Here is a 141,829-nt window from a genome sequence, read left to right as displayed (position 1 = left end):
CCTCACACCAGAAACTGGAAGGACCTGGGCTCTGGGGTCAGAGATACCTGGGCCACTGCTTTGCTGCGTGACCCTAGGAGGGCAACTTCACCTCTTTGGTCTTGGGGGTGACAGGCAGTTCACATAAGCTGGCCCATCCTAGAGGGGAAGCTATGGGCTCTTAGCACAATTCTGGACTTCCCTTTGGCTCAATGGTAAAGAATCCACCTGCCAACACAGGGACACAAGTTCAATCCCAGGTCCAGGAAGATTCCACATGCTGCAGAGCAAGTAAGTTCTCATGCCACAACTACTAAGACGTGTTGAAGCCACTGAAACCCTTATACCCTAGAGCCCACACTCCACAACAAGAGAAGCCCCCAAAATGAGAAGCCCATGCACCGCAACTAGAGAAAAGCCCAAGTGCAGCAACAAAGACCCAATACAGCCAAAAATAAACTAATTAATTTTTTAAAAAGAGCAGAATCCTATTGACAACACACAGCACCTCAAGAAGTTGTTTAGTCACTCAGTCATGTCTAACTCTGCAACCCCATGGTCTGCAGCACGCCAGGCTTCCCTGTCCCTCACCATCTCCTGGAGTTTGTTCAAACTCATGTCCATTGAGTCAGTGATGCCATCCAACCAGCCATCCTTCATCATCCCCTTCTCCTGCTTTCAACCTTTACCAGCATCGGGGTCTTTTCTAATAAGTCGGCTCTTCACATCAGGTGGCCAAAGTATTGGAGCTTCAGCTTCAGCATCAGTCCTTTCAATGAATATTCAGAGCTGATTTCCTTTAGGATTGACTCATTTAATCTCCTTGCAGTCCAAGAGACTCTCAAAAGTCTTCTCCAGCACCACAGTTTGAAAGCATCAATTCTTCAACACTCAGCCTTCTTTATGGTCCAACTCTCACATCCATTCATGACTACTGGAAAAACCATAGCTTTGATTATATGGACCTTTGTTGGCAAAGTAATGTCTCTGCTTTTTAGGCTATCGTTATTCCTCTTATACCGACTGGGAAACTGAGGCTCAGAAGCAACTTACTGTGGGTCACTATGACTGAGCTAGGATTTGGATGGATCACTGAGAGTTTCCCTGCCTAGAAAGTGAAGCCAGTGATCCTCAACTGGGAATGGTGGCTTTAGATAGGACAGTGAAGGGCATGAAGTCTCAGTGAATGATGGCTGTTTTTATTTGAACCTTGTATTTTAAGTACCAGAGTGGCTATTAGCCTGATTATCCACATGAGGAAACTGAGGCTTTGCCCCCCATCACCCATTGTATATCCCCCTCCCAAGATCACTGCACACCTGGACATCCCAGCAGCCTCCTTATCAGGGTTCCTGCTCTGATTTCATGCCTTTCAAATCCTGTCCCCTCTGGGTACCCAGAGCTATCTCTCATTCTATCATTAGAATAATGCATATTTGATTTTTCTTACTTGAGTATAAAATAAAATCAAGATAAACATGTGTTCAAAAGAGTATAAAAAGAAAAATAAAATCACCTGTAATTCAATACCGTTATCTATTTGGGGTAATTCCTTTCTGACATTTTCCTGTTTGCTCATTCATTCATTGAGTAAGTATTCGGTGAGCTCCTACTCTGTGCCAAGCCCTGTGCACAGTGATGGAGAAACAGACCAACCTGGTCCCTGCCTTCAGTGAGTTCAACATAATGGGAGGAGGCCTATATTAAATAGGGAAACACATCTATGATATTGAACCTCAGGTGCAAAATGTGCTGTACCATAATATTAGAAGGATTATACTCCATGATCAAGTGGGATTTATTCCTGGAATGCAAGGATAGTTCAACATATGAAAACTGATCTGTGTAATATATCACATTAACAGAAGGGAGGGGGGAAAACCCACGTGATTAAAAAAAAAAGCCATGATCATCTCAGCCAATGCAGAAAAAGCATTTGACAAAATTCAATACCCTTTCTGATTTTTTAAAGAAAACACCCACAACAAACTGGGAACAGAAGGTAACCTCTTAAACATAATAAAAGCCATATATGAAAAACCTACAGAAACGTCATACTTAATGGTGCAAGATTAAAAGACTTTTCCTCCAAGATCAGGAACCAGGCACAGAAGTCTGCTTTTCCACTTCTGTGCAACATAGTACTGAAAGTCCTAACCAGAGAAATTAGGGAAGAAAGGGAAATTGAAGGCATCCCATTGGAAATAAAGAAGTAAAATTATATCTGCTCACAGACAACATAAGATTATATGTAGAAAACTCTAAAATTCCACAAAAATCATGGGTAGAACTAGCAAATTCAACTAAGTAGGAGGATACAAAGTAAACACACAAAAATTAGTTGCAATTCTGTACACTAATAAGAAACAATCTAAAAGGAAAATTAAGAAAACAATTCCATGTACAACAGCATCCAAAAAAATAAATAAAATACTTAGAAAGTAACTTAACCAAGGAGGTGAAAGATTTGTACAATAAAAACTATAAAACATTTCTGAAAAGAAATTAAGACAAATAAATGAAAAGACACACTATGTTCATGGGTTGAAAGAATGAACATTTCTGAGCTATCAATGCTACCCAAGATAATCTGTATACTTAATGCAATCCCTACCAAAATTATTATTTCATTAATTTTTTGCAAAAGTAAAAATAAAAATTAAAAAAACTCATCCCCAAATTTATACAGAATCTCAAGGGACCCCAAATAGCCAAAACAATTCTGGCAAAGAGGAACAAAATTCAGGTCACACTTCCTGATTTCAAAACTTACTATTATACAAAGTTACATGAATAAAAACAGTGTGGCACTGGCATAAGTACAGACATACAGACAAATACAATAGAATAGAGAGCCCAGAAATAAATCTTCACATGTGTAGTCAAACAATTTTTTATAAGAATGTCAAGACTAATCAATGGAGAAGAGACAATCTTTTCAACAAATGGTTCTGGAAAAATTAGATATCCACATGCAAAAGAATGAAGTTGGTCCCTTACCTAACACTATGTACAAAAATTAACTCAAAATAGATCCATGACCTAAACGTAGAGCCTAAAATTATAAAACTCTTAGAAGAAAACACAGGACAAAAGCTTCACAACATTGCCAGTGATATCTTGGCTATGACACCAAAGGCAAAGACAACCAAAGGAAAAGAATAGACAAGTTGGACTCCAACAAAATTATAAATTTTTTATGCATCAAAAGATACCATAAAGAGAGTAAAAATGCAACCCACTTAATGGGAAGAAATATTTGCAAATCAAATATCCAATAAAGGATTAATATCCAGAATATATAGAAAACTCCTAAAACTTAACAATGACAAAATTCAACAAACAACCCAGTTCAAAAATGGGCAAAAGACTTAAATAGAAATTTCTCCAAAGACGATATATAAATGGCCAATAAGCACATGAAAAGATGCTCAGCATCATTGATTATTCGGTTCAGTTCAGTTAAGTAGCTCAGTTGTGTCCGACTCTTTGCGACCCCATGAATCGCAGCACGCCAGGCCTCCCTGTCCATCACCAACTCCCGGAGTTTACCCAAACTCATGTCCATCGAGTTGGTGATGCTATCCAGCCATCTCATCCTCTGTCGTCCCCTTCTCCTCCTGCCCCCAATCCTTCCCAGCATCAGGGTCTTTTCCAATGAGTCAACTCTTCGCATGAGGTGGCCAAAGTATTAGAGTTTCAGCTTCAACATCAGTCCTTCCAATGAACACCCAGGACTAACCTCCTTTAGGATGGACTGGTTGGATCTCCTTGCAGTCCAAGGGACTCTCAAGAGTCTTCTCCAACACCACAGTTCAAAAGCATCAATTCTTCAGCAGTCAGCTTTCTTCACAGTCCAACTCTCACATCCATACATGACTACTGGAAAAACCATAGCTTTGACTAGACGGACCTTTGTTGGCAAAGTTATGTCTCTGCTTTTTAATATGCTATCTAGGTTGGTCATAACCTAGGAAAGCTTCCAAGGAGTAAGCGTCTTTTAATTTCATGGCTGCAATCACCATCTACAGTGATTTTGGAGCCAAAAAAATGAAGTCTGACAGTGTTTCCACTGTTGCCCCATCTATTTACTATGATCATTAGGGAAATGCAAATCAAAACTACAATGAGATATCATTTCATATCATTAAGATGACTATTATGAAAATAAATAATAGGTGTTGGTGAGTATTTGATGAAATCGGAACCCATATGCACTGTTGTTAGGAATGCAAAATGGTTCCGCCACAGTGGAAAATAGTATGGTAGTTCCTCAAAAAATTAAAAGTAGAATTACCAAATGATTCAGCAATTCCACTTTTGGGTAAATACTCAAAGGAATTTAAAGCAAGTTGGCTATGGAGGGGAGACAAAGGCATAATCCTATTTCATACAACTTTTGGATTTTATTCCACGTGCCTTTAATAACTGAAAAATAGATAACATTCAAGAAATAAATAATATGTCTTTCAAATATTACAGTTTTTAAATTTCTCTTTGGACTAGAGATTTATTATCTATGTACCTGGGTTCAAATCCTAACCCCATCACTTCCTGGCTGTGGGACCTTAGCAAGTGAGCTCATCTCTTGGCACCTCGGGCTCCTCATTCACACTATTCAAAGAAGAGCAGCTTTGTGAGACGTGAGAACAACATGTGTCAAGGTGCCCAGCGCAGAGTGGGTGCTCAACTCTTCCCAACAGAGCCCAGCCTGGGTTCCCTTACTCCCCACCTCACCATACCACCTCAACTGTGGCTTTAGCCAGAGTCATCTCTTCCCCTGGGGTGGCCCTGACCAGCTCTGGCCCCAGGCCTGGCTAGCAAGTCCCCTCCCCATGGGGCAGGGGACTGGAAATGGTGGCCTCTGGGGCTCGAGTCCCGCAGCCCCTATCCATCTCCTGCCAGCCGGCCAGCGCATCTGAGACCCATGTGTGTGCTCTCCCAGCCAGGGGTTTGGGTTCCTTGTTTTATGGCTTCCTAATCCGCACTTGGCAGAAAGGAAGTCGTGGGTCCACCCAGCCGTGCGGAGAGTGGCTAGAGGATCCACACAGGAAAGATTCATGGACCATCAAACGGGTCTTGTGCCTCCCAGGCTGCCCTAGTCCTTCCCATGGAGATAAATCACAGCCAGAGGAGGAAGATAAAAGGTACAGGATCGCAGGGTCCCGTCTTATGAGAAAAAACATGCAGAAGGGGACTATTCCCTGGACTCCTGCAGAGCTGGGCTGGTGACATCCCAGGGGCTCCTGAGATGTGTCCCCCATAGGCCTTCCCCAGACCCAAAGGGTTGGGCTTCCTGGGCATTCAATTTGTGCAGTGACACAGAACCTCGTACCTAGAAGGGCCCTGTAATTGGCTTGCTAATCTGCTCTATCTTGAAATTCTTAATTTTTGAGCAAAGGGTCCCACATTTTCATTTTGCAGCAGGCCGTGAAAATTATACAGCTGGTCCTGCCTGTCCAGGAGCAGTTTTGGGCACCTGGTGCCCCACACCCTCTCTGGTGGGTGCTTACCCAGCACAACTTGCACACCTCCAATGATGGGGAACTCACTTCCTCCTGATGGGGGGGCCCACTGAATCTGCTGAGAGGCAGCTAAAATTCAGAGGTCTTACATCACTGTTGTTGAGGAAAGGCTCCTAGTCTCCCAGTCCTGGAAACCCCTGGCTATGACCTGGGGCATGTTATTGAGCCTCAGTTTCTTTGTCTGAGAGATTAATAATAAGACTATAATTAGAAAAATGAGAATTCATTGAGATTTTGCATAGGCAGCACCTGGCACAAACTGCTTTGCACACATACACACGTACACACATACACAGCCAGAGGCTCCCCTCTTAAGGTCAAACGGAGTTCCACCTGGGCTCCACCCATTAGGTACCTTGTTCTCTGCTGCCATCTGCTGGCTTGAATAGGGCACTGCATCACAGGTGGCGCCGCTGGACTCCAAGCTTCATTTGATTAATAATTGGAAGATAATCGAATCCTTGCCTAGCTCTTTACTGAAGATCTGCTTTAAATTTTCTGATGAACATAAAAGACAAGGACCTTGTCCTCCTGGAACTAATACTCTTGTGGGAGAGATGGATAACAAACAAGAAAAACAATCATTTGATTTCCACCAGTGAGAATTACAACAAAAAGGAAAAGAAAAACAGAGGGCGAGGAATGGAGCCGGTGCGCTCTCAGGGCTCCAGGAGAACAAAGTCCATTTGGAGGCAGGGTCAGAAGGGCCGCAGGCTGAAAAACTGTCTGGTGTGGGGAGAGTGTGTGGCTCTGCTGTTTGTCTGGTCCCGTCAGCCGGGCTTCCCAGCCCCACTCCCCCACTTCCTGTGTAACTTTGGGCAACTTCCGCCCTTGACCCAAGCTCTAGTTTACCCATCTGGAAAATGGGTAGAATCACAGGCGCACCTCAAAATAGTGCTGTTGTGAGGAGTCAGTGGGATCCTGGAGGGGAAATACAGTTTGAACTGTATTATTTTGTTTCATTATAATCTTATTGTTAGTTAATATTTGGTCAGCGTTTTTCAGAGCCCTTTCATAAATCGCCTCTTTGAATCCTTAGAAAAACCCTGCTCGGTAGATACTGTGATTACTCCCCATTTACAGATGAGAAAATCACGGCCCAGGAGATAAAGCGGCTTGTCCAAAGACAGAGTACGGCCGCAGCTGAGGGGCTTGGATGAGTGAAAGTTTGGGGACCAGCATGTATCAGCAGGAAGGCTAAGGGTCTTGCTCTTTTTCAGACTCACAGCTCCCTCCCACTCTAAGCCACCTCTATCTGTCCTTCCAGTTCTCACTTCCCTGAGGACAGATGGTAAGAGTAGAGGGAAGGGCTTCTCTCGTGACCACGGCCAGCAGACCCTGGGCTCCCGACTCCACTGTCCAGGAAAACATTGTCTATTGACCATAAGTCTCCCATGCCATGTAGACACAGGCGTTCCTGTAACCACGGAACTTAGTTGTTCACCCTAAGCAGGTCCTGTCTGCACCCTGTCCGACCCCAGATATGCTGCCTATTTCTCTCTGGCCTCAGTTTTCTCACCCTTATAATGGGAAGAATACGTAGGATCATTGGGAGGTTCATAAAATAACTGAGTGGAAGTGTTGTGTGAACCGTGAAGTGCAGTGCACACAGGGCCCCAGCCATCGCTGCTCTTCTCCAAGCCCCCATGTTCAGCACTTTTCATGCATTTTTCTCTTTTCATTCTCATGACAACCCTGTAAGTGACCAACTCATCCTCCCGGTTTGCCTGGAATTTTCCAGGCTCAAGCACTGAATGTCCTGCATCCCAAGAAACACTCAGCTTTGAGCAAACCTGTAAGGTGGAGAACATTGTCTCCATTTTCCAGGGGAGGAAACTGAAACTCAGAGTCCTGGGCCCTGGAGCTTCCCTGTAGCTCAGCTGGTAAAGAATCCGCCTGTAACGCAAGAGACTCCGGTTCAATCCCTGGGTCAGGAAGATTAGACTTCCCTTGTGGCTCAGACAGTAAAGAATCTGCTCGCTATGTAGGATACCTGGGTTTGATCCCTGGGTTGGGAAGATCTCTTGGAGGAGGGCTTGGCACAGCCATTCCAGTACTCTGGCCTGGAGAATCCTCATGGACAGAGGAGCCTGGTGAGCTGCAGTCCATGGGGTCGCAAAGAGTCGGACGCGACTAAGCAGAGCACAGCAGCCCAGCGTCCCACAACCAGAAAGGGGCCCGGGTCTGTGGGCTCCGGAGCTGTCCTCGGGCTGAGGTGTCTGGCTGGTCCTCATGGACAGTGGGAGCCATAGAAGGTTCAGGGCAGTGGCAGGCACATTCTTGAGAGCTCACAGCCCACCCAGACAGGCCTGGGCCATGCAGCCATTGAGATGTCAGCCAGCAATACACTTCAGAGGAGGACAATCTGAATGAACAGCAAAACACCCTGTTCCCCTCCCTTCCATGCTTAGGTTTCAACTTTGAAGTCACAAATGCCTCAGATAAGTTCAACATGGACTCCAGGCCCAAGAGATTCGGGCCCCAGTTGCTTCCAAATGGGCCTGAAGATTCATCTCCCAGAACCCATGGTCATGCACACATGGTTTCAGACGCCTAAGGATCCTGGGCAGAGCAAGAAGGGGCTGCATGCATTCCTGGAAGGCCAGGCCTTGGAGTGGGAAAGCTTGGGCTCAGGGTTGACAGCCGGGCAAACCCCAGGTCTGAGTTCTATTGTCAGTTGCCGTTTACTGAGCAATCACTGAGTAAGCCCATAGAAGTCTCTGAACTCTAGCTATGTTATTATCCCCATTTTACAGATGGACAAGTGAAGGCTGAGAGGGACCATGCCTTGCCCCCAGTCACTCAGTGGGAAGTGCTGGAGCCAGATCACACCCAGGATTCCACAGCCCCCCAAGCCCCACAGTTGGCCTGCATGTCCCACCTCCTGTATGCCCTGGGTATCTCTGCCCTCTGTGACCTAGTTGGTTCACCTGGAAGCTGGAAGTAAGCGTCCATACCTCCTAGTGTGTTGAGAAGACTCAGAAAGATTTGGTTTGCAGAGCACTCGGGAAGGACTGAGATCATGGCAATGAAATGATTGGTAGTTGTGGTTATCACTGATTTCCAATGAAGGGACTCTTTGGGTTCAAATACACAATTTGCTCCTGTGTCCACAACACCCCAAAAGGGGGCTAATCCTTATGTCCAACAATCCTGAGATAGCCACCTCCTCCTCCTCGGCCCCTTACAGGTACGGGAATGCAGACCAGAGCAAAGGACCTTCAGCTGCTAGGTGGCGGGGCTGGGCTTTGAATCCAGGCAGACTGGGTCTCCACTCCGAGTTTGATTCCACAGGATGGAGGCTCCCAGAGGTAGCTGGGACCCCTGGACAGGGCCAGGGCTAGGGATGCCTGGCTTTGGTGGGGAACAGGAAGCCGGAGAGCTCTGCTGGGGCCCCTGGGGCACCGTGGGCACCCTTGGCCCACTGTAACGTGCCCTCACTGCCAATCTGTCTCCTCTATAAAGTAGGAGGCGAAGCCCCAGAGGAAATGAAATCAGGGTGCGGGGATGGAGGATGGGTGGGTGGGGATGGGGAGGGAACCACGGTAGATCGAGTCGCCAGGGCAACCTTGCTGAAGAGGTGACATTGGTACTGAGTCCTGGAGGTTGGAACGGGCTAGTCTTGTGAAGAACTGGAGACAGCACACCTGCTCGCCAAGCCAGCCTCAGTTTCCCCATCCATAAAGGACAAAGGGTGGAGCTGCTGCCGCCCTTGCAGAAACTAAAGTGAAGCAGAACCCCAGGCAGCTCTGACCCATGGGATCCAGGCAAAGCTCAGAGGAGGGACTTCCCCGGTAGTCCAGTGGCTAAGATTCCGAGCTCCCAATACAGGGGGCTCAGGTTTGATCCCTGGTCAGGAAACTAGATCCCAATTGCCAAAACAATGGTCGAAGTTCCCCAGTGCAGCCAAATAAATATTTAAAAAAAACTCAGAGGAATGAGGGGACCCTGGGAGCTGGGCAACAGGGAGCTGGAAGGGTTGACCAGAGAACCTGAAGGGCCTGACCCACAGCACTGAAATCACCCCCTGGAGGGGCAGGGACGCGCTGTCAGGACAGGATGGAGGCCAAGGCCCGAGGGCTGGGAGGCGGGAGGCACCACAGATGGGAAGCAGGTGGGGGGCGGCGGGTGGGAGGCAGGGGACAGATGAGGCCTGGACGGGGAGGAAGCCGAGAACAAGATGAGAGATAAGATTTCAAAGGCCCATCAGACAGTGGCAGGGGCGGAATATAAGCAGCAGTGCCTGGACCAGGGCGGGCCAGGGTGGGGCGGGCGGGGAGGGCTGAGGGACCCGAGGAGAGGGGTGGAGGACCAGGCTCCCCGGAGCCCTATCCACACCGCTGTGTCTCCCAGGACCATCCCCTGTGTCTCCACCACTGCCCACTGTGTCCCGGACTGTCTACATGATGCACGCACTGTTCAGGAGTGAGCGTGGTACCCGCAGTTGCCAGCATCCCCGGCCACGGTCTGATCCCAACCCCAACTCTATCAGAATCCCTGTAGCTTTGGCCATGCCCTTGCCTGGGGACAGCACCCAAGCTCGAGGTGGGTCCCTGTGTGGTGGGAGGACAAATCCAGGCCGCAGACTCACTGGGCAGCCCACGGTGTGGGGACTCCTGCAGCCCCCACATTTCAGAGTCAGATGGACCCCAAAGTGAGGGGCTGAAAGAGCACCAGAGAAACCCGTAGAGAGCTGTGTCCCTGGAGCATCTAGAAGAACCTGGATGAGCTGAACATATCTCCACACCCTGCCCCCCCCGCCCCGCCTCCTGTTTACACCTTGGCCTAGGTGGCCTGCAGGTGGCTCTGGGGACACAGAGGCATGGAGATCCTGCAGTAGCCCCTGACCTGCAGACATCAGCCCAAAGTGTTCCCCCGACCACTCCACACCACGGGTGTTGGCACCAGGCAGCCGGGTCGACCCCCAGCTCCACCTGGCCCTGCTGGGGGCCCTCGGCAAGTTGTTCAGCTGTCAGGTGTGAGGGATGGACACCTCCACTCTCAGGTGTCGATGGAGGGACCTGCATCCCACAGTCAGTGTTAGGAGCCAGGGAGGGCGTGGCACACAGTAGGACCTTGTTGTATTGGCATATGATGCCCTGCCATCTCCATGACTCTAATGGGTGTGATGGCATCTGAAGGACCCAACTGGAGGGTAAGACCTGGGGGCATCCCAGAGGCATCGCCCAGGGGCAGGAGGCAGGGTGGAAGGGAGAGCCAAGGAGGTTTCCTGATAGAGTGGATTGGGAAGCGATGAGAAAGCAAGTTCAGTTCAGTTCAGTTCAGTCACTCAGTCGTGTCCGGCTCTATGCAACCCCATGAATTGCAGCACTCCAGGACTCCCTGTCCATCACCAACTCCCAGAGTTTACCCAAACCCATGTCCTTCAAGTCGGTGATGCCATCCAACCATCTCATCCTCTGTCGTCCCCTTCTCCTCCTGCCCCTAATCCTTCCCAGAATTAGGGTCTTTTCCAATGAGTCAACTCTTCGCATGAGGTGGCCAAAGGATTGGAGTTTCAGCTTCAACATCAGTCCTTCCAGTGAACACCCAGGACTGATTTCCTTTAGGATGGACTGGTTGGATCTCCTTGCAGTCCAAGGGACTCTCAAGAGTCTTCTCCAACACCACAGTTCAAAAGCATCAATTCTTCGGTGCTCAGCTTTCTTCACCGTCCAACTCTCACATCCATACATGACCACTGGAAAAACCATAGCCATGACTAGACGGACTTTTGTTGGCAAAGTAATGTCTCTGCTTTTAAATATGCTATCTAGGTTGGTCATAACCTTCCTTCCAAGGAGTAAGTGTCTTTTCATTTCATGGCTGCAATCACCATCTGCAGTGATTCTGGAGCCCAAAAAAATAAAGTCTGACACTGTTTCCACTGTTGCCCCATCTAGTTCCCATGAAGTGATGGGACCAGATGCCATGATCTTAGTTTTCTGAATGTTGAGTTTTAATCCAACTTTTTCACTCTCCTCTTTCACTTTCATCAAGAGGCTCTTTAGTTCTTCTTCACTCTCTGCCATAAGGGTGGTGTCATCCACATATCTGAGGTTATTGATATTTCTCCCGGCAATCTTGATTCCAGCTTGTGTTTCTTCCAGCCCAGCGTTTCTCATGATGTACTCTGCATATAAGTTAAATAAGCAGGGTGACAATATACAGCCTTGACGTACTCCTTTTCCCATTTGGAACCAGTCTGTTGTCCCATGTCCAGTTCTAACTGTTGCTTCCTGACCTGCATATGGGTTTCTCAAGAGACAGGTCAGATGGTCTGGTATTCTCGTCTCTTTCAGAATTTTCCACAGTTTATTGTGATCCACACAGTCAAAGGCTTTGGCGTAGTCAATAAAGCAGAAATAGATGTTTTTCTGGTACTCTCTTGCTTTTTCGATGATCCAGCGGATGTTGGCAATGTGATCTCTGGTTCCTCTGCCTTTTCTAAAACCAGCTTGAACATCTGGAAGTTCACAGTTCACGTATTGCTGAAGCCTGGCTTGGAGAATTTTGAGCATTACTTTACTAGCGTGTGAGATGAGTGCAATTGTGCGGTAGTTTGAGCATTCTTTGGCATTGCCTTTCTTTGGGATTGGAACGAAAACTGACCTTTTCCAGTCCTGTGGTCACTGTTGAGTTTTCCAAATTTGCTGGCATATCGAGTGCAGCACTTTCACAGCATCACCTTTGAGGATTTGAAATAGCTCAACTGGAATTCCATCACCTCCACTAGCTTTGTTCGTAGTGATGCTTTCTAAGGCCCACTTGACTTCACATTCCAGGATGTCTGGCTCTAGGTGAGTGATCACACCATCGTGATTATCTGGGTCGTGAAGATCTTTTTTGTACAGTCCTTCTGTGTATTCTTGCCATCTTTTCTTAATATCTTCTGCTTCTGTTAGGTCCATACCATTTCTGTCCTTTATCGAGCCCATCTTTGCATGAAATGTTCCCTTGGTATCTCTAATTTTCTTGAAGAGATCTCTAGTCTTTCCCATTCTGTTGTTTTCCTCTTTCTTTGCATTGATCGCTGAGGAAGGCTTTCTTATCTCTCCTTGCTATTCTTTGGAACTCTGCATTCAGATGGGAATATCTTTCCTTTTCTCCTTTGCTTTTCACTTCTCTTTTTTTCCCCAGCTATTTGTAAGGCCTCCTCAGACAGCCATTTTTCTTTTTTGCATTTCTTTTCCATGGGGATGGTCTTGATCCCTGTCTCCTGTACAATGTCACGAACCTCTGTCCATAGTTCATCAGGCACTCTGTCTATCAAATCTAGTCCCTTAAATCTATTTCTCACTTCCACTGTATAATCATAAGGGATTTGATTTAGGTCATACCTGAATGGTCTAATGATTTTCCCTACTTTCTTCAATTTAAGTCTGAATTTGGCAATAAGCAGTTCATGATCTGAGCCACAGTCAGCTCCCGGTCTTGTTTTTGCTGACTGCATAGAGCTTCTCCATCTTTGGCTGCAAAGAATATAATCAGTCTGATTTTGCTGTTGACCATCTGGTGATGTCCATGTGTAGAGTCTTCTCTTGTGTTGTTGGAAGAGGGTGTTTGCTATGAAAGAAAGAGAAAGAGAAAGCAAGAGGCAGGAGGAAATCCCCTTTGTAGAGACGGGGCTGGGTGTGTGGAGGCTGACCTTTAACTTCTTGCGCTGACGGCAGCAGGCAGGTGCAGCAGAGGATGGGGCTGTGCACTGAGTGACAATCTACAGTGGCTACAGAAATGCCACTGAGTGAGGACAGCTCGGGGGTCTCACCGCAGAGGGGCTGTCACCCCCTTCACTCCTGCACAGGTTGGGGAGAACAGCCCTGCACCACAGGGGTTGGGATCTGATCGCCCAGAGGGGCAGGAGTGAGAGGTGCAAAGCCAAGGCTGGACCAGGTGGGCAGAGCCAGCAGGTAGGTGTGGGGGTGGGGAGGAACCAAGGAATGGGCTCCGAGTGCCCCCTTAAAAGTCCTGGGACACCTCAGGCCAATGTGGGTGGCCTGTCTGCAGCCTCTGACATCAGGGCACGTGGAGCAACACCAGGAACCTGGAATCAGACAGGTCCAAGTTTGAATCCAGCCCCTCGACTTCCCAGTGGGCAGCCCAGTTGGAGACATCTCTGGGTAAAAATCTCTCAGTGATATTGAACTTGGAGGTTTACATTCTCCCCTTTCTGTGCATTAGAGCGAACCCAAACTCACTTTTGTAAATAACTTTATCTTGGCTAATGTCTTTCAGGCACATATTCCTCGTCAGTCATTCTGCTAAACGCTTTCCATGAATTATTTGCTTTAATTTAATCTCTATCCTAACCTTAACCTTTGCCAGTTGACTCCTGGGCCAGTGATTGCTGATAGGCCAGTTGGCCACTCAGAGTCTTCTAGTTTGTGATAATAGAAACATCATCAGAATACACACAAAAACTATACTTCTAACCTCCAGAGTTATGCTGTCAATAGCCGCGTATAGCCGCTGAGCACTTGACGTCCAGCCAGGACCAATGACACAAGTGACCAGTATAAAATACACACCAGATTGCAAATACATATATGAATGAACTAACTCATTAATTTTTATATCGATTGTATGTTGAAATAATAACATTTTGGATATGTCAGATTAAATAATTGCTTTAATATTTGTTTGCTTTTGGCTGCATCAGGTCTTCTCTGTGGCACACAGGCTTTGTTGCTGTGGGTGGGCTTCTCTCTCTCTAGTTGTGGTACCCAGGCCCCAGAGCACATGGGCTCAGAAATTGCGCCACTCGGGCTCAGTTGCCCTATAGCATATGGGATCTTAGTTTCCCAACCAGGGATCAAACCTGTGTCTCCTGCATTGGAAGGTGGCTTCTTAACTACTGGGCCACCAAGGAAGTACCTAAATAATATTTTATTAAAATTAATTTCACCTATTTCTGTTTTAATACAACTTCTAGAAAAATTTGCTGCATGTATTTTATTTATTTCTACTGGACAGCACTGCTCCAGACCAAGCAAAGTATCCACAATTATCATCAAATCACGAAAGGTCCAAGCCCTGGTTTATGTCTCTGGACATCTTTTCTGACTTCCCAGGGGGCACTCCCCACTGCCTCTAACTGTGCAGGACCCAGAGTCGGTTCTGTGTAGGCATCAGAAACCAGCTAGGCCCTGAGGCTTGACCCAAAGGTCAAGACATGACCCATAAAAGCCACAACCACAGATTCTTTCTGCAAGGTTCCCTCACAGGAGACCCAGAGGATCAGGCTCAAGGCTGATTCATTCTCATCCTGGGTCGCAGCCCCAATGTCACCTCCTCGGAGATGCTGTCTGGACACCTTTGAGCACTTTGGATGCCCAGGGCCAATAGAACAATGCCTCACTAAGGCTGGGGAAACCTCAGCTCACATGCCATGGGATTTCTCTCTGCACACTGCACAGTGGAAATCCACTCAGAGCCCACATATTTGCAACCGAAACATCCAGGAAGAGATAATGCCTGGTGGGGGTGAACCAGTAACCAGCGAATGGGGTAAACTTTTGAGCAATGGGGAACTGGTGCAGTGGACAAACCTTTCCCCTTCTTGCCACTGGTCCTACAGGACTGAGCAGACATTGTCCCCAGATGGCAGAGGTCAGCTTGATGACAGACCCTCACACTGGCTTTCCCTCCTCCCTGGTTCACTCTGCAACCCTTACTCCTCCCTGGTGTCGCACTCCCCGTTAAGTATTGGGTTGGCCAAAAACTTTGTTTGGGTTTTTCCAAAGGAGCTTAAAACCCCGAAAGAAGTCTTTGGCCAACACAGTACTTGCACTGATGACTTTGTCTCAGTCCCAGCTTGCTGGGGAGCCCAGGCTAAGACAGAGGCCCACCGCTGGCTGCCTGTTCCAGCCCCTGGTACCCCTAAATCACATCTTTTATGCTCCTGATGATCGTATTCATTTCATTTGCTTGACTTGTGTTTTCCTCTCTGCCCAACTAGACTGCAGGCTCCTTGGGGGTTCCATCCCCAACACCTGAAACCTGGACCAAGGGCATACTTGGTGCTTGATTGAAAGGAATGGCCCCAACCAAGCCTAACTGTCCTCTTTGAGCTTGTTAGACTGTGAAGCCCAGATTCTGCGTGTATCCGATGGGTCAGGCATGTTAAGAACAGACCACCTAGTAAGCTGGTAGGTCTTCATCCTGGGGACAGATGATGCTGCTCCTCTGAGAAACAGGATCTTACCTTCTGGATCCACCTACAGGGGACCTTGCCCTTAAAGGTGATGGCAGTCAACAAAGAAGCACATGTTGAAATCCACCAGTCAGACAGCGTTTGGAACAGTTCTGGGGACACATAATCCTCCTCTGGAGACTGGATGGCCTTGAGCTCTTAAGTCACCTGGGATATTAGGAAGTTTCTCCAAGGTCCAGAGAGCAGCCTGGGGGAGCTGATGACATGGACTTCCTTTGGCAAAGTGGCAAAGGTACTGTCTCATTAACCAGCCTCACGGGGAGTGGGGTGGGAAGGGGCTTCCTCAGGGGTTGGGATGGGGAACAAGTGAGGAGCACCTGACATATGCATTGTCTTCATGTTCGTTATTCTTTCCACTTATGATACTGAACCCTCATTGTCAGACCTAAGACACAAGCCCTGTTCCTCTCACACAGACCATGTCCATTCCAAGGAAGTATGTCTAGAGCAGGGTTCCTCTACCAAGGGCAATGTTAGCCACTCCACCCCCAGGGCATGTTTGGCCATGTCCAGAGGCATTTTGGGTGGTCAGAGCTGGAGGGAGGATGCGACTGGCAGCTAGTGGGTAGAAGCCAGGAACCTTGATCCTCCAGAGCATAGACAGCCCCTCGCATGAAGAATTAATCAGTCCCAAATGTCAGTAGAGCTCAGTTGAGAAACCCTGAGTTGAAGGATGCAGGGTGCATATGGAACTTGCCCTGAGCCTCCTGCTGCATGGGACGGTGTGGCTGCGAGACCCCAGCAGACCTGGGTCTGAGGCCTGGATCCTCTCTGAGTGGCTGTGCATCCTCAGGCAAGTAAAGATCCCCCTCTGAGCCTCAGCCACCTCAACTATAAAATGGGGAAGACAACACCCATTGCTGTAAGTTGCAAGAGAATTAAATGAGATAATATTTAAAAGGGTTCAACTCAGTTCTTCACGAAAAGAGCTCATGGAAACGGGGCTGTGCCGGGTTGAATAGTCCCCACCTCACTCCCATTCATGTCCAACCAGAATCTCAACCCGTGACTTTATTTGGAAATAAGGCTTCCCAAGTGGCACAGTAGTAAAGAACCTGCCTGCCAATGCAGGAGACTCAAGAGACTCAGGTTCGATCCCTGGATCAGGAAGATTCCCCTGGAAAAGGAAATGGCAACCCCCTCCAGTATTCTGGCCTGGGAAATCCCAAGGACAGAGGAGCCTGGTGGGTTATAGTCCATGGGATCACAAAGAGCTCCACACGACTGAGCAGCGACTGAGCACACAAAGGTCTTTGCAGATGTAATTAGTTAAACTACGATGAGGTCACGCTGAATTAGGGTGGGGCCAGAATCCAAGGACTGGTGTCCTTGTCAAAGAAAGGAGGACACGTTCAGACATGCAGGCACTAGGGAGACCCCCTCTGGGAGAGACCAGATGAAGACAGAGGCGGAGATCGAAGTGATGCAGCTACAAGCCACGGAGCACCAAGGGTCATGGCTGCCCCTCACTCCAGGAGAGAGCCTGGAGCAGGTCTCCCCGGGGCTGTGGGAGGAACCAACCCCACTGGCACCTTGACTTCAGACCTCGGGCTTCCTAAAACTGTGAGAGAATAAATTTTGGCTATCTTAAGCCCTTAAGTGTGTGACTCTATTTTACAGCAGCTGCAGAAAGCTCATCCGGGTCTGCAGCACTCCTGAGGCTGTGACCGAGGTTACCTGGAGGGGACAGCTCCAGGGCACACAGAGGCCTCACCCCGATGAGGGCACCTGCATGCAACTCGAAGGCCCAGGCTGAGTCTGGAGTGGGAAGGTTTTCTCCACGGATGGGGAGAGTGTATCTCCAGACATCCAATCGTGTGTGGGAGTCACTGGCGGTCCGCAATGTATACCATCGGTGCCACCTGTGTGCACCAACCTGGGGTGGACATCCAAGGTGGTGATGGCTGGCGCCTGGCATGATGTGTATATCAACACAGCTCACCACGTGTGTCCAAGGAAAGGCGGACAAATTTGGAGGGTGCAGACAGAGCCCGTAGCACACTCGTGTGCGCACACGGCGGGAACACCAGGTGCGGCCCACCCACTGCGTCCCCCGTCCACCGACCGTCTTGAGGACACCCGGGTGCATGCGCAGCCCGCCGTGGCTACCCGCGGCCAGGGAGGATGTCTGCCCGCAGAGATGGCTCCGAGGAACTCGGAGTAGCTATGGCACATGGAAAGCAGAGAAGGAGGAAAATCCATTTGGGGCCAAGAGCTCTGTCTGAACTTTGTCCTTTTCTCAAGCAAAAGAAAATATTATTTCACCCTCTAAAGAACCACACATAATAACAGGCGAAATGTCAAGACCAATGTTGATATAAACCCCCAAGGAAAACAAACATCTCTGTACCTTCTCCACGGCCTCCCCACCTCACCCTGCTCAGCTAGTTTAAACAGATCTAGCGGTGGGCAGAGGGGAGGCGGGAGAGAGCCTGCCTGGCTGGGAGCTGAGAGGGAGACAGGGTTTCTCCGGGACCAGGAGCCGTCTGGGCAAGCCTGGCCTGAGGGGACACACAGACCAGACCAGACATTAAGAAGTCATCCTGATTTCAAGTCCCGGTGTCCCTCGCTGGCTGTGTGATCTTGAGCAAATAGCCTGACCTCTCTGAACCTGAGGTTCCTCTTTGGCAAATGGAAAGGATGGCATGGGATCATGCAGTAGGGCACCAAGAATGGCATTTTATGATCATTACCCTCTAGCAGGCCAAGTGTCCCCTGGGGTTGTCACCAGGGAAACCTCCAAGGTGGCATGAAAAACCATGTCCTGGCTACCTACTAGGTGCCAACACCACTGAAGCAGCCCTACGGCAATCACTCATTGAATCCAAGCAGTAATCCCCAGTTGGAGGTGACCATCGAGTTGCAAGAGGCAGAACAGGTTTGGAGAGATGATCGGACTTAACCAAGGTCACACAGCTGGGAAGAGGCATTGAAATTTCAAGCCAGATCCGCTTGGCTCCAAGAGCCCAGGCAGGGCTCAACCATGAAGCTGGAAAGCCCAGTTCTAGCCCGAGTTTGTGGAACTCTCTGCACCCCAGGATGTATGTTGTGGGGTGTTGGATTATACTGCCCAAGAGACCGCCTCCCAAGTTTGGCTCTGGATTGAAACCTCAATACACCAGCCTCTGCCTATTGGTCCTCCAAGCCTCACCCAGGTGATCGTCTAAACATTCAGTCTAGCTTTTCTTTTTATTTGCTTTTCTGAATTGGAAGCAGTCTGATGAATATTCGTTGAGCTCCGTCTCTATGCCAGATCCTGGGCTGAGCACTAAGGATCCAGAGTTCAATTCTCCCTGAGACCAACCCTCAAGAAACTCCCCATCCAGTAGGGGTGGGGTGGGGTGAGGGAGACAGACAGATGTAACAAGACTATTACAGTATATACTAAGTACTCACTTTCATGGTGACTGTATAACCCTCAATAGGACCATAGAGAAGGGGCACCTGAGACATCCAGGAGAGTCAAAGGGAAGTGGCATCTGAGAGAAGACTTCAAAAGAAACAGTAGTTTGCCTGGAAGATCAGAGAGGAAGGGTGCTCAAGACAGAGAGAATAGCACATGTAAAATTGTGGGGACAGCAAAGCCTCAAGTGATGGGGATCTGCACGCAGTCCGTGTTGATACCGAGCATGGAGACTGGCAAGAAAGTATAGCGAGCTGATCCGAGATGCCCCAACGAGAAAGCAGGTTGGAGAGTCTGTCAGGGGCCACATCATGGGAAGTTTTATTGAGGCGGGTTTTATTTCAAGAACAACAGGGAGCCATTGAAAGGACATAAACAGATCAAATTTGCATTGGAGAAAAATGACTCAGTACAGTGGGGAGAGGGCTTCCCTGGTGGCTCAGTGGTAAAGAATCCACCCGCCAATGCAGGACACGTAGGTTCGATCCCTGGGTCAGGAAGATCCCCTGGAGAAGGAAATGGCAACCCACTTTAGTATGCTTGCCTGGGAAATCCCATGGCCAGAGGAGCATGGTGGGCTACAGTCCATGGGGTCTCAAAGAGTTGGACACAACTCAGTGACTAAACAACAACAGTGCGGAAACGAGTTTATAGGAGCAGGGCTGGGAATGGGAGAGCAGTGAGGAGGCAAGAGAATACGGCAGCCTGAATGAGGGCGGTGGGCCGGGGGATGTGAAGGAAGAAGGGAAACAGAGGATGTACAGGAGGTAGAAATGACAGGACCTGGTACCCGACCCAGAGCAGGAGTGACTAGAGGAGAAGACGCAAGGATCCACAGGATGCTCCAATTTCACACCTGGGTGGAGGCTGATGGTGATGCCCCCTGGTGATGGGCAGCCCAGGGGGAAGGCCCATTAGGTGTTCCAGTGGGGATGTGCTGAGTCTGAGGGGCCAGTGGGATGTCCCAGTGAATACAGCAGGGCACCAGGATGCAGTTGGCTCTGTGCGTAGGAGTGAAGCCAGAAATGGGGGTGCACGTTTGGACATCATCTCAGTGGTCCTGGTGGCTGAGGTCCCCCAGCGAGGGTGGGCCATGCCAGGAAAGCTGTGGGTGCACCAACATGCAGGAGAGGGAGCAAAGGAAGAGATGCCAAGAAGCAGCTGGAGAAGAGGCAGTGGTGAACCAGAGGAGAGAGGGGCTAAGGGTGTAAGACGAAGATGAAAACCTGGACAAAGGGACCAGATGACTGAGGGGTCAGAGACGGTCTCACCCAGAGCCATTTCAGGGGAGACATGGGAGCCGAGTGCCAAGAGCTGAGGGGTGGGTGGGGGCGAGGAGGCGGACATACAGGAGGCCATTCACTGGTCTTGCAAAAGCTTGGCGGGAGATGGAAACAGAGACCAAAGGTGGTCTAGCTAGCAGGAGCCTCCAGGTCAAGGGAGGGTTTTTATTTCAAAATGGGCCAGTTGAAGAGCTGCTGGAGTTCGAGTCACGGGAGCTGATGGGTTACTGGAGGCAAGGGGGTCCCTGCGGAGAAGACCAGGGTTGAGGTCTGGAGGCCATGGTAGGGGAGAGGGGTCCTGCCTTGAGACTGAGAGACAGAAGTGATGAGCTGGAGGGTCACCCAGAGTAGGCAGAGGAAGAGGCGTGACACCAGGCTGGGGGCACTCGTCAAGGGCAGGCTGAGGACTCCAGCAGGGCTGGAGAGGCCAGGGCTTCTGGACACAGCCTGACCTAGGTTGTGTGTCCCAGCCCTGTCACCCACCAGCAATGTGACCCCGCGGTACCCCCCCCAACACACACTGCCGCTCCCTCTTCCCTGAGACCCGGGTAGCAGCAGTCCCTGCCCCACGGGAACACATGCACGAAAGGCATTCAGCCACGGGACCGGCGAGCGGAGGACCTGGATAGATGTGAGCGAATAAGAATAATAAATAATGCGGAGCCATCGAGGGGTTTTGAAGCCGGGAAGTGACAAGGTCAAATCTGTATTTTAGAAAGACCCTGCTGGAGGAGGAGGTAGCCTTGGGGAGAAACTAAAAGGTCGTGCACTTCTCGAGGTATGTCTCTGAAGTCTGTGGGAAGTTTGTAGTGTCAGGTTAAGGATTTTATTGGTTCCATGTTTGGGTTTTGATTCTGCTGCTTCCTCGGGTCCTCACACATCGGATGCTGGTCTTACTGGTGGGGCTGCTGAGTTGGGTCTATCTGGGGCTCTGAGGTGTATTTCAGGGATGAAATGAAGGGGCGGGAAAAGTAAATACAGAAAAATAAATAAACAACGGGGAGGGTGGGTTTGGGGGAGGGGGAGGGGTGGCCTGGTGGTCCCCTCCCCGACCCCGTTCAGAGGATGCTGCGGCAGGGCGAGGGGTGCTGGCCCAACCGGGAAGGGGCTGGGGAGGTGACTCCTCGTGAAATTTCCTGGTCGGTATCCAGGGATGACCTGCAGCCGGGATTCACATGGGTCAGCCGCCCTCACACCCCTCACAGCCTCGTCAGGAAAAGCTTCCATTTAGGAACAGCATGGGCCCATCTTGTAGGAGACGCCTGGGCCCACGCTGAGCCCCGGGGGGTTGGACCTGGGTGAGACATAGCAGTGATAATAACATTCACGGTGGCTGTTACTGCGTTCTTGCTTGTCATCCAGCCACATGGCTCTCTGATGAGACGGATGCTGTTACCTGTCCCAAGACACTGAGGAGACTGGGGCTCGGGGAATGCTGTTTGCCAGAGGCCTGGCCCTGGATCTGAGCCCCTTGGAGGAGACGCCCACCTGCTTTTCCATCCTGCTCCAGGGACCCCGGCCTGTGTGGAGCCCTTCGCGGTGCCTCGCTCGTGAGGCCCCAGGGAGGCTGTTCTTTCTCTGCTGGTCACTCAGGCACAAAGTAGAGAGAGCCCAGGGGAGCAGGTGGCCTCCCCTTCCAGCACTCTGCTAGCCTGCCGTGTGGCCTTGGGCAAGTGCCTTCCCCCTCTGAACCTTGGTGGCCTCCTCCTCAGTCCAGTGTGACTCGGCGTCCAGTCTTGGGTTGGGGGGGTGGAGGGGAAGGTCTCACTGGCTCCCGCCTGCCTTGGGCCTAGCACATAGTAGGCGCTCCACAGAGGCCTGAGCCTTCTTCCAGGGCTTCCCTGTCAGGGCCGATTATGTCCATGGAATCCACACTGTGAAAATAAACATGAACTCAAGTGGCCCCGGTCTCCGTGGCAGCCAAGGGGAAGCTCGGTCCCCAGCCTGTGTCTGTTCTGGGCAAGAACAAAAGTTTCCCTGTGAAGTTGCCCCCACCCCCGCTTCCCTTCTGGAGCCAGCTGGGATGGGAGAACGAGCTGGGGGAGGGGGCCCGGCCAAGAGCAGCCCAAGAGCCCAGCTGCCTGTCAAAACTCAGTCTTCCTCCCCTGCTCAAGCCCATCCCAACACACAACCCCCCTGGGGGGTTGCTCAGGTAGGTGAAGGGCCTCCAAACTCAGGAGCCCTAGGGGCAGAAAGCTGGGTCTGGTGGAGGATTTGAGGAAGAGAAGGTTCCCAGGGGCAGTCCTGGGGACAGAACGTGTGACACTATAGAGTCCAGGGATGCAGGTGGGAGAAGCTGCCCGGTCACTCTTGCACTGAGTGCTGTCCGGTCCATGCTTCTCACAGCCCTTCACACCCCCACCCCCAGCCTCCCAGCTCAGAGCCTCTCCCAACTGGGGGAAATGGCCAGTCCTGGAGGACTCGGCCGAACCAGCCCAGAACTTGGCGCCAGGGAGAAATGGCATAGATTCTGGCTCCATCATAACCTGCGGTGAGACCTTTGGCGGGGAAGGTGCTCTCTGAACCACCGTCTCTGCCTCTGCATCACAGAATGGACTGGGGCCGAGTGGCAGCCGCATCCAAGTTCAGCGACACGCCTCTGCTCAGCAGCTGCTGTGCCCACCGGGGACCAGGCAGCGTCGTGGGCTGGACGTGGAGCTCACCCACTGGGGGGTCAGACGTGTGACATGCGACAGCCTGGGGGAACATGGGAGCGGGGTGCCGGGAGGAGCAGAGGACCCCAGAGAGAGGAAAAGAGCCAGACTCAACCCAGGGCTGGAGGAGCCGAGGGTGGCTTGGACAGGATGTGGCTGCTATCAGTCTCCATGCACCAATCCTAACTCCCACATGGACACAGCTCTCCTAACGATGGGATTGCTCCCTGAGGTGGGGGAAGAACTGTGTGGAAGGAAGCTTTACTTCACTCATTCTACTCCATCCTGGGCCCAGGCAGCGCTGCGGCAGGGCCCCCTAGCCAAACAAAAGCTGGAGGAACAACCTCCCCTTCCCTTCCAAGGTCATCAGGGCGCGAGAAGTCCACAGCGAGGAGCATCTCTGCGTGGCCGGGGGCCACGGGGGCAAACTTTGCTCTGCAGGGCTATGACATAGGTGAGGGAGGGGGAGGAGCTGTCATATGACAACCAGGACTTGCATGAATTGTATCGCAATAATGCTGTTGAAAAAAACATAATTGTGATTGCTCATTCCTAGTTTATAGAGAGACAAGTGAATTGGGGTTTTTTTTAATATGTATATATTTATTTATTTATTTTTGACTGCACTGGGTCTTCGATGCTCCAAGTGGGCTTTCTCCAGCTGCAGTGCACGCTCTTCAGTTGTTGCAGAGCGTGGGCTCAGTAGTCGTGGCTCATGGTCTTAGGTGCCCCTCGGCATGTGGCATCTTCTGGAACCAGGGGTCAAACCCATGTCCCCTGCATTGGCAGGTGGATTCTTAACCACGGGCCCACTAGGGCAGTCCTGATTTTTGTATTTTGATGTAGTATCTTGCAACCTTACTAAACTCACTTGTTAGTTTTAGCAGCATTTTTTGTAGATGACACTGGATTTTTCTACATAGATGATCATGTCATCTGCAAGTAAATCAATGCCATGTTTTCTTTTCAAAATAAAATGACAACCAGGTCTTACCTGTGGGTGCACATTCCACACCCCTCGGGGTCTCCCTGAAACACCTCGAAGGATAGGGCCCTGCAAGGTGCAAGGTCTCGTGAGTGAAGAGACTGATGCTGAGAACTACCAAGATCCTGGTTAGTGTCATCCTAGGCTGATGAAATCAGACTTTCCGAGATCACGTTCTCTGCCCTCTAGGGGTATCATGAGAACTCATGACGTCAGAGCTGTAAAAGCGTCTGTTGCAGAGAAGACTGGGAGCCCACAGAACTGGAATCCTTGCCATCTGGGAAAGAAAGGCACGTGTTCGATAACATTACTGTGGACTCAGTGTTTGTATCCCCGCCCAGATTCTATGTTAAAGCCCAATCCCCAACATGATGGTATTTGGAGTTGGGACTTTGGGGGGAGGTGATTAGGTCATGAGGGCTCCACCCTTCCAAATGGGGTTAGCGTCCATGAAAGAGAGACCCCAGAGAGCTCCTTCACCCCTGCCACCTCGTGAGGACATAGGTGTCTATAAATCAGGAAGAGAATCCCCTCCCCAGACACCAAATCCACTGATCTTGGACTTCTCAGCCTCCGGAACTGTAAGAAATAAATTTCTGTTGTTTATAAGCCACCCAGATACTGTTATAGCAGCCCAAAAACACTAAGACATGTTTTAATCAAAACTAAACGTTCCAATAAAAATTACAAGGTAGGTTTTTAAATCTGCAAAACTTTTGATTGTGCGATCTTAGTCTTAGAAACTGATCATAAGAAAATTATGAAATGCACAAAAATGCAGGTTAATTAATTGACAGATGATGGAAAATGCTATCACAACATCAATTTATACAAAAATAACTTGGAGATAATCTGAATATTCAACAAAAATATAGAATGCTATGCAGCTGTGCTGCTCAGATATACTTTTGTGGTGTGTTTGATTTCTGAGTGCAATAGGTTATAATACAGTATTAGAGAAAAATCTCATTTTGCTTTATATATGTGCATGGTAAGTCGCTTCAGTTGTGTCTGACTCTTTGTGACGCTATGGACCGTACCCTGCCAAGCTACTCTGTCCATGGGATTCTCCAGGCAAGAAGGCTGGAGTGGGTAGTCATTCCCTTCTCCAGGGGATCTTCCCGACCCAGAGATCAAACCCACGTCTCTTCCATCTCCTGCATTGGCAGGCAGATTCTTTACCACTAGTGCCACCTGGGAAGACTTTATATATGCCTCTCAGTCTCAGTTCAGTCGCTCAGTCGTGTCTGACTCTTTGCGACCCCATGTACTTCATATATGTATATATATATATAAATGAATGTCTGGAAGAAAAATATTTAGCTGATTATTCCTAAGAGGTGAAATTAGGAATAATGGAATAATGTACAGTTTTTTCTCTGATATTTTTTGCTTTATCTGAATTTTCTTGCTTTTCTACAAAATTATAATGACAACAATGTAAACAACTACTATTTATTAAGCATGAACCTTTTTCCACATACTGCACTGAGGGCTCTCTATATGTTTCCTTACCTAATCCTTACAACAATTCTGAGAGACAGGTACTATTCTTTATCAGGAAGGGTTCTATCAATTGAAAATGACAAAATACCCAACTCAAAAGGGCTTCCCAGGTGGCTCAGCAGGTAAAGAGTCCACCTCCCCAGCAGGAGACACAGGAGGTGTAGGTTCAATCCCTGGGTTGAGAAGATCCCCTGGAGCAGGAAATGGCAACCCACGCCAGTATTCCTGCCTGGAAAATCCCATGGATAGAGGAGCCTGGCGAGCTACAGTCCATAGGGTTGAAAAAAGCGGGACACAACTGAGTGACTGAGCACATATGCACACCCAACTCAAACTGGTTTAAGCCAAGAAAGAGGATCAATTCACTGTGTCAATGGAAAAACCATGATTGACCAAGCGGGGACTCAAAAGTTGCCCACAACTGGTTTCTCTTGGCTCTGCTCCCCTGGAGCCTACTCCCATTTGAGAGCAAGATGGCTTCGTAGCAGAGGCCAGTCACACCCTCACAATTGCAAGGCTTTATGGAAAAGAAGTGGTTGGCCAAAGCCCTAAGGAATACTCCATTGGAATGGCATGGATCCACATGACCACCCACCAACTTATCTCTGTGGTCAGGTGATGGGTGCAGTGAGTGGCTTAAGCCCAGGTAACACGCCCCAGTCATGGAGCCAAGGAATGAAATCATAGTTCACGGTAGGACAGAATTGGTTCTCTCAAAGCAAAAACACAGAGTTATAGATGGTGGATGGGAGGGGAAAATCTTTCCTCTGCAATTATCATCTCCAACCTACTAAATAAGAAGCTACAGCTCAGAGATGGGAAATGGTTTGTTCAAAATAGTACAGATAGGGGAATTCCCTGGCGGTCCAGTGGTTAGGATTCCACACTTCCACTTCAAGGTCCCTGGTCTGGAAACTAAGATACCACAAGCCCACAAGCCACCCACATGGCAAAAAAAAAAATCTCAAAATGATACAGATAGTAAGTAAGGAGGAAGGGATTCACTGTCTAGTTCCAAAGACTGGAAACTTAGTTACTATGCGATATTGCCTTCCAGGATTACTTGTGTAGTATTTTGATGATTTTATAAACAAAAGAAAGTCACAATTCCTCCATCAGTGGATTTAGGGTGCCTGGCTGCTGAAGGTCAGGGTTGGGTCAGGGCAAACCTGAAACACACATACCCAATGCTTCCTTCCAAGATGGTGATCATCCAGTTGCTTCGCATCTTTCCATCAAGACAAGCTGTCAAGAGCAACCCTGACACCAGAGAATGGCCAGTGCAGGTTGGAAAAACAGAGAAGATGGTCTAAACACAAGTCATAATAATAATATTTGATATTTATTGATGGCTTATCCTGGGCCAGACATTGTGCTCTTGTGTCCTCGTGGCTCCCAGCAGAGGTGGGAGCAGGTGCTGCCCTGGGTTACAGAGAGGTGAAGCTCCTTGCCGAGATCACATAGCCCTCTCAGGAGGAGCTGGCTGAGGGTGCGTCTGACTCCAGAGCCAGCCCCTAATCACACACTCTGATGCCAGCATCACAGCTCCTTACCAGCCAGGAGAGAGTTTTAGTGGTACCTGCAGAGATCAGAACTGTAGAGAGTGAATGTGCTGATAACATATCGCTGAGCCATATAGGAGCCAAGTAACACTGATGCCTCCAGCTGATTTCTTGAGGCATTTCCCTGGGCCTTTGTGGGGGAAAGGTTGTGCAGTCAAGGCTGAGGCCCAGTACCCTGCTTAGAAACCTGCTTAATAGTCTTCCCATTATGATATCCACCTTAGTCTTGAGTTTATAATTATTTTATGTGGTAAAGCAAGTTGTCACTTGTGAAAATAAATCCAACCTCTAAGTAGACACTTAAGTCTGAAAAGATGTTCAATTAAGAAAATGTTCATGATACATTGTTAGTGATTTTTTTAATGCAAACTACAGAGCTATTTACATACATAGAAAAGATCCAAATGTTGTTTCTTAAACAAAGATATCCATACATAAAAAAGACCAAAGGAATAAACAGAAAGACTAACTCCAGGGGCTAGTATTATGGATTATTTTTATATTCTCATTTTTGCTTTTCTATAGTTTCTAAATTTTCTATAATTTTCTAATAGTAATAAAGTATATTATATCCATAATTTAAAGGTTATTAAATTTTTAACAAAGGTTTCTGAGTATAAGAGACATAAGACTTCCATAACAACCTCAAGCTTTGTTCTTTCAACCTCCTTTGTTTATTTATTTATTCATTCAACAAACATCACTGGCTTCTGCTGTGTGGGGCTCTCGCTTCCAGTGGATTAGACAGAGTCCCCTGAGGCACTCCCTGTGCAGTGAGTGGAATGACAGATAAACAAAAGCTCAGACATGAATGATGCCCTAGGCGTGAGCCCCGTGAGGACAGGAGCCTGCCTGGTTCATCTCCGCATCTCAGTACCTGGAATGGAGTCTGGAGTTAGGAGCTTTGGAAATTCTTACGAACAAATGGGTGAAGTCAGGGAGACAGGAGTTCAAATCCTAGTTCATTAAGTTCCAGTTTTCACTTCTGCAAAATAGGGAGATAGCAACTACTTCCTGGGATTGTTTGAAGCCTCCACTAACATGCAGGCATCTTTTTATACAAAACTGGAAATAACAGTGGGCCCTCAACGAAGAACAGAAATAATGTATTTCTAGTTGGATGGATTCTGACTGTGTACAAAACCTGCAAACAGCCAACTCACTGGAAGAGACCCTGATGCTGCACAAGACTGAGGGCAGGAGGTGAAGAGGGAGATAAAGGATGAGATGGTCGGATGGCACCACTGATTCAAGGGACCTGTACTTGGGCAAACTCCAGGAGACAGGGAGGAACAGGGAAGCCTAGCGTGCTGCAGTTAATGGGGTAGCAAAGGGTCGTACACAACTTGGCGACTGAACAACAACAATAACACAAAGTCTGGGGTCAGCAAGTATCTGGAACTTGACTAGGAAGAAATTGCGTTTAAAAGTTGGAGAAGAATGTGTAGACTATACTCTTATTTACCTAAGAAAAGAGGAGGCATTGTATTTTTAAATGAAAGGATAAACTAAAAACTTGAAGCAGCAAAAGTTATCGAACAGGAGAGGAACAGCATAGAGAAGCAGAGACAGAAGGCAGACCACGTGTAATATTGCATGATTTGTGAACCTGACTTGGAAACCAGGCAAGTATTTTACATAATCATGTGTTAAATGTGTTAAATGTTTGGAAAAGGAATTCCAAATAACAAAAGCAAAACAAAGAAACAAAAAGCTAACTTATGGCAAGCTGGTGATAAAGCCATGGAGAGGAATTCTTCCAAATGACTAAAACACAGTACTTTGGACTGTCCATCCCTAATAAGATAGTCCCTGAAGGCAAAGCAAAAATAAACTGCAAAAGACAAAAAAACAGTAATTGCATTGTGGGTGGTACTGGTATTCTCATCTGAGAGTGTTATCTGGAAAGCTCATGTGTGCTCAGTTGTGTTCGACTGTTTGAGACCCCATGGACTGTAGCCCTCCAGGCCCCTCTGTCCATGGAGTTTTCCAGGCAAGAATACTGGAGTGGGCTGCTGTTTCCTACTCCAGGGGATCTTCCTGATACAGGGATCGAGCCTATACTCTCTGGTATCTCCTGCACTGCGGGCAGACTCTTTACCACTAGTGCCACCAGGAAAGTCCATTATGTGGAATAGGACTCAGCGAAAGAGTGCATCCTTCACTGGGAACTGGGGAGAAAGAACGCACAGCGTGGGAGAAAGGATGTACAAATGTAAAATGAATGAGGCTGAGTAAAAACACTGCAGCCCTGACTTTGAATGAGAAGTGTCAATATGAATTCATATTTTGAAAATAAATTAATGGATTTTATTTTTTTTTTTAGCAATTTTAGGTTTACAGAAAAATTGAGCAGAAAGTGCAAGAGTTCCTATATACCGCTGCATCTCTCCCTCCCCCCAATGTCCCTCATTATTAACATCTAGCATGAGTGGGGTACACTTGCTACAGTTGATGAGCCAATATTGATACATAATTATGACCCAAGGTCCATAGTTGATATTAGGGTTCACTCTAGATGCTGTAAATTTTTTTAAAGAGTCATTTATTGGTTTTTAATCGGAAATATTTAATTTATTTATTTATTTATGGCTGTGCTGAGTCTTTGTTCCCATGCAGGCTTTTCTCCAGTTGTGGTCCATGGGCTCCTCACTGTGGTGGCTTCTCTTGTTGTGGCTTCTCTTGTTGCAGTGTGTGGGCTCAGTAGTTGCAGCATATGGGTTTTTAGTTGCCCCAAGGTATGTGGGATCTTCCTGGACCAGAGATCAAACCTGTGTCTCCTGCATTGGCAGGTAGATTCTTAACCACTGGACCACCAGGGAAGTTCCTAGGCCCTGTACATTTTAAGGATTTTGACAAATGTATAATGACACATATCCATCATTGTAGAATCATTCAGAATAGTTTCAATGCCCTAAAAATGCCCTGTGTTCTGCCTATTCATTCCTCTCCCCACCAGCTCCTGGCAACCACAGATCTAGTTGTCTCCACGGTTTTGCCTTTTCCAAAATATCGTATAGTTGGAATCATACGGTGTGTAGCCTTTTCAGATTGACTTCTTTCACCTAGCAATATGTATTTAAGATTTAAGGTTCCTTTATGTCTTTCCATGGCTTGATACCTCATATTGTTTTTAGCACTAAATTACATTCCATTGTGTGGATGTACTACAGTTTGTTTATCCATTCACCTTCTAAAGGACATCTTTGTTGCTTCCAAGTTTTGGCAGTTATAACTCACAATGTATTCCACCTTTAAAAAACAAATGTATTTCCTAGCTCTGTCTACTGAAAATGCCCAGAAACAATGACCAGCTCAATGGTGCTAAGCATTACTTAAACCTTGGCTGTAGTCTTTAAATGCCACTCCCCACTCAAAGAAACCAAGGTTCCTTGGAGAAATGGTTGATTTCTGGTCTGGGCAGAAAATGTCCAAGGCAAATCCGGGAAACTAGGGTATCTTGCTGTTCCAGAAAGCAAGAAAGTATCAGAGTCTACTAAGGTCAAAAACTGCAGGAGCGAACCTGAAGAGCTTCACTCTGGCCGAGGGGGAATCATTTGAGTATCTTAAGAATAATCATTGCAGGGGATTAAAACACACCAAGTAATGTTAAATTTCTATGTTCGTAATGATTCTAAAAAAAAAACTCCATTAAAAAATAACTTCATGGATGTCAGGAAGCCAACTTATTATTTGAGAACAAAGGTCCGTCTAGTCAAGGCTATGGTTTTTCCAGTAGTCATGTATGGATGTGAGAGTTGGACTGTGAAGAAAGCTGAGTGCTGAAGAATTGATGCTTTTGAACTGTGGTGTTGGAGAAGACTCTTGAGAGTCCCTTGGACTGCAAGGAGATTCAACCAGTCCATCCTAAAGGAGATCAGTTCCGGGTGTTCATTGGAACGTCTGATGTTGAAGCTGAAACTCCAATACTTTGGCCACCTGATGAGAAGAGCTGACTCACTGGAAAAGACCCTGATGCTGGGAATGATTGAAGGCAGGAGGAGAAGGGGATGACAGAGGATGAGATGATTGGATGGCATCACCGACTCAATGGACACGAGTTTGGGTGGGCCCTGGGAGTTGGTGTTGGACAGGGAGGCATGGCGTGCTGCAGCTCATGGGGTCGCAAAGAGTCGGACACAACTGAGCAACTGAACTGAACTCAAAGAGTCAAGTACTTTGTACTATCTGCATTATATGTATGAAGGATATTGTATTGTACCTCGGGGTAACTAAAGAGTTGAAGAAGAAAGTTTCTCTTTTACAAGCCTTCTAGCTAATAAATGAAGCAGGAAGACAGAATTAGAATATCATCTTTTGGCAATCCCTAATGAAAGAATGACAGAGAGGCCTAGCGTGCTGCAATTCACGGGGTCACAAAGAGTCGGACATGACTGAGCGACTGAACTGAACTGAATGAAAGAATGAACTTGGGCAGTGAACATCCATGAACTGCTAACTTCACAGAAACAGAGATCACAAGATACTATGGGCCACCTGATGAAAGGAAGCAATACCTCCTGTGAAGTATTGTGGTCAAAAATCGAACCTGAATCTGATCAAGCCTTAGATCTAATTACAGGAAAAACAGAGGACAGAGGAACATGTTAAAGGACCCCACAGGAATACAATCCAGATGGAAGGAAACTCTACAGGACAAAAAACCAGGTTTCTTCAACAAATAAATGACAAGGGCAGAGAGGGAGGGAAGGGGGATGGGGAGAGGACTACAGATTAAAAGGGACTTAAGAGACATATATGGTCTTTTTTACAAGGTGCAGAAAAACATTTATGAGACAGTCAAGGAAATGTAAACAATGACTAGATATGTGTGATGATAATAATTTCTCTAGCTGTGATAGTGGTATTATGGCTATAATCTCTTTTTTAAAAAAATATTTTTTATTTTTAGACATTTTATTTTATGTTGGAGTATAGCTGATTAACAGTGTTGTGATAGCTTCAGATGCACAGCAGAGTGTACAACATACATGTGTGTTGCCCATGCAAACATACATGTATCCATTCTCCCCCAAACTCCTCTCCCATCCAGGCTGCCACATAATATGGAGCAGAGTTCCCTGTGCTATACAGCAGGTCCTTGTTGGTTATCCATTTTTTTTAACTTTTTATTTTGTCTTGGGGTATAGCTGATTAGCAGGCTTCCCTGGTGGCTCAGTGGTAAAGAACCCGCCTGCAATGCAGGAGATGCAGGAGACCCAGGTTCAATCCCTAGGTTGGGAAGATCCCCTGGAGGAGGGCATGGCAACCCACTCCAGTATTATTGCCAGGAGAATCCCATGGACAGAGGAGCCTGGTGGGCTACAGTCCATAGGGTCGCAAAGAGTCGGGCATGACTGAGCATGCACGCATGCATGCACACACAGCCAATTTGTACACCCATGGCTGATTCATGTCAATGTATGGCAAAAACCACTACAATATTGTAAAGTAATTAGCCTCCAATTAAAATAAATAAATAAAATAAAATAAAACAATGTTGTGATGTTGTGACAGTTTCAGGAGAACAGCAAAGGGACTCAGCCATACATATACATGTAACCATTCTCCTCCAAACCCCTCTCCCATCTAAGCTGCCACATAACACTGAGCAGAGTTCCATGTGCTATATGGTAGGTCATTGTTGGTTATCCTTTTAAATATAGCAGCGTATACATGTCCATCCCAAATTCCCTGTCTCTTCCCACCACCCTTCCCCCCCCATAACAATAAGTTCATTCTCTGAGTCTGTGAGTCTGTTTCTGTTTTGTAAATAAGTTCATTTGTATCATTTATTTTTTAGATTCTGCATATAAGGGATATCATAGGATATTTCTCTTTCTCTGTCTGAGTTATTTCACTCAGTATGACAGTGTCTAGGTCCACCCATGTTGCTGTAAATGATATTATTTCATTCTTTTTAATGGCTGAGTAATATTCCATTGTATGTAAGAACCACATCTTCCTTATCCATTCCTCTGTCGAAGAAAATGTTTCTTATCTTTTTGAAGGATATAACCAAATTGCTGTGGTTGAGATGTGAAAGGGTCTGGGATTTGCTTCAAAATAGCCCACTGGGATAGAGGAAATGGGGTAGACTATAGATAAAACAAGACTAGGCATGAGTTATACTTGTTGAAGCTGGGTGATAGGTATATTATTCTCTCGACTTCTATGTATGCTTGAAATTTCCATAATAAAAAAACAAGCTTATCAAAAATAAAAATAGTAGCTCCTTTTAACAAAACAAGAGGTAACCCAGAGTCTCCTGTGCCTTTGATGTTTTTATGTTGTCACCTCTTTGTGTGAAACTGACCTGAGTGGTAACTTTCTTCCCTTTTATCTTCCAAGTGTCTGATGGTGAGTTGGTTCTAACCTGCCTGAGCAGAAGTGAGGAGGGACCTCCTGTAATGCCCCCTTCCGGTATCAGCCTGCACCCCGGGGGTGGACCACCAACCAGCAGGCAGAGGGAACCAAGCCAAGTGTGGGTCCCAGCCCTGCAGCCAACTCTGCATGAGTGAGATAGGAGGATTTTAACTGCCACCAGCACCTGAACGGGCTCCTTTCTGGGTCACCTACAGTGCTGGGCACTCACAGCCTGGAACAGGATGGATAAAAGCAGAATCATGTAGTGATTAAGAGCTCAGGTTCTGAAAGACACAGGTTCAAATCCCAGCTCTCCCAGCATGTGTCTTCACCTGCCTGAGCCTCAATTTCCCCATCTGTAGATGGGGAACAATATGAGCCTCTTCCTCGTAAGGCTGGTATGTGGATTCCATGTGAGAATGTGTGAGAAGCAATGAATTCAGTGCCAGGCTGGAGTGACTCACAACAAATGGTGGTTATTTCTGCTGCTACTATTATTGCCACTATTTTATATTAATTATTCTATAGCTAGAATATAAAGTAAGGCTTCCCCACTCCTCAAATTATTCCTTATATTTGCCTCTTTCCAAAGTATGATGTATTACAGGTCATTCTCTCAAGTATTTCATTTGACCAACAGTGTGTTGTTTGGGGAAGACACACTGGCCTGAAATGACCTTACTGGGTGCTCATTTTGGATGTTAATCGCAGTAAGCTGACAAATGGGTTAAAAGAGATAAAGTAATTTTGTGTAGCTTTAGAATTTCTCAGGGGAGTGTGGCTTGGCATACATAGGGGTTGGATACTGTTGCAAACAAGCCTTTTACAATTCACTTTACGATACAATATAGCAGCTCCTCAAATTATGAATTTGTACCTACAAGGAGAGTAAGTATAACCTAATGCCATAATATGTGGCCAATCAGTGTTTATGCCTGGCATAATTACCACACCAAGCATGAATCTGTCCATCAAGCAACTTAGAGAGGTAAAGAGAGGTGCTCTGGAAAGTGATGCTGGATATTTTGAAAGGTGGCTTTGTAATGACAAAGGTCACAGACTCAAAAATGCAGGTGTAGCACAAGCAACAAAAGCAAAAATAGATAAATTGAACTTCAAAACTGAAAATTTCTGTGTATCAAAGGACTTGATCAACAGAGTGAAAATGCAACCCACTGGATGTGAGAAATATCTGCAAATCATATATTTGATAAGGGGTTAATATCCAGAATATATTAGGAGGAGAAAGGGGAGTCAGAGGATGAGATGGTTGGATGGCATCACTGACTCAACGGACAGCAAGCTCAAGGATATAATGGAGGACAGAGGAGCTTGGTGTGCTGCAGTCCATGGGGTCACGAAGACTTGGACACAACTGAGCAACTGAACAACAACAATAACTCAACAACAACCAAAATCCCTACCAAACATGAGGAAAAGACTTGATAGACATTTCTCCAAAACAGATATACAAATGACCAATGAGCACGTGAAAAAATGCTTAACGTTGCTATTCATTGTTGTCACTGTTCAGTTGCACTATTTATTAGGGACATGTAAATCAAAAGTATCATGATACCACCTCACACCCATTAGGATGCTACTATCAAAAACAGACGGCATGGAGAAATTGGAACCCTGGTGCACTGCTGGTGGAAATGCAAAATGGAGCAGCCACTGTGAAAACCAGTATGGCGGTTCCTAAAAATAATAATAATAGAATCACCATATGATACAACAATTCCAATTCTGGATATATACCCAAAAGAATTGAAAGCAGGAATTTGAAGAGATATTTGTATACTCATGTTCATAACCATATAATTTGCCTTAGGAAAGAGGTGGAAGCAACTCAAGACAGATGAGAAATGGATAAACAAAATGTGGCATACATACATACCATGGAATATTATTCAGTCTTAGGAAAGGATTTCTGACACATGCTGTAACACAGATGAACCTCAAGGGCATTATGTTAAGTTGAATAAGCCATTCGTAAATGGACAACTATGTATCTTTCCACCTAATGAGATACCTAGAAGAATCAAATTCATAAGAGACAGAACGTTGAATGGTGGTTGCCAAGGGAGTCAGAGAAGGAGAGAAGAAATTATTGTTTAATGGGGACAGAGTTTCAGTTCTGCAAGATGAAAACAGTTCTGGAAAAGGGTGATGGCTGCACAACCAATGTGAATGTACTTAAGGTCATTGTACACAAAAATAGTTAAGAAGGTAAATTTTCACACAATTAAAAATCATAATAAAAAAGGAAGAAAGTCAAGTGAAGAGTCTGAAATTACACTATCTCACAAACTGTAAGATAAAGCAATATTTATATTTACTATCGCTTCTTAACCCATTTACTAGGTTAATGCTGTAAACATTCAAAATTATAATAAAAATTTTGATTACAATTTTACAGATAATACCCAACTCATAATAATAATATTTTAGGTAGCCATTTGAAAGTTTCATTGTCTTGAGCTCCTATACTTAAATTGGCCAAAAACATTGGAGGGTAATCTTCTCATTAGGCAAATGTGGAAGAAGTGGAAGCAGTGATGAATTTTATTTTCTTGGGCTCCAAAATCACTGCAGATGGTAACTGCAGCCATGAAATTAAAAGATGCTTGCTCCTTGCAAGAAAATCTATGACAAACATAGACAGCATATTAAAAAGCAGAGACATCACTTTGTCAACAAAAGTCCATATAGTCAAAGCTATGATTTTTCCAGTAGTCATGTATGGATGTGAGAGTTGGACCTTAAAGAAGGCTGAGCGCCGAAGAATTGATGCTTTCGAATTGTGGTGCTGGACAAGGCTCTTGAGAGCCCCTTGGACAGCAAGGAGATCCAACCAGTAAATCCTAAAGGAAATCAACTCTGAATATTCATTGGAAGGACTGATGCTAAAGCTGAAGTTCCAATACTTTGGCCACCTGAGGCAAAGGGCTGACTCATTAGAAAAGACTCTGATGCTGGGAAAGATTGAAGGCAGGAGAAGGGGGAGACAGAGGATGAGATTGTTACATAGCATCACCGACTCAATGGACATAAATCTAAGCAAACTCAGGGAGATAGTGAAGGACAGGGAAGCCTGGCTTGCTGCAGTCCATGGGGTTGCAAAGAGTCGGACACGAATGAACAACTGAACAACAACAAGGGTGCTCTCCGTCCCTCCTCACGTGTTCAGGGCACAATGGAACCATCTCCCGTCACCGCTGTCCCCTCAGCCTGGCTCTCCTTGGGCAGCCTGGACTGTTCTGGGCTCCCACATAGACTAGAACCTGGAGCTCAGAGCCCCAAGACTCCCACAAAGCCTTCTGTCTCCCCTGTGTGGAGAACATTTATTGTCTAAAATGCTCTTGTTTGTGTTATGCTTCTTAATGTTCCTTTATTAAAAAGAAATGAGTTTCTGAAAGAAATGGTTGAAAACAGATTTTTTAAATTGCTCTTGGGCCCTAACACCCTGAAAATACAGTTTTCCTTTTGAGGGGGTCCCCTCTGGGCTGTCACCCTCCAATTGCCCCCACAATGAGCTCCTTCCATGGGAATCTGGCCCCGCTCAGTGGTGGCAGACAAAGGCCTGAGGCCCCAAGGGGGAGATCCTGACAGTCATCACCATGCACTGGGTGCCTATGACGGGGACCAGGCTCCTGGCTACCTCTTCTCATCCCCTTGCACTCTGTGAGACACCACCGCACCCCTAGGATTTGCCTCTGTGGTTGCCATCAAGAAGCCTTAGGTAGGGACATTACCCGACGGTTCAGTGGTTAGGACTCCATGCTTCCACTGCAGGGGTGATGGATTCGATCCCAGGTTGTGGAATGAAGATCCTGCATACTATATGGCCAGAGAACAAAAACAAAACCAATATCTAACCTATGTAACCAAAAGATCTCATTAAACAAACCCCACTTGGAAAAATAAAAATAAAGAGTCCCCAGGTATATCAACTACATGTGCTAAGTTGCTTCGTGTCCGAGTCTTTGTGACCCCATGGACTGTAGCCCTTCAGGCTCCTCTGTCCATGGGATTCTCCAGGCAAGAATACTGGAGTGGGTGGCCAAGCCCTCCTTCAGGGAATCTTCCCGATCCAGGGATTGAACCCGAGTCTCTTATGTTTCCTGCAGCGGCAGGCAGGTTCTTTACCACTAGCGCCACCTAGGAAGCCCATATCAACTATAGTGAGGTGAAAGTCACTCAGTCGTGTCCGACTCTTTGCGACCCCATGGACTTAGTCCATGGAATTCTCCAGGCCAGAATACTGGAGTGGGTAGCCTTTCCCTTCTCCAAGGGATCATCCCAACCCAGGGATCGAACCCAGATCTCCCACATTGCAGGTGGATTCTTTACCAGCAGAGCCACAAGGGAAGCCCAAGCATACTGGAATGGGTAGCCTATCTCTTCACCAGCAGATCTTCCCGACCCAGGAATCGAACCGGGGACTCCTGCATCGCAGGTGGATTCTTTACAAACTGAGCTATGAGGGAAGCCCCGTATCAACTATACCTCAATCTTAAAAATACTTTTTAATTTAAAAAAGAACAAAAAAGAATTCCTAGAAACAGAGAACAGCCTCTCCTTACCTCACCATCTTCCATCCCCCATCCTCAGGCCTTTAAGCTCCTCCCCACCCCCAACTCTGCTGCCTCAGTTTCCCCAGACCATTTCACCCTCCCCTAGAATCTAGCAAGCCCGGGTCTCCATTTGCATTTTTTCCAGCCTGGGTTGTGAGTCCAAGTTTTCTTCTCCCATATCCTTAGGGCTCCCTGGCAGAGGGAAGGGCAGTAAAAAGGAACAAAACGAGGCAATCTTTCAGTGCAAGCAATCAGCCTCGTCTTATGCCATGAGAAGTGATCTCTTGCCTGAGTCCTCAGCTGGTCTATGTGGGAGACATGTATCTTCAACCACCAAGCAAGCACAATATGGCCCGTGTTATATTTCAAGAGCCTTTGTCCCCTCCCCATCTTACAGATCCCCTTCCACCCCATCCGCTGACAAAGTCCTCCCCATCGCTCCTTCCTCAGACCACGGGACTGTTGAAGAGTGGGGAAGACAGATAACCCATCACCCCATGATGAAGAAATACACATTGCTGAAAACATGTAAGAGGAAGACCTAAGCTAGTCCAAGAAGTGAAGGAAGGCTTCCAGGAGGTGGTGACATTTACACTGAGTCCAAAAGGATGAATAGGAGTAAGCTAGGAAAACAGAATGGAGAAAGCCTGCCAGGCAAAGGGATCAGCCTGTTCAGAGACTGCAGGCAGTAGAGAGTAGAGGTGTCTGAGAAGCTGAAATAAGGCCAACATGTTTGGCGAGTAATGCAGAGTGGAGGGGAAGGAGGTAGGGCTGAGGCCAGGGAGTGGACACAGGCCAAGAAGCCTTAGAGCCCATTGGGAGGATTCTAGACTTGGAGGCTTTTCCTAGGTTTGGAAAGCCTGAATTGCCAAGCTCTTCCAGGGAGAATAACTTTGCCAGGCAGATTATGTGGGCTGAAGTGGAGGTGGAGGCCAGGGTGCCAGGTTGCAATTCTGTGGCTTTTCTGTGCACTGAGAACAGTTGCAGGGCTGTCTGGATGCCACAGAGTTCAACAACACACTGGCTTGCCACCCTTTTGGGGCAGCCCAGCACCGACAGGTGGCAGGGTAATGGGAGTGCCTACTGCCCTGGTCCTACCACTCAGTAACCATGAGCAAGGCATTTCCCTACTCTGGGCCTCGCTTTCCTCATCTGTATAATGGGTATCAGTGCTAGCTACCTCACAGGCTTATTTTAGGATGTCATGAGATCACGGGGCCTTCTCAGGTGGCACTAGTGGTAAAGAACTCGCCTGCCAATGCAGGAGACATAGGAGACATGGGTTTGATCCCTGGGTCGGGAAGATCCCCTGAAGGAGGGTATGGCAACCCATTCCAGTATTCTTGCCTGGAGAATCCCATGGACAGAGGAGCCTGGTGAGCTATGGTCCATGGGGTCGAAAAGAGTTGGACATGACTGAAGCGACTTAGCACTCACGCAGGCACGCACAAGATCACAGATGTTAGAGACTTCACAAAGGCCTGGAATGGTCATCAATACTGGTTAGTTGTTATCATCATTACTATTATTGTTATTATTGGTGTTTGCAGCCTGTCCCAACTCCTAAAACACTCTTCCATCTGTTGGTTGCTGGATGGTTTCAGGGACAGACACTGCCAAGCCCCAACACTGCAGTGCTCTACTTTTTTGCATAAAAGTGCATTTTGCATTCAGAAGAGCCCCTCCTTCCACAGAGGGTCCAGCGGGGTTGCTCGAGGGACACATTCCAGAAAGAATAACTCTGTGTAACATGAAACCCTGAATCTGGAAACACAACCTCTATGGGAAATTAGAGGATAAGGTCTGCTCTGCGGACCGCCCAACCTCATTCCATACAAAAGGGATATTGAAACCCAAAGGCCTCGTCACTTGGCCTCCCGCCTATGGTCTCACCCCTCATCACAGCCAGAAAGATCTTCCTAAAAAACAAACTTGACTGTGGCACGATGTTGTTCAAACCCTCCCACGGGTCCTTGCTGCCCTTGGGTTCAAGTCCACACTCCTCGTTGTGACCTAGGATGTCCTGTGGTCAGGCTCCTGTCCACACCTGTAGCCATGGCCTTCCTCTGACCCAGCCATTCAGGCGTCCAATGGATCGAGTTATTTCCCACCTCAGGACCTTTGCATATCCAGTGACCCTCTTGCCTCTCCTCTAACAGGCCACCTCCAATTCTTCCAGACTCAAAAGCCTATAGGTCTTGTTGAACCTCCAAATAGTAATGAAAAGTAGTCAAACTATCCCACTTCCCAGATGAATAAACTGAGGCCCAATGAATGAACACACGACTCCTGTAACTAAGCCCCAGACTAAGTCAGGCAAACTCCAGGAATCTTTGTGCACCCAAGGGGACGTACCTGGGTGCACCTCCATCATAACAGGAGAGTGGAGGGGGATCAGATAAGAGGGTTGAGCCAATGTGGTGCAGAGGCATACCACTCACACATTCTTAGTTCAAGGCAAGACATGTAACCTCATTGAACCTCAGTTTTCTCATCTGTAAAGTGGGGCTAAATAGCAATACGTACCTCATAGGCACCTTGTGAATCTTTGGGAACAACACACAGGAAGCGCCTGGTGTGTGGTGGAGACTGGGTGACTGGCACAATGCCGCCCTCCCTGGCTGCATCCGGGAGGCTGCACCAGTCCAGACCAGCCCTTCCCAGACTAGACTTGCATCCCCCGAGGTTAGGCTGCTGGGGCCTGGGAACCATCCCTGCCCTGTTTTCTGTTTTGGGTTTTGTGTTTCCCAGCGTTTCCTTTGGAAAAAGTCCAGCTTCCTCCCTGCTGGAAGGAGGCAGAGGGGGATTGTTCGCGCCTGGGCCTGGATGCCCAGGGGAGCCATGTGGGGAGGCGACAAGAGCCTGAGGTTTGGGGTCTGGCCAATCCGGGTTTGAATCCAAGATCTGACACTTAGAATGCTGTGTGACCCCGGGCAAGTGACTTCACCTCTCTGAGGTGCTGATTTCCTCACCTGTTAAAAGGTCTCATGATTTCTACTTCAGAGGATACTGGATATGGATGGAGGGACTAGGATAAGACTCTGGATCCACTTCCCCCGTGTACATACAGTAATTCCTTTGGGGGAAGGGGCTGATGAGCAGGGGAGAAGCCACAGGTTTTATAGCAGGAATCACCAATTCATACACTCTCTGACAAACTGAAGGAGATAGGTGTGTAGGGGTTAATTAGGGGTGGGGGGAGGGCACAATTCAGCTCCAGATTATCAACACCCCACTGGAATAAGGATCCAAGATAAGCAGACCTCTGGATTTTCAGGAGAAAAATCCCTATTTTCATGCAAAACCTCATGATTAAAGTATGGTTAAGATGTACATACTCTATGACTCTGCACATATAAAATTTAAAACCAGACAAAACTCATGTATGGTGATAGAAACCAGATAGCAGTTTCCTTCATGAGGGGGGTGGGCAGTGCCTGGGAGCGGGACTTCGGAGACATTCTGAGTAGCCAGAACATTTTCTTTCTTGGTTAGGGTCTTGGGGGCATAAGTGTGTCCCCTTCATAATTTTATGCATTGTGCACTTCTCTGTATGTTTTTGTTGTTGTTGTTAAGTCACTAAGTTGTGTCTGACTCTTTTGAGACCCCATGGACTGTAGCCCACCAGGCTCCTCTATCCATGGGATTTCCCAGGCTAGAATACGAGAGTAGGTTGTTACTTCCTTCTCCAGCGGATCTTCCTGACCCATGGATCAAACCCAAATCTCCTGCTTGGCTGGCAGATTCTTCACCACTGAGCCATATCATACTTCAATAAAAATGATAAAATAATTTGAGAACAAATAAATCCAGATGACAGTGCTGGGAGGCGAGACAGCCAGCATGAACCAATCCTGAGTGCGCCTGCAGACATCTCAGGCACCAGGTGGACACCTGAGACAGGGACACAGGTGCTCCTAGCCCCTGACCCCCTGAACCGGCTCCTGGCCTTTAGGGAGTACCCCTGCTTCCCCGAGCCACACAGGAGGAATGCCCATTCTGCATCACCCTGGTCACCATGTCCAGAGAAGGCTGGGAAGCCACATGTCCATCCAACCTGCCTCTCCACCAGATTCTGCTGAGCTCAAATTCCAGAGAAGTAGGTCTACCCTGCCGCTTAGATGATAACATGACACCTGCAAAACTCACCCTTATTTATTATTCATTTTTCTTCACCAAGAACACCCAGAGGACAATAATCAAAAGGCAGGCAGAGTTCTGTTCCCAAAAAAACTCTCCCTAGAATCTGTGTTTCACCCAGCCTGCCTCCTAGCCCAGGGCAACTCCATGCAGCAAACCCAAAGGCTGCAAACTTATTTGGCGGTATCTCCGGTTCCTAGGAGCCCTCAGCAGAGAGGTGGTGGTCTGCAGGGGGACGGCCCTGGCTCCGCCCCTCTGCCTGGGCCGGATATCTTGGTTTTATTTTTATTTTCACTCTCGTTCTTTTCTGAGGGCCAACAGAAGACGCACACGCCTCCTATATAAAGCGGCACTAGCCAAAACAAATGCACATCAAATGCATTTATTTGCACAGACACTCATAAAAACTTTACTAGACACCAAATAATTACAGGAAGAGGCAAACCTCCAGCTCTGCCGATCTCCCGCTTTTGAAGTGGATTTAAGATAAAGATCAAATAGGCTGGGCACTGGCCCCCACATCACACCCAGCCCCCCTTCCCCAGTCACGGACCCTCAGGGTGGAGACCAATGAACTTTCTTGCTTTTGTGAATTTGTGTCCAATTCATATAAAATGTCTTTCTGCGACTTATTCTTAAGTGTCCTAATGGGGGTTTTATGGCTCAAAATATGGTCCTGGGCCTTTTCTTTGTTCTGGCTCAGGTCCTCCGTCAGGGAAGCCCCCGGTTCTATAGGAGCCGCTGAAATACCCCAGCCCGTCCATTTGGCAAGAAATGCAAAGATTCTTGAGGAAAGTGCCTTTTAGGAAATAAATATAAATGGCACCTTGGGAGTCCCACACAGACAGCTTCGACGCATTGGGCTGAAGCTCCTAATTCTGTTGCCTTCTGAAAAACCCCTCAGCCTGGGCTCCACAGCCAAAGCGAGGAGTGAAGGCTGAGACTGTGCTGGGCTGTCTGGGCACTGCCTGGGCGGAGGGCGGGGGGTGGGGAGGGGGTCTCCCAGGCCTGGCCCACAGCGGCCTGGACCTGAGTTTCACCTGCCCTAAAGGAAGATATATTGTTGAGCTCAGCGTGCGTCTGGTTCCCCTCAGGCCCTGGTTGGATGGGAAGGAGACAGCTGTAGTCTCCCCTAAGTCCTGGGGACTCTCTTTCCTCCAGACATCTGAGTGGAGACTATGTGCCAGGCACTGTGGTGAGTGCTTGTAGTCCGTTCTTGCAACAGCCCTGCGGGAATGCAGGCTATTACACCCACTTTACAGATGAGGAAGTTTCAGTACAGAGCGAGGGCAGGGCCTTCCGGAGGCCCTGAACCAGATCTGGGGGACTCCCTGAGACCTGTTCTTCACCCCGCTTCTAACCCACTGCCTGGCCAGTGAAAGATCTCAGCCCTGGGCCACCTGGCTGGGGCACTGTCCCTCTCCAGCCCTGAGGGCTTAAAGCAGCCTTTCGATCTGCGATCCTGGGTCAGGATCTTCTGACCCACCAAGGAGAAATCTCATGACTAATGACCCAGACCTTGTGCTGAAAAGTCATGAGTCCGTGGCCGGAGACCCCCACCAGCTGGTTGAGGGTGGGGGCTGGGCCGCAGAGAGAGCTAAAGGACTTTGCTGGGGCTGGATGGACCCCATGTTGCACACGGACTGGTCACCAGCACACAGCCTCGGAGCCACACACACTGTGCCTCACCAGCAAGCTCTGACTAAAGTCTTGTCCCCCGCCACCTCAGTCTAGAAAACCCCAGATGGGAGAGTGAGGCCTGCTCCCAGTCCTGAGTCAGAGGGACCCCCACCCCACTTGGAAACCGCACCCCCCCAGTCATTCCTCTGGGCACCTCCATGGGACTCAGGGTCTCTGAGCTCTCCACAGACACGGGAAGACCACAGACCCTCTTCCCTGGGCTGTGGGAAGGTGATGGATTACTTATCACACACATGCATCTCTCTGCTAGCTGAGAAGAGACCTGAGCCTTTGACCTCTGTGTCCCGGGGGTCAAGTACAGCCGGTGATTCAAGGAGTCAAGGGTGGTCACATCTGGCTCCAGAGGCCGGTACACTCAACCCTTCAGTGCCTGCCCGCTTCACTTCCTGAGCACCCAGGTCTTCAGAGCCCAGGCTAGGTCCTGGGATGAGCAGCCCCCAGCCCAGGTCTTGGCTGGGGGCCGCAGCTCTGGTCCAGGCTGGCTCCCCCCACATTCCCGCCCCCCCGAGAATCTGAGGATCTCAGGGGCCAGTGGCCGGCAAGCAATGCAGGAGGAATCTGGGTGCTCTGGCAGCCCTGACTCTTCCCCTGGCTGGCAGGGTGGAATCTCCGATCCGCACAGCTCGGAGCCTGCACCTCCAAGCTGCACAGCACCCGGCTAGGCCGCGCCCTGTCCTCTACCCCTACCCAGGATTGTGGCTTCCAGCTGGGGCTGTAAACTGGGAGGGGATCCACGGCTGGCTCTGGTCAGAAGCACGGCTGGGGGAGAACAGACAGGGCTCCACTGCCAGGAGGTTGGGGGTCCTAGGGCCGTGCTTGTGGATCGCTGGGAGCACTAAGCCCTAAGGAAAGAAGCAAGGAGGTAGGGAGAACGGCTCAGTGGAAACGAGGTGTCCGTAGAATTGGGGAGTTAAGACTCCCGCCCTACAGCTTCCATCTTGGTTCTTGCTTCTTCCCAAGCGATTCGGCACAGTCGACTGGGTCTTCCCTTAGGTGGAGAAAACCCGAAGCTGTTTCTGACACCTTAGTCAGAGCCCAAGAGAATCCCGGATCGCCGGAGGGCCCGGGTCGCCCTGGGGAAGAATCCGCGGCTTCTGTCGGCCGGTCCGAGCAAGACAGCACTCGCCAGCTACCGGTAGTATCCAACTTCAGACCGAGGCCCCGTTTCTACCGTGCAGTCCGCCAAGTTTTCAGCAGGGGAAGCCCATCGGGAGACGCAGGAGCCACGACTGGGCTTGAAAGAGACCTGGGGCCTCTGCGCACAGCGCGAAGGAGCCGGGAAGCCGCCGACTCAGCCGGGGGGGAGGGGGAGCAGAGACAAAAGGCAAGGACAGGACCCACGGGTTGATCCAGAGGGTGGGGGTGGGGTGGGGAATTAATGCGCAGTGAACCGGGAGGACGAGACAGGAAACCAGGTTCGTGGCCTGAGCAACACCGCTCCCAGATCAGAGAGCGCAGCCTGCGGCCTGGGTCCAAGCCCGAATCTCAGCATCTGCAGACAGCTCTGGGCACCCGCCTTGGCCCTGGTGGTGTGGGCTGTGATGCCGGCAGGAGCACCGGTGACTTGCCAAGGTTCTGTGTGCCCCGGGGGCCAGGTGAGCTATGCACCCGAAGGTGGGTCGCCGGCTCACCCTTCTGCTTGGAGACGCGGCCTTTGAGCTGCCAAGGGAATGCGGCCCTGGGCACAGTCCCGACTCAACTCTGAACGCCAGCTGGAGAGTCCCAGAAGCTCAGAGGTCTCCATTCCGACAAAGGGGAGGAGAGGCTTGGAGAAGAGGCTGAGCACACAGAAGGCGGGGAGTGGAAAACAGGAAGAAGGGGATGACCTGCTGTTCCCGGAATTTGCAGTCTGGGGTGGGTCTGCAGGACCTGTGATGGAAGAGGATTCCTAAGTGATGGAAGAGAATTCCTAAGTGCGCTCTGAAGGAGGAGAGTGTCTGGGCCTGGAACAAGGACCCTCTCGCCTACAGGCAGTCGCCCGACAGCGGGTGCAAGAACGCAGCGCTGCCAGCAGAGGGCAGAATGTGCCCGATCGGCCCGCCAGCCCTGAGCCCGGCTCTGCGCCCCGGGCTCTGCGCGCCCGAGCCTTGTCCGCCCGGTTTCACCCGCCGCTGCCTCGCCCCCCGTCCCAGTCACCCGGCAAGGATGGTCCAGGCCCAGCCCCAGGCCCGGCTTCGGGAGCTCAAGGCCTGGGGTTCCCAGGTTGCCCAAGGAGAGGGGACCAAGGGCTTGTGGGAGAAACTCCACACCCACTTATCCGCTGTCTGGATACAGACGCACAAAGACGCCAAGAAATCAAGAAAAACACGGAGACACAAAGACATACACAACTCGGAGACTCAGGAGCACACAGAATCGCTCGAAAACTCGGAGGTACACACAGACACACAAAGGTGACACCAAGACACCAACAGAAAAGGATCCCATACACAATACGGAGGGTGAGAGGCATACAAAGACCTTGGGACCCGCATAGAGTGACAGGCGCAGGGGCACACACAAAGACCTACAAAAACGCTAACGATATGGAGACATAGAAGGCCCAGCAGACTCACATCCAAACACACACGGATATGGGGGAAGCACACACGGATTCAGAATCACATATTCGGAGCCCAGACAGTTGTAGGGACGCAGAGAAATCGTATGTGCACAGAGACACGGGTGGACAGGCAGGGAAGAACCTCAGAGATGGGAGCATCGAAACGCGCGCACACACACACACGCAGATACCCACCGACATACACGCAGGTACTGGGGTAGGGAGGGAGCTTTCTAATCCTCCACAAAGCCGGGCTCCTCCGCGGGGCCCCGCGGCACAGGGGGCCACTTCTTACCAAGCCTCCCGCAGGCTTCAAATCCGATCCGCCCTCTCGCCTCCAGCGGGGTCAGGGGACCCGCCTCCCTTGCCCTCCGCCCCCGCCCCGCTCCGCACCGCTGCTCCGCTCCGGGAGGGGCCCCGGCTGCCCCCAGCGGCGCGCAGGGTCAACCTGCGCCTGCCCCCGGGCTGCCTCGGCCCCCCTGCTCCCAGGCGAGCCGTGCCTCCGTGGGGACCCCGGGAGCCGAAGACACAGCCAGCCCGGGCGCGGGGCGCCGCAGCCGGACGCAGCGGCCTGCGTGCGGAGTGCGGGTGCCAGACCCGATGGGAGCCAGGCCAGGCGGGCGCCCGAGTCGGCCGCTCAATCTCGCCGGCCTTTCCTTTCCCGGTGCCGAGGCCCACTCTGCCCAGACTGGCCAGGGCCCTGTCCCTGCCGGGCATGGCCTCCTGACCCCCGGCAGGGTCCCTCAGCCACCCAAGGTAGCTTATATTCCAGCGATCGATCCGGTTTCCTTCGCGCGCTCCAACGCACGTCCTCCGCGACCCTGGGGCCCTCACCTTCTACCTCTGCCCCTCATTGCCAATCCTAAGAGACCAGGAATTGCCCCCACCCCTAGGCGCGATCGCTTTCTCACTCCTAACCATCCTCTAAACTCTACGTCGCCTGCAGCCCGGCCTCAGCTTTCTGGCCTGCCCCAGTGTTCCCATTCTTCATCCCGGGGGGGCCCTTCCCGGATCTTTGCTCACTCTTCCACCCACTCTCTGCCACGTCTGAAGCTTTCCCGGACCCCCACCCCAAATCTGGAGCCAAATCCCACTCCCACCCGGGGCAGGACTTTCGCAAGTCCTGGGCCAGCAGCCCTTCCCTCCTGCCTGCCAGTCCCCGAGCTTCGATCCCGGCTGCCAGCCCTCTCCACGGAGCAAACCGGCTCCGGGAAGGCGCCGCCACCCGGAGTTGGGCCGGGGGTGGGAGGGTAAGGTAGGACGCCAACTCAGCCCGATGCGACCTACCTCGGCCGATGGTCGGGGTCCCCCCGCCCCGGGCGGCCACTGCCGGTCGGCGCCGTCCCCTGGTGGATCCGCTGCTCTCCCCGCCGTCCGTGAAGAGTCTGTCCTCGCTCAGGGCCACTCCTCTTAGCGCTGAAGCTTTACAAAATATTAATAATAAAGAAGGCAAGAAGAGAGGAGGAGGAAAAAAAAAAAGAAAAGCTTTCATTTCCCCAACTCCCAAATCAATTTTTCAAAGGGGTGGGGCAGAAGGATTTGTTTCGAAGGCGACCCAAACTTCTGCGAGGGACCCGTGGGGCGCTCGGCCTGGCCGGGGGCGCCCGGGTCCGCACTCGGGGGCCCAGCGCGGCGCAGGGAGCTCAAGCCGGGGGGCCGCGGGGAGCCCTCCCGCCGGGGGGCGGGGAGGGTTGGAGAGGTGGGGGGGTGGGCAGCGACGGCACTATTTGACGTGGAGCCGCCGGCTCATCCCGGCGCAGGGATACGAGGCGCACCAGTGAGTTCAAATGTCAGGAAGTTTGAGGAGCGGTGAGGCGGCTCCCGGCCGGGGTATCCCTCCGCCGCCGGCCCCACAGCTCTAAACCAAGCGGCTCCTCGGGCGCACCATGGCACTGGGGTAGCGCGGGGAGCGCGCCTGGAAGCCCGCGGCCCGCTGCGCCCCGCCCGGGACCCCGCTGCGCCGCCCGCGCGCCCCCCCCCTCAGCCCGCGGGGCCGCCCCTGCACCCCCACCCCCTCCCCCGCCCGCCGCCGCGGCCGCGGCCGCCGCCGCCACCACCACCACCAGCACCGCTGCCGCCGTCTCCTCCTCCCCGCGCGGCTCCGTCCGCGGCCGCCGTTCGCCGCCGCTGCAGCCCGGCTCCGGGGCTGACAGGCAGGTGACTGACAGAGGAGCCGGCGCGCGTGCCCACGAGTGCCCCTGGAGAGAGCGCGGCGCGGGCTGCAGCAGCCCCGGCCCGCCCGCACGACGCTGGGGCCCGGGGCCCGGGGCCAGAGAGTGGCCGCTCCGCACTCGCCGGGGGCAGCCGGCGGCCCCAGCCGCAGCTCCGACCCCGCGGGGGCCGCGCCTCCCAGGCTCCCCGGCTCCCCGGCGGCGGCGGCGGCGGCGGGAGGCGAGCGGGCCGGCAAGCGGGCGGGCAAACACCCTGGCCGGCGGGGCCCGCAGCGCGCCCCGCGTCCCATGGATATAGCAACAGGTCCCGAGTCGCTGGAGAGGTGCTTCCCCCGCGGGCAGACGGACTGCGCGAAGATGTTGGACGGCATCAAGATGGAGGAGCACGCCCTGCGCCCCGGGCCCGCCACTCTGGGGGTGCTGCTGGGTGAGTGCGGGGTCGGGACGCCCCGAGTGGTCTACTGGCAGGGGACAGGGGCCTCGGCCCCTGGAGGTGGACACGGGGGGTCCAGGCCAACGGATAAAGGCAATGGTGTTGCAGAACGTGGGGGTGTCGGGGACACAGAAGACTCCTGGAGTGATCACCAGAGGGACGAGAGGCACGCCTAGACAGGCATCCTGAGGGGACAGAGGTACGCAGGGACATCACCTAGGAGAAGCGAGGACAGGCACAGCTCCAGCCGCCACCTCCCATCCTCACCGGGCCGCAGTTCTAGAGCTGCCACTCGGGAAGCGAGAGGTAGGAGGCGGTGGCAGGGGTGATGGAGAAGACAAGAAGTCACCTTGGCAAGCTTGGGAGTGGTGCCGGGTCACTTGGGGAGGGGCAGTCTCTAAGAGGGAAATGTTCCCCGGGTCACCCAGATTACAGATTTGGGGGGAGATGTGGGAGAGAAGACAACGAACGCCACCGTGGGGCTTGCGCCTAAGCCCTCACCTCGCCTGTCTCGGTCCCGGCCGGCTGCCCCGCGCCGTGTTCGTTCCTCCTCTCTTGTATTACCACCGAGCGCTGGATCTCCGGAGAAGGGGAGCGCGCAGCGCCGAGCCGAGGCTCCAGGCCCTCGCGGCCTTTCGGCGCCGGAGTCCGCCGACCGGGATGAACTCACTGAGGCTGCCCGGCCCCTGGCGCGGTGGCCGGGGAGGCGCAGGCGGCGGGCGGCGCTCGCTCCCGGGCTGCCCTCGCCTTTGGGGCCGGGAGCCGCGGGCACAGCGCGATCGGGACGCTGGGCCGGGCTGGTCGGCGCTGACGGCCCGGCTCTCGCCCTGTGCGCTGCAGGCTCCGACTGCCCGCATCCCGCCGTGTGCGAGGGCTGCCAGCGGCCCATCTCCGACCGCTTCCTGATGCGAGTCAACGAGTCGTCCTGGCACGAGGAATGTTTGCAGTGCGCGGCGTGTCAGCAAGCCCTCACCACCAGCTGCTACTTCCGGGATCGGAAACTGTACTGCAAACAAGACTACCAACAGTAAGCGCCTCGCGTCCTCCTCCTTCCCCGCCGCCGCCCGGCACTCGAGCCCGGCCGCCCCTCTGCCCGGCCGGGGCCCGCGTACGCCCTGCAGCCGGCCCCGCGCGCCGCTGGGCCCGTCACCTCCAGAGAGAACTCCACGGGTTGCGCGTCTCCCTGCAGGGCAGAACCATCCTGGCCCCGGCTTACCCCGGTGGGTTGGCCGGGACCCTCCGGCAGCCCCTAGTTGCCATCTTTTTTGTTCGGGAAACCTGCGCTGGGCTGCTCCCGTTGGGGTGCGCGGGACAAGGCCCTGAGCGGAATGGGGGATACGATGCTGAGGTCGCAGGACCAGGGCCTGGCTTCACGGAGGCCTGCACTGGGGACCGAGAATTGCTTTTCAAACGAAAGCAGTGCGTTAGGGAGCCGGGCCCTGGCGGCGTGCTTCCCCAGCCCCAAGGCAGAATTTGTGTCCGTTGGGGATTGCTGAAGCAAGGGGGTGGAGTGCCAGGGTGCTGAAGAGCTGGAGCCGTCGGGCATGCCCGCTTTCTGCCAGGCTCCCTGCTGCCTTTTCAGTCCCTGATGGAGAGAAAAGGGTGTGCACCCTCCCCAGACCGTTCCATGCGGGAATCCTGCACACATAATTATTGTTGGCTGGAGACGCTGTCTAGGAAGAGGACCTTAAGAGGTGGCAAACCACAATCTGGGCTCCCCGTGGGGTGAGGAGCTGACCAAGTCAGCCTTCCCCAGCAGGCCCTCTTTCTTGCAAAGTGTATATGTTGGGGAGGGCTGGCCTGCTCTGCCCTCCTGCAGCCCAAGCCTCTCAGGGTTGGGGCCAGAGACGGGGCTGAGCCCTACCTGCTTGGCTTTTGTTTTTAGCTGAGACTATGGATTTGTCTGGCGGGGCGGGTTGGGGGGGGGGGAGTAGGTAAGAGTAGATCCAGGTTTTTGTTTTGTTTTGTTTCTTTTGACCCTCTGGGTTTTGTGCCTGGTGTTGTGATTAAGAGGGAGGCGGAGGGGAGCAGCAGCAGGAAGAGGGGCGTGGGGATGCCCAGGGCAGTGACTAGTGGGTGCCCGTGAGAACTTTGCAGTGACACCCAGAAAACCATTTCCGATAGGGCTGTGGGGTGGGTAGGCTGCTCAGGTGGTGTGGAGCTCAGAAGGGGCTGTGTGTGCTCAAGCCTCTGAGAAAAGACAGGGCGGCCAGTGCTTGGTATGATAGCAAGGGCAGCCTACCTGCTCTGCTCAGGGACTGGCCCGAAATCCATGCCCTGATGGGAAGGGGAGCAGCTTGACTGAGACCTTGAAAAAGGTGGGACTGCAGGCCGGAGCCCTGGAGAGGGCAGCGGGTTCTACTTCAAAAGACCCTGGAGGAGCCCTCCGCTAGCACCTACTCTGTGCTCCCCTGGTCCAGGGGCCCACCAGGAGCTGCTTTTTTGTGCCTGGCTCTTCCTGCCAGCTGGGGGGCTCTGCAGGCAGGAACTGGGGCCCTGTCCTAAGCCGGCTCTTCTGTGGTCCCCAAGGACTGCCCCTCTCTCTGGAATACCCCGGTTTAGGCACACTGCCATTCATGGGGTTTGTGCTGTGCCCCGGACTGATACGGTTCTATTTCCAGAAGAAGGTGAGGCCACCAGTCAGCTCAGCCACAGGCAGGCATAGAGCAGTATAAATAAAAGGAGCAAAGTAGTTTGAGCTAGGTTCGGTCAGAGGCTTTGGGCTGGCCCCAGGGACTGGCCCCTCAGCGGGGCTCACCAGCCTCCAGTCCACATACATCCTGCTGTCCTGTACCCCTCGCCTGGCTTTGCCTGCCCAAGCACGCCACTGCCCACAGCAGCTCAGCCTGGACAACTCAACACGTGGGGGCTGGAGGCCCAGAAAACTGGAAATGGGCCTCCAAATCATTTGTGCAAGTTTTTGGGGAAAAAAAATTTTTTTTTTTTACGTTTTGTAAAGACTCTTTCCAGCCTCTTGTACCCATCTGCCCATCCTCTCCTCCCCACACCCTAGTCATTCATAGCAATTTTCTTTAAAACAAGGAGAGGGTGCCCCTCTGGTTCTTCAGAGCAGGGAATTGTAAAGTCACACAATTTGAGCTGAATGATCCTTTAAAGCTGAAAGGCCAACTCCCTCATTTTACAAAACAATTAAGCTTTGCTGAAAGTATATTTGTTTAAAATAGAAGAAAAGGTACCTAAGAGCTTTCTCCCTCAGTGCAGTAGGAGTATGTTTGCGAGTGAATTTTGGGTCAGGGTGAATCTCCAGCGCGGAGTCTAGGTCCAGTGGGCAGCAGGCGGGCATTATTCATACCTCTCATGGTGTCCTCCTCCTTCCCTGCCCCCTCTTTCTTCCAATAATGCCAATTAGGTATCTGCACTAGGCTGGCCAGCGGAGGAGGGGGCAGAAGGGAGGTTGTTATCAAGACAATTCTGGGGACAAATCCTCTGGTGGATCTCGCATCAGCTTTTCTGTGGGAGAGCAAGGGCAGAGAGGCAAGCAGGGGCTCACTGGGAAGCAATGTTCTTTGCACAATAAAAATGTATTTCACGATTTATTTTTTTCTTTGAGGATCACAGATGCATATTTATTGCATCTGTGCGTCAATGCTTTTCAGACGAGAATGCAGGCAAGTGGACGCAGAAACGTGCCTTCTCGATTTTGTAGTCTGTATGTCAGCAGTATCGGGAAATTAACACCCCCCTCAAAAAAAAAACTTTTGAAAACTGTTTCTTCACCTTGAGAGGAGCTGCGGTTTTCGATCTTTGGAAAGAGGTTCCCTATTTTTATTAAGCATCTTTTCCTCCTTTCGATTTATTTTAAAGATCCGGGACACTCAGAGGCACAACGTTATTTTACGCACCACGGGGGTGATTAATTGACATTCGGGAGCATTTAATAACGTTTGACAAAAAATCCACTCGCACGTCCTGATCCTGCAAAGTGGAGAGTGGGCCATGAGCATTTGGGCATTTTCACGCATCACTCGAAGCCTTCTTCTTACGTGTTTTGAGGGGGTCTCCTTCAGGGGAGGAAAAAAAGCATCGGATCGTTCAGCTGTGCCCCAGGCTTTGGCCCCTCGGCAGCGCGAGCTCCGTTTCGGATAGAAAATCGGGTTAGAATTCGGGAGGACCCACAACCTCCAAACACAAACACCCTCTCCTTCCTCCACCCCAGAACACATTTAAAAGATGACATTACCCACCTCCTCGGTTTTTTTTTTTTCTCTTTTGCCTCTTAGCCAAATAGAATTATGTAACTCTCTTTTCCTGCCGTCTGTCGCTCGTCTGGAAAGGGTTTCTATCTTTCTATCCTGAGGAGATGGTGAATTCCGGGAGGAGCCTCCGGAAGCGGGGAGGGTCGTTGGCAGAGTCCAAATATCTGTCACAAAATGGAGCCTAATCGTTTGGAATACAGCTCCCAGATCTGGCCACCCGAGCTTCATCGGTGTGCGGCCAGCGGGAGCCTGCGTGCGCTGTGCGCCCACCTCGGCGTCCAAGGCTGGCGGCGCCCTTCGGCTGCCGGGCCTGCCCGGGCGGCCTCACCTCTCTGCCATGGAGCCCGCGCAGGGCCCTTGGGCCTCGCCTGCCCAGGTAGGATGCCCCCACAGCGGCGAGAGTGGGGCAGCGAGGCTTTGCTTGAGTTTCCCAAAAAAGCTGTCTGAGTCCTGGGTGATTTTCTTTCTTTTTTCTTTTTAATTTACCCCAGCTGACTGTGGCTCCAGTGGCCCAACCCCAGTCTTCTCCAGCGCATTCCTTTCCTGGGAAGTGTTTACACCGGCAAGGGCCTTCCTGGGAGATTCACCTCACCTCCGAGCACCAGGTGTGGCGCGTGGGGAAAGCAAAGTCAGGCCCCAGCCTTTGCTGGCGGCTGCTTCTCCCTGCTTGGGAGGCCTCCTTTAGGAGGACGCCAGTTAAACCAGCAGCATCCCCTCCACCAGTGGGTACCCCAGCTGGCATGGCTCCCAGCAGACTAGTTTCGAGCTGTGACATCCCTGCCCACAGCCTGGGGTAGAGTAGTGGGCCTGTCCTGGAAACGGATTTCCTTAGAAGGAAGAGCCAGCGCTTTGCCTTATTTAAAAGACTTCTCGAGTGCTCTCCCTGGACATGGAAGGGCTGAAGGGCTCCCTCTGCCAGCCCATGTATAGGGACCCTCTGGCCCCCGGGAGGGCACCTCCTCGATTAACCCCAGCAACTTGGCTGCAGGCGGAAGGGTAAGCAAGGGCCTTCCTGAGGCTGCAGTCCTCCGCTGCTGAACAGATGCATTATTCACAGCTGACTCCTGGCTCACCCTGTATTCCTCAGGCCCTGGGCTGGTGTAGCCTAATTTGTTTGCTATGTTTTTCCCGAGTGGGGGAAGCAGGCTATGAGAATCTCCTCTGGGGTATGTGATCGGTGACCCTCACCTCCCTCCTGTGTGTCCTTTGGAGCCAGGCTTAGGACCACAGAGCCCCAACAACTACCCGAGCCTCTTCTATAAAATGGGGGACATACCCACCTGGGAGGGGGGAAGTATTTTTATGAGGATTGAAGATAACGTGCCCCAAAGGACCTGGCATCTTGCCTGGCACAGTGTTAATACTCTGGAAATTATTGTTGTTGCTTTATCACCATCAGTGTGGCAAGGAATGCCTTGTCTCCAAGGCCACACACCATACCATCCATGGATTCCACGCCAAAGAGAGGGCAGCTGGCATGCTAGGCTTGCCATAAGGAAGGATGAGGGGCATCCCTGGGAAAACCATTCCCTTTCCCTGAGTGGGACACTGAGGCAGACCCCGGTTCACCTCCCAGCCTCAGCACTCAGCAGCTGTGTGATCTTAGCCAAGTGGCTGCCTAGGTCTGAGCCCGAGGTTCTCCATGCACAGAAGGGAGGTGATGATATAATTTCTCAGGGTGGTTGTGAGGATTACACTGGGTACCCCAGTGGGGGTGGGGAAGCTTCAGTAAATGTTCCATACTTCATGGGATCCAGTATCTCCTCCTGAACCTCCATAGAGGCAGAAAAGCTTCTGATTAGTGAGTGAAAACAAATGCCGACTGTGCATTGTCAAGAAGGGCAGGTGGGCAGCAGGGTGGTCCTGGTCTATTCTTCCTTGTGAGGTGGGGGGGGCAGCGTGTGGAAGTTGGGCTAAAGCAAAGATCTTTCCATTGGAATCTCCAGAGTCTACATATAACTTGGAAAAGCACACTCAATAATATAATTTAGTATTTGGAGAGCTGTTCATGTTCATTTGCTCTTGTGATTCAAATGACAGAAAATAAAGCTCAACCGACATCTCCCAGGCTGCAAGGGGGATTCCGAAGAGAGGGTATGTGCGGGAGAGATCCAGGGATCTGTACATTTTTCAGGTGAGAAACACCAGCCCAGGCAGTCAGCAGGCTCTTCCAGCCCAGGGAGGTTTTTTGGTCCATAAAGAGCTGGCAGTGCTTCCCCAGAGAACTTCCTCTATCCTGCAGCTCTGAGGTTTTTAAAACAGAAAAGGGAAAACACACACACACACACACACACACACACACACACACTCTCACTCACTCACTTACAACCACCCAGTCCTACCTTGGCATTAGTTAGGCGGAGGGATGGAGGATACTCTCAGTGACATGAGTTATAACTTCCAATTTGTTGGACACCATAATCAGGCCTCAGCTTTAGGGGAGGGTGGAAGGAGGGATGGTCCACTCATCCAAGGAGTTCCTGTGAGCTGTCAATCAATGGAGGGTTCTGGAGGACCCAAGGCCCTTGGCTCTCTGGCTGACCCAGCCCTCTACAACCTCCAGATTCTGTGCTGATGGCAGCAGAGAGCAAAACCAAAATTATATGTATTTATTGCCACTGCAGTCAGAAGTGGGGAGGCGGTGGTACTGAGGGGAGGGCAAGGCTGAAAACCATATTTGAAAAAGTTGATTCACGAAGGCAGAGGAAGCAAAGTGGCAGACGTTTGCCATTTCATCGGCCGGCTGGTGTTCTCCATTCATGTCATAAATGTCTCCTGTCATTTGAAGCCAAAAGCAACATGATTTGGTTCCCCGGTGGCCTATAAGGTTTTTCTCCATTTTTTTTGTAGTAAATGTTTATTTGTTAATGATATACTTTAAACAGCCTAGCCTTGACCTCAAGTCTCCTGAAGCATCCATCTCCTCTCAGAAAAATCTTTCAAAGTTTGTGTAATTTTGGGGGGAAGGTGTAACTGACAGGGCAGTGAAGGGCCTGTGTTTGCTTTAACTACTGCGGTGTTGGGAGTGGAGGGGTATAAGGGGCCACTGTGCTCCGAATGGCAACTTTCTTGAGTTTCAGGCCTGGCTGACAGCACTTCCTAGCTGCCCTTTACCTTTGGGTCGCCTGATCAGTACAAATAAATTTCTGCCTTGGCCCTTCCTTTGTAATTCCCAGGGCAATATTGTATCCATTTCTGTTCAGCTTCTTGATTGGCAGCCGCTGGATCTGCCTGGTGGACCCAGGGGCCCTGAAAAGAAGTAGGGGAGTCTCAGGGTCCAGGGGACGTGTGTGCGCACATTGGGGAGGGGAGGGGGCTTTTTCTCAATCGGGAGCCAGGCCCAGACCAGGACCAAGTGTGCTGGCTGATGTCAGAGCACCTGGCTGGCCTGGCGCTTGGTGAACTGGGGGCGGTGGTGGAGGGGGGTGGGGACCCGGTTCCAGGAATCGGGTTCCAGGAGAAACAAAGATGTTTGCTTCCTGGCCGGCCATGCTGTCAGTGGTTTCCTCAGGAACTGTGAGGTGGGTGCCAGCTTGGGAGGGTGCTGAAGGCTGTCCAGAGCAACAGAGGTGCCCACCAGGGCCGGGGTGAGGAGACCAGTGAGCAGCATGCTAGGTGCAGGAGGATGAGTGAGCATGCTGGCACACCGAGCTGCCAGGGCGCCCCCCAACCCCAAATGCCTCTGCTGATGCTGCTCAGCTCTGATGGCCAGAGGGGAGGCACAGCATCACCACTGGTCTGGATGAGCTGGGTGTGACCGCCCTTCCCCTCTCCCACCTCCGGCTTTCAAGGGGGACTCTGACTGTTGTCATGTGACTCCTGGATTGCTATAGTTACTGGGCTGCCGGGCTGTGGGCACCCGCCCAAGCCTGGAGTTGCCCAAGCCTTGTGGAGACGGTGAAGACCAGGGTGCTCTGGGGCCACCTCCTCTAAAAGGCGGGCCCTCCGAGGGGGACACAGTTTCTCAAAGGAAAGAGCAAGACGGCAGGGCAGTTACAGATCGGGGCTTGAGAATGTCTCCGGCTCCCAGTAACGCAGGCCAAGGTCATTTAGGAAAGGTGATGCCTCTTCCGGAGCTTCAGTTTTCTTTCCCTGTGTAATAGGGGTGATCTTTCCAATCTCACTGGGTCGCTCAGAGGAAAAGTGAAACAAACCCAAAGATGCCAGCCTACCTTCGGCATCCAGTCCAGTCAATGTATGTTTCCTGCCTGCCTGGGATGGAAGCCCGAGGCGCCCTGCCTGGCAGGAATGCATTGTCTGCCCGAGTGGGAGGCCCAGGGAGTGCATGCAGCCTCCTAAACGACCTCCTAGAGCAGCCCTGCCCACCCTCTTACTTCTCACCCGGGTCTGGACGGGTGTTTGGGGGGTTTACCCTTGCAGAACTCCAAAGCCGGCACAGAGCTGGCCATCAGAAACTGGTCCTTGGAGGCAGGCACTCGGCAGCCTGTGGATGGGCCCCCATTACTGTGGGTAAGGCACATAAGTTCCCGGTTTTTCCCAGCAGACCCTGAAGGTCTCCAGGTTAGGTGTTACTAACACCTAGTAAGGTAGGTTAGCCTTGCTAACCCCAGAGCATCAGGCCACAGTAGTGCATCTGGAAGGAAAGTGACGGGTGTTTTTTGAGTGTCTGGATGGACACTCACCTTTTTTGCTGCAGCTCTGTGTATTGGTGAGAAAACCCAGACTGGGAGAGTTAATAACTTTCCCCAAGTCCAGAGTGACTCTGTAGCAGATTCTTCCTCAGATGGGGCTAACTCCCAAAGCGGTAGGGACCCTGCACCCCTTCACTCCTGACCTTCTGGAAGCTCCACGTTCCCACCCTGGACCTTTGTGACTCTCTCTGGAGCACCCAGCGGGAGGTGGGGGAGCAGTGTCACCGCCGGAGGTTTGGAAGGGGTGGAGTTGGATGGATCACTGCTCTCTTCCACCGGAATGCCCCAGTAAGGCCGGCCAGTCCCGGCCAGAGAAGGAAAAAGGTTAGAATAACTGCCTTTCTCCGGGCGGGAGAGCTGCCTTCAGCGCCCCCCTTCGGCGCGCAGGCGGGCGGCTCTCAGTGGTCTCCGCCCGCCTTCTCCTCCAGGCCCCCCTCTCGGAGAGTTCCTGCGCCTCGTTCTCCTTTACCCCCGAGTGGGGGCAGCGCGGTGCACGGGCTCCTCGGTTCCCCGACTCCTCGGGTCCCGGGCTCCTTGGCCGAGCCACGGGGCGCCAGCGGCGGTTGATGAATTTCGGTGTCACCAGGGGTTTAGCCCGGATTTGGGAACCGCGCGCTCTAATACGCGCACACGGTCCTGCCCTTTCTAAAGCGCAGCCCTTTCACCCAGCCGCTGATTTATGAAGGAACCCGATGCTGGGACGGGCTGGGCTGGAGCCGGGAGCCCGGGGCCCGCGCGGCAGCCTTCGGGCTCTTTCTCATTGCGGGGGCCCTTGGCGGCCCCGGGCGTTCTCCTGGGCTGGACTCAAGGAGCCCAGCCGGGCGGGGCCTCCAGAGGCCCAGGACTTCCCTCCGAGCCTCTTAAACCCCCTGGAAGGGAGCGAGGCGGGTAGAGAGAGTTCGAGTTTTCATTCGGAATTGAGCAAAGCCCTCGCCCCTCCCCAAGCCCTCCGATCGACCCCCTTGGGCAGGCCCTAAAGCAGCGAGATCGGGAGGTTTGTTTATCGAGGGAATAGAAAATTGGAAAAAAAAAAAAGCGTCTAAGACCTTTTTTCCCGCCGCAGAGACGTGCAAAATCCCTCAGCTCCCGGAGGCGGCGAGGCGCCCCGATAGCCGAGTTCCCCGCACGCCCACGCGGGGACGACCCAGCGCCCTCCCTCCTGCCACCCGGCCGAAGCACGGCGGGAGAGCGGATTTTTTTTTTTTTTTTCCGATTTGGTTTGCAGGGGGGAAATGGGGTTGTATCTATCCACAAATATTTACTCTTAACAGACTTGTATCTGTGGAGATTTCGAACAAAGACAGTTTAGGGGGATTACAAAAACCCTAAACCCCGTTTTTCTCCCGGACTTGGTGCTTTAAATGCCAATTACAGGCGAGCCATATCCAACAGCAACGGGGGGGGGAGGCGAGCAGGGTCCGGGGAGGGAGTGGGGGGCGAGTCCAGCCATTAAATGTAACTTTTCATTATGAAAAGGATTTCGCCGGTTTTATCTTCTAATAAGATTATGTCACGAACACAAGTACCTAGGATGGTGCTGAGTGACAGGGCTCTGTCGTTTAATCAGAGACTGCGCCGCTCAAACCGCGGGGCCCTTTGTCCGTCCGAGTGAACGACGGAAACTTGCCGTCCTAATCCCCTTATTCATGTCAGACGGAGAAAAGAAGCCGAGCACCTTACAACCGTGTCCCCTCCACCCCTTCCGAGGGCGGAGAGAGGAGGGGGCTCTAGCCCTGTGCCCCCCACCCCCAGGCGCCTTTCGCTTCCCGTCGCGCTTGGGTCTCCAGAGCCCGCCAGGCATTCCAGCAAAGGTGGGGGAAGAGGATGTTTTTCGGGAGCCTCAGTTGTTAGCTTCTGGAAAATGGGGGCAAAGGCCCAGGACCAGAGGATACAAGTTGGTGGGATTTTTTTTTTTTTTTTGCCTCCAATGACAGAGGACACAGGCCCCGTCTGTCCCCTTTCCCCAGGAGAAGTGGCATTGGGCAGTGCACGCCCACCATCCCCTGTAAAGCAGGATTGAGAACCGTCGGAGGCCAGAGGGAGATAACCAGGCTGGGGCCCTCCGCGGGGCAGATTTCGTTGGATCCCTGGGACTGATGTCGCCAGGCTGGTACCCCTGAGAGTCTCAGGGTTGACGGTTCGCAGCCCACTGGCTGGGCCCCTTTCTTCCGAGGGCGAATTCCTTTGTTCAACCCCTGCGGAAATCTGCTTCTCCGCTGGGCCAGTGGCGCCTTTATCCTCGACACCGCCGCCGCCACCCCTGTCCCACAGTAGGCAGATCTTTTCAGCGGCGCTCGGCCGCCCAGATCCAGCCAGGTCCACCGACTGACCCGGCCTTCGACGTCGCTGCCCTGCCTGAGCCCTGGCCACCAGCTAGATCTCCAGCCCAAGAGCGGGGGCGCAGCTGCTGACTTTAACCTCTGGCGTTTGCCTCGGGGCACAGTGGGAAGCCCCGGGCTTCCGAGAAGTCGCGGCGCACGGCTCCGGGTCGCTGCACAGGCTGAAAAACACCAAAAGCAAAACCAACACCCAGCGAATGAAACCCCCGCGCCCCCAGGGCTCCACTCAGCGCCCCTCCAGGGGACCAGGCCGGCGACCTCCCCCCTGGCTTCTAGGATCTCAGACCCAAAGCGCCAGCGGAGCTGGCGGTGGAGACTTCGGAGGAATTTGTCTCTCGTATACCCGGTTCCTTGGCCTCCTTTTAAAGCTCTTAGGCTGTGCTTCGGGGCAGCCTCCCAAGGATCCCATTGCGCCCTGGGAGCGCTCTGGAGATGCCTGACTGCACGCAGTCTCCTCCCTCTCGAGCTCAGGCTCCGGGGCGTGGGGAGGATCGGGCTGAGAGCAGGGTGTCACCTCGTAAAAGCGACAGGCAATGGCTGTTTTATGGGGAGGGAGAAGGGGCAGGAAGTGATGCTTCCATCTCTGGTCACTCTAGGACAGAGAGCCCCAAGAAGGGAGCCCCATCTGAGCAGGGAACAACCAGGGGGGACAGGGCAGGGTCAAAACACAGCCGGGGCTGCGGCTGTGAAGAAGGGCATGGGGACCGGCCGGAGCTGGGAAGGGGACCAGCGGACCTGGGAATTCGGAGCTCACCTCCCGCCTGTGCTCCGCCGGCGCCCCCTCTGCAGTGCCTGCTGCAGCCAGCAGCCCCGGCCCTTCCTCCCAGGCCGGGGGGTGGGGGAGAGACTTTCTCCCTCGAAACACTTGATACCAACTTTGTTTTTTTGGCAAGAAAAATAAGCCTTGTTTGGAAAGGGGGGTTGGTGGTCGAGCGAGCGGGGGAAGGAGCGAGCCGCCGGCGGCAGAGCAAACTTTGCGGATTAGGTTTCAGCGCCTCCGCCCCACCCCCAGCCCCGCGGCGGTGATTTGTGCGCGGGGGTCTGTGACCCTGCGAGGCATCAAACGGCCCGCGGGAACCGGCCGAGTTCAGAGGGACAGTGGGCAGAGGGGCGGCCTAAGACAACGCAGATGGTTCATATCAGCCCAGCCGGGCCAGCCTTGGGCTCGCAGCGTCTGCCCACTATCCTGGGCTCCTCCGGCTGGGGAGAGGCCTGGGGTCTTCCAGGGAGGCCAAGGCCCCAGCTGGTGATAGGGGGCCAGCAACGCAGCAGTGGCCAGCAGGCCGCAGCTGAAAGAAGGCGAGACAGCCGGTGACAGGGTTCTTCCACCAGGCAGTCCTGACCCCGTCTAGTTAAGGCGGGGCCTGACCTCCAGGGTAGCCTCTGAGAACTGAGTGATGCCCAAAGGAGACCCTCCCAAGGCTGCCTGAAGGCCGGGACTTACCCTCCCCTGCCCAGTGGCAGCTGGGCTCATCCAGATCATGGTGCCCCTTCTCCGGGGACCATGAGTAGCCTTTTCCCTCTCCAGGAGGTGCCCTGTCCTCAGCCTGCCCGCTGTGATGGGTTCGGAAAGCCCTCTCCTCCCTCTGATATTCATTCATTCATTCTACCACTAAGGTAGACTGCTCATCCTCTCTCTGCCAGCTTAGCCCTTCTGCTTGACCTGGGCAAACTCGTGCCTCCCTCCTAGCCCCAAGGGAAAGCTAAGACAGAGGCTCGCTGTCACCTTGGCCCAGAGACTAGCTTTGGGGGTAGGCCCTGGTTGGTTGGGGTGGGAGAGGTCCTTACTCACACCAGCCTTGGCTCTGAGCCTGCTCCCCCCCACCCACCCACCCCAGAACTGGAGTGCTGCCATGGGCAGTGGCATGCCCAGGCCTCCCTACCCTGGTCTCCAGGACCTGGCTTTCTCCTTGGCCTCCAAGGACCTCAGAAGACCAGGACTACACCTGCCACCGGGACCTTGGGCTGGTTTAGAATATCCCAGCTGAAGGCCTCTTTGAGATCCTTGTAGAAATGGGAAAATGAGGCCCAGGTGTAGCCAGGGCTTGCCCAGCATCTCAGTGGTAGCAGAACAGAGTCAGGAACCTCTTTCTGCTGCCCAGTTAGGGGTCTATGTGCCAACTCCACAGTTCTTTCTAGAACCCTCTTCCAGGCTCTGGCTTTATCAGTGACCTTGTCTGTTCCCCTGGGCTGAGGCCACTGAGTGGGGGGTGACTGCAGAGAGACCACTGAGAGAAGGTCCTACAATTCCAGTTCCTAGAGGGGGTAACAGGCCTCTGTGATGAAATGATTTTGCAAGCTTTCTGGATAGCATGGAGTTGTGTGGGTTTGGGAATTTTATCTTCTAGATTGGGACACCAAAGGACAAGGGCCAGGTGGCACAGTGCCACATCCCACCATCTCTCCGTCCCCCTAGTGTCAGACTCCAAGACCCCCTGGGCTTGGCCCTTCCTCTCTACAGCAGGTCACAGGGAGGCCAGCCGCCTGGCCAGGGCCACAGAGAGCCACTGGGCTACCAGGACCTCTTGGGGCTCTGTCTCACAAGGTCCCTGCCTCGGGGGAGCAGCCGGCTGGGTCATCTGTGCACAGGAGACACATCTGTCTTCCACATGTTGGAGGCCGAGCAGAGGACATGTGGTTTGGGACGTGTTATCTTAATCATATTTATTAACCAATCCTGAAATGTAAAAATGTTTGATATTGTTACGATTCGGAAAAGATCCCCAAATCTACATGGCAACAGATCAGGGGAACCCGCCAACATCAGCCAGATTTCTTTCAGCTGGGCTCAGGACACTGCTTTGGAAGTTCTGAGTTGTTCTAGCGTGGTGGGATCTCTGTGCTGTGAAGTAACACTTCCCGCTTTCATTTTCCCAAGCAGAGATCTGAAGCAAAATTAATTACCCGCCTTGAATGATAGTTGTTCTGTTGGAGTATGGTTCTAATCCTTATTAACATTCTCTAAAGTCAGGCATGAAATATGACTTTTGCGCCACACTCTTTGGCATATGTTTTTCTTTTCCAGGATATTTTTCAGGCTATCTCCGAGCCTCGCTGCTGTTCATTATTTCTGCCATAGGTCTAAAGTTGTCGGTCCCGCACTGAGCCCAGCCAAGGGGGTGGGGGGTGGGAATGACACATCTCTGCTCACAACGCAAATTGCTTCTGATTATTGAGCTTTGAATGTTTTCCTCCATCATGTTTTTATTAAAAACTCCAGCATATTTACGCTCAATGGTGTCTTCAATTAGGATTTTTTTTTTAAGCCAGGGGTTCCCCTTTCTATAGCAGTATGTAAAGAAAATAGTTGTTATGACCGCAAAATAACTGTCCAAACCTGGTTTTAGTAAATCTGGCTCTGCTTTGACAAGCCCAGCGGGCTTGGAGCTTTTTTTCCCTAAGTGTTCCAGCTGCTGGGGAAACAGGGAGGAAGCCCACAGAAGCCTCTGTTCTGCAGGATACTCGCACCTCTCAGGGGCTAACACTTCCCAAGTTTGGGAGCTGCAGAAGGGGGTCTGGCTGCAGGGGGCTTGCTGATGGGCAGGCCCAGGCCAGCAGCACACAACCTCAGCAGCTACAGTACTAATCACAGCCGATGCTTATTGAGGGGCCATGGTCTGTCAGGTGCTGCTCTAAAGGGTGGGTGGCTCAGTGGTAAAGAATCTGCCTGCAGATGCAGGAGATGCGAGTTCGATCCCTGGGTCATGAAGATCGCCTGGTGGAGGAGATGGCAGCCCACTCCAATATTCCTGCCTGGACAGTCCCATGGACAGAGGAGCCTGGTGGGCTACAGTCCAGGGGTCACAAAGAGTCAGACACACCTGAGCAGGAATGCACACTCTAAGGGGTGCTCTTATCATTTTCGTTTTCAGATAAGGCAAGAGGCACCGAGGAATTGAGTGACTTACCCAAGATCACACAGATAGTAAGTGGAACCGGGCTTGGAGCCCAGGCATTCTGTCAGGAGAAAACTTTCAGCGATCCTATAGGAGGCAAATTCCAGCCCCTTGGGTTCTGTGTCCTAGTGGTGGCCTGGCACCAAACTTAACATTATTTGTTGAATGAACACTTCGTAATTACAGGCCAGTGTTCACTGTGTGCTGCCTGTGGTAAGGGTTTCATGGGGATTAGCTGATTGAATCTTCTCACTACCCTGGGGCAGGTATGGTCATCTTCCATTTTGCAACTTTGACCTGAGAGGTGCAGTGATTTTCCCATGCAGCTTCAGGTGGCAGTGATAAGAGCTACCATGTATTCTGGGCATCTGTTATGGCTAGGCTCAGAGCTAAGCCCTTGGCACCTCACATCTTAGAGTTCTGAAAAGCTCAGTTGTTGACCCAGATTTCCAGGTGACAGAACTGGGGCTGAGAGAGGTGAAGACACATCCCCAGGGTTACACAGCCATCACGGAACTGCACCAGCATCTGTAGGTGCCAAGACTTAACCACTCCTCAGTCTTGAGGGGCTCAGGGTTGGGAGAGCACTGGGACCATCCTTCATGGTGGGTCTCACTTGGGATGAATAACTGTCCCTGCAGGAGGCAGGATATATTTTGGAACTGACGGGAGGAGCATGTCTGTGTCCAGCCTTGTGCCGAGTGGGCACAGCATCATCCAATCCTAGCCTCCCCTTGCAGATGGGGAAAGCAGGGCACAGAGAAGTTAAGTGACTCGCCCTGGGTCACACAGCTAGTGAGCAGCTACTGAGATTCCCGCTCCAGTGTTCTGGCTTTGGGGCGGTGTTTCTCAGAGAGACATTCTGACTCATCATTACTATCATTGACATCATGCATGACCATCCCTGAGTGCCTTCTGAGTGCTTTGCAAATACACAGTGACAGCAGGGTGGTTCTCAGAGGGAGGGTGCTTTTCCCAGTGTCACCCTGCAAGATACAGCCGGCCAGGGTGTGCCCACCTACCCTGGGCCAGGGGACCAGGGAGCAGGGGCCAGCCGCTCCCTGGTGGATGAGAGAGGTGGATGGGAGCCCTGCCAGCTCTCCCAGGGCTGCTTTGACTCCTGCCCTGCCTTCCGGGCTCCGGCTGCCGGTACAGCAGCTCCGGGCAGGCTCTGTCTGCCCTTTGAAGGGGGACAGCCTCCTGAGCCTGTCACTTTGAACTGCAGAGGGGCCTGCGGTGAGGGCCTGGCCCCCTCCCACGTGCCCCCGCCCGCCCACCCCTCCAGGTCTGGTTCCAGTCGGCAGGCCTGGAGCCAGAGGGGCGGGCAGGGCGGCGGCCCCCCTGTGGGATGTCAGCCTGATAAGTGAGTAGCGGCAGACCCCTGGAGGAAGATGGAGCAGGCCGCCCACTGGTCCAACTGTCCCACGTGGTGAGAGTTCAAGCCGGTCACTGAGGTGGCATCCTCCAGACAGGCCCTGGTGACTGCAGAGAAACATCTCCCCAAACATCAAAGATTTAAATTAAAATAACAGTAATGATTGTAATAGTAATGATAACTTATAAAAGGAAACCTTTCGCCCTGGGGCACAGGGAGTATCATGCTCTGTTTGGAGACTGCTGAGCGACAGGAAGTCAGAGGGCTGGGTAGGTAAGAGACGGGTGCACCTGGGCAGCTTGTTACCAGGAACGCAGCTGGGGGCCTTTTAGTTGCTCAGCCAGGTCCTGGTTAAACTGGGCTGGGATGGGGTAGAACCATCCTACCCTCTGAGAGCTCCTGGGTAAATTGGTGTGGTGAGGGTGGGGCAGAGTTCAGCAGAAATCATGCTAGCCCAGTCCTTGTGCCTGGAAATGCTGGCCTCTTCTCTGATTTTGTGACCCCAGAACTGATTTCTTGGGAGGCCAGGAACTTCTCCAGGTTCTTAGGTAGACAGAGAAAAGATGCCAGTGCTTTGGAGCTGCAGGGTTCAGAGTTTGATCTAGGCTCTGCCACTTCCTGGCTTTGTGACCTTGGGTTAGGTGCTTTACCTATCTGTGCCTCAGTTCCCCCAGGGCTTCCCAAGCGGCACTAGTGGTGAAGAATTCGTCTACTCATGCAGGAGACCTGGGTTCAATCCCTGGGTTGGGAAGATCCTCTGGAGGAGGAAATGGCAACCCACCCCAGTATTCTTGCCTGGAGAATTCTATGGACAGAGGAGCCTGGAGGGCTACAGTCCACCGGGTTGCAAAGATTCAGACATGATTGAAGTGACTTAGCATGCAGGCATGCATGCCTCAGTTCCCTCAAAGTCTATTGAGACCCAAACACCTGCCTCAGGGTAGTGATGAAATTCAAAGGCAAAAGCGGGTGAAAGGGTCAAGGTTATGTGTATAGCTTTTGCTGATATTGTTACTGATGCTCCCATAGTCCTTTGCGTTGGGTCTAAACAGGCACCTGGCTCTGGTTATATGTGTCAGGCAGTCTCTTTGCCGGACTTCTTTGTGTGCATTGTGCCTCGGCTAGAAGAGGGCATGGTGCATATAGTAGGTGTCCAGTTAGTACTGAAAGAATATATCAAGGGATAGCTTATGGCTAGGCTGACTCACCTGGATTCCAGGCCCAGCCTCTTTCTAGCTGTGTGACCTTTGGTGAGTTCCTCAGCTCCTCTGAGCCTCTGTTCCCTTGTTGCTAAAACAGGGATAATCAAAAAGCCTAGCTTCTCGGGCTGTTGTGTTAAATGAGATGATGCACGCAGAAAACCGTACTGGTAGATGTGAGCTCTTTTTGTTGTTGAGAAAGGGCCATGAGCAGGGGTCTGGTTAATCACTCAAGACAGAGTCTGTGTGCAGGGTTATCCTGGAGGGTTTGTAAGGGCCTTCCAGGTAGGGGCACTAGCAGCAGGAATAGTAGGGGTTAAAGTGGTGGGCCGAGAAGAGTGGGCAGAGACAGTGAGTCTGGCTGGAGGGACTGCCTGGGGACTGCTGGGACATGGGGCTGCAGAGGGGGATGGGGCCCAGTAGCTATGCAACGGGGTGTGGATTTATCCTGTGGGCAGGAGGGAGCCATTGAAGGTTATTGGATGGGGGAGTGACAGGGCTGGAGAGGCACTTTATGGAGATGACATTGGCGGCATATGCACAGGATTGGAGACTGGAGACAGGCAGGAGGAGGCGAGGGCAGTGGCGGGGACTAGAGACAGGACAGATTCATGCCAACTTGAGGCAGCGCTGAGGGCCGAGGGGAGGGGGTAGGGCAAAGGGAGAGTCAAGGGGGCCTGGGGCTTGGAGCTGGAGTGACTGGAAACCCCAGATTCTGACCACTGTGGGCTGGACATAGCAAGGATGAGCCACTTGGCTGGGTGCTGGCCAGGTCCAGCTTCTTGGGCAAGTTGACTGTTCAGTCACATTGGGCCCTCCCCTTAGAAGAGCTCTTGTACTCAGTTTAATCCTCTGTCATCACACTCTTGATATTCTTAATGTATTTTGAACAAGGGCCCTGTATTTGCACTTTGTGCTGGGCCCTGCAAAATTATGTAGCTGATCCCAGTCCCTGAGTCTCAGGCTCTGGGCTCTTGGAATGGAGGCCTGGGAGAGCTCAAGCTGGAACCAGGCCTGCAGGAATTAAAGAGACCTCCCTCACTACCACAGACCCGAGGCTTGTCCTCAGGTGGCTTCTTCCTCCTGGCTTGGCCTTCAGAGCCTTCCTAGGTCAGGCCCTGCCTCTTCTTGTATCCTTTGAGCTCAGCCAGCAGCTCACCTGCTGTTCCCCACACAGACCCTTGTCCACATCCAGGTCTTACTCAGTCTGCACTGGCAGTTGCAGGCTCTGTCCCCTGGCTTCTATCATTCTGTCTTCTCCAGGAAAAGTCCTCTGGAGGCCTGGCATAGGAGTCACCAGTGCCACAGAGTGTCCCTGGCTCTCCACTCCACCCTCCTCCCCACTGAGGCTTGGGTCAGTCTTGCAGTGCTTCATAAATATGCAGATTCCTATTCTAACCCTCAGGGTGAAGCCTGTGAATCTTCAGTCCCAGCTGGTCCCCAGGGCTGCCTGTACACCCTGGGGTGTGAGAATCTCTGCCCCAGGTACCCCCAAGCCAAGCACAGGGCCTGGTAATGGCTAGGTGCTCTGTGTACTGAGTGAATGAGCTGTGGTTGTCTTGTCCTCTTGATGTACGCAGCCTCCCTGGGGCCTGCGTGGAATGGCATTAGTGGGTGGCTCTTGATGGTAGTGGGATGGAGCAAGTGTGGGTCTGAGGAGGGTTGAGAGAACACGTGACCCTTCCTGGGGACTGTGGCTGGGCCAGGGTTCTTCCCCTCTCCCTGAAGCCTTCTGGATGTAGGGTATGCCCTCTAGGAGACAGGAGGTAGGCAGAGCCCTTCTGTTCCCCCTCCTCCTAGAGGGCCATCTGTTCCCAGTGTGGTTCCCTCTGCATATAATCACTTTATTTCTTTATAATGCATAGGCACTGAGTTAAGGACTTGCACTATTTCATTAAACCCATACAAGTGCATGAAGCAGGGTCTGTTATTATCCCATTTCAGAGATGTGGAAACTGAGGCACAGAAAGGGAAAGTCAGTTGTCCAAGGCCATACAGCTTGGCTCAGCCTTTCCACCATCTGGCCTCTGAGATGTCTGATCTCCCTGTGGCTCCTGTTTGTGATGTCCCAGGAAAGCAATTGTTCAGTGAGTATTTGGGGAAGGGAGGGAGAGTAGAAGGAAGCCCAGCTCAGCCTCCCTGCCCTTATCTAACTGGAAGGACTCCTGCTCCAGGCAGGGCTGGAACCCAAGGTGAGCTGAAGCATCGCAACCTGGTGTATCTGGGGATGGAGAGCACAAGGAACTCAGAGGAGAAGCAGCTGACTGGCAGGACAGGCTGTGCAGGCGCCTTCAGAAAGCTCTGTGGTGGAGGACCAAGACCAGGCAAGCCTGCTTGCCCATTGGTGACAGGGCTCTGTCAAGAGGACTAGATGAATCCATTCCCAAGATGGCATCCCATGGATAAAGAAGATGTACCTTTATATGATGGAATATTACTCAGCCATTAAAAAAGAATGAAACGTCATTTGCAGCAACATGGATGGACCTAGAGATTGTCATACTGAGTGAAGTAAGTCAGACAGAGGAGACATATCATATAACATCCCTTATATGTGGAATCTAAAAAGGAATGATACAAATGAACTTACTTACAAAACAGAAGGAGTCTCAGACTTAGAAAATGAACTTATGGTTGCCAGGGGGAAGGATGGTGGGAAAAGATAGGGAGTTCTGGATGGACGTGTATACACAGCTATATTTAAAATGGATCACCAACAAGGACTTGCTGTATAGCACATGGAATTCTGCTCAATGTTATGTAGCAGCCTGGATGGGAGGGGAGTTTGGGGGAGGATGGATATATGTGTAGACATATGGCTGATTCCCTTTGCTTTCTACTTGAAACTATCACAACATTGTTAATCAGCTATATCCCAATACAAAATCAAAAGTTTGAAAAAAACGAAAATGAAATCCCAGAATCTTGAGTGGAGCCCCCTTGATCCCAGACCTATGTAGGGTTGGGAAAGCCTGAGGAGCAAGACAGATGCTAGTCTTGCCCTTCAGGGGGTTCATGATCCAGGAGGCAGACAGCATGAAGGAGACCCAGCCAGACAGGCCCTGAGGAACTAAGTGGGGTGGGGTCCAGCCAAGAGAAGACAGGTGCAAGGAGCAGGCCTGGCACATAGTAGGTGCTCAGGGACCTTCCCCATGACATTTCTCAGTTGTGCACCTACTGCAACAGCCCCCTTAATCAGTACCCCAGAGGGCCAGGCTCCAGGCCCTCCCTAAAGCCATGACTATGAGCTGCTGTCTTGGATGAGTCCTTTGATCTTTCTGAACCTCAGTTTCCTTACCTGTAAAATGGATATAACTATTCCTTCTCTCCAGGTCATTGGAAAAATTAACCATAGGAGGATGTGAAGCTCTTAGTACAAAGCTCATCACTCAAAAAGAGAGAGAGACTTCCCTGGTGGTCCAGTGGCTAAGACTTTGAGCTCCCCATGCAGGAGGCCCGGGTTCAATTCCTGGTCAGGGAACTAGATCCCACATGCCACAACTAAGAGTTCGCATGCTGCAACTAAAGATCCTGCCTGTCACAGTGAAGATCGAAGACCCCAGTGCCACAGCTAAGACCCAGAAAGCCAAATAAATAAATACTAAAAAAAAAAAAAAAGACCAAGGTATAAACGTTAAAAAAAAAATAGAACGATGAAATGTTTCTTTTACAACTATTGTGGTGGTCATTGTTATTTTTGTTATTAGTAAGAATTGTAATAAAATAAACCACAGGAAGCCCAATCCAACCCCTCTGAACCCTCCAGGGACTGACTTACCTCCCTTTCTCCCCTCCCTCCCACCTCCTCAGGGCCAGCCCAGTCTCCTATTTCTGCCTCCACCCCTACCTCCACCCCTGCAATGGGAGCAGAGGTGACTCAGCTGGTCCCCACCTTGCTGGTGCTCCAGCCTCTCAGGGGAGGGAGGTGGGGGTGGGGTGGGGAGGAGGGGATGGTGGGCATAATTTAATCCTGTGGGTGGAGGGCTGTGATGAGGGGAGGGTCCTTAGAGAAGGGGCATCTGGAGGAAGGGGTGGGGAATGCTGCCTGGGGAGGCAGGAAGCTTTACTAAGCGGGGAACATTTGTACAGAACTGGGAGAGGCAGGCAGGAGTGCTTTCCAGGCTCAGGGAATGGTGAGAGCCAAGGTCTGGATGCGTGGAAGACTGTGGCCTGTTAGGAGAAGTAGTGTCCCCTCCTTCTGCTTCCCTTCCCCCTCTGTCCCTGGCTGCCCTTCCTTTAGATATCAGTGTGATCTGGCAGATTCAATTCAGGGTCTAGCACCCACTACATGCCAGCTCTGGCTGAGCTTGTCACATACACCTGTGAAGCCCTCTGACACACCTGAGAGGTCAGTGTGATTATCATACCCATTTTACAGATAAAGAGCCTGAGGCCCCGATGTGGTAAGCAGCTTGCCCAAGGCCACACAGCTGCATCACAACCAGATCTGACTGCAGCCCCTGCCCCTCCCTCACCCCTCCCACTCCCCTTTTAGTGAACTGCTCGTCATCCACTTGCTCATTGCCCACAGCCTCATGTCACCTGGGGCTCACGCACAGAGGGTATGGACTCTTGGGACTGGGGAGATTGGGAGCAGGTATGGCGGAAGTGGACACACAGGAAGTGTGTGTCTGAAAACCCACTTGCAGGCAGAAGAGATACTGGAGTAAGGGTGCTCCAGGGTGAGGGGACTGCTTGGGCAGAGGCAGAGAGGCTGGCAAGCCCCAGCCATACTAATAATTCTGTGCACATGGCTGATGACACGACCCAAGTGCCCTGACCTTGGAAGTTCAAAGGAGTGAGTGTGTTTCAGAGCCTGGTGTTCCCTATCTTGGTCACATCCCTTTCTGCCATTTAACTGAAATTCCTTCGCCTATGAATGGGACAATCTAAAACCCCAAATCAGGATTTTCAGCAAATGAAGAAATGGTAGCTGCTATTTTTAATGTGGTAGTAATAACAGTAATAACAATAATGATAATAATAGTAATGAAAGTCTCAAAACATTACAGCTGAGGAAATTGGAGCTCAGAGAGGTTGACTAGCTGCTCTGAGGTCACCCAGCTAGGGAAGTGGATGGTTTGGACTCAGGTCTGAGGGCTGTTCCTCTTGGTGCCGTGGGCTGCTGCGTCCCTGGGGAAGGGAGGGGAGGCGAGCCCAAGGCCTGATTTGAACCAGTCTGAGCCAGCACCTGTCCTGTGGGCTGCCAGCCTCTCGGTGGTGGACAAGGGGAGGCTTTTCACTCTTATGGCCCAGGAGCTTGGAAAAGACTCTGATGGAGGAAGCGTGGGACATTGTGGACCCTGGGGAAAGGGCTCCTCTCCCAGACTAGGGGGCGTGGAGGAGGACTTCCTGGAGGAAGCGCTGTCCACACTGAGAGCTGAGGGATTTTCAAGCTAAAGAGAGAAGGGGAGCAGCTTTGGGGCAGAGAGGTGCATCTGGAGGTGGGCTGTGGTGGGGGTGCAGGGAGAGGTCAGATCACACAGGGTTTTGAAGGCCATGCTGGGAGTCTGGCCTTTATTCTGGGGGCCCCTGGAAACCTTGGAAGGATTCAAGATAGGGCAGTGTCCTGGTCATATCTGAGTGATGAAATTCACTCTGATGGCCACAGATTGTAGGGGGAGCAGAGGGAGGACAGAGAGGAAGCTGTACACATGGGGAGGGGGCTCTGCAAGGCATTGTTCAGGTGTGCACACGTGAATGCACATGACTGTAAGCACAGGTGGGTGCCGGCATCTGTGTCCGTGTCATGGGACTTGAGCTCCATGAGGGCCTGGCCTGTGGTGGAGACTCGGTGAGTATGTCAGTAGACGCCAGACACATCCGTGTGTGTGCGCGTGTACCTGGCATCCATCTCTGTGAGTCCATCAGTGACGGTGGTGTGTCCCTGTGTGTTTCCAGGGACACACAGGGTGGGTTAGTTTGTGTGCACACATGGCAGGTTGTGAAGTGGCAGCTCTGTCCAACCATGCTGTCCAGGAGAGGCCCATCCAGCCTTGGGCCGGCTCAGCCTGCGTGGATACCACCCAGTTTCAACACCGTGGCCGGAGGCTATCAGCTCCGCCTCCGTTGAGCTTTAGTGCCTTGTCGTCTGAGGGGGTTATCGCTGCTGTAAATCGTCCCAGTCCCACGAACAGTTTAATCACCACCGAAGTACCTGCCTGATTCCCTGCAGCTGAGCTGATGGCAGGCGGGTGGCGGGTGGCGGGCGCAGCGCTCTGGAACAGCAGCATCTGGAGAGGCAAGCCCTAGCCTCCTTGGGGACCCTGGCTGATTCTCCCACATCTGAATGCCGGTGCATATGGAGGGCGGGCAGCAGGGAGGGACAGCGCCTGTGTCAGTGTGTGCGCGCGTGTGTGTCCCTGCATGGGCCCCTGTGTGCCTGGGCGTGCCACACTGCAGGTGTGTGTGTGCCTGACATCAATCCTCTGTGCCCGCGACCGAGCGTGCCTGCCTGTCACCGTGTCGGTGAGCGCCGGTGTCAGGATGCATGTGCATATTTGTACCTGTCTGCCTGTGTCTGTGTGTGTCAGCTTGGGAGGGTGTGCTGCTGCGAGTGTGTGTGGACACGAGTACTTCCATGACAGAAGGGTGTGTGCACATGTCACGTGTGGGGAGGCCGTGTGTGGGTGTGAGTGTTGGCCCCTGTAGGCTGATACGGCAGGGCATGGGGAGGGTGAACACACGTGTCAGTGAGGGCACTGGTGTGTGTGCATGCCTGTGTGCATGTGTGTCTGGACACAGGGAATGGGTGTGATGGGTGGAGAAGCAGATGGCCCCTCCTGGTCTGTGACGTCCATGGCCACGGCTCGAAGATCCCAGCCCAGGTATGGGCAAGAATTTCCTCTCACCTTCATCATGGTCAGGAGGGTGGAGGGTGGGGTGTGATGCAGGATGAGGCTCTGGGGCCGTGGGCAGCAGGCAGGCAAGCGCCCTCCCCAGGTGGGAACAGTTGGCAGCTCCTCCCCTTCCTCCTCCCCTGCCCCTCCTCTCTCATCTTCCTCCTCTCTCTTCTCAGGTGCTGAGCCCAGGCTTAGCTCCAGGCCAAAAGGTGTGGATACTGGGAGAGGTCAGACCCAGACCCTGGGAGGACAGAGACGCTCCCGCTCCTCTCCCATGGCCCTGACCAGGGGTCTGCTTTGGGCCTGTGGTCAAGGACTTTCAGCAGGGTGCCCAGGCTGGCACCGCAGGGCCTGAAAGCACACAGAGAAGGGGTCACACGGCCCCATGCCCAGGCAGAAGAGGGGGCACTTTCCTGGAAGCCCAGGCAAGCCTCTGCGGGTGTCCCTGGCAGGTGGGGCACGGCAGGTGTGCACCAGTGGATGTGTCCCGGTTGGTGTGTTCTCACAGGTGTGTCCCAGCCCATGGTTCCCTAACAGGTGTGCCCTGACAGGTGTGCCCTGCCCCCAGTTTCCCTGGGAGGAGCCAGGGGAGCCGGCTGCTGGGCCTGCAAGGACGAGTGGCTGAGCCTCCAGGGCTCCCCCTATCTCCCCCTCCTTATCCACTCCGGCCGGGAGGCCAGGACCCTCCCACCACTGCTGCTGCCCCCCGCCGCCGGAGGCCTGGCCACCCCAGGGAGCTGACCCCGACCCCACCCGGCCCCCCACATCCCAGCTCGGGGGCTCACAAAGGGAGAGGAGAGAAGAGAAAAATCGCAGAGATTTGTCTTGTCTGGGGCTGACAGCGGAGCGAGTGATTGCCAGGCCCGCTTGGCAGTTTTTAATCATTTTATCTCTGTTCTCGGCTCTCCGGGGAGACAGCCAGTGCTTAGCAGTCTGCTCAGAAAGACCTCGGGGCGCGTGGCGCAGCGGCGGCTCCGAGCTCCCATTATTAGCTGTGCTCTTCGGAGCGCGCTCCGATCTCTCCCGGGGGAGCCGGTGAAAAATTAACACGGGCCGGCGGCGCGGGCGCCCGATGTAACTGTAATTACTCCATTGATATTCCTCACACAATAGCGCTGTCATCAGTCATTTACATAAACTTTCTCTCCGCGAAGACGGGCGGAGGTGCCTAATCCTATTGGGTGCTTCCACTGCATGCATTATACATGGCAGGGGGGCCCCTAGGTGCGGAGGGGAGGGGAGAGAGAGGGGAGGGTCGTCGGAGAGGAGAGGAAGGGACTGGGAGGGGCCGGGAGGAGAGGAGGGGAAGGGCGAGAGCCTTGGGAAAGAAGTGGAAGGCAGGGAACCAGCGGGAGAGCCGGGGACGGGCGGGGCGGGGGCCAGAGCCACAAGCCACACCCTGCAGAGGGCGGGGTCCCGGTGGGCTGGAGCCCAGTGGGGCTGGGGTCCCGCTTTGCCTGGTGAGGATCCCACTGAATCAGGAACCCGCCTGCCGGAGTCGGGCAGGCGCAGCTCCTCTGTTGTGTCGGGGTGGGGGGAGGGGGGAAGGTGGACCCGATCCCCCCTAGGGATCCCCAACAAAGCCTGTCCCCCGATTCGGGGACCATTCCCCACTTCCTTACCCACCCGGAGGGCCAAGCCCTAAACCCCGCTGGGCATCTGGGCTCAAGCTGGAGGCTCTTCAGCTCCTAAGGAGTTAAAAACCTCCCTGGAAATTATCCCTGTAATGACCTAATTAAAGACTTCAGGGCCACCTACTCCAGGGTGAAAGCTAATAACACCCTCCCAACAATAATAATCCTGGTGGAGCCCCCCCCACCCCGTTATTGCTGCAGCCTCAGCCCCCCTTCCCACCACCCCCATCTGACTCCCCCCCTCTTCTGGTCCTGCCTGCGCAAGCTGGTGGTATCTGGGGGCGGGCCAGGGGCTGAGCCCCCAGCTGGGCAGGAAAGGACTCAGGATGGGACCAAGGGGAGAGGCCTGGGATAGTCAAATTTCCATTGCTGAATATTTAATGAAGCCCAGCGCGGTTTATTTGGTTGGCCTGTCGATTTTTATTCTTCTGTCAATAGCTTCTCATATGTGGGGCTGTAATGATCTTTAGCAGGGCCTCTCCAGGGACGGCTGCCACTAAATGCAATTATGGATTTTATACCTCAATGTGTTTGATATTTCCACTGATCTAATTTGCAGCCTGGTAGTTTATTGTTTGGCATTTTAATGGCGTTCAAATGCTATGGGAAATTTGATTTCTTTTTATAATTCCTCCTTAACGCAGTTAATGCGGGTGGCGGGTTGGCCCAGATTTTTACAGCCCAATGTATAGAAAGAAGAGAGAAAAAAAGAAGATCACACCCTGTATACATTTAAGGATGTGTCCATTGAAGCATGTGCTCCCTTTGAGCAGTAGGGCCCAGGTGCCTACCTGCCTTGGGACGGGGACCTCTGTTGGCTGGTGTAGGGAGCTGGGACTGAAATGCGGGGAAGCTGGTGTGGTTCCTTGCTCCAGCACGCAGTTCCTTGCTCCCTCTGTCCTGAGCCCCATGGTCTGCTGGCCTTGTCCTGAGACCTCTCCAAGTGGCTTTCAGGTCATTGCCCTACTCAGTTCTGAGCAGCTGCAGAGTCAGAGAGGCCAGCCCTCCCACTGCCACCAGTTTTTGTGGCCTGCATCTGAGGGCAGGGGCTCCACCCAGTCCTGGGCCTTTGAGACCAGGGGTGATTTTGTGACCTGCCTGTCATCAGTGTGACACACCCTCGTGGGGCCTCAGTCACATTCACCAAATGTGTCCACTTCCAAGTCCCAGGACAGGGAGGTCCCCACTTCTGCCCCCCATGCACCTCTCCTTCCTGACCTCCTCAGGAAGGCTAAGTGTGGGGGTGTGGCCAGGATGGGCCCTGGCTGCTCTGTGTCCCAACCTGGGTTCCTAGAGGCTGTGCTGGTTCTTTCCTAGGCTGGACTAGAACAGAGAGGAAGGTCCACAGAGCTAGCAGGAGGACCCCCACCTCCTTGGGCCAGCCTCCCTGAGCGGAGCCACTTTGTTTCCTAACAGTGAGTCCATAGGCCAGGCTATGGCCATGAGGGACCTTCTGCCCTTGATTAGCAGGGTACTGTTGTGGAGGACATGGGGGCGCTGTGCCCCTCCCCCCAATGGAGGATAGCTCAGGCCAGTCTATCAGCAACTGCTCTTGATTTTCTAAAACATCTTCTGGGGGAAAGGGTCCAGAAAGGCTCAGGAATTTCTTCCAAGTGGCCTGCCTGGAAGTAAGCGAGGAAATGGTCCACGGCGGGTGAACTGAGTTCCTGAGTCCTGGGCAGCCCGGCCCGGGGAGCAGTGAGGGAACTCAGCCTCAGGCCTTCCAGGAGGGTCTGTCTGGTATTCCTGCGGCCTGCAGACCCCATGTTCTGGCTTGGAAGGTGACCTTTCCTGGCACAGGTGAGCCTGGCGTCCAGTTGTTGGGGATGCAGAGTGAATCTGGCTGCCTTTTACCGGACACCCACTGTGTGCCGAGCAGAGTGCTGAGCACTTGGCATATGTCATCTTGTCATAGCCCCAGGAAATGCAGGTACCATTGTTATCCCCATTTCACAGAGACATAGACTGAGGCTCTAGGAGTTTCACAACACCTGCCTGAGGCCATTGTAATTACAGGGCCAGAAAAGGAACCCAAATGTGGGTAGCTTTGGAGGTGCTGCTCTTGACCACATGTCTGATAGTACAGCGGTCCCCAATAATTTGGGCACCAGGGACCAATTTCATGGAAGACAATTTTTTCCATGGACCAGAAGTGGTGGGAGGAGATGTTTGGGGATGATTCAAGATCATAACAGGCTCTCCTGGTGGCTCAGCAGTAAAGAATCCTCCTGCAATGCAAGAAACACAGGAGATCCAGATTCGATCCCTGGGTCAGAAAGATCCCCTGGAGAAGAGCATGGCAACCCACTCCAGTATTCTTGCCTGGAGAATCCCATGGACAGAGGAGCCTGGCGGGCTGCAGTCCATAGGCAAGGTCGCAAAGGGACACGACTGAAGCGACTAAGCATGCATGCATGCATAAGAGCATTACATTTATCATGCACTTTTATTTCTAATCGAACACCACCGCTGATCTGACAGGAGGTACCGGTCTGCACCCAGAGGTTGGGGACCCCTGTAATACATTCTTCCAAGGGCCAGGCTGGGTGTGCCTGCATAGGGAGAGATGTCATCTCTCCCCAGCTGGGGTCCCCCTCTTCCTCACCTCCTCCTCCTGCTCGTCCTCTTCAACAGAGCTGATCCTATTTTCTGTCCCTGGGCCAGGCTACCTTCATAACCTACAGGGCTGCTGGCTCAGGCACAGTGGGTGGGTTCTGTCTTGGGAGGGAGTTTTGTACCTTCTGGAAAGGAATGGCTGTCCTTCCCTCCTCCTGGGGGATTCTAACCCCACCACCTCTCCCAGGTTTCTGCTGTGTCCAGTCCATCTTCTGCACAGCTGCTGTTCACAATACCAGCCCCGCCAGCCTCTTGGCCTCTTAAATGTAAGCCATCACGGTAAGAGCTCACACTCATGAACCCCTACTCCGACCAGGCCCTGGGTGAGCACTTCTCACACATTCTCACACAACTCCATGAGGCAGGGACCATGGTTATCCCCATTTTACAGATGAGAAGACTGAGGATTAGAGAAGACACATTTCTGCTAGGGGACTAGTACAACTCAAAGCTTCCCCCTCCAACACCCCCCACAATTAAAACAATTAATTATATTACCCCATTGCTTTCTTGTGTGTCTTATGCCACCTAATGCCATGGCAATTTGTGTTCTTGTGGCACTAGTGCAGGAGACCTAAGAGATGCAGCTTTGATCCCTAGGTCTGGACGATCCCCTGGAGGAGGACATGGCAACCCACTCCAGTATTCTTGCCTGGGAAGTCCCATGGACAGAAGAGCCTAGTGGGCTTGGTCTGTGGGGTCGCAAAAAGTTGGACACAACCAAAGTGCCTTAGCACGCATATGTCTCCAGCCGGCCTAGGAAGCCCAACAGACCAGGGCCAGGTCTGTCCTGTTCATTGCTATAACAGGGCCTGGCACCCCCCCCCCCCAGATGCCAGAAAGCTTGTTGAACAAATGCATGAACGAACAAGTGAAGGCCCAGAGACCATCTCCTGACCTCTCCTTACAGTCTTTCTGAGATCTCCTGGCACCTTCAGGAGAGATTCCAGTCTGGGTGCCAGGTGCCACTGTTTCCCTACCCCTCAGGTCCCACTGCCAGTCCCTCAGCCCCACTCCAGATGCCCAGTTTTCACCTCCAAGCCTCACTTTGCCCAGACACTCACCTCTCCATTGTGCCTCTGTGCCCGGGTCCACACTGTCCTCTCCATCAAATAGCTTCCCCTCCCCTTGCCAGGCAGACTTCACTCATCCTCACCCTGCACCACCCAGCTCCGGGGTCAGCCCCCCCGCCTGGTGATCTCTGCAGTTCCCTGCAAGGCTGCCCTGCCTACACTGGGCACCTCTGCTGCCCTAGTCCTCATCACGTGGCTCTGCCACTGTCCCCTGCTGCCCTGGCATTGCTTGGAGGGAGAGTCTCCCATGACTGCACAGACACAGGGGAGGGTCTGTTGAATGAATGAATAAAACAGGGTCATCTCAGGCAATTCCCCTGCCCAGGCTGGAGGTTGACAGCACTTTGGCCCCCTGCTCACCAGAAACTCCTGCCCTGGGATAGAAGGGAAAAATGGATTGAAACTCTGTTGTCCTCAAGTGTGGACAGGTACACTATCAGTCGGTGATGGATAAGCAGCCCACTTTGGCCTCACTCTGTCCTTAGAGCTGAGTGTTAAGTGGGCTCCCCCCTTCCCAGCCCCAATCAGTAGTGAAATCAGACCTGAATAATCTGATGTTCCACTTAGGAAAGAAAACAGGATTCCCCAGGCAGGGAGAAGGCTGAGGCCTGATGGGCAGTGGAGGATAGCCTGCTAGCATCAGCGTCAGCCATCAGGGGCCTGATAAGATCTTCACAGCTTGTTATCCTGGGTCAGGCTGCCCTGTGTGCTTGGCTGGGGGGAGCTCTCCAGGTAGCTGGATCTGTTCTCTGTATTTAACCCACCTGAGGAGGGCTGCAGGGGCTGTGTGTATATGTGGAGACAGCTGCAAGAGAAACTGGGTCCCAAGGGCTCTGTCTGCCCCCAGAAGCACCAGCTTTTGATCCTTACACCTTCAACTGCATCCCATAACAGAGCCCAGGAGAAGGGGTGAATGCCCGCAGTGCGGTTCGTTGGGGTCTGAACGAACCCCAACGACTGAGCCTAGCTCAGTCACTCGCCAGCGGTGTACCCTTGAGAAAATCACACATCCTTTCTGAACCGCAGTTGCTACTCTGTAACTGGGGAGCACAATTCCTACTCCTGGGTTGTGGACCAGACTTAGTGACATCTAAGTCTATGTAACCCTGACACAGCTAAACAAATCAAAACGTAGGTGACCAAGCCATTCACTGGCCAAACCAGGCCACTTTCAGAGTGAAAGGGGATGTTATTAATAATTATGCTGGAACCACAGGTATACACCAGGACCCTCCCAGGCATCCTGGGATATATGGTCACCCATCAGTAAAATGGGCTTCCCTGGTAGCTCAGCTGGTAAAGAATCCGCCTGCAATGCAGGAGACCCCGGTTCAATTCCTGGGTCGGAAAGATCCCCTGGAGAAGGGATAGGCTACCCACACCAGTATTCTTACGCTTCCCTCATAGCTCAGATGGTAAAGAATCCGCCCGCAATGCAGGAGACCTGGGTTCAGTCCCTGGGTTGGGAATATCTCCTGGAGGAGGGCATGGCAACCCACTCCAATATTTTTGCCTGGAAAATCCCCATGGACCAAGAAGCCCCTGGTAAGCTACAGTCTATGGGGTCACCAAGAGTCGGACACAACTGAGCAACTAAGCACAACACAGTACAACATCAGTAAAGCACTTTTTAGGGATCAGGGCCGTGGTATCTCAAAGTATGCCATTAGGCTCCCATATCATTCCCTAGTGCTTGTTGGCAAAGGGCTCCTGGGATTAGCTAAAAACAATACTGTGTAACATTGATGGAGCACTTACTGCATGCCAGTCACCAAGCTTTCTCATGGGATTGTCACAATAATCTGATGAGATTGGTACCACTTTTATGCCCACTTTACAGATGAGGAAACTGAGGCTCAGAGGGGTCAAGTGACTTGCCAAGGTCTCACAGCCAGGAAGGAGCAGAAACAGGGCCCGCAAGGAGATCTGCTTGACTCCCAAGATGAAAATGTAACCACTGGACTGCACTGCCCGTGTTCCCACCAGGTCTGCCCTGGCAGCCAAGGGGAGAGGAGATTGGGCTGATAAAGGGCCATCTGGAGGCCAGGTGGGAGCCATCTCACCCTGCCAGGTAACTGGGCTGCCAGCTCTTGGGCCTGCACAGGCCTCCCCAGGCCCTCAGTGTCCTGCCAGCAGGGCATCTGCAGAGCTGGTTTCCCGGCTGGAGGGTCTCCCCCATCAGCTCAGCAGCTGTCAGGATTAAAGAATGAGATGGGGAGAGAAATCTATAAACTGCGGTTTTGAAAAACCTGTTTGTTGGGCGAGCTATTGATTGACTGGAAGGAAGCCTCCTCCCAAGTCACCATTTAAACTTAATGGGCAACAGAGGATGGTGGGTCAGCTGGGTCAGGCACAGAGAGTGGGGAGGGAGATGGTAATTCCCCCCTACCCCAGCCTAGTCCCCTCCCCAGAATAACTTGCTTGGGTTCCCTGGGGTGGGGATGCCCCTTCGGCCTTAGGACAGCTGTCTTTGGGGATCAGTTGTTCCCGACACAGGAAGCTACCTGTTTCCACTGCCTACATCACAGAACGGCACTTGACCTGGGCAGGGTAGGGCCCTTGCTGAGGCAGGGCAGGAGAGAGAGTGGCTTTGCCCTCCAGCTGAACTGAATGAGAATCCTACCCTGCCCCTCCCCAAGCCTCAGCTTCCTTTTCTGTAAAATGGGACCACGACCCGCCATGCAGGGCACTGGGTGACTCAGATGCATGCTTGGCCAGGCTCAATGCGGAAGGTGGTTCCTGGCACATCTTCCTAAGTCAGGTGGAGATGGGGTAGGGGGTTTCACTTGAGATTCTCTGGAGCAAGAGAGGCCCTTTCAGCAGTTGAGTTCCTTGGAATCCCTGCCAAGAGGTGACAAGGACAGAGGCCTTGTCCTTGTCAGGGGCCCAGGAGGCTTCTCCTGCCCTCCCAGCCCACCTGCTGTCAATCACCCCCCCAAAGAGGTGCTCTGCCCCCCTGTCCCACCTGCCGCCGGCGGCAGCAGGCATCCGCCCTCGTTGCGTTCTTCCGACTCTCTCCTGATTTGTGTTCATGTGGTTGGGTCGCCCCCACCCCGCTGGAGGTCCTGCTGAAGAGCCTTCCTCAGACCAGGGAGCCCACCTGTCAAACAGACCTCCCCCCACCCCGCCCCAACCAGCGGGCACCTTTCTCCAGAACTCGGCACCTGACCCTAGGCAGACCCCTCCCTGGCACCGCCTCTGGGCCCCACTGGCCTTGTGGAGGGACACAGGTAGGACCTTGGACCTGGATGCTGTCCTCGGGGAGCCCTTGTCTGATTGGGGAGAGAGATGAACACTGGTGACACCAAACCCAGGGTGATCCCTGCTGTGCTTGAGGGATGTCGTGAGGCCCTGCAGGGAGCAGAACCCCTTCTAACCCAGCCCTCCCACACAGGTATATGCAGACTGAATTTCAACCCACTCACCCCTCTGAGGAGCGTCTTGTTCAGTGAACAGCCTACACAAGTGTACAGAGCAGCCTGGGCGATCCATGGAGGCAAAGTCCATGGGCAAGGCAATTACATAGACTCTGAGTCAGAGATGGTGCTCTCAAGGCTGAAAGGTGGAAGAGCTGTGCTTCCCAGGGCCCTTGAACCCACAGAGGGGAAGGCAGGGGATGATGTTGGTGGAGAATGGCTCCAAGGGGACCTGGAGGGGAAGTGGGCTTGTCCTTGAATCCTCAGATTCCATGGTGAAGCGTTGGAGTTGATGCTAGAGTTCAGAGGGGGTTTTGAGCAACGAAGCAGTAGTGCCCCAGCTGCTTCAAGGAGGGTGTGCTGATGAGGGAGGAGGGTTAGGGAAACACTAGCCCTGGGATGGGAGTCCCATGAGGGCAGGGTTTGCCCTGGCTTGTTCTGCACATAATACTGTCCTTGAAGCCCAATAGGCACTCACTAAGTATTTTCTGAGGGAATTTTTGACCCAAGAGAGAGCATTAGAATCTTGGCTCAGTTCTTGTCATTTGAGGCCAAAGATTCCTGGTTTCTTGGGAGTACTACCAGGGCAAAACATGGGACTGAGTTCTCGTCTCCTCTTGATAGAAAAAGAGACCCTCAGTTTGCTCCTCTGTGATATGGGGTGAGGCCCCAGAGTCGAATGTGGGTGTCAAGAGGAATGTCTGAGTGCCTAGAAAACCAGAAAGGTATACTGACTCCTCTTATCTCATTTGTCCATCCTCCCAGCCACTCACCCACCTGTCCATCTAACTGTCTACCCATCTGCCCATCTATCCATTTATTTATCCATCCATCTGTTCATCCATCCATCCAATCACCCAACCACCTACCTATCCATCTACCCATCTGTCCATCTGTTTGTGCTCTGTCCATCCTTCCATCCATCCATTCATCCATCTATTATGTACTGAGAGTCCACTCTATACCAGATTCCATGTTAGACAAATAAAGACATGGGAGTGAAGTCTACGTGCATAGCCTGCCCTCGTGGACTCATAGTCCAAGGGGGACACAGACAAGTCATCAGGTGACTCGGTGCAGCAGTCTCCAGTCCCATGAGGCCAGGGCCAGTATGGACATCTGTTAAGACAAGTCTCTTGGCTGCTGGGTGTCTTTTCTGGGAGATGAGCAGAGTTCAGCTATTAGAGCCGGAGTCCCCAAAATCAAACTCTTGGTCCAGTCCACACATAATTCTTGAGCTCCTCCCCTGTGCCAGACCTTGCCCTAGTGCCAGGACACTGCAGACAAGGTCCCTGCCCTTGGGGCGGGGGAGGCGGGGCACATGCTGATACCTTATGCCAGCTCTGCAATTGATGAGATGAACTGAACAAAGTCACAGTCTACGGGGGGACACAGACAGACTGACAGCCCTGACAGCTCCAAATCAAGGTTTGGGGTTTGCTAAGAGGACAAGCACGTTTTCCTTTGCTGGATCAGAGAAGGTCTAGGTAAGAGGAAATAAGTGAACTTACTCTTTTGAACAGATATCCTTTTAGCTTTATTATTATCATCATCAAAGTATTATTATGATCACCAAAGTGACACATGCTAGGAAAAATTCAAATATAGAATGTCTAAACAAAGAAGTGAAAGGTCTCTCCCTACCCTCTTCCCCCTCCCCTTGGAGATCAACTCCTTTAGCTGCTACTGCTGCTAAGTCGCTTCAGTCGTGTCTGACTCTGTGCGACCCCATAGACGGTAGCCCACCAGACTCCCCCGTCCCTGGGATTCTCCAAGCAAGAACACTGGAGTGGGTTGCCACTTCCTTCTCCAATGCATGAAAGTGAAAAGTGAAAGTGAAGTCACTCAGTCATGTCCGACTCTGAGAGACCCCATGGACTGCAGGCTACCAGGCTCCTCCGTCCATGGGATTTTCCAGGCAAGAGTACTGGAGTGGGCTGCCATTGCCTTCTCCAACTTTAGAGGTGGGACCAATTCCTCTGGACACTGCTCCACAGTTATGTTCGGTTCTGCATGCAAGACTGGGACAGGGTGGAATCGTGCTGCACATATTCTTTGGCAACTTGCATTTGTCACTTACTGGGCAGTTCCTTTCCTGTCGGTGCCCCCTCGTCACTGTGTGCTGGCCCAGAGTCCCTTTGCGTGCATTCGTGCTTAGTCACTCATTCGTGTCTGACTCTTGCGACCCCATGGACTGTAGCCCACCAGGCTCCTTTGTCCATGGGATTTTTCAGGCAAGAATACTGGAGTGGGTTGCCATTTCCTCCTCTAGGGGTGGGGATCTTCCTGACTCAGGGATCGAACCTGCATCTCCTGTGTCTCCTGCATTCCAGGTGGATTCTTTACCCACTGAGCCATCGGGAAAGCCCCCAGAGTCCCTTTAACCAGCCCCTAATGATTAACAAGCAGTTTGCATCCGTTTTTCACTATTACAGACAGTGCCACAGTGAACATCCCTGCACAACAGCTTTGCACAGTTACACAAGTGAATTTGGCCGTGAGTTGGGAGAGTAGGGAATGACTAGGTGGACCGGAGGGGAAAGACAAACACCCATAGATGTGGAGAGGCTTCTGCCTGGTCCGAGGACTGGTCAGTGTCTCCAGGGGGTGCCTGGTAGGGGAGGATCCCTGACCTGACTGATCCGCTCAGGAAGCCGCACTGGGAAGAGGCTCAGAGCTTGGGGCACCTGCCCGGGACTCTCCAGCCTCCGCCCCTGCGTGGGGATACCAGGCTCTAGGGGAAGTCCAGAGATCTCATACAGTCTCAGGCCTAGCCTCACAAGCCCATGCTCTGTCCTTCAGAGTGGCCAGTCCAGGGCAGTCTTGGGAATGGACTGGCTGAGTTCCTAGGGACACAGACTTCTCTCCCCAGAGAGCCAGCAGCTACCTCTCCCCCTCCACCCTGCTGTCTCCAGGGAGCTATCATCTCCATCCTCCCCTGCCTGCTTTCCTGACCCTGACAGCTCCTTGGGTGATGGGAAAGGCAGCTTTCCAGCACGTGGCCCTGTCGCAATGCCGTATGCATTTCTGTTTTTTCAGCATGTTGTGAAATTCATGACACCCGGTAATGACTTCCTCACTGTACTGGGTAAAGAGAAGGAAACGGAAAGAAAAAAAAAAGGCCCTTGAAGAAAAATGAGCCGTGGCGGGCATGGACTCCATTTGTAACAATATGGAAATTGATTGTTGAGTCAGAGGAATATTTTGTAGTTTGCTTAGCTGTGCTCAGCACTAATAGCCGGGAACATTAGAGAACCCAGGGAATGAGTTATGGGCACATTAAGGAGGCCTCAAGGCTCCCATGCCTCCCTCGAAGGCAGGTCCCTGCCCCCCTCGGTTCTGCCCACCGCCATGGGCACTAGCTCCTTTCTGCCCTGGGAGGACCGGACAGGTCTGCGACTCTGTTGAGGAGTAACACAGGTGCCAGCTGGGTGGGGTGATGGGGGCTGGACTTGGGTTCAGATCTGAACTCTCTCACTTGTTTGCTGTGCTACCTTGGGCCGCTGACTTGACCTCTCTCAGTCTTGGTTTATTCTCATCTGTAAAATAGTGTTCATCATCCCTCGCTTAGGGAGTGTGGGAAAAATAACAAACTTGAAGCCAGGAGCCCAGGGACGGGCAAGGTGGTGGCTCAGCCAGCCAGGGGCTCAGATGCAGAAGGAGATGACTGTCCAGCTAAAGATGATGCTAGACTCAGTGGAGAGATGCTGAGTGGCCAGTGGAGCCCTTGGGAGGGAGCCACCAGGCTTCACAGGACCATGAGGAGGCTACGACCATAGGGATGGGGAGTAATCGGATGGAAAGGGGCCATGACTTCCAGCCCCCTCTGCACATACGCAATTTCCCGACCCGGAGCTCCCCACCAAGGCAGAGCATCAGACTTCTTGACTTCCTCACATGAGGGTCTGCAGGGCCCTGAGACACCACTGATCTTGAAGTCGTGGTCCCCGCCCCGACCCATCGACCCCTCTTTCCTGCCTCTGCGAGAGGCACCTGTCATCCTGGTGCTCAGGTCAGACTCCTTGATGCCTCCTTCTCCCTCACCTCCTACATCCTGGCCGTCTGACCTCCTGACTGTCACTCAGACCTCTGCCTTTCTCTCTGTCCCCTTGGCCATCCCCAGCCCAGGCCTTCCTTCTTTCTTCCCACCCTGGACAGCTGCCTCAGCCCCCTGCCTGCCAGCTGCTCCCTCTGCCCCGAAGCATGCTTTTTAAAATGTCATCTGACTTTATCAACTCCCTCGCTTAAAACCCTTCCATACTCTCCAAGACCCTTCCAGGGACTCGAGACCTTCTGGGAACCCCCTAGAGGCATTCACCTGCTATACCTCCCTATGTCCCCCCCAACTCCCCTGTGTATACTCTGGCACCAGGGTCCTCAAACCAGAGCAGGTGTCAGAACCACCCCTCCACCACCCCCCCACCCCGCCCAGGACTTGTTAAAAGAACTGCAAACCATAGTTTGTACAAACTACCAACAAGCTATTGTGTTAAAACACTTCCCCAGGGTTTCTGATCCAATACATCGAGGGTGGGGCTGAGAATTTTGCATTTCCAATAAGGTTCCAGGCCTCCAGGCTGCGGTCACTATTCTGGAAACTTCACCCTGAGAACCACTGTTCTAGGCACTTTTTTTTTTCCAATTGTTCTCAAACATCAGGTTCATTCTCGACTCCAAAGCTCTGCACCTGCCGTGTCTGCCAATGAGACTGTTCTTTCTTCCTCTTCTCAGCCTGGTGAGCCCCAGTCCATCCTCTCTCCGTGTCCCCAGGCAGAGGTCCACCAGGAGCCCCTCTTTCACAGCAGTCTTTATCCCTGTTGGTCCGCACAGCAGGAGCTCTTGTCTGACCACCTCTGAGTCTCCAGGAGGGCTAAGGCTCAGATAAGGGGCTTTCTGCCCTGCTCAAGCGTCAGAGCAGCTTGTGCTAGCAGGTCAAGCACAGAACGTGGCTGCCACGGGGACAGGCTCTGTGGGGAGATGCAGGCCCTGGTCAGCCCTCCTGGAGCCCAGAGGGAGCAGAGGCCTCTGGGAAGACAAGGCCAGAGCCGCAACTCGGACGGGTCAGCTGAAAGGCAGGCGGGGCTCCAGGGGGACAGCCCAGTGTTTTGTTTTAATCATGAGCGAGATGCTGACGTGGGCCTCCCTGGGGGACAGTGAGGGGGAGACCAGCCCCGCCGGCCGACCGACCGTGGAGGCGCTTCTGCAAACAGTGAGGAAAACCCAAGTCAGCATCGGCGGGGGAGAGAGGGCCAGCGGTCCTGGAAAGAGAACATTCCTTATGCCAGGAAGGCAGCGGGAAAGCCCCGACACAGCCCTGCCCCGACACAGCCCTGCGGCACGGCCTCCTGGCTGGCTGCTTGGCTGCCCAGTGCTCAGGCCTGGCCTGGCGCACCTGGGGGATCCCCAGGACAGTGTGGCCGCTGGCCTCTCGGGGGGGCCCCATTGGGAGCCACCATGCAGTTGGAAGTTGTGGCTGCAGCAAAACTTCCAGCGCATCCTTTTCCGTGGGTGCCCTGGGCGGCCCTCTGCGGGAGGGGAAACTGCTCACCATACCTATTTTAAACACCAGTGTGATGGTTTATGGCCCATCGAGGGATAATTACGGAGTGCAGAACCCGGCTTTTATGGCCCCTCCTCCCCCGGGCGCACTTAGAGAACAGTATGTGTCATGTAGCCAATTTAGATAATGATTCTGATAAAGATAAACGGAATTGTTTATTATAAGTAATTGGGTCTGCTAAGGCCCAGATGAGGCGGGGGTGGGGGGGATGCACTCGGATGTGGGGACATGGGGACAGGGGCTCGGATGGGGCTCGAGGGTGGAGACAGGCCTGCTCCCCTCTCTGTGTATCTGTGCGTGTCTGTCTCCCTCTCTCTACTCTCCTTTCTCCCTCTCCCCACTCTCCTTTCTCCCTCTCCTCCCGGGGCCTGAATGGATGGATCCTCCTCCATCTGTATCCTGGGCAGAGGCTGCTCCTGGGCAGAAATAAATCATGGGGTTTTCTGTTGAGTCAGCTGAGCGGGGGAGGCACCTGGAAGGAGGGCTGGGAGGATCAGGAAAGGCTTCGGACCCGCCCTGGGCTCCAGGGCAGCCCCTGTTGGCCACAGGCCCCATGCAGTTCCCTGGACCCCCGAGGGCTACTGTCCTGCCAGCAGCTGGCAGGTGTGAGGAGGAGGCGCAGGGAACTGGGGACAACCCAGAGCTGAGCGGCAGAGCTGTCTCAAGGGGGACAGTGGCCCCCTGGTGGGGGTCTTTGTGAAAGATAAACAAAACGAAGGCGCTTCCAGCCCAGCCCCGCCCCACAACACACACACACCTGAGACCTCTAATTATGCCACAGCCCCAGGCAGGCCGTGGGAACACTGCCCCTTTAACCTGCTCGCCTGACCCCTCTCCCCCAGGCCCCTCCTGGGTCTCAGTGCCTGGCTGTGAGGGGCAGTGTTGAGGGGGGATTGGGGGACGAGATCCTGAAGACCCAGCTTCTGAAAGATGAAGGCTCAGAGATTAGAGCCTCAGAGAACAGGACCGTTTTCCCCAGGGCTCTGAGATCAGGACCCACAAAGCCTCTGAGCTGAGGGTTCGACAAGCCCAGGTGCGCACCCACAGGTCCCACAGACCAGCCCCTTAGGGGTGTGGCAGGGACCTACAAGCCAGGGTCTTAAATGGATCCCACAGTGTAGTTTGAATGGGAAACTGCACAAGCCAAGGTGTGAGCTTAGGGGACCCCGCAAAATAGGGGAATCCTATAAACCAGGGCCCTTGAGAAAAAAAAAAGCCACAAGCCAGGGTGCCTGAGGCTTGGGGGTCCCCGAGAGCCAGGACCCTTGAGGCAGGGTCCTCACCACAGAGGGCCCCCCAGTGGCCCATCAGACCCAGGTGTAAGGGGCCCCAGCTAGGCTGCCCGAGGCTGCAGCTCCCCCGGATTGAAATCCAAACCGGAGGAGTGGCCTGTCACCTGCCTGTGATCCTCGCATGATTGGGGGGGGGGCAGGGGCTGCAGGCCCGCAGGCAGCTCCTCTGCAGGGAGCAGCGGCGCAGCAGGAGTCTGAGGAAAGAGCAGCGGGTTTCTCTTTCTTCCCCGTGCGCTTATCTGATCACAGCCCAGGGGAGGGCTCCGGTTCAAAGGCAGTGTCCTTATCAGCTGGGATTTGTTTGGGGCTTGATAACTGCACCTGGCAGGGAAGCCGTCCTGCAGGTGAGGTGCGGGGGGGGGGGGGGGGGCGGGGGGGAGTAGTGGCGGAGGAAGCCTGGGCGGGTCTGGGCTCCAGGGTTGAGCGGGACCCATTGCTCCTCCGTGAGTGTGCACGCATCTTTCCGCACCTCCGCTGTCTCTGTGTGCGCAGGTCGGCGTGCCTTGTGTGTCTTCATGTCTCTGGGTGTGCGCGCACGGCTGTGCTTGGTTCTGTGCAAGTCTCCCACCTGTGCGTGACTTTGTGCACGCAGGTGGGCACGGTGCAGACCTGCTCTGCACAGACCACAAAAGGAAGGGGCTCAGGTCTGTGCCTGGGACCGGGCTTCCCCAGTGATGCCGGTCCTCGCCCGTCCGCACCCTCCCATAGGAACCAGGGGGTGGGTGGGTAAGTGTTGTCCCAGGTCACACAGGTACAACGAGGACAGGGGGAGTGAGGAGGTGCATGATGCTGAGGTGTGGCCCTGGACACATTTATGGAGAAGAAAGAACCCCAGGGAGAGGCCAAATCAGGTGAGAGAGACTGTCCAGCCCAGGGCCAGGGAAGACTGAAGAGCAAAACCAGCTGCAGGGCCAGGGTGCCCAAGGGTGTCATGGGGCCTGGGGCCTTTAGTGCTAGGAGTTGACTTAGCTTGAGACCCATCCCCCATCCCAAGCCCCTGAACCCCTGGTTTTAGTTTTATTTTTTTTTAAGTAGATGTTTTTATTTTGAGATAATTGTAGAATCACAGGCAGTTGTAAGACATGACATAGAGCGATCCCTTGTACCCTTTATTCAGTTTCTCCCAGTGGTGATGTCTTGCACAACTGAAGTACAACCTCATGACTTGGAGATGGACACCAATACCATTCCTATTTCCCCGGTGTTACCCGCATTCGAGTGAGTTTGCAGCAGTCTGATCACTAGTGCGGATTCCGAATCCACCACCTCAGGTGAAGCACAGACCGATTCTATCACAAGGATGCCTCCCACTGTCCTTCTGCAGCCACATCGGTCTCCCTCCTACCCCCACCCCTAACCCCCCGGGTGTTTTGTCTTAAAAAAATGGCCCCTCTGTCCACCAGGCTCCCACACTGAAAAATCAGTGTATTGTCTTGGTACCCCTCATCTCCACTCCTCATCCTGTGCATCCAATCATCAATGCCTGGACATTCACCTGACCCCAGTCATTTCTAGAACTCTCTCTCCCGGGTAGCTCCAATGGTAAAGAATCTGCCTGTAATGTGGGAGACCTGGGTCCGTTCCCTGGGTCGGGAAGATCCCCTGGGGGAGGGCATGGCAACCCACTCCAGTATTCTTGCCTGGAGAATCCCACGGGCAGAGGAGCCCTGTGGGCTACAGTCCGTGGGGTCTCAAGGAGTCAGACTTGCTACAGTCCATGGGGTCTCAAGGAGTCGGACACAACTGAGCGATTGACACACACACCGCTTCTCTCCAACCTCCCATCACTCTCTCATCTCTGCTTCGTCTCTCCATTGTACCTGGGTTCTCCTGCTCCAGGCTGGGCGCTGCCTACCCACCCACCCACAGTGGCAGCTGTAACTGGGCCCTCCTTCTCCACCACAGGCATCAGCTCCATTACCATGTACCCTAGAGGTCCCGCAGCTCCACTGTTAGGATAAGAATATGAAACACTCTGGCTCGCTCTGCCCTGCCCACCTCCCAGCTCCCACTCTCTCGCACTCTGTGTTCATTCTGAGCTACTCGCCGGGCCCCCGAAATGCCACCCTCCCAAACCCTCCCCTCTGCTGGGACCCCGCGCCCACTCCTGCCTCCTTCTCTTGGGTAACACTGCCCATCCTGCAGGTTTCGGCTGGACGGCCACATCCAGGGGGCCTTCCCCGGCACTCCGCCTGGGTTTGCTGCCCCTTGGCTGGGGTACTGCAGCCCCCGTCCTATGTATTGTCATAATCTGTTTACTCACTGGTCTTCCCCAGAGACGGCAAATAACTTGAAGGCAGAGCTGGTGTCTGGTTTGGTGCTGAGAGCCTGGTGTCTACATGGCTGGGAGCAGGCCCCCAAATTGAGCTTGTGTGAATGATCAGTGGACGGGTGGGTGGGTGGTCGTAGGTGCCCAGTTGGGGACAGACAACCGGGAGTGGTAGCCAGTGAAGGGAGAGAGTTGCTCTTGCCAAACTGTAGCCACATGTCCCAGAAGTGGGCCTTCCCCCTGTGACCACTCTCATCTGGGACCTGAGTGCCAATGCCTGAGCAGCTGTCTCTGGAGAAGGAAATAAAGATTAATAAATTATTGAGTGCCTTCTGGAGGCCGAGCAGGGAGCATGCCCCAGGAAACGAAGCAGGCCAGTGGAAGAGTAGGGGCAGTTGTGACACACAGTCCTGGGTCTGTTTTTGCCAGCTGGGCAACCAGGGACAAGTCCCTTCACCCTGTGAAGCGGTGGGTCACGATACCTTCTGTGCAGGGCCCAGGAGGAGCCAGGGGAGCAGTGGGCATGAATGGGATAAAGCTGTGCTTTCGTCGTGGGATAGTTAACTTTTTGGAGGCTCCCAAAGATGCCCTGGCCTAGAGTCAGAGCCAGGAGGGTGTCCCCAGCTCAGCCTGAGGACCCTTGCCAGACCTGCCCTCCAGCGCTCGCATGCGGCCCCCATTGATGGGAAGGTCTAAGTGCCCTCACTGCCCCGGACACCCAGCTGGTTCTCTTGAAGGGGACGAGCAAGATGGAGCGCTGATGGGTGGGGCTGAGGGGGCTGCCCAGGGCGCCAGCCGTTGTGGGTCACCTCCCCAGTGCAAGGGAATTCCGTCCCAGGAGAGAAGACAGGAAGATGGAAGCAGGGCTTCAGGGATGACTGGCGTCCCAAACAGGAATCCTGGCTTTGCCTCCGACTAGATGAGAAGCTCTGCACAGCAGAAGCAGCACAGAAGGAGGGGTTTTGCTATGTGGTTTTTTGTTTGTTTGTTTGTTTGTTTGGGGGGGAAAGATTGAAGGCAGAAGGAGAAGGGGACAGCAGACGATGAGATGGTTGGATGGCATCACCAACTCAATGGACATGAGTTTGAGCAAACTCCGGGAGATAGTGATGGACGGAGCAGCCTGGCACGCTGCAGTCCATGGGGTCACAAAGAGTCGGACACGACTTAGAGACTGAACAACAACAAAAAATATTTATTTCTTTCTTTTTGGCTGTGCTGAGTCTTCGTTGCTGTGCAGGTTTCTCTCCTAGTTGTGGTGAGGGGGGTTACTCTCTAGTTGTGGTGCGTGGACTTCTCACTGTGGTGACTTCTCTTGCTGGGGAGCATGGGCTCTAGGTGTGGGTGCTTCAGAAGTTGCGATGCACGGGCTCCCAAACTTGGGCTCAGTAGTCATGGCACACGGGTTTAGCTGCCCCAGCAGCAGGTGGGATCTTCCTGGACCAGGGTTCAAACCTATGTCTCCTGCATTCGCAGGCAGATCCTTTACCACTGAGCCACCAGGAAAGCCTGGGTTTTGCTGTTTTGTTCACTGTTCCCTAATTCCCAGAACAGAAGCTGCTCAGAAACTATTTGTTGAGTGACTGAATCAACCTTGGGCAAATCATGTCACTTCTCTAAGCCTCAGTGGGAAATGGTTTTGCTGCTGTTTTGTCTGACATGTAATTTACATCACATAAAATCCACCATTTCAAAGCGCGCAATCCATGGGTTTTTAGCAGAGTCGCAAGATCGGATGCTGCAATTACAGTCATTGAATGTGATACCGAGGGGCGAGTGATCCACAGGGGCTTGGCTGCTCAGGGACAAGGCTGTGCCTCTTTGTTTATGATGCTTACCTGCTACTTCCTCAAAGGTGTCCAGCTTCTTAAAAGCAGTGGCTCAGCTCCCTGGGGAATGCAGGGGAAGTCAGTTAAGCACCCAAGCTGATACTTTCCCTAGATGAAGATTCCACTGAGCTCTGAGCATCCTGGCAACTGAGACAGAAGGGGAAACAGGATGGAGCAGAGAATACCCAAGGTCTGACACCAAGAGGCTGATAAGTTCATTGAGAGAGATTTTTTTTTCTTCTTCCTGTTAACAAACTCAGTTTTTGCAAGTGTCTTGTATGAGGAATGAAAAATGGGCAGGTGTCAAGGCCTCAGCCCTTGCCTGGTGTCTGCCCATCAGAGGCTCCTTTGATGAAATGAAATATTGACCAAGACCTCCAGCGGAGGCTGTCTACCCCCCATCACAGACAAGGACGAACGGCAAGGAAGCTGCTTGGAGAAGGCCTCTCTGAGGGTCATATACCAGGGAAGGAAGGGATGTGATGCTTCAGGGAACTTGAGGGACCTGGGGCAGGTAGGGCTTGGGGGCCCAACAGGAGGGTGGAGGCCTCCATGCCCTCGGCTGGTCAGGCCACCAGGCTGTTTCTCAGCCTGGGCAGTGTTCCTGTGTGTTGTGGGGGATGGTCCCAGAAGTCCAGCAGCATCCTAACCTCTACCCACTAGATGCCAGTATCACCACTCCCTAGCCATGACAATCCAAAATGCCTCCAGACATCGCTGAAGTCCCCTAGGGAGGCAAAATCACCCCTCGCTGATGGAGTGGACCACTGAGACAGAGGGACGCCAGACCTCCTGACCTTCCCCTTTGGTGTGGCCGCATTTGGAGATGCGGTGCGCTGGTACCCAAAACTGCCCTCCATCCCTAATCCAACTCTTGTCCATCACCTGATGGAAGAAGGAGTCACACTCTTACGAAGTGGCATTGGCCACCTCCCAGCCACTCACCTGACCCCATTTGCTAGCTTTTAATCAACTTGTATGCATTTTGGGGGGACTACTTTATTACACTTTATTCTGAGCTTTTTTTAAAAAAAAAGTAAGACAAGGGCTTCCCTGACGGCTCAGTGGTAAAGAATCCGCCTGCCAATGCAGGAGACGTGGGTTCGATCCCTGATCCAGAAAGATCCCACGTGCAGTGGAGCAACTGAGCCCTGGCCCATACTCTAGAGCATGTGCTCTGCAGCAAGCCACCGCAATGAGAAGCCCAGGCCCCGCAACTAGAGAGCAGCCCCTGTTCACCACAGCTGGAGAAAAGCCTGCACAGCAATGAAGACTCAGCACAGCCAAAAGTTAAATAAATAAATACAAAGTAAAACAAGTGGTCAAAATAAAAGCACCACTACTACTAGTAAGAAGAAACCTTCTTCTCACAAAGGTGGACATGACCAGTTTGACAAAGTGGACCAAAAACTGTCTGGTGTGGGAAGCCCCTGGCGGTCCGGTGGTTAGGACTAGGTGCATCCACTGCCCGGGGCCGGGGTTCAGTCCCCGGTCAGTGATCCCTCAAGCCACATGGCGCAGCCAAAAAAGAGACTGTCTGATTGTGAAGGAAAATAATGATGTTCAAGAACACAGGCGTGGTAGGTAGTGCCGAAAAAACACTGGAGGGCATTTTGAAAGACTGGGCAGGTATTTGATGACACACAAAAGGCCCAGAAGAGGCAAAGCATGCTTGGAAACCTGACCGTACTTTCAGTTCTCTGCAAACAGAACTCTGCTCATCTGTGCTGCCCAGCTGGGACCCGTTACCAGGGGCTGCCTGCCTGCAGTGGGCAGGGCTGGGGGCATGGGAGAGGGAGCGAGCCATGGGCTTTGGATCCTAGAAGCCTCTGGAGGGAGAGCAGCAGGGTGTCCCCCTTGTGGAGCCCTTGTCACTTCACAGGGGCGTGGACACCCTGCAGCTCTGGAGCCAGAACTCTGGAAGTGAGAGGATCTTAATGCATCCATCCATTCAGCAAGCAATTCAGCGTGAGGACACACTGTGTGCCAGCCTCCGTGTTAGGCATGGAACACACAGAGATGTAAGACAGCCCAGGGAGCCCGAGGCTGTTTTGTGAGTGCTGTGAGAGCACCCAAGGCTGCTTGTGAACTGTTAGTACAGGTTGTTTTCACTGCAAGGGGGTGAGTAGGAGACTGAAATGTATCTCACACTTTTTCACCTGGTTCAGGTCCAGAAGAAGAGGTGGTACTTTCATTTAGTGTCAAGGTCCAGCGTGGGCCAGCAGTCCAGAGGACGGATGGACAAGGGGTCTTGGAGCTTCACTTGGGGGAAGGAGTGGTGGGATAGGAGAAGTCTTCTCAGAAGAGGGGCTACGGGACATGATATGGACATGATAGCCTCCTTGCAGAGTCCTAGATGTGGAGGACAGGGAGGGAAAGCTCCGGTGAGTGCAAAGGTCAGGGAGGCCTGAATAAGGAGACTGTCTCTAGGGAGAGGGTGGCAGGATTGTAGGAGTTGGGGGAGGAGTGAGAGGTGAGGCCAATGGGGCAGGAGGCGTTGAGCCTGCAAAGAGCACCGCCTGCCAGGTTTGGAGTCTGGGGAGAGTAGGGAAGGGTCTACAGCCAGGGTGAGACTTGTCAGCTCGAGATCCTTTGGGCTAGGGCATGGGGAGGGGGGAATCTGGAAACAAGCCAGCCTCTAGTTTGGCCTGACCCCCTCCCATGGGCAGCCAGGCCTCCAGGGGCCTGGGGGGCACCCTGCCTGTTGACCCTCTGCCCTCCCTGCCGCCCACCAGCACCCTCCCCCTGGTCCAAGTTCCCACCTCCTGATTAGATTTGGGAAGGACTAATTAGATATAATTCATTATACCCAGAAATGAGATCAGAAATCAGGAGCTCTCCTCAGAAGAAGGTGGCCTCGCCCCTCATCCATCATGCCTCTAAGTAACCAATTTAAAGCCAGGCGGACGCACGCGGCAGCATTATTACCTTGTCATAAATAGTTAGGGGAAGGCCCCCCGAACCAGGCAGCTTTATAAATGGTTTTTATCACATTAGTTTGCAGTTATTTGTCATCCACTTTGCTTAAGATAAATGCCGAACAAATAATCAAATTATCAAGCCAAAACCTTGGAAAGTCATTTGCATTAATTGCAGCAGGAAAGGCCAGGCGTCCCAATCCAGAGAGCCCCCCTGCCCCTCTCCAGCCTAGTTTGGAGAATGGGGAGCAAGCGCTTCCTGGCGGGGGTGGGAAGTCTCTACTGGGGGCTGGAGACACCCAGAGGTGCGTCACCACAGACGAGGCCGGCCCAGGACAGGAGCCTTTCAGGGGGCCGAGGGTCTGTGCTTCCTGGGGCTGGAGCCAGGGTGTTAGGGTGGGTTTGCTGAAGCCTCTCCCTTATACACACAGAACTCACACAGATATACACATATATACACACAGATTAGTGCAAACACATGCTGTCTCTCTCTCTCTCTCTCACACACACACACACATGCCCCTCCCTCTCTGTTGCTGGGAGCTGGTTGGTGCCTTTTGTCTGGTCCCAGAAGGGCCTTGTCACAGGCCTGAATGGACCCCTTGCCCCCGCAGAGCATGACAGCTTCAGGCGACTCATGCCCCAGGCCTGTCTGGTTCCTGTCCTGGCCACCAGTGCTGGGCAGGTGGTGAGGAGGGACCTGGGCCCGGAACATGTCCAGGGGCGCCCACTGACCCCCTCCCAGCTGGGCCCGGAAGGCTCCCTCCTACAGCAGCCCCTCAGTGACGAATGGTAATTTCACGCACCCCCTCTGCCGCCAGGCCCTCCTGCACCCCAGCTGGGCTGGGGACCCGCCAGGCCTGCGGGCGCCCACCCCTCCTCCCCACCCAAGCAGGAGGGGCCCTGGCCCATCCAGCCTCCTCCACGTTCAGGTCAGCGCAGGGGCCTGCTGAGTCATCAGGCTGCAGATGCTGGCCTGACTTCAGAGATGGTCCAGTGTGTGGCTGTCTACACTGGCCTCAGAGGTCGTCTTACATGGAGTGGTCTACACTGGCTTCAGAGGCTGTCCTCTCTGTGAACATCTCCACTAACCTTAGAGGTTGTCTTGGTGTGCCCAAGGCAATATGAGCTTTCTCTGGTCGGTGTAGACCTTCTTGGAGCTGCCCAAGAAGGAATTTCTGAGTCCAGTGTAATAATAAAGCAATTGGCATGGGCTCTGGAGCCAGGTAGCCTCAGTCAAACCCCAGCTTGACCGCTGTGAGACTTTGGGCAAGTTACTTAACCTCTCTGTGGCTCAGGCTTCTCATCTACAGTAGCAGTGTTAGTCACTCCGTCGTGTCTGACTCTTTGCGACTCTATGGACTGTAGCCCTCCAGGCTCCTCTGTCCATGGGATTCTCCAGGCAAGAATACTGGAGTGGGTTGCCATGCCCTTCTCCAGAGGATCTTCCTGACCCAGGGATTGAACCCGAGTCTCCTGCATTGCAGGCAGATTCTTCACTGTCTGAGCCATCAGGGAAGCCCTTGATTTCTTATCTATAATCAAGTCTATAATCAAGGTAGTAGCAAGACCCACCTCCACAGGGCGCTGAGAGGGTTAACTGGGTTCGTATCTATAAAGCGCTTGTACCAAAGTCTAGAACACAGTCAGCACCATAGCAGGGCTTGAAATCCTAGAAGTCACAGTGATCGCCTGGCTCGTGTGAGCACTCAGGTGATCTATCTACCTGTCCCTTCCTTCCTTCACCTAATGCTCATCTTCTCTGAGCATCTCACGGGGGCCAGGGCTGGGGCTGTAACCAAGCCAGCCAGCTGTGGTCCATGCCGGCTGTGGTTCTCGAGTTGGGATGGGGACACAAGCAATGAAACGGGCACTGTCGGGGCCTTCGGTGGGTGTCATCACAGGGGACGCATAGGCAGGTGCTGTGGAGTCAGAGCAGGAGAGCCAAACCAGTCAAGGGACCCCACCAATGTTGCTGAAAACCCAAGATCTAAGATCTAGCCTGGGAAGGGGAAATAGCCCAGGGAACCAAGAGTCGAGAAACTTCTCCATGCAGGACAATCTCTGAGGGCAGTGTAGACACCCTGCCCCAAAGCGGCCTCTGCAACCAGTGTGGACACCCCACCCAGAGTGAGCTCTGAGGCCAGTGTGGACACCCCAAGCAGGGTGACCTCTGGGGGTGTGGACACCCCAAGCTGGACTTCCTTTGCCGTTCTGTTGGCTTCTCGCCAGGAGCTTGCGCAGCATCAAGGCAGGTTCTGAGCAAGGCAGCCCGGGGATGAGGCAGTCGATTGTCTCTCGGGCAGCGGCTCTGGCGGGTGGGCAGAGGGCTGGTGGGTGGGAGGCGCTGAAGCTGAGCCACAGTACATGGTTGCTGTCTGTTTATTGGGCAGCGGAGCAGGTTTAATGGGCCAGCCTGCAGTCCATGGAGAGGCAGCCCTGGGACGCCCGTCCCTCCGCCCCGCCTGCCCCAACTCAGCTGGACCGCTGGAGCCTGGGGTTCTTTTGGGGTCCCTGCCCACCCCTCCCCGTCCACCAGCCCGTGGTGGGGCTGTGGCCTGGCCCTGAGCAGGCACCTGGAAATGCCAGGCCCCGGTGGGAGGGGCTGGCCTGTCCCTCCGAGTATCCTAGGAGGGGTCCCTGCAAGGTGTGGCCATCCCAGCCAGGAGGAGGACACCTGGCCAGGCGTGACCTTTGCCCTCACCCGGGCAGGCCTGCAGCGCCCCCTGGCCCAGTGGCCCCGCAGCCCCCAGCCGCCTCCATCACTCATCTCCCCACCCTTCGAACAGCTGGTGCTTCCAGGGAGATTACCTAATGAATCAACAATGCGGGGATTGTGGAGGCAGAAGGGCTGGAAAACAGGCCTCTCCCTGCACCAGGCCCACTGGGCACCGAGGTTACCTGCGGGACAGCAGGGCCCCCTGCACCCCTCCCCCTAGCACCTTGTGGGTTAAAGAAGTCTGGAGTCAGACAGACCTGGGTACCACCACCAGGCTGTCACTTGCCTGCTGTGTGGCCTTACGAGAGTCACTTTACCTCTCTCAGTTTGTGTTTTGGTGAATGGCGTTCATATAGTATCTTGTGTAGGGAGACTGTGATGATTGAGAGAGATGGCTTAGCAGGGGCCTGGCATGAGTGACTGCTCAGGGTGTGGGAGCATAATAATAATAATAATAATAATAATTACTCTACCTGGGTCGGGAAGATTCCCTGGAAGAGGAAATGGCAACCCACTCCAGTATCCTTGCCTAGGAAAATCCCATGGACAGAGGAGCCTGGAGGGCTACAGTCCATGGGGTCACAAAGACACGACTGAACAGCTAAACAGCAACGTACCTGCCCAGGAAATGTGCATTTATTTATAGTTACCAGTGACCTTGCCAGAGAATTCCCTTCAGCCTCACTTTCCCCAGCTGTAAAGTGGGGCCAGGAGCCTCTTGGCTTGAGCGTCGTGGCACGAACTGAAATGTCCCAGCCTGCACATGGCGTCTGGCCTGGTTCCTGTCCCTGGAGACCTCCTGGCTCCCAGCCTGGGAGCAAGGCGGCGCTGGGAATTCTGCAGAACCAGTTCCCTGCTGTGCGACTCCCACGCCCTGCCCTCAGGGGGAAGGATGCCTGCTCCCAGGGTGGGCACCACGGGGGCCTGGGGAGGTACTGCGGAAGTGTGTGGGGCTGGGGCTGAGCCGGGAGCCGGTGGGCGGCCTGTTAGAGCAGGCCCTGCGCTGGGCACAGAGGGCCCATTGTTGCCGGGCCCAGCCAGGCCAGGCCCTCAAGAGTTTTGAGAAGTGTCTAGACGGGGGCAGCTCCAGGCCCTGGCCTGGCCTCCCTCTGGGCGGGGCTGTGTCACAGGGGATGGGCAGCGAGGCTGGTATCCTCAGCTCAGAGACACGGATGGAGGAGGCTGGGGTTGCGGGCAGGGCTGCCAAATGGGAAGAAGAAACAGGCACAGTTCACACACTGCTGGCCAGGAGGACGGTGCTGGCTGTTGAGACCCTCTTGGGACCTGAAGAAGGGTCCTGGACCTGGGAGTCAGAAAACCCTGGGTTCCAATCCTGGCTTTGTGGCTGTGTGACCTGGAGCCAGTGAATGCCCCTCTCTGAGACACAGTGACCTCAAGGGAACAATCTAAGGTTTAACAGCTCTGAAGTCAGAGAGACTTGGGTTCCAATCCCAGCTTTGTCACTTCCCACAGTTGTGTGCCTTTGGCAGGGGACCTTTGTGAGCCTCAGTTTCCTCATCTGTAAAGTGGGGATAATTTTTTCCTCATTTCTAGAATGGGATGAAACACATGAGATGTTGAGAAGGGTGCCTGGCAGATAATGAATGTGCAGTAAACGGTAATGACTGAGGTGGTGTTATCCTCATCACCCCGATTTGTTTTGGATGAAAGCAGACCTGCAGATCACTTGCCAGGCATTGCCTGGCACAGAGCCAGACCTCACTGTTGAGAGAGCCTTCTCTGAGACCACGTGCTAGGGCCCTGATCCTTGCCTTGGCCTCGGTTGTCCTGCCTATTAAATGGGCTCATCCCTGACCAGGCCACCCACATCGCAGGGGCAGAGGGCCAGGCCGTCTGTGGGGAATTCCCCTCCCAGCCTCTCTGCCTCCCAGCGTGGGCCTATTTTTAGCCTGGTGGTAGAAGTTGCTGCTCTTATCTCTCCTGGTATTTTTGGCACGTCCTGACCAACGGGGCTTCTCCACCCACCTGTGCCATCAGCGCCCACAGAACCTGGTCTGAATCCTGTGCCAGGGTCTTGCCTCCCACCCAGCCCAGGAGACACCAGGTGAAAGAGACACCTGTCCAGCCACCTCTCATTGGCCTCCAGCGGCCTCCAGGCCACCCACAGCTGGCCCCAGGTCTGAGGCTGTGGGGGTCTTACAGCACCCGCTGGGCTCCCCTCCCCCCAACGCTCTGTGTGGTTTCCACGGCAATGAACACAAATCCCCTAGCCCTTCACAGAGGAGCCTTGTTTGTTTTGCCCGCATAACTCTGGAGACCATGTCACAGGCCCCGGCCCCCCCAAGTCCCCCACTCAGCCCAGCATGCTCCCCGACCCGATCAGATGGACCAGCTCAGAGTGGAGGGTAGCACATTCTTCCTCCTGTGGATCAGGCTGAGGGGTCAAGGACGGGGAGCTGAGCTGCATCACTTCCCAGTCCCTTCCCCACTTGGAGGCTCACTTCCCTCGTCTGTAGAATGGGGATGTGTCACAAGATAGAACATGTGACATGGCCTATGGTGTTAGTCGCTCAGTCGTTTCCAACTCTTTGCAACGCCATGGACTGTATCCCGCCAGACTCCTCTGTCCATGGATTTTCCAGGCAAGACTACTAGAATGGGTTGCCATTCCCTTTTCCAGGGGATCTATACTAAGTGCTTAATAAATGCACAGTTGTGTAGAATTGTTCCGGTCCTTGACCAAAGTAATTTGCCTTTCTGAGCCTCAATTTCTCCCCCTGTGCAATGGGGATAAAGGTCTCTCTCTACCTTATTAGAGGGGATGAAGCATTAAATAAAATGTTGCCTCTTCAGTGCTTAGCGTGGTGCTTGTCACCAAGCAAGGGCCCATCTGTGAGGATGCTTTCTTGCAGCCGGTATTGCTCCTGTGCCATTATTGTTATTATCTTCCCCAGGTTGGGGGCAGGGGGTATTCCCACCAGGCCCTCCAGCCTCTCTGGCTTCCTCCAGCTCAGGGGCTGCCTGAGCCCAGCCCACCTACCCACCTACTCACATACCCCCAACCCCATCCCTGTCGCCCCTACCCCCCCACCCCCGTAACCTGATGGGGGGAGGGGTAGCACAGCCTGGCACAGCCCATTGTTCAGTGTCCCCTTCAACCTGGGGGGGGGTCGGCAGGGGGGGAGGTCGGCGGGGGCGGGGCTGCCAGCCGTTTGGTGACATTCCACAGCCCTCCTAACCGCTGCTCCTGACTCTGGTGGCTAAATTGAGTCTCGGTTTCCTTAAAATTACTATTTATTGCTTTAATGCAGTATTGAGTATTTACTGAGTGTTGGCAAAAAAAAAGGCTCACCCAGCTCGGGCGGTGTGGCAGCCGGCAGTGGGGCTGCTCCAGGAGGGCTGTCTGGAAAAGGGAGGCAGCTCCTCTTTTCCAGAGAAACAAAGGCCCCTTCGGTGCACCGTCCCACCCCCACCCCCGTGCTGGGCTGCAGGGGTGGGGTTGCCAAGTCTCTGATCCCCACCACCCCCTCCCCAGGTGGTGTGTGTTCAGCAGGAGTGGGCCTGCCTGACACCCCCCACCACCCATCACCAGCGTGGAGAATCGCTGGCCTTTGAACAGATCAGGCACCAGCTGCCCCCCACCCGCCCCTGGGCAGCCCGCCTCCTCTCGGGGCCAGCTCATGCCAGCCTGGGGCATCTCAGCTGTGTCCCCTGCACAGAGACCCCCACATGCCCAATGAGGGGGGCATGGGCCCTCCCTGAGGGCGGCACCATTGTCTCCAGGGTTAATGCAAGCGTTGACCAAAACCCAGAGGGAGCCATGCATTGAGAGGCTGTAGTGTGCTGGTGAAACAGAGATGGGAGGAGAGGCAGCGTTTGCATAGGAGCTCAGTAACCCTCCTGACAACCTGTGAGGTAGCTACTAGAGTTGTCCTATTTTACAGATGGGAAAACTGAGGTTTGAGAGACCAGATTTGAACCCCAGTTGGCCTGCTTGGCTCCCCACCTCCCAGGGGCCCAGGGTGTTATGATGGCCCACAGGAGGACGCCAGGGGCATGGGTGGGCTCCCTAGAGGAAGTGCCCATTGAATAGTCCTGAAGGACAGAAAGCATTCAATTGACAGTCCTGGAGGGGCCCCAGCAGGCCAAGAAGAGGGATGTGGGGAGCACAGGCGGTGAAGTGAGGCAGACTGGCGGGGATTTCAGAGCGTGGAGTAGCTGTGAGAGTGAAGCCGATCAAGTGACCGGGGCCAGATCAGGGGGAGCTTGCCTTTGTGTGGCTGGAGCCTCAGATCCACTTGTAGAAAGGAAGGAGAGGGAGAGAGAGGGCAGAAGACTGAGGGCAAAGGTAGAAAGGACAAAAGGACGATCAGAAGTGGGAAAGAGAAGTTGTTGAAGTGGCCGCGATCGTGAGGACCTTAGCTCAGGTGTCTGGCCTTTTCTCTGAGCTGGCACCACTCCAGGTGCTTCACGTATTAAAAACATGGACAGGGACTTTCCTGGTGGTGCAGTGGCTAGGGCTCTGCAGGCAGTGGGCCTGGGTTCGATCTCTGGTCGGGGAACTAGATCCCACATGCTGCAACAAAAAAATCGAGCATGCCTCAACTAAGACCCAATGCAGCCAAATAAATAAATATTTTTTTAAAAAGAAAAAAAAAAAAACGTGGACAGAGAGCTGGGGCTGGCCGAGAAGGACGTCAGCGGCACGCTCAGACTGCGGGCTTCTGAGCATCATGACGCCCTTTGACTTTCATTCCCAAAGAGCCAAGAGGAGGCAGAGAGGGCCAGGAGGCCAGTGTAAGGCCCAGCAGGGTGGGCATATGGGGACAAGGGCCCCCAGCGGTGCCACTGGGGCAGAATAGGAAGAGGGAGTGGACCAAGGGCCTGCAGTTCTGGACCTCAGCCCTGGGAACCCAGTAGTTCACCTCTAGGAGAGCTGGTCAGATAAACTGAGCTTTGGGGGAAAGACAAATGGAATTGGGGCATTTTTTTTTTTATATATTATAAAAGTCTTTCTTGCTTGATCAATAAATTCCAACCAAGCAGAGGTAAGCCAAGCAAAGTGGGACGGTCCTCACCCCTTCCCCCACTCCTTTCTCAGAGGCAGTTAGTGACTGATGGGGAACATTCCAGACCTTTCCTACATGTGCGCGAGCATGTCCTGTGCACATGCGGTTGGCTTTGCTTTTTACAAGATCCATATTTTCTCTGCCCTGCTCCGCACTTTGCTGGCTCCACTTGGCAACCTGCTGAGGACATCTGCCTGTGTCAGTGCACGTGGATTTACCTCTGTCTCTGTAACCACGACTTAACAGTCCAGGGAATGGGTGAGCTTTGATTTATTAACCCATTTCCCCCACTGACAGCCCCTTGGGCTGCAGCCAGTGCTTTGCTGTCACACACACAATACATCAGCAAACATCCTGGTACATAGATCTTTGTGCACATGTGCCACATGACGGGAACTGGGGTGTAAACACATTGGGCGGTGCTGCCCTGGGGGCACCTACTTGGAGCAGCCCAGGAAGCAGGTGGGTGAAGGGATCTGGAGCCCAGGGGAGGAGGAGGGGGGCCGGAAGGAGGGGTCAGTGCTACAGAACTGGAGGAGGTGGCTTGAGGGCATTTGGCATCAGTGACAATCGAAGTCAGAAAGGGACAGAGCCCTGGGGGTCCTGGCATTAGAAAGCAGGTGGAGAACCAGAAACCTGCAGGTGTGGGGGCGGGGGGATGGGGACCAAGACCATGCACCTTCATAGTTACCAGGAAAAAGGGATGGCTAAGATCATGGCATCTGGTCCCATCACTTCATGGGAAATAGATGGGGAAACAGTGGAAACAGTGTCAGACTTTATTTTTGGGGGCTCCAAAATCACTGCAGCTGGTGATTGCAGCCATGAAATTAAAAGACGCTTACTCCTTGGAAGGAAAGTTATGACCAACCTAAATAGCATATTAAAAAGCAGAGACATTACTTTGCCAACAAAGGTCTGTCTAGTCAAGGCTATGGTTTTTCCAGTAGTCATGTATGGATGTGAGAGTTGGACAGTGAAGAAAGCTGAGCATCGAAGAATTGATGCTTTTGAACTGTGGTGTTGGAGAAGACTCTTGAGAGTCCCTTGGACTGCAAGGACATCCAACCAGTCCATCCTAAAGGAAATCAGTCCTGGGTGTTCATTGGAAGGACTGATGTTGAAGCTGAAACTCCAATACTTTGGCCACCTCATGCAAAGACTCATTGGAAAGACTCATTGGAAAAGACCCTGATGCTGGGAAGGATTGGGGGCGGGAGGAGAAGGGGACTACAGGGCATGAGATGGCTGGATGGCATCACAGACTCAATGGACATGAGTCTGAGTAAACTCTGGGAGTTGGTGATGGACAGGGAGGCCTGGTGTGCTGCGATTCATGGGGTCGCAAAGAGTCGGACACGACTGAGCGACTGAACTGAACTGAACTGAAGCGTAAATGGCAGAGGAGGGTGTCGAGTTCCTTGCGTAGTCCTGGCACATAGAAGCTGCTCACGAAACACTGGCTGGTTAAAGGAATGAATGAGTGAATGAATGAGTGAGGCCCTCAAGTCTGGAAGGTGTTGTGTGTTTTTATCTGAGTGGTAGTTTGGCGCAAGTGGAGAAAGCTGAAACCAGGCTATGTGGGGAAAGACCCAGTGGGTGTGGACAGTCTCCTTGGAGCCTGGCTGGCCAGGGATGGGGAGAGGTGGGCAGGTTGAGGAAGTGGCAGAGGGGTGGGGCTGAGTGTCCTGGCAGGTTAGGATGGGGAGGGAGAGGAAAAGATGCCAAGGAAGTTTGGGGCTCAGGGACAGGGCTCTTCTTGGGCCCAGGGACCCACAGGAACCTCAGTGTTAGGGGTGCTTGGGTCTTGGACTGGGTGTGGTAGTCCCTTCCTGAGCACTGTACTGGGCTCTCAGCACTCACACGCTCCTTGTATCTTCACCACAACCCTGCAAAGACAGGTTACAACCTCCGATTTTACAGAGGAGGAAACTGAGTCTCTGGAGGTGAAGTCGTGAGCCCAGGATCACAAAACTAAGATGAACCCACAACCCACGGACTCCAAAGAAGCCCCACTTCTGTGCCCCCAACTCTCACCTGGGCCCTGGCCCTCCCGGGATGATGCTTAGCAAGAAGTGATACCCCAGTGGGGAGCCAGGAGCTATCAGGGAGTCAGTTCCCTGTACCCACAGAGCGAGTTTGCATTTTTCTTCCTTTCTTAAACCACCATGGATGCTTTTTTGAGTGAAAAACCGGGATGTAGTTGGTCTTGTTTGCCATTTAGAAATGGAGTCAGAGATGGTGACAGGCTTGGGGTCCGGTCCAGCCAAGGGGCTCTCTGGACACCTCGAGCACTGGGCAGCCCTGGCCCCACAGGCTGAGGGCAGGGATGGGGAGGAAGGGTGCCGCCCGCACAGCAGAGAAGATGGGCAGGCATCCCAGGGAGCAGACGGGCAGGAGTGAAGGGTAGGGAGGTGACCGTGTATGCAGGGGGCAGCAGAAAATCACGGCAGGGTCCCTGTGAGGGCTGGGACCTCCTGTGCCTGCGGTGGGGCAGGGCCAAGGGGTGACAGATGGAGGGCAGGGAGGCCTAAACAGTGCTGGACCAAGAGAGCAGAAATAGGGATGGCTGGCTGGCAAGGGTATGAGGATGGGGAAGGTTGGAACCCGGGCAGAGAGGAGGCAGTCAGCAAGCTGGGGCCCTGGACCGACCACCAGCCTGGCCTGCGGGCCGGCCACGCCCCTCTCTGTCGGGACCTCGTCCCACGCAGCATTAACCCTGTAGGCACTTTCAGGAGAGCCAAAGCTTCCTAGACATTTTCTCCTGAAAAAGAGCTTCACTTGGGCCTACAGTGTGTATTTATATGTGCATATGTGTGTGTGTATACCAGTATGTCTAGGTGTGTCACTGGGCACCTGTGTGGGCCGGTGTGTCTGTTTTCATGTTTCTATTTGTGTCCTTGTTTGTCCAGCATCTCTTGTATTCTTGTGTGTTAGTGTATGCCTGGGTTTTTGTGTCCTCTGAGTGTGTGTGTGCACACTCTGTGTCTTCAGATGCTTGTGTATGCCTTTGTATGTTCACACAGGGTTCCCTGTGCAAGTAGATGGCATTTCAGCCACCTTAGGTGTGACTGTGTCCACATGTGTGTATCTGTAGGTATGTATGTGGGTTATGAGTGTGTCTCTGTGTGTGTCTATGTACTTGTGAAGCCTTGTGGCACCGGAGCTGGGGCTCAGCTATATGTAGGGCAGGGCAGAAAGGGAGCCCAGAGTCCCTTGGAAACCGGGTAGCCCACTTCCCTGCCCCCAGGATGACTGCCCCCAACCTCCCCAGGGCCTCCGAGAGGTTGGCAGAGGTGAGGGAGGCCAGTGAGGGGGGAGGAAGCCAGCAGAGGAAGCTGAGGGCCGGGCTCCTGGATGCGAGACTGCTGACAGCAGCAGGCAGGACCCGGGGACCCCAGCCTGCCGGCTCTTCCAGGTACTGGCACTGGGAGGTCTCCCAAATCTGAATTCCCAAGAGTACCTCTGGCCTGTGTCTCAACCTCCCGGAACAGAGGCCAGCAGAACTGGCCCTCGATCTGGTGACAGCCCGCTCAGGGCAGGCTCCTGGAACAGCCCCGAGTACCTCCCGTGGCTAGACACGCCTACATGATGTCTCCCCCCGCTGGTGGGAATGTACATGCATCCGCGTCTGTACACAAGAATGGAACGTGTGAACATGCTCAGAGACCAGCCTGAAGATGTACTTGTGTGCAGGCCTAAAAGAAGGCGAGTGTTAGTGTGCATGTGAATTTGTGTGGACTGTATGTTGTGTGCACAGGTGCACAGACACTCATGTGTGTGTGTGAAGTCGTGTGTGAAGGGCAGAGAGGGGCAGATACAGATGTTCAGGTGGCTGTGTGTGCACAGGTACGGATATGTGCCCATGTAGTGCCAACACACACATTCATGTTGTCAGGCTTAGGGAGGTAGATATGGGGGGAGGGGCGCTGTAAACTATTGGTATATGCAATCCAGGCATGCGCACAAGCGTGTGTATAGGAAGGGGTGTATATGTGTGGAGCCCTGTGTTCCATGGTGGAAGCTGAGCTCACAGGAGACTTGTATGCACTTAGACCTCTTCTCCTTGACCAAGCTCACTGCTGCCACGGTGGTTGCCTGGTGGGGAGTGCAGGACAGACAGACACATAGCCAGGGGGGCATCCCAGTGGCAGAGTTGGGGGTGAGGGAGGCTCAGGGTGAGGGCACCTCCCCAACACTCCCAGAGCCGGACATCCCAGGCCCACGTCCACACCCAACTCACCCTCGAATTGGCAGGATTCAGCCCCACCCTGGTAAACCCAGCTCTGCTCCACCACTGCCGCCAAGCCATGAGCTGGGGGAGGGGACCACGCGCGGAAATCGACCATAAATTTCTCGAGATGCTTTAATTTTTTAAAAGCCCCACGTAGATGCTTTGCATTGCGAAAACCCACAAATATCAGCTAAATGAGGTGCGCCAGCGGAAGGCCTGGCCAGGCCTGCCGCCCTCCCTTCCCAGCAGCTGGGCCAGGGCTCAGCTGGGGCCCCTGGCCTGGCCAGTGGGGCCGAGGGGCCCATCTTTGTTCCGAGCAGGGCTCAGACTGCAGAGTGGCTGGGTAAATAGTCGCTGCAGTAATCGCAGGCTGATTCCAACTAATTAAATCCTGCGCCAAGAGCCCACTCCAGTCAGTATCCCGAGAGGCCACGAAAACACAGACACCCCAGACGGGGCTTTGCTCCAGGTCGGGTCTGCTCCTCTAATCCCGTATCTTTTGAAAGATAGGCGCGTCCCGGGATGAGGGGTCAGCGGGCCTGCCCTGCGCCGAGCGGTGGAATTTTTCAATAACCAGCAGCTGGGTCACCAGGCACACAAAGGCAGTGTAATATCCTGTGGGCTTACGCAGGGAGAGAGCTCAGGCTGCTCAGCGCCAGCTCCCTCCAGGCCCGGGGCAGCGGCCCCCCACAGCCGAAGCCCCCAGCGGGCCAGGCCTCCACTGCCCTCCCACCAGAAGGGCAGGGAGAGCCTCGGTCGCAGCCTCTGCTGCCCCCTCCTTCCAAACTCAGGCTTCCAAGAAAATTCATCTTCCTTATTAAAAACCAGCCTTGATGCTCTCAGGCCCCAGCTGTGGGCTGCAGGGGGACCTGCCCGGGGCAAGGCTGTGGGGACCAGGCCCCTTCCAAGGGGGCAGGGGATGCTCCTGGCCTTGGAGCGGGTGCCATGGTGAGCAGGGCAAAGGTTTCCAGCTCTGGAGTCGGAAGGGTGGAGGTTCAAATCCCATGGGGGCCTGTCGGCCTGAGGGGGGCCTGGCTCGTCCATGCACTGGCTGGTGTCCTCGAGCGAGCTGTCCCCTGGTCTCCTCTGTGAGTGGGTGGCCAGGGCCCAGTGGCTCTCTGTTCCCTCCCCCAGCCTCAGTCTCTTCCACTGTATAATGGGGAACAGGGCCCTTCCTTCCCAGACTCTGGGGAGAAGCAGGGTTTGTGCCCCTGAGGGGCTCCCACACTGTAGAGGGCTGTCCTCAGCGGGAACATGTGAGAGTCATTAGAAGCTGCAGAGACCCAGTTGATTTTATTTTATTTTATTTTTTTCCTTAGAGAAACAATAGTTGCCCCCTCTCCCAAGTCTGGAATGCTTTACGCCCAGGTCTGGGACCCCTCATTTAAATTGGCTGCGAAGGGACAGGCGCTGTGAGCCCCGGGAGGAGGTTGTTAGAGATGGAAGCCGGGGCCCAGGAATTTACAATCCGTTACTTGAGAGGTGTCCTGCCTTCCCCCCTCACCCCATCCAGGCCTTCGCAGGCCCGGCATGTGCCGTAAAGATGTCACATTGGGTGGGGGTGCCGAGGAGGGATCCAGGGCCTGGCCTCCGGGGGTGGGGTGGGGGATACACAGTCTAGGACAGAGTCCCTGCGGCACCGTGATTGGCAAGATGAGCCCAGACAAGAGCTTCCTCTCTGAGCTCTCAATCAAGCAGGACACAGAACATGCAGGGTAAGCGGGAGTGTATGTTTTTATCACGCGCCCCTCCACCCCAGTAATGCCAGCTGTGTGTCAAGTGATGACCTGATGTGATGAGATCCACAGACCTCCCCCCCCCACGCTACCCGGGGCACCTTGCAGCAGGGATTTGTCAGAGTTCAGCACTTCTTACTGCCCGCCTGTGCCAGGCACAGTGCCAGGAGCTCTGCTCACGTACCAAGCCAGCGGCTCTTCTTGTCCTTTGCCAAGTCACACACAGACCTTCTCTCTTATTTGGGGCTCTGCAACTTGTAGCTGCGAAGCTTGCCACAAGGCACATGGCCTCTCTGGGCCTTAGTCTTCTCATCTGTGAAATGGGTCGTCATTTCCCCTGCCTTACAGGATTGAGGGGAAGTGAGAGAGAATGCGTGGATGCAGCCCAAGGTCAGGCATATAGAGGGTACTCAGCACACAGCACTCTTGGTGCCAAAGCAGGGGGAGAGCCTGACCCTGTGGAGGCACCTCCCAAGAGAAAGGGCATTTGAGGGGACCTGAGGGAGTGAGTGAGGCCACCAGCAGATTGAAGCCATGTCATGCCCGTGGCCAGCACGCTGCCCCCCCCCCCCCGGCACCTGCCACACCCCAGTCTCCTAAACAACTCACCCCCCGCCCCCACTGTCGGGAGGGTTAGCTCAAGAGCCACACGGAGCCTGATGATGAATCAGAAGTGGTGACAGGTGTGAGGGGAGAGGGAGGACCCAGGGGTCGCTGAGGCGGAGGGGCAGGCTGGCTGGGGGCATCCTCAGGGAGCTGGAGACGCCTATCTGGAGGCCAGTTAGAGAGGTCAGCTTCTCTTGAGGCCTCTGAGGAGTCAGGGTTGGGACGCTGGGCTGGGGCTGCCTGGGAGCTGCGAGGAGCAGGGCGGAGGGCAGGGCTGGCGTGGGGCCCGGACCCCTGGAGAGCCCGCCCTGCGGAGCCCACCCCGCGGAGCCCACCCCAGGCAGACGTGTCCACAGGTAGGCGATTTGAGGAGGCAATTCCCCAGACACACCATCTTCTCCAAGTCTCCGGATCCTGAGAAACACTCTGGGCCAGAAAGTAGGCATTGGAGAGCATCGCCAGGAGCCTCCCGGACAGAGAGTGGGTGCCCGGGACTGAGTTCTGTGGGGCCTCAGGCAGCCATTTCAGCCACCAACTCCTGGAGACCCTCCACCCAGATCAAGGACATCCTTTTCTCCTGGTCGGTTGCATTTAGGAATCTTCTCCAGGGTGGTGGGAGGAGCAGGGGTGGAGGGCTGTGTGTGTGTGTGTGTGTGTGTGTGTGTGTGTTGGGGGAGGGAAGCAGAGTAAACAGCTACTGCCCTGTCCTCTCTGCGACTGTGGCCAGGTACACAGGCCTGTTTGGACAGCTGCCTTGTCTGTCCGTCTGTTTGGGAGATGCTGGCTGATAGATGGGGGTGGGCTGACTGTTAACCCCTCGCTGTCTGCAGTGCTCACTGCCTGCTTCCATGGGGTTCAAGCAGGGCAGAGAGTGGTTCTGGCTGCCCCGACCCCAGCTCCTCTGGGAGCACGCCTTCTGAGTCATGGAAAATGGTAGGGGGCTCCAGGACATGGGGTCTACCCTCCCACTCCCACCAGGAAGTCAAGGGCAGAGAAAAAGGGTGTTTCCCCCCTGCCCAGAGGTGACCAGGGGCAGAAACTACCCAGAGCCCTCTGCCTCACCCCCACACCCCTGCTCTAGGGGCCAGCTGCCGGGCTTTCTCAGGGCTGCCCTGTCTCTACAAACACAGCCACAGCCTGGCGCAGGGGAAGGGGGGTTTGGGGCCACCACCAGCAGCAGGCCTGTCTAAAAGAGAGCAGGCAGAGGTGGGATGTGACGGTGGCTATGTGGGTCCTCAAAGCCTGCCCTGGAGGGAGATCCCAGTCCCCATGATGAATCAAACATGCTGGCTTTTCGAACTGCGAGACGAGGGTGCCTTCGGACCTGGCGTCTCCATGCTGTCCCCTGTCCACCACTACGTGTCCCCAACCCCATCTCTTGCATCTACCAGGCATCTGGCAGGATCAGGTCAAGGAGGCCACCCTGGGCCCCTCCCACCCAGCCCAGAGCCCAGTCCATCTCCTGCCCTACATCACTTTCTCAGAATAACCTGCTCCCTTCTCACACTCCTGCACCCCCCTGGCCGGGACCCCCTGTGCCTCTCACTGGCAGGGAACCCACTGTGATCCTCTTAGCTGGTCTCCCAGCTTCTGCTCTGTGCTCCCCGACCCTGGGTCCCTGCTCAGTGGCCAAAATGATCTTTTAAAAATGTAAATCACTCCAGCCACTCCCCACTTAGCACATTCAATGGCTTCCTGTGGCTCTTGAGATTAAGACAAAAATCCTTTAAATGGCCCACAAGGCCATCAACAGGGCACGGGTTAAATAAATTAGGGTTTGCTCATACAATAGAGTATCCAGCAGCTGTAAAAGGAGGTGCTCCAGGCCGAGACTTGGATGTTCTCTCCAGCAGGTGGGAGGGGGGTGTGGATACCAGGAGTGCAGTGTGTAGTGTTTGCGTAAAAAATATAAATTTGAACCAAACCCCCAACCAGTCCTCATTTAAAAAAAAGTGGAGGGAGGGGAATGATGGACCCTACAGGGGCTTCTGTATTCCTTGTGGGGAATGTCTTGGGAAGGGGGCTTGAATAGAAGACTGGGCTGGTCTCTGGGGAGGGGACCTGCACCGATAGGGACTAGGGACAGAGAGGTGGAGACCGCAGGGGACACTCTTTTTACATTTGAACGTGAAATCATGCGATACCTTACCTATTCAAAAATACATCCACCTATTTAAAAATACCCCCAATTTTAGAAGTCGATGGCTTCCAAGACCCTGCACACTGGCTCCTGCCACTCTGCAGCCTCCCACCTCCTCTCCATCTCTGCGACTTTTATTTCTGGTCGATGCTGGCCTGTCTCCGGGCCTTTGCATGCCCTGTTTCCTCTGCTGCCAGGACGTTCATCACTTCCCATCCTCACCTGGCTGAGTCTCCTTTCTCCCTGGCTCATACCTCTGTCTTCCAGAGAGTGGCCTTCTCTGACGCGCCCCTAGCCTGGGCTGGCTCTTGGACCATCGTGCTGCCTTCCTATTCACTTGTCTCCCTTCTCGGCTTGTAGGTCCGTGTGGGGCAGAACCCACTTCTGGCTTGTCCACAGCTGTCCTCAGCCGTCAGCACTGCGTCTTGCACACAGTAGGCACCACATCAGTATTTGGGGAATGGGTGTTCTGAGAATTCCAAAGAGGTAGGCGGGTGGGTGAGAGGGAGGTCTAAGACGGAGAGGATATATGTATACATGTATACGTATAGCTAGCTGATTTGGGCTTCCCTGATGGCTCAGACAGTAAAGAATCTGCCGGCAATGCGGGAGACCCAGGTTCGATCCCTGGATCAGAAAGATTCCCTGGAGAAGGGAATGGCCACCCACTCAAGTATTCTTGCCTGGAGAATCCCATGGACAGAGGAGCCCTGGCAGTCCGTGGGGTCGCAAAGAGTCGAAAACGACTGAGCAACTAACACATAGCTGATTTCCTCCCTTGTACAGCAGAAACTAACACAACATTGTAAAGCAAGTATACTCCAACAAAAAAATAAATTGCCAAAGCGAGGGCTGTTGCCATGGAGTTGGTAGGTGCCCCACCTGGGCCTTAAAGCAGGAGGATTTCCGCCCGACTGACAAGGTGCCCGTGCACCAAGCGGAGGGCATTCATTGCCGGGCGCAAAGCCCAGGCAGCCGAAATTTCTCTCTCCAGCACCCGATTTGCCAGTTCCTAGGCTGAGCCGTGTGTGTTGGCCTAGATAACCTCTCCTCTCTGCGCCTCAGTTTACTAATCCTTAGCTACATCCAGACGTGGGCGGGGGTCCGTCTGCAGTTCTAGGGGCGGGGCCCGCGGACCCCCAAGGGGAAGGTGTGCACACAGTCGGCGCTGGATAAACGCCGAGGGAATGGCTGAGGGCGCGGGGAAAGGGTTAAAGCCCGGCGCTTTTTAATTGTCAAATGACTGCGGGCGATTAGCGCTGGCAGCTTCCTCAATAATCGCTCTTCTCTGTACCTGCTGGGAGCTTAATTAAAAAACAAAGAGGCTCAATTTAAAGGCCATTACTATGCTAATGCGGCCGGGCGGGCGGTGATTAAGCGGCTGGGGCGGGCGGCGCGCGGCCGGGGCGGGGCGTGGGGCGATCAGTTACCCACTAAACTGGCGGCCGGGCGGCGGGGCCCGAGCGCAGTGCGCGGTGCGCGGCGGGGACGGGGCCCTGACCGGCCCGCGGCGCCCGAGCGAGCGCGGAGCCCCGGGAGCGGAGGCGGTCTCCCGGAGCCTCTTCTTCCTCCCTAGAGAGGGACCCGGGCTGAGCGGAGGGGATGAACGCCACCCACACCCCCGAGGGCCGCCTCCCCCAGAAGAAATCCCCTCCGCCCTCCCCACGCTGTTCCGCCCGCTCAAGCCCTTCATTCCGGGACCCGTTGTGCCCACGCCCTGTGGCCATGTCCCTGCAGAGTCAGCCGGGCAGCTGGCTGAGAGAGGTCTCCGGCTCCCAAACGCTGGGGCCTTTGCTCCCAGGAGGGCAGGGGTGATTACTAGCCAGGTTCACCTGGCACGGAGCCCTGGCTCTACCCAACCAGCTGGGTCAACCTAAGGAAGGGACTCCAGCCTCCTTAGGGAGGGTCCAGAGGTACTGGGGAGGCCCTTAGGCTTGCAGCTCTGAGCACAGGGTGCCCTGGTTCCTGAAAATGACAGTGGGAACAGATGCCAGGGTGTGGTTCAGAAAATGGACAGCAGGAGCGCAAGGGTGTGTGTGTGAGACAGAGAGGAGTAGGAGGGGACTTGGTCCAGGTCTCATGAGACTGGGCAGTGCGGCTCTCAGTGATTGAACTAACAGTGTTATCTCTGGCTGCATTAAGAGGAGTATAGGGTAGGGGAAAAGGGAGGAGATGGCTCTTCTTGCCTCTGGAAGCCTGTGCTGAGTAGTGGGCTACTGGGTACCAGCTTGATTAAGGGCTGTTTTGATAAACTCAGCCTTATGTCCAGAGTGTAGAGACTGGGAGTTTAAGTGGCAGAGGGAGGTGTCAGGGGAGGGGTGGTGGTTTTTGAGAGAGAAAGAGAACACTTAGTCTGTGAGGTCCCAGCTGAAGCTGGGCATTTGCACCCCCCAGGATGACACCACAAGGCTGTCTTGACCCATGGTTTTGACCCTGAGCGGGTTTTCATTGGCAGCCTGGTAAAATCTGTGGTCATAAACTGTAAATTTTGTTGCTAACATTAAAAACCACCCTACCTGAGCCTGGGGGGAAATTTAACTTGGTAAATTAAGCAGTACAAAATACAACTGACAGCAGTGGAACAACCTGTGGTAAAAATATGTCACTGGCTACAAATTAACCGAAGAGTCAAATCCTGATAATCAGTAGGATATAATACAGGCACAAAGCTGACAACGGAGCAAACCATTATTGAAAATTTTTCATGGGAAATAATTTATCTCAATGAAAATAATTTTAGTAAAATAAAAATGGAAATGGATAAAGTTGTAAATTATTTAACTGCACTAGAAAGAAAATTGTTCAAAAAATTAAATTGTCTTAATGGAGTTTGTTCCAGAAAACACTTGCTCAAAGGAAGTTTATCAATGTTGTTATAACCCTAATTAAAATGCTGCGGTCTGTGTATAGAGAGTCCAAATCCTTGGGGTCCGAACGATGGGGCCAGACCGTCAGCGTGGCCAGCTGTGAGGCTCTCCAGTGGTATCTGGGATTTCTCCTTCCGAGACCTCCTTTCCCCTGGAATACCGTGTTCCCCATTACACCAGGAGCTCACTGAGAGGAAGTGAAGTCCCCATGGATTTCTCATCCCCTAGCATGGTGCTTGGTCGTGGTGGGTATTTGGTAAATGCTTACAGAATCAACTGGCTTCCCTTGTGGCTCAGCTGGTGAAGAATCCACCTGCAATGAGGGAGACCTGGGTTCCATCCCGGGGTTGGGAAGATGCCCTGGAGAAGGGAACGGCTACCCACTCCAGTATTCTGTCCTGGAGAATTCCATGGACTGTCTAGTACATGGGGTTGCAAAGAGTCGGACACGACTGAGCGACTTTCACTACAGAATCAACAAGCCTTACAGTAAAACCTTAAAAGGCAGTTCCTGCTTTCAAGAGGAGGAATCGTGACACAGGATTTGGCACAGAGTGAATGCCTGAGTATGTGCTGGATGGATGGATGTGTGTGTATGGTTGGATGGATGGGAAATGGGCGGATAGCCCAGCAGGTGGATGGATGGGTACATGTACGCATGGGTGCACGGATGTGTGTGGGTGGACAGACGGATGGATGAATGGATGGATGGTTGAGAGGGTGGATGGGTGGGGGGGTCGGTGGATAGATGGATAACTGGCTGAGAGGCTATGTGAGTGGGTGGGTGGATGGCTAGATGGAAGGACGAGTAGATGGAAGCAAAAGAAACCTGACCTATCTCTCTTCTTTAGCCCAACATTTAAGGCCTCTGGTTTGACCCTTCTCCTTTCTCACCTAGGCTGCAAGCTTTCTGACCCACTGTCTCCCTAACCCTGAAAGCGGCCTCCGTTTTCTTCTTGCCTTTGCTTTTATTCAACCGCTCCCTCTCAGAATGGCCTCTCTGCTCCTCTGGCACTGCCTACACAGAGCCCAGACTCTGGAATTAGACACAGTCCTGTTGCCATCCCAGCCTGCGCTTGCCCCATTCAGTCTTTTGCACTCTTGGTAACCCCCTTCTCCAGGAAGACAGCCCTGTTCCCCCGGCCCTGCCCCCCACCCCGCTGACCTTACATCTTCTCAGGCCGTGTCCTGGATCATTCAGCCCTTCCCAGGCACGCAGCCTTGGGCCCGGCCTGTTCTGGCCACACAGGACCCTGGCGAGAAATCCAAAAGGCCTCTCCATCCCGGGGGGTGGGGTTTCTCATCTTGCACCTGTGCTGTCGGCCCCTCGCCTCTGGACCTTCGGCTCCCCCAGGCCCAGCCCAGGTCACAGGCCCACAGCTCTGAGCTGATGGAGCAAGTGCAGAGTCATTCCCAGTGGCGGGCAGGGAGGATGAGGCTGAGGCAAGAGAGGGCCTCGAGCACAGGGAGGTCCAGGCATCAAGCAGGGAGCCCGTAGTCCCAGCTTCGAACCCAGTTCTGCCAGTTTTGAGCGGTGGTGGTACCCTCTCCAAGCACCACTGTCCTGTCTTATGAAAAGAGTGGCAGAGCCTGTGTCTAGGGGGTCTTATGGGGGAGGACTCTGTGTGCAAATAAGGCACCGGGCCTGGGATGTAGGAAAACACTTAATAAATCTTAACAAGGAATAATAACAATAATAATGGCTGCTGGGTTTGGCAGCCAGGAGCTGGTGACTCAGTGAGAATGGGGGAAGGCAACATGGGACCAGCTCAGAGGGGTTTGATGAGCAGGTGGAGGATAAGGCATTGGGCCTGGCTCATAGTAGGTGCTCAGTGAATGTTAGGTGGTTGAGTAAATAAATGAGCCATCAGATGAATGAGATTTGCCAGTGAAGGGCAGACAAGAGAGGAAAGAGCATCAACCCAAGGGCCTGGCCTGGAGCACACAGCACTAGGCGCTGGCTGGAGGGCAAGTGTGTGTGTTGGGAGGGGGGGGGCCATGGTCAGAAGGACTGATGCTTCCCCTTCCACCTGCCCTGCATCACTGACTGTCTCTCCCTGATGTCACCCAGACATATCTGGTCCCCAGAGAAACCCCAAGGTCCCCAAATGGAAAAAAAATTCCTGGGGCTTGCCCCTAGTCCCCCAGGGGTCAGAACCCCAAGGTGAGAGACTAGTTATCAGGTGCTGAGACTGTGTGTGTATGTGTCTATACTGGCAGCTCCCCATGGCGTCTCCAGCCCAGATCTCTGTCTGAACTCCAGAATCACATGGGCCTCTGCCCTCTGGACACGTCTGCATGGCCGTCAGAAGGCAGCTCAGGGGTAACAGGTCGAGAACGGACTCCTGACGCTGCCTTCCCCGACCCTACCTCGGACTCCATTTCATTTAGGGGCAACTCCATCCTTCCGGTTGCTCAGGCCCCCAGATCTCGGACTCACCCACACCTCTGTCCTTTCTCTCTCATCCTCCCGTGTCCCTGTCTCCCTTCAAAATGCATCCCAGTGAGGGTGACTTCTCAGCATCTTCCCTGGTCTCAGCCGACACCATCTTTTGCCTGGATTATTGCGATGAACTCCCAAAGCATCTCTGGGCCCCCACACAGCTGTCTGAGGAACCTGGTTAAAATGCAAATCAGATCACAACCCCTCTCTGCTCAAGACCCTCTCTCCAAAACACCAGGTGATTTGCCCCCCCCACCGGCACACTGCTTCTGCACCTCCTAGCCCTTGCCCTGTTGCTCACCTGTCCAGCCACATCGTCTCCTTGCCTTCTCTCCAACACCTCAGATACACTCAGGCCTCAGGACCTTTGCACTTGCTGTTTCCTCCGCTGGGAACTCTTTCCCCCAGATATGTCAGTAAGGCCTGAGACTGTTCTTGCGAACCCCCCAGGCCACAGCCTTCGCTTTTCTTTGCTTCATTGTGATTCATCATTGTCACTATTTGCTATACTCTGCTAGAGATGTATCTCCTGTCTATCCCCTCACTCTTTAAATTGGAAGCTGGGGGCGGGGCAGTGGGGGATGAGGGGGAGTGGGGGGGAGATGGTTGGGAGAGAACTTTCCTTTGACTCACTGCGCTACCCCAGCCTCCAGACAGTGCCTGGCACGTAGTAGGTGCCAAATAAATGTGTGTGGAGTCACCGAATGTGTGCCGGCCCGGCCGGGCTGGCCCCCGGATGGTACCCCGGGCTCCCAGCTGGACCCGTCCCTCCCTGCCCCTGGCCCCTGACCTCCAGCCCCGGGCTGCTGGCTCCCGACAGCGCCCCAGGCCGGGATCAAAGGGCTGTGGAGCCGGCGGCCCCGCACAGCTGGGTCTGTGCGCCCGCAGGAAGCGCCGGGGCAGCCCTCGCGGCAGGCCCGGCCCCGGCGCGGCGAGGCTGCGGAGAGGCCCGCGCGCCGCCGCTGCCGCCGCCGCCGCCGCCGCCGCCGGTCCCAGCGCCCGGCCCCGCCAAGCATTCCAGCCGCGTGATTGACGCGCGCACCGGGGCCCCCGCCTGCGGCTCCCGCCGCCGCCCGCCTGGCCCGCCGCCGCCGCCGCATCAAAGCAGATGTTTGCAGCTGGTTTGAGTTGGATCCCCATCAACAGGCCCCTTTTTGTCTCAAAATAAAAAACAGCTACGCCCGGAATGATAAGGACGCGGCAGGCACGTGGGGGAGATGTCAACAAGTCGAGGAGGGAGGCAGCCAGGCAACTCCTCCTGCCTGCTCTCACCCCATCAGCTCCTCCGAGGGCCAGGCAGCCTCCAGCAGCCGCAGCCCGGCCCCCGAGAGTGTCCAGGGTCTTGTCCCCTCCGCTCCTGTGAACACCAGCTCACCCCTGACGGACACCACAGCCCCAGGAGCCATTCTGATAGGAGTCACCTACTGAGCACTCAGCACTTGGGGCCTGTCCCGATGCTCTGTGGCGGGTCCACCCGGGGTCCTACACCGGCCTGTGGAGGTGTGGCACAGGGGGTCAACACGGGGTCATGATCACCTGTGAGGCGGGGTCTGTGATCCCAGGTTTCAGACTGGAAAACAGGTTCAGGCAGGAGAGGTGGCAAGCCCCAAGGTCAGGCAGAGCTGGGACTGAGACTCTTCAGACCGTTCCTTCTGCCTCTAGGACCAGGTTCTTTTAACTGTCATGTCACCTTTTTCAGGAAGCCCCCAGCTCTCCTCCGGATTGGCTAACATGCCTTTCTATGCCCCTCCCCCAGCCTGCTGAGTGTACCCCATCAAAGCACATGTTGCATTCTGCCAGCTCCCACCGGTGGAGATTTGGTCTGACTCTGTTCCCCGAGCGTCTTGCACAAGCCTGGCACAGTCAGCCCACTTGGGTGTGTGCTGGGTGAATCATGCAGGTGGGGACAGAGGGGCTTCAGTTCCAAGTGCCAAAGCTCGTGGTCCCTGGGGAGGGACTGCTTCCAGGGACTGTAGGACTTGGGCCTGGAGAGGCCCTAAGGCAGTGGTCCCCGACATTTTTGGCACCAGGAACCGGTTTCATGGAAGACAATTTTTCCACAGACCAAGGCAGGGGTTGGCGGGGGGAGGTTTCAGGATGATTCAAGTGCTTTACATGTATTGTGCTCTTTATTTGTAGTATTACTACATCAGCTCCACCTGAGATCATCAGGCATGGCTCCTTCATCCATGGTACACAGGAAAAGCCCTATTGATATAAAATGACTTATCTGACCTTCAAGTAATTGGGCCAGGCCTGGACACCTGACTCAAGGTGGGCCAACTGGACCCTCTGTCCTGTGTCTCATCCTTCTCCTGCTCATTCAAGAGCCTTTTAATGCCCCTCTCCCCAATCCTCAGCCTTGTCCTCAGAGGTGTGGCTTTCCATGACTCCAGCACCAGCTATGTAGCCTTGAGTCATTTACGTTCCTTCTTTGAGCCTCAGTTTCCTCTTCTGTAAAATGGGGGTGTTAATCCCTGTGTCACCTGGTGATGTGAAAGGGCTGAGCCCAAAAGACATCTCAGGAGGTGTTACTGCAAGACTCCCAGCCTAATAGGAGGCATGTAGAGAACTTTGTTAATGAAAAATTGGGACACTGGACTCCAGGTTGTGTGGTTCTGAAGAGGGCACAGGAGGGCAAGTTCAACTTCTCTTGTTACCTAGTAGTGTTCTCAGACTCCCCCAAAAACAGAGTGTCCAATATTCTCTTGTCCTTCTCTTATTCCCTTGAAATGACTGCCCATTTCATTTCTCCCAGGGTTATTCATTCACTCTACAAATAGTCAGTAACCACCAACTCAATATCAGAGCAAAGGGTAAAGGATTGAATTAGTTCCCTCTTTCTAAGACAGTGGGGAGTTCAGACACACAAATATCTGGATCTGGAGGCATCAGGGAAGGCTTCAGAGAGGAGGTGATGCTTTGAATTGTGTCTTGAAGGCTGAAGATGAGTTCAACAAGAAAAAAAAGGAAGGGTTTGAGAAAACAGGTCATAGAGTCAGATGGAATTTTAGATGCTAAGGAGACCAGAAGGGACTTGTGTTCAGGGAACAATGAAAAGCATGGCAGCTAGAGCAGGACATCTAAGGCCAGGTGTGGCAGGGGTAGTGTGGGGCCTTGAATGCCATGATTAGATCTTTGGGCTTCTCCTAAAACTGTTGGGAGCTCTTGGACTGAGAACCCAGTGAAGGGCTACATAAACTGTAAAGTGCAGTGACAGGAGTCTGGGAATGGCAGTACATGAGGAGGCAAAGGACCTTCTACTCAGCAAGGAGAGTGACCTGGTGCTGGAAAGGCTTGGATAGATGATGACAGTGATCATGATCTGCACTTATCAAGCCTTTCTCATGTGCCCAGCTGTGACCCCACTGGACAGATGGGGTCACCGAGGCTCAGAGAGGAGAAGGGACTTGTGTGAGATTCCAGTGTGAGGAAATGACAGAACCAGAATTCCAAGCCTAGTGCATGCTATGTGGACTCCAAGATCTGGGGATGAAGACCTCTGAGGAGAGGCCGGAGGGGCCCCAGGACATTAGGAAACCGGTTTTATCGGAGGTAAAAGAATCACCTGCATTGCATACATCTCTGCAGGTATTGATGGTTTGAAAGTGTTAGTCGCTCAGTCGTGTCCAACTCTTTGCAACCCTATGGACCATGACCCCCCAGGCTCCTCTGTCCATGGGATTCTCCAGGCAAGAATACTGGAGTGGGTTGTCATTCCCTTTTCCAAGGGATCTTCCTGACCCAGGAATCAAACCTGGGTCTCCTGCATTGCAGGCAGATTCTTTACCTTCTGAGCCACCAGGAAAGCCCATCAGTGGTTTAAGAGAAATTAACAAATCAGATTTGTAATCCATGTTCACATGCTCCCGAAAAAAAATGTTTTTTTGAGTTTTGTTTATTAGCTTTATGACCTTAATACATTGAGCATTAAACAAATAAACCAATGAAAACTCAGAGGAGATGGAGATGTGTTGTCTTAGCCTGGGATGCTTTAAGGGAAGGATTATCCTGAAAAGGGAAATTTCTTACTCTGCTATTACAGATGATCCTGGGGGGAGGGGATGTGTTTGCTGCAGGGGGAGATATTCAGTTTGGTTTAAGGAAAACCCACCCAGCCACCTTGCCTGGAGAATCCCATGGACAGAGGAGCCTGGAGGGCTACAGTCTGTATGGTAGCACAGGGTCAGACACAACTGAAGTGACTTAGCATACACACATGCACACACCCAGCCACACCTACTAGGTGCTGGGCTTATGTCAAGTGATAAAAACTTGGAGTGTTCAGAGCCTTGAGGGCAGACAGACGTGGGCATGGCAAAGGGCCAGGGTAATTGATGAACAGAAACATTTGGATACACGAAGCCAAGAGGGAGTATATGTTGATGCTGCCATGTGACCTTGAACCTGCCCTCTGCACCTTCCTGTGCTCATCTGTGAAACAGAGATGGGAACAGTGTCTTCCTTTTGGGGTTCTGTGAGGACTTAATGTGGTGATGCAGCTAGATGTTAACTGAGATCAATGATACTAATGAGACAGCTGCAGAATTGAGCCAGGAGTGCTCTGTCCAGCCTCCAGACAGAAGCTAGAAGGATGGATCCAGAACCCAGGATGGAGATGAGAGGGAGCATGGTTAGGATCTGTGTCAGGAAGCCTGCTCCCAGGGACTCCTGGGAGATCCTGGCAAGGGTAACCCAGGAAAGCATGTTGGACTCACACAGAACAGGAGAAAGGCAGACATCAGCTGTTGTGGAATGCCTTTTAGTGCCAGCAGAGGGCTGAGAACTTTACAGGGGTTTAGCCCTCCCAGCAACCCCATGGGTAGGTACCATTGTTCCCATTTTACAGATGAAGAAACTGAGGCTCAGAGAGGTTAAAATGTCTTGACTAAAGTCATACAGGGAAAAGTTATGGAGATAGGAAGGAACACCAAGCTGCCTGGTTCAGCACCCCCACCTCCCCACACAGCTCCCCTCCCAGGGGGCCCTGTCTTCCCAGGGCAGGTGTGTGGGGCTCCCACAGACCAGCTTGCCCTGCCTCACAGGCTAAACGGCACTCTATTGGCTGGTTCAGCAGTCATTCAGCAAACATTCACTGCTCACCTTTAGTGTGTGCGGGGTCTTGGGCTCAGTGCTTAAGACACAGAGGTGGCCCTGGGGAAGGTGCACCTGGAAATACATGAAGTGTGTCTGCGACTGGAAAGGAGGAGGGGGCTTCAGGAGGAAGGGATGCCCAAGCTAAATCCTTCCAAATTAGCAGGTGTTTGCCAGCCAAAGGTTGGGAGTGGGGAGGATGGCCTTCTAGGTTGTGGGGACAGCGTGTGGAAAGGGTAGGTGCTTTACGTGGAAAATGGGGAAGGGGGTTTGTGTGGGTTGGCAGCACACAAGTGATGTGGCCACGAGTCTTTCACGAGTCTTTGTCTAGCTGTGGAACTTCTGGATTGGAGGAGGGGCCAGGGCAGGCAGATTGGCACCAAGAGGGCACGACCACTAGAGAGGAAGCCACAGGTAACTCTGCCTTGGCCAGAGCTTCGGAGCCGCCCCGCAGTACCCTCCATCCCTGACCCCAGGACCCGCTGCGTCCAGGCTTCCCAGCCCCAGTGTGGGAAGCAGAAGCACACCCATCTGGAGTCCCCAGCCCTGTGCTCTTACAGAGGAGGGAAGTGAGTGACCTTCAGACTTGCCCAAGGTCCCAGAGCTGGGTGGGAGGGAGAGAAGTTCCAGGGCTCCAAACCCAGGGCCCTTGTTGCTTTCGGGGCCCCTCATGCCAGGCTCTGGGGCAGGAGGGGAAGGGAGGCGTGAAGGCGCGGAGCTTTTCAGCCTTAGCCATTCTGTGTCTCCAATCAATATTTGCAGCTTCCAGGCAGTGTTCACAGAGGGGCTTCCCCAGCACCCCCATCACTCCCTTTGTGCTCACAGCTCTAACCTGACAACTCAGTGCATTTTCACACTGAGAAACCAGCAGTGTTGTTGAGCCCATTATACAGATAAGTGAGCTTAGAGGGAGGAAATTACTTACTCATTTACAAGCCAGCAAGCGGCAGAAACAGGCATTGAACCTGAGTCCATCTGATTCCATTGCCACCCGCCTCTGGTTGGGGATGCTTCTCAATGGCTGGTTCCACTGATCCTGTGTGGTGGGAGGGATTCAGGGAGGGAGTAGGGGCTCACAGAAAGGAGGGGCTCCCGCTGGCGCCCGAGCCCCTCCACACGTTGTTTGTAGCTCTCACCCTGGCGTGGTAGACAAAGGCAGCCCCATAATTGGGAGCAAGTATTTCATGCATCCCCCCCGATGTTTTATTGGGTGGAGAGATGCTTGGAGACCAAACGGATGGCCCATTCCGTTTATAAAGTGTGCACTGTTTGTTTTATTTCCCGAGTTTTTGCAATCTAGATAACAGATGATGCCCCGAGTGGCTGGCGCTGCCTCCATAATGGCGGCACCGAGCCTTTGGAGAAGTATTAATAATAGATTGTGTTGATGAGTTTGGAGAAAGTAGCAATCGACCCCCTGCTGCCAAGGCATTAGCGCGGCTGTTCTGAACGAAGCCTGCATGGTGGCAGCGCCTGCAAATGCAGGTCACCCTCCCACCGCCACCCCCTCCCCCAGACTCAGAGGGCTTCTTCTCCGGGAACCACCCAAGGCGTGCCAACCCGGCCTGGGGCCCCAGCCCTGCCAGGTGGACCCAGAGATGCCCTGGCGCTTATCTGCCCATGGGCCACAGAGGCCGGGCTGCAGCCCTTCGTGGGGCCCCTAGGTCAGGAGGTAGAACATGGCGAGGGGGACAGACAGGCAGTGAGAGGGGCAAGGCAGAAGTGTCCCCCATATCAGAGCAGCAGGTTCTGTGAACCTGGCTCCTTCCCTAGCCCCTTAGCAGAGCTGGAGGGCCAGCCCGGTTCCTAGGGACCTCTGCTTAGGGCACCATGGACAATTAGGTAGGTTGTACCCTGAACAAAGGTCTCCAGCCAGAGGGCCAAATTGGAGCTGACTTCGGCTTATACTCTCCTGGTGAAGCCATGCACTGTGTGGGCCAGTGGGGTCCTGCCTGCCTGAGCCAAGCCTTCACTTACAGGCTTTGCAGACACTGAGGCCTCCTGGTGGATCAGGTGGACCTCCGTGGAACTGGGAGCTAACAGGGCCACGTGCCATCACTCTGATGCAGGGTTCATTCATTGAGTTAAATGCTCAGTCCCATTGAGTCCTGACAAAAGCCTTTGAGGAAAGTCCTGTTGACATCCCTATTTCACAGTAGAGGGAACTGAGGCCTGAGGTGAGCATAGAGGAGGCCACCTCCCCCAGACTAGGGCATCAAAGAAGGCTTCCCAGAGGAGGTGGCGTTGGAGTTGGGCATTGTAGGATGAGTAGGAGCCTGCTGGGTAGACTAGAGGTGGCTGGCAGAGGTTGCTGGGGTGTCCCCAGTTTGAGTGCCCTGGCCAGTGCCAGGGCAGCAGGCAGAGCTGGGATTGGCCCTGCCCACTGTGTCCCACCCACTCACTGTGGGTGGTGTGGATGGCAGCCCTGGGAAGGGAGGCAGGCCGAGAGCCTCGCATTTATGGCCGTTTCTGTTCCAGAACCGATTAGTAGAGAATTGCAGCTGTAATCTGTGCCTGTGATGGCAGGCCATAAAGAGGGATGGGATGCACGCAGTGCTCCCAAGGTGGCGCCCGCAGACGTGGCCCGGGGACGCGGGAAATGAAAAATGGTTTTAATTCCCTCCCAGCAGCAATAATTTGATTCTTCATAAATTTTTCCATCAAAGTGTTGTTGAGGCTGAGTTCCCACAGAGCAGGGCACGTGACAGGGATGGGGAGCTGGGAGGAGCGGTCAGTAGGTGCAGGCCGGGGCGGGGCCCTGCTCAGACCCTTATGCTCACTCACCAGAGTCGCCAAGACCCACCCCGCCCCCACCCCCAGCATTGTCTCCCGAGATGAAAGATGGATCCTCTTTGTCACGGAGGGACCGGATCAGGCCCCGGAGGCAGAGCCAGCTCCATCATTTACTACCCACGTGACCCTCAGCACGTGCCTGCCTCTCAGCACCTCAGTTTTCTTATCTCTAAAATGGGATTAATATTTCCTACCTCATAGTGTTGTTGCAAGGATGAATGCATTTCTGTACACAGAGCGCTTAGAAGAGCGGCTGATACTGCACGCATGTTCTGTAACTATCTGTTCACGGGGGAGATTCCTAGGCTGAAATGATGGATAAGCAGGTGTGGCCGAGGCAAGGGCCAGAGGAAGAGCATGCCAGAGGGCCACGGTGATGGTGCCCTGGAGGGCTTCAGGCTGTTCCGTGGGGCTGCAGCCTCCGGGAGTAAAGGGGTAAAAGGGGAGGCAGGACTGTGAAGGGCCTGAGGGCCAAACTCAGGAACTTGGAGGTTCTCCTGAGGGCACGAGGGAGCCATGGACAAGTCTGGGGCAGGGAGGCAGCGTGATCACATGTGTGCTTTGGACAGACCCCTCTGGTTCTCAACCTGGAGGGTGAGTCAAAGGGTTGGAGAGGCCGTGAACCAGGGAGGACACTGGGGCAGCCCCTCAGGCAGGAGGGGAGAGAGCCAGGCTGGGTGATGGGTTGGGCAAGGGTGGGGATCACTTGGATGTGGGGGAGAGGCAGGGCCAGAGAGCAGGAGCACAGGTGCTGGAGGGAGGGTGGATGGGACCTGTGGGCTGCCGGTCCTTCCACTCAGGGCAGGGCCCACCCGGCTCTCAGGGAAGGTGGAGGCTGGCCCTGCACTCTGCCCTCTAGTGGCCGCTGTGTCTCTGAGCGGGCAGGCTCTTGAGCTGATATCTCTGGGCAGGATGCCCAGTGTCCATCTTGGTGTCGTCAGGGGTCTGCCAGCCAAGGGGTAGGGTCCCACTGTCTGGCTCTGTGCCCAGGGAGGGCCTCTCCCACTTGGGCCAAGGGGATCCAGGTGGCAGGAGGAAGAGGTGCTCTGTGGGCTGTGCCTCTGGGAGGGATCCCTGAGCCCAGCCAATATGCCCCCTCTCTGTGCACCCATAGGCTCTTCGCGGCCAAGTGCAGCGGCTGCATGGAGAAGATCGCCCCCACCGAGTTCGTGATGCGGGCGCTAGAGTGTGTGTACCACCTGGGCTGCTTCTGCTGCTGCGTGTGTGAGCGGCAGCTACGCAAGGGTGACGAGTTTGTGCTCAAGGAGGGCCAGCTGCTGTGCAAGGGTGACTACGAGAAGGAAAAGGATCTACTCAGCTCCGTGAGCCCCGACGAGTCCGACTCCGGTGAGCTGCTGCTGGAGCCGGGGTGGGTGGCGGGTGGGGGCCTTGGCAAGCACGCCGCAGAGGGTCCTCCTGCAGGAGAAACCCACTCCTGACTCTGGGTCCCGCACCCCACACAGACACTGCACCCACACCCACAGGCAGTGCACACATGCACGGAGGTGTTCACATGTGGGGTTAACACAGACATGTGTGCACGGCCCCACAGGCCCACAAACACAACACACCTGGACATGATCACGCACAGGTATAGGTGCATGTGATCATACATGCACACACACAAGCACATAAAATGTGTGTGTGGATACCTACGCCCAGGAATGTAAAAACACAGACACATGTCCACGTGTAGACATGTGCTTACATGCCCAAGCATGCCAAAGCCCACACCCATGTAAACACAGGTGCACACATGCTCTAGCACACTCATGCAGTAAGCATCTGGCTACATGTTTATCCATATGCTCACATGTACTGTAGTTTGCACACACATGAACGCATGCCCCCTGCTCTCTGGCCCAGCACCCCCCCTTCCCTTGCTGTGACCCCACTGCAGCCCCACCTCACAGGGGTCTCTCTCAGCACCCAGTCTGCAGGCATCTGATCCGATGCATCCTGTCTTCATCATGCTCCCCCAAGTCTTCAGCAGTGGGGGAACTGGGGTCCTCTGTGGTGGAGGGAAAGCCTCCATTTCCTGGGGTGAAGGCTCCTCTCTACCCTGCTCCAGACCCCCATAGACTGCCAGTTTGGAGCTCTCCTGGCAGGAAGGGCAGAGCCAGCCAGGAACAAGTTAATAAGGAGGAAAAAGTCAGGAAGCAGGCTGGCACCTGGTCATTCCTGGAGGTGGCAAAGACAGACTGGAGCAGGGGGCGTGGGGAGGGGGTGCCCTGGTCTGCCAGGCCCTTGTGGGGAACCTGGAGCCCATGGTCAGAGGACCTGCCCACACAAAGGAGCCGTGTCCCTGCCAGAGCCCTTGGAGGGGGGTATGAGCTGCCCATGCATCTGTCCCTCTGCCTGCCCCTGGGCAGGGCACCATGGTGGTCAGGCTGCCTGGGCTCCTGCGGGAGAGCGGGGGCCAGCCAGGTGCCGTTGGCCTAGGAGGGGTTCTCAGAGGGAGGCCCCCCTCCACAGGGACTCATGCTCGGAGGAAGATGGGCTGGGGGCAGCAGGAGGCATGGGGGATGGGGGAGGCTCTGCTGTCTGTCTGGAGCCGGCATCTCTGAGACCCATAACTCAGGCATGCAAGTGGGGGTGGGTGTCGCTGGGTGAAGACGCATGCTTCTGCATGCAGGTGTGTGTGTGTCCAGACATGTGCATGCCTGTATGTCCCTGCCTGCGAGCATGCACCTGTGTGTGTGTGTGTGAGTGCATGCACATGTCACAGTCACGAACATGCCCGTGTGAGAATGTTCAGCAGAGTGTGTGTGTCTTTGCTCGTCAATCCTTAGTCCCTGGAAGCTCCTTGGAGCCTCCTCTCTGGGCCCCAAGGCCCAGCCAGTGCTGGGCTAGTGCCATAGAAACTGGTTTTCCCAAAGGCCGGCATGCTGGGCTGGGGTCCCCCAGGGACTGAAGGCCACAGGCCGAGGCAGGGCCCAGGCAGGTTGTTGGGTCAGGGGAAGCCCAGGGCCAGACTGAGCACAGCCACCAGCATCTCTCATCAAGAGGGCCGTGCGCCTAATGGCAGATCTGTCGCCTGTGAGCGTCAGCGTAGCTGTGCTCCCTTCCGTGTGCCAGCCACACATGTGCACGCCACACGTGTGCACCGGCATATTTCTGCAGTGCCTGAACCTGTCCCCATGTGGGCCTGTCTCTCTGCCCTTCTGAACGCATGTGCATCTGAGTGTGCAGCGTGTGTCCCGGCCTGCTCACCAGGGTGCCTTCTGCTGCCTGTCTGGTCAGCAGGGCAGGTCTGGTGGCTTTGGTTCAGGTCTCCCCAGGGGGCCGAGATAAGGACGTGAGGACCGTGTGCTGAGGAAGGGGACACACCAGGCCCGGGAGGGGTGGTAGGTGGACAGGAGATGAGAGACGAGATGAGGCGGGGCCTGTGGGCCGGGGAAGGGGGCAGTCTTTACCCTGGGGAGGGCCCGGGGGAGTCATGCCAGATGTTGGCAGGAGGTGATGGGACCCCAGCAGGCAGCGGGTTGCTGAGGATCCGGGCTGACCCGCTGCATCGTGTCCCCCACAGTGAAGAGTGAGGATGAGGACGGGGACATGAAGCCGGCCAAGGGACAGGGCAGCCAGAGCAAGGGCAGTGGGGACGACGGGAAGGACCCGCGGAGGCCCAAGCGGCCCCGGACCATCCTCACGACGCAGCAGCGAAGAGCCTTCAAGGCCTCCTTTGAGGTCTCCTCCAAGCCCTGCCGGAAGGTGAGGGGCGGCTGGGGTGGGGCAGGGGCTGACACCCCCACACCCGCTGCCTTTCCAGACTCCTGCAAGGACCTGGGCATCTCTGCAGCTCCCCGCCCAACCCCCTGGACCTCCCACCTCCCACCCCCTGCCCACCCCTGGGCCTGACCACTCCCTCTCTCTGGGCAGGTCCGAGAGACGCTGGCAGCGGAGACGGGCCTCAGCGTGCGCGTGGTCCAGGTCTGGTTTCAGAACCAAAGAGCAAAGGTGAGGACCGGCCACCTGCCACCCTGCTGGGCAAGGGAGGGGGCGGGCAGGCAGAAGACCCAGGGCCTGATGAGGGTGGGGCAGGAGTGCATGGGGGCCAAGGCGGGGCTGGAACGCACCTTGTCTCCTGCAGATGAAGAAGTTGGCACGGCGGCATCAGCAGCAGCAAGAGCAGCAGAACTCCCAGCGGCTGGGCCAAGGTGAGCCAGGGGCCCAGCACGGGGCTCGGTCTGTCACGAGACTCCCAGGAAACCTCCCGCCCCAGGGGTCAGGTCTCAGGGAGCCAGTGCCTGGGCCTGCTGAGATCAGCAGACAGGCAGTGGGGACCATGGGACACAGGAGGAGGAGAAATGGCAGGGAGGGCAGCCTGGAGCAGGGACAGAATTTCCACTCACCCTCTCTGTGTGCCAGGCACGGTCCACACCATGCAACAGCTTCCGTCTCATTTAACTCACAGATCCCTGAGAGGAGGGGCATTGTTACCCCCCATCTCACAGATGAGGTGACTGAGGCTCAGCTAGTAAGGGGCAAAGCTGGGTTTTGGCCCTGAGTGTAGGGCTCCTGCGTGCATGCTCAGTTGCTTAGTTGTGTCCGACTCGGCAATCTCATGGACTGTAGCCCTCCAGACTCCTCTCTCCATGGGATTCTCCAGGCAAGAATACTGGAGTGGGTTGCCATGCCCTCCTCCAGGGGATCTTCTCAACCCAGGGATAGAACCTGAGTCTCTTATGTCTCCTGCATTGGTAGGCAGGTTATTTACCACTGGACCACCAGGGAAGTTCCTTTCAGGCTCCTAAATCCATGCTTTTAACATGACCACACACCCTCCTGCCCATGTAGAATTCAGTGGAAGCCTCTAGAGAAATCTCCAGAGAAAGTCTGCAGGATGTTGAGGAGTCCAGGGTAGACTGAGCTTTGCCCAAATGCTGTTTCCACATCTTGGACTGGGGCTGGCCTCCGGGACCCCAGCGGGACCCCAGTGGAGCCTTCTAGGCCTTGGAGGGGGGCCCAGGTGTTCCCCAAGACTGCTGGACTGGGGTAGGGGCCGCTGCTGCCCACTCCCACGGGAGACGAGTGCCCCGAGGCAGGTGCTAAGGCACTGATGGGCAGCTCAGGACTCTGAGGCTAGACCGGTGTCCCAGCTGGACCCAGGGCTTCAGGGCTGTGCGTGGCCTCAGAGCCCATATCTCCCTGTCTTCTCTCTGCCCCCTCTCCTGAGACAGCCCAGCCTTCGGGGGCTGCCACCATGGCCACGGGCATCTCAGCCCGCTCCTACACTGTCTTGCTCTTTGGTGTTCCCAGCTGTCCCCTGGATGCAGTCTCCCCAGGAACATTCCAGGTCCTCTCAAGCTCATCACAGCCCACACTACACTTCATGCCATTGTTCCCAGGCCACGTGCACACAACACCCCCGGCTGCTCTCCCCCTCCCCACCCCCCCGTCTCAGCAAATGGCACCAACCCCACCCAGTACCCACACCAGAAACCCGGGAGTCACCTCTGACCTGTCTGTCACATGAGCGCTGCATCTGCTCAGTCACCCAGTTGGGCAGTGATTTCTTCTCCCAGGTCCCTCATGCCCCTCTTAGACTTTCCTGCATCTACCTTAATAGGGACCCAAGCCCCTCGCCCCTCCTGGCTCCTCTTGATGGGCCCTGCCTCTGTCCTTCACCCTCCCAGCCTTTCTCCATGGTCCCTCCACAGCCAAGACCCTCCACTGGCTTCCTACAGCCTCAGGGGACACCCCGCCTCCCACTCAGCTCGGGTCCCCAGGGAACCATCTCTCTCCCCAGGCATGACTTTCTCTTGTCCTCATGTCCAGCCCCGTGGACTGGGCTCCCTGCTCCCACCGGGCCGTTTCTCCCTTCTCTGCCTTTGCTGCCCTTCAGCCTGGCATCCTGCCCCTGGCTAAGCAGGTCTAACCCTCTGCTGGTTCTTGGAGTTACATGGAGGTGGAAGGTCCCTTCCTCCAGGAAGCCCTCCTTCCCTGAGCCTTGTTGGCCCAGGTGCAGGCTCCACCTTGATGCTGCAGGTGCAGGGCACTCAGTGCACCCATGTGTCATGAGTCGTTACTGGCTGTTACTGGAAGCCTCTGACTTTGGATAAACTAGTTCTTCTAGAGGCGCTGGAGTGTGTGTCTGGGGAAGGTTGGTGGGAGCAGGACAGATATCGAGGCTCAGCGACCCTGGAAGGTCATGGGCAACCTCAGCAGGGGGAGGGGCTGGGAAGGAGGAGGTCAGAGGGACTGCAGTGGGCAGCCTGGACTGGGTGGGGGGCGGGGGTCGTGTGGGATGGGAAGCCATGGGGGACTCCTGGGGTATATCTGTGAGGTGCCCTCTAGGCCAGGACAACCCCGGGCGGTCAGTGAGGGCATGGTCTCTCCCCAGAGGTCCTGTCCAGTCGCATGGAGGGCATGATGGCCTCCTACACGCCGCTGGCCCCGCCACAGCAGCAGATCGTGGCCATGGAGCAGAGCCCCTACGGCAGCAGCGACCCCTTCCAGCAGGGCCTCACGCCACCCCAAATGCCAGGTGACCACATGAACCCCTATGGTAAGCTGCCCCACCCCTCACGGCCCAGCACCACCCCTGCCCCCCCAGCCTGACCTGGCAGGCCCTTCCAACATGGCCCACCTGCCTCCTCCTGTTGGGAAGGGGGCACCCTGGAGACCCCCACCCGCAGCCCCCCAACTCCTCTGCTCAGGCACTGCCAGCCGGCAGTCATCCTGTCCCTCCCTCACCTCCAGCCACATGGCCTGTAGGGCCAGTGGGGCCCCCAGGAGCCCCCCGCCTGGTCCCCGGTGCTGACGCCCTCCCCTCTGCCTGCCCCCCACCCCCATCTTCAGGCAACGACTCCATCTTCCACGACATCGACAGCGATACCTCCTTAACCAGCCTCAGCGACTGCTTCCTCGGCTCCTCGGACGTGGGCTCCCTGCAGGCCCGTGTGGGGAACCCCATCGACAGGCTCTACTCCATGCAGAGTTCCTACTTTGCCTCCTGAGAGCCAGCCGGGCGGCACGGACGCTTGGGCAAGGGTCCTGGAGCGGGGGACCGCTGGCCGCAGAAGCTGCCTCACCACCCCCAGCCCCACCGCCCGCACAGACTCTGCAGACAGCCATACGGTGCCCTCCTCTCGGCCAACCGGGCCTGGCTAACGTGCCCACTGGGCACAGCCAGACAGGCAGATGGGCGCAGCCTGGGCAGGGACTGTGTCCTGCCCCCAGAGACCGTGTCACCCCCAAGGACCCAGAACTCTTGGACAGCCACTCGCCTCCCAGCCCCACCTTGGCCTCCATTGCCTCCCTCCCCCTCCCCATCTCTTTTAGGGGAAGCTTAAATTCTCTCTATTTTTTTAAACGTCCCCTCTGTGTCCAGGCCACCTCCATGGCTCAGGCCTAGGTCAAGGCAGGGCCCCCCAGCCCCGTGCATGCCCTAGACGATGGCGTGAGAAGCCTGTGTACCCTGTGCCCACCTCCCCCCACCTCTGGGGGAGGCCCACCAGACTAGGATCACCCCTTCTACCTGGAGCCTGGTGCGGGAGTGGGGATGAGCCTGGCAGGTGGGCCAAGCCTACCACAGGCAGGAAGGTTGAGCCCAGGCCGACTCAAAGGGATGGAGACATACATGCATACGCACACGCTTAAAGGCACACCCATGTGGATGTGCACACGGGTACCTAGACACGCTGAGAGAGACAGAGAGGCCTCTGCGGGTCAGCCCTGCCATGTCAGGAAGGGGAAGGAGGCCAGACGGGGGGCAGGGAGCCGCTCTGACAGCAATGGGGGGGAGGAAGGGCAGAGGAAGTGAGCTCAGAGCACATGGATGCAGATATATCTTCGCCTCTGCCCAGATGGGGGCTGCCTGGGCAGAGTCAGAGGCCCCAGAACCAGACAGAATCAGACCACATGGCAGAGGCTCCAGGCGGGAAGGCATCTCAGAAGCCACCCCCGGGGCACTCCATCTGATGCTGGGCTTTCACCCAAACCGCTCCTGCCTCTCCTCTCACACCTCCAGTGACAAGGAACTCACTGCTTCATCAGCCCCGAGTTCATCCGCCTTTTCTGCTGATGTCACCTCTGTCCCTTTTTAGCCTTCATCCTCTCTTCTCGAAGCCAGGCTTTTCCAGCTTCCTTTTAAAAGCCCTTCCTTTTAAAATTGTACCCCACGCCCCAGCCTGGCTCCAGCTTTCCCTCTAAACGTGTAGAACAGATATAACCCAGTCTCCCCACTGTCATCAGCCAGCCTGGCCCTTCCGGGCTCTTGTTCCACAAACTCCCACAGGGTCTCAGTCGATGTCCCATGTCCTTCTGCAGCCTCAACCTTCCCGGGTTCTGTGCCATCTCTTGGTCCTAGGTCTCCACTGGTCTCATAGGCAGCCACTCTGTCTTTCTGAGGGTTGATCCCCTTTCTCCTCTTGGGCCCATATAGTCAACTCATGCTGGAGGCACTCAGAGCAGGTCTGGGGGTAGATGCTCCCTGCCCAGTAGACCTGGCCCTTCTCTCCCAGACTCTTTATGTTGAAAGGAACCTCAGGAATGGATCAACTAGTCTGCCCGTTATTCTGCAGCTGGAAAACTGGGCCAGGAGAGGGGAAGGGACAGTCCTCTCCGCTAGTCAGGAACAGAGCTGGAGCAGAGAATAGGGACACCACGCCAGCTCCTCGTCCTCTGTGCCTGGTGAATGGCCTCTGGGTTGGGGGACATGACTCCTCTTAGTAGACTTGCCCCCCTGGGTCCTCATAAACCCCAAGTCCAGCCTGGGCTCTGCCTCTGCCATGACACTGCCCCCTGCCAGGAGCTGGTACAGGACACACATGTTGATGACCTGCAGGTTGTCAAAGCCAGAGGGCCCTCAGCTCCCTGTGCCAGAGACACCCCATCAGTCAGTTTAGGTTAACACCTTCACTCTACTGCAACCCTACCCCGGGCTCTGATGACCACTCTGCCCGACCCTGGACTGGGTGTCGGGACACAGATGAGCAAGATGTAGGGCCCCTTTTGAGGACCTCTCTCCTGGGAGGAGAGACATACAAATTCTGTCCCAAGCCCTTCCAGACATTGTTGGGGACCCATTTCTCAGATGAGGAAACTGAGGCTCAGAGAAGGCTACCCAGCAGAAGCACATGGGACCAGTCAGGCTTGCTGGGGTTGGGGTGAGTTGAGATGACTGGGTTCTGTCCACTTCATGTAGAAAAGCACAGCCTTGACCTGGGGTGGGGGAGGTGAGTGGCCAGGACCACTCCCACCGCTGCTGTGATGCGGGACCACCATCACGTGGTGCCTGGGTGGGAAGCCCAAGGGAAGGGGGACGTGACAGACTGTTCTCTGGAGGAAGAGTGAGAAAGTGAGGGGTGGGGGGGAGTGTCAGAGGAAAGCGGAGTTCTGCTTCCCTGTGGGGAAGTTGAGGCTCAGAGGGAGGAAGGGATCTGCCCCTGGTAACACAGGAAGTGTTACTACCTCCGCCATGGAGCTCTCCAGGGAGGCTGCACAGAGGGACACTGGTTCTAAGGGTCAGACCACGGGCCCAGCAGAGCCTATAGAGAAGGGGCCAGTGCCAGTGGGCTGGGCATCTCCGGAGGCTTCCTGGAGGCGGTGACATGGGGAGTCCACCATGTCCAGATGAGCAGGCCCTAGCAGTGAGGCTCGGGGGAAGGAGAATTGGCTGACCTCTGCCCGGCCCCAGCCTGAGCTCTGGGCACCACCTGGGGTGAGACTCTCACCTCCCGTCTGGGAGAACCCGCAGCTCTGGGGCTCACTCTGCCCTGTGGGGAAGGGGGAGGTCCACGCTCACAGACGCGCACACAGACACACACACACGAAGGCTCATAGACCCGCATTCACAGACACGCCGCCTGGGGGCTGGGGAAGCAGGATGGACCCTCGAACCTTTGGCCCTTGGATGGCACCATTGCCAGTGGGCCTCTCTGCCATGGCCGCGCCCCACCGGGGTCCCACGGGAGCCCAGCCCAGCCAGGTGTGGGGACCGGGGCTGCTGGCCATTCCTGTTCTCCTTGTACAGACTCTCACTGTCCACCTGCCATCCCCAGACACATTTTATTTAATAACTTGTCATTGTTAAATTATTTATTAGCATTTACCACATCACCACCCCCACCCTGCCCTCCACTCTCACCTTCTGCCTCTTCCCACGAAAGCAGAAAATGGAAACAACAGAAGAAGACGAGACATCAGTATATTTGTAAATAAACTGACCTGTACACACCTGTGGTGCCTCTCCTTGGGGGGAGGGGCTGTGCGGGGCCTGAGCCAGTCCTGCCTGAGATGCCAGCAGATTTCTCAGTGGCTGCCAGGGACAGCAGGTCAGGAGGGGAGATCCTGGGGTCCCTGGTCTTGCCCAACACATTCCCTTGTTCCATCCTATAATAGTCACCTCCCCATCCTTGTCTTGTCCCAACCCCGACCCATCTCCATCCTTGAAACAAATGCCTCCCTCCCATCTCAATCATCCCTTTCCCTAACACACTCAACCAACCACTACAGGGGCCCCTTAAGTGCCAACCACTAGGCTGAGAACTGGGGATTGGTCCCTGCCTCACGGAGGTAGACAATGTGATGTGAGCTCAGCCTTGTTACAGCGGTACCCAACCTCATCTGGAAGGGCGGAACATCATGGAAGGCTTCCTGGAAGAAACTGCATATTAAGCTGAGATGGGAAGTTAGCTGGTGTAGGGGGACTGGGTGGGGAGGAGGAGGGGTGTCTGCAAGTTCTTCAAGCTTATGCAAACACCTCAGGTGCAGGCAGAATCTTGTGACTCTCCTAAACTGCAAGAATAGCTTAATTTGGGGCTGGGGGAGAAGCAATGAGGCCAGAGGCAAAGCCAGACCATTCAGGGTCTTGCTGCTGAGTGGAGAATGGATCCAAGTAGGTCAGGTGGACTGGACAAAGATGAGGATCAATGGGTCACCTAGGCGACAGATGATGATGGCTCTGACTAGGGTGGTAATGGGAGAAAGAAGAAAGCACATTCTGGAGATTCCGTGAGAGAGGGGAGTGAAGGCAACATCGAGGTTACTGGATCGCTGGGATGGGGGTCCCTGGAACACTCTGATCTGAGGCACCAGGAGCTGAGGGTCTCTGGGGCATCCGCGAGATGTCGGGGGCAGGGCTGAGCCTCAAAGGGGCCAGACCTGAGCATCCAGGTGTTCAATAACCAGGTAGATGGTCACTGAGGCACAAGGTGGGTGAGAGCACTCGGGAGACTGTGACAGGGAGAATGAAGCTGAGGCCAAATCCTGAGGAATCACGAGAGCTCGGGGCTGGACATGGCCCTGGGATCCAGGGGAGATGGTGGTTAGGGTGGGGTCGGGTGGGGTGTGGAGATGGCAGAGACCCAAGGAATTTTGGTTCTCAAAGTATATTCCTTGAGGTCTTGAGGTTCCCTAGAGTACCTTGAGGAATACCAGTGTGTGCGCATGCGCAAGCACGTGTCTATGATGGCTCCGTGGGTCAGTTTGCCTGGGTAGGTTGTGCAAGAAGCTGGGTGTCTGCAGGTGATCAGTGTCTGGCGTGCAGCTGGCTGTCTAGATCTGCCTGTGGAGTCAGGAGTCTCAGACTTGTGTCTGTGCATAGGTGAAGACATTTGCGCATCCACTCCTGGGTGTATCATTGTACATCTCTGCCTGGTTGTGTATCCAGGAGGCCCCAAGTCCACAGACCTGAAGTCTTGATGCTCTCCTCCTTCCCCCATCGTCTGGCTGGTCCTTCTCAGCCCCCTCCCCGTTCCCGCAGCCAGGAGCACCTGGGAGTACCTGGGAGCACCTGGAGCATCTTTCTCTCTGCCCATGGGACGGCCGCACCCCACCCTCTCCTGCAGCCTCGGGTGACTTGCAGCCCCACAGGCTTCTGGGCTTGTTCATTGCCTCCTCTAAGGTCCCATTTTCAGAAGGGAAACCCAAGGCTCAGAAGGAGGACATGACCAAAAGCAAACAAGGAGCAGCAGAAACACGGCTCAAAACCAGGTTCAGCTGCAAACCCATGGCCTGGACACCACCTTGGCTGCCTCCTCAAGCCCACATTCTGGCCCTGCAACCTGGTCCTCCAAGGTCAGGCCCAGAGACCCAGGAAACTCTTCCCTTCCGAATGACCTCACTGAGGCTCAGAGAAATTGAGTCGCTTGGTCCAGACTGCAACAGCATGGAGGCAGGACTAACTTAGGTCTTGCATCCAAGTCCCAGGCCTGGGCTTCTGTGAGAGGCACCTCCCAGCCCCCTCCCCCACTCCACCCCCGAGCAGTGAGCTGACAGCTCTCTCGCCGACAGCAATCGTTTAAAATCCTGTCACTAAAAAATGTTTGGGTGGGGGGTGGACAGGGGGCTGTGCTAATCCACTGCTCCCCTCTCTCCTGCCTGTCTTCTCCTCCCAGCCCAGAACGTGAAGCCGGGGGAGAGGGAGGAAATGTAGGCCTTGTCTGGAGACAAGAGAGGGTGTGAGACAAGGTCTCTCTCCAGGCCCCTCTTTCCAGAGGACCGATACTAGCCAAGTCCATGCCATAGACTTCAGCCCACCGACCCTCACAATCCAGAACAGCTCTTATCCCATTGTACAGATGAGAAAACTGAGGCTTGGAGAGCAGTAACTTGCTCAAGGATGATTCTTCCCAGGAACCTGGGGTTGGAGAGGGTCTAGAGTCGAGGAGAGGGGTGGTCCCTGGAGAGGAATGTGATTCTGAGCCCACCCTACAAAGCTGATCCTCAAGGGTGTGAGGCCTGCCCGGGTCCTGCCTCTGGAGCTCACCATTCCCGCCTTCCCTGAGAAAACTTCAGGTGTGAGGCCTGGACTGGAGCAGGTGAGGTCTTGGCAACAGCTTGGTGGAATGCAAATCCACCAGGATAGGTGGGTGGTGAGATGCGTGGTCCAACAGGCATTAGGAGGATGGTCTGAAGGAGAGCAGCTGCAGCCCCCCACCAGGACAAGAGGGCCGCCCCCCGGACTCGGGCAATGCAGTTGGCCTGCCCGCCCACAGCTGACCTGCTAAAAGGCACTGAAGCAGAGAATTAGGTGACCGAGGGGCTCCACTCACTGCTCTGGGTGCAGCCACTGGGGGGGTTCGCCGTGCACCCCACATTGTGCTGAGCCTCACATGTCTTGTTCCACTTTCTCCTCGAAGCCCCGTGGGGCGGGAACAACCGCCATGTCCACTTGACGGTGAAGTCTCTGCTCTCCCCAGTTCCTCTCACCCTGCCGGGCCAACACTGCTCTCCTCAGATGCCCTCTTTCGCCTCTGAGTGTCCCAGACCTCATGCCAGCCAGACCTTGCCCTGGGCACTGATGGATGAACAGGGGGCTCTGTGTATGGCTTTGACTGCAAGGCAACCCCTGGGGCTTGGAGATAGCCCCCGGATTGCTCATCCCTTTTGGTCTTCATCCTTTGCATGGCAGACCCTCCCAGGACCCATGCCCGTCTGGGGAGAGGATAAGAAGGAGCTAGGAGAGAAGCACCAAGGCCTGAAAGCGGCGGGGAGGGGGGCTCATCAGCTGTGCCTGGGAAATCAGGGGGAAGCCTCCTGGAGGAGGGAATGGCAGAACAAGTGCTCAGAGGTGGGAACCGCAGAGGGACCAGTGAGATAGGGCACACCCAGGGTCCTAAGGCCAGAGATGGCAGGAGGTGAGATGCCCTCGCTGGGCATGCCAGGGGCAGTCAGGCCCTTGGCAGTGAGAGGATGCCTGACACATCCATGCTCTTGATTTAGCTGAGAATAAAGTGAGCACATTTGAATAACAGAGAGGGTGTATGTGAAGTACCTATTCGTGGCATGCGTGCTCAGTCTCTTCAGTGGTGTCCGACTCTTTTGCGACTCCATGGGCAGTAGCCCACCAGGCTCCTCTGTCCATGGGATGTTCCAGGTAAGAATACTGGAGTGGGTTGCCATGCCCTCCTCCAGGGGATCGTCCTCACTCAAAGATCGAACCCACGTCTCCTGCACTGCAGGCAGATTCTTTACCACTGAGCCACCAGAGAAGCCCATTTGTGGCCTAAAGAGGAATAATAAAAACAAAAACCCTCTGGACCCATTCCTTCGATAAAGAAGATATAACTTTCAATTCCTTGGAGACTATGATGTGCCCTGCCATGGTTCCAGAAACCCCTATTGCTTCATTTGAAAAACTCTCATCCCAATCAGAGCCAACTCGGCCACGGAATGAAGCTCAGGACGTTCCTAGCACAGAATCTACTAACAGCGAGAATGGGCTGGTGGCAGGAGCCCCTCGTGCAGATCTCCTGTCTGCACAGAACATCCAGGCGCCTTTCTGTGGGCAGCAACCTGCTTTCATTCCTTACATCCCTTGGGGTGCTTTGCTAATTGAATACTAAATCCCCAAAACATACTGGAAGCTTATTTGAATTTTGCTTCTGAACCTGCAGTCATCCATCAAGCCACGAGGTGGCGACCGGGAGTCAGGCAGGTGAGAGCTGAAACATGGGTTAGGCTCAAGAGATGATGCAGACAGAGATGACGCAGGCTTCAAAGGGAGGAGGGAAGAAACTCGCCTTCTGGGACGTTTCTGCATGCCAAGCCCCATGCGAGAGCTTTACACGGACGATACCACGCATTCTTCAGCATTCCAATTTTATAGAACGAAAAAGTAGGCTCAGAGACGTTAAGGAACACTCCTGAGGCCAGCAGAGCTCGGAAATGGCAGAACTGGGATTTGAACCAGAGCTGGGGCAGTGACAGCGACAAAGGAGGAGGAAAATGAGGGGAAAGGGAGGGGTAAAAGAGGAGCATCTTCTTGCTTCAGAGACTCCCAGCCTTGTTTGTCTGTATGACTTCTCACACTCACCTGTGAAGTACCTACTGGCACTACCCCTATTTTATTGATAAGGAAACTGAGGCTCAGGGAGCTGCGTATCCTCAGTACCCTGGCTCCTGAGGAATCAGCCCTCCCTGTGCCCAGAGGGAGGAACACAGGGGTGAGTAGAGGACTGCCAAGCACCCCACAGCCCTGCCAGGCCCCTTCCCCTGCACCCCTCCTTCAGGACCCAGGAAAGCCTTGTTCCCAGGTACATGAAGGGGACCCCCCTCACCAGAGCAAGATCCAGCTCCACCCTCAGTGTGCAATAACTCTTGTGGATGCTTCCAGAACATAGGATACAGGTCACAGTTGGGAACCCCGGATGTGAGGGTCAGTATCTCATTCTGATCATTTCAGTCCCTGCGGCCTACCAATGAGGGGGCGACTCTTCTGGTGGGGGCCTGGGGCTGTGGAGTTTGAGGGCTCTGTCCAGCTTCAGAGAATGGGAAGTGAGTGCGATGTTGTCAAGTTCCAGTCCCAGCTCTGCCACTCACTGGCCATGTGACCTTGGGCAAGTCACTTAACCACCCCAAGGGACCAGCACAGAGCCATCATGACGGTCACATGAGCAAGTGAACCACTCACAGGGTTCAGCCCACCCTAGGAGCTCAAACAGTGGGGCTGACTATTCATGGATACCCCTCCCTCTGCCTACCCCAGAAGCTAACTCAGCCTAGAACACTGAACGAAGAGGGGCCTAAGGGCCTTGAAAAGTCAAAGTGTTAGTTGCTCAGTTGAGCCCAACTCTTTGTGACCCCATGGACTGTGCAGTCCACCAGGCTCCTCTGTCCATGGAATTCTCCAGGCCAGAATACTGGAGTTGGTTGCCATTCCCTTCTCCAGGGGATTTTCCCAACCCAGGGATCAAACTTCGGTCTCCCACATTGCAGGCAGATTCTTTACCATCTGATCCACCAGGGAAGCCCTTGAAAGCGGTGATGTGGGTTGATCCTTGCCACTGACAATGGCAAGGCTCCACCTACCCATTAAAGCTACCGTGTAAAGCTCTCGCATGGTGCATGGCATGACAGGGAAGCTTCCAGGAGCTGGACTTCCTGTGACACCAGCCTTCCTTTCCTCATGCTCTGAGGCTGACAGACACCTGGGCCTCCCATGGCCTCCAGGGCCATGCCAGAGGAGGCATCGGGGCACAGTCAGTGGGAGCTTGTCCTTGCCAGTCAGCCAGGCCTGAGCCTCAAGACACAAGTTACAGGGATGTTGGTA

General features: G+C 54.0%; 1 protein-coding gene across 2 annotated transcripts; it reads left to right on the top strand.

Moving 5' to 3' along the window:
• The first annotated feature begins 48,897 nt into the window (after positions 1-48,897).
• Positions 48,898-133,020, top strand: LMX1B (LIM homeobox transcription factor 1 beta). 2 transcript variants are annotated; one of them, XM_081596462.1, is made up of 8 exons: positions 48,898-49,037; positions 49,884-50,070; positions 126,947-127,179; positions 129,362-129,543; positions 129,712-129,789; positions 129,923-129,989; positions 132,176-132,319; positions 132,634-133,020. In XM_081596462.1, exons 1-8 carry the CDS (start codon positions 48,899-48,901, stop codon positions 132,789-132,791), a joined length of 1,188 nt encoding a protein of 395 aa, XP_081452588.1. In that variant the 5' UTR covers position 48,898; the 3' UTR covers positions 132,792-133,020. The 2 variants fall into 2 exon arrangements, with proteins under 2 accessions (XP_081452588.1, XP_081452587.1); XM_081596461.1 differs by having other exon boundaries at positions 132,176-132,340.
• The last annotated feature ends 8,809 nt before the right edge of the window (positions 133,021-141,829 follow it).

The sequence above is a fragment of the Giraffa tippelskirchi genome, chromosome 4, assembly GCF_054371585.1.
Source record: "Giraffa tippelskirchi isolate mGirTip1 chromosome 4, T2T-mGirTip1v1.2.pri, whole genome shotgun sequence".
Classification (NCBI taxonomy): domain Eukaryota; kingdom Metazoa; phylum Chordata; class Mammalia; order Artiodactyla; family Giraffidae; genus Giraffa; species Giraffa tippelskirchi.
This window is presented reverse-complemented; position numbering and strand designations above follow the sequence as displayed.

Excerpts from the sequence above, each read along its gene's own strand:
- LMX1B (XM_081596461.1), top strand. The coding sequence starts at position 48,899 with ATGGATATAGCAACAGGTCCCGAGTCGCTGGAGAGGTGCTTCCCCCGC. Across the intron at positions 50,071-126,946 it reads TGCAAACAAGACTACCAACA|GCTCTTCGCGGCCAAGTGCA; the intron begins GTAAGCGCCTCG and ends GTGCACCCATAG. Across the intron at positions 129,790-129,922 it reads TTCAGAACCAAAGAGCAAAG|ATGAAGAAGTTGGCACGGCG; the intron begins GTGAGGACCGGC and ends TGTCTCCTGCAG.